The 109891-nt window shown below is 55.6% G+C and overlaps 3 protein-coding genes across 5 annotated transcripts; 2 read left to right on the top strand and 1 right to left on the bottom strand.

Moving 5' to 3' along the window:
* The first annotated feature begins 12534 nt into the window (after positions 1-12534).
* On the top strand, positions 12535-82538 carry TRIM9 (tripartite motif containing 9). Its single transcript, XM_074148722.1, has 13 exons — positions 12535-13350; positions 52209-52304; positions 52742-52864; positions 62386-62496; positions 63272-63425; positions 66700-66857; positions 68848-68986; positions 74613-74801; positions 77078-77119; positions 77764-77787; positions 79190-79493; positions 80211-80373; positions 82476-82538. Exons 1-13 carry the CDS (start codon positions 12535-12537, stop codon positions 82536-82538), a joined length of 2382 nt encoding a protein of 793 aa, XP_074004823.1.
* Positions 82539-87153: 4615 nt separating this feature from the next.
* PYGL (glycogen phosphorylase L) lies at positions 87154-100852 on the top strand. 3 transcript variants are annotated; one of them, XM_074148386.1, is made up of 21 exons: positions 87154-87208; positions 88225-88477; positions 90015-90116; positions 91831-91909; positions 92174-92277; positions 93406-93537; positions 94289-94400; positions 94484-94566; positions 95545-95688; positions 95866-95958; positions 96203-96349; positions 96926-97089; positions 97192-97306; positions 97389-97490; positions 97576-97723; positions 97837-97895; positions 98376-98517; positions 98693-98900; positions 98980-99114; positions 99655-99721; positions 99914-100852. In XM_074148386.1, exons 2-21 carry the CDS (start codon positions 88235-88237, stop codon positions 100100-100102), a joined length of 2568 nt encoding a protein of 855 aa, XP_074004487.1. In that variant the 5' UTR covers positions 87154-87208; positions 88225-88234; the 3' UTR covers positions 100103-100852. The 3 variants fall into 3 exon arrangements, with proteins under 3 accessions (XP_074004487.1, XP_074004488.1, XP_074004489.1); XM_074148387.1 differs by lacking the exons at positions 87154-87208; positions 90015-90116 and having other exon boundaries at positions 88235-88477; XM_074148388.1 differs by lacking the exons at positions 87154-87208; positions 90015-90116; positions 91831-91909 and having other exon boundaries at positions 88235-88477; positions 92257-92277.
* On the bottom strand, positions 100794-106684 carry ABHD12B (abhydrolase domain containing 12B). The gene is made up of 13 exons (XM_074148389.1): positions 106596-106684; positions 104582-104709; positions 103996-104098; positions 103787-103906; positions 103428-103458; positions 103213-103258; positions 102987-103116; positions 102697-102737; positions 102320-102399; positions 102107-102189; positions 101431-101509; positions 101157-101281; positions 100794-100815 (listed from the first exon to the last, which is right to left on the bottom strand). Exons 1-13 carry the CDS (start codon positions 106682-106684, stop codon positions 100794-100796), a joined length of 1077 nt encoding a protein of 358 aa, XP_074004490.1.
* Positions 106685-109891: the final 3207 nt, after the last annotated feature.

A 109891-nucleotide genomic window follows, 5' to 3' on the forward strand; every position in this document is an offset into this window, starting at 1 on the left:
TGACATCCTCTGGCCAGCTCTTGGCTACCATCACAAGTCCCTGAGGTATGTCTGCCCAGGGCAATGTCCCAACAAGGTGTTTACGCATCTCTTCTTTTGTAAGATCCTGCTGCATTGCCAAGACAGCAAGGACCTTCCAGAACAGAAGTGTCAGCCCATCACAGAGAAGGTGCAGTGAGGACAATTCAGCTTCCAGTGAGATGTTCCATGAGATATTTTCTTTCCACATCCTCTCCTGTACAGGTCCACTCTTCACCTACTCCAGCACCGTGTCTGAACCAGATGCAATTCACATCTCCTTCCAGCCATGAGGCTGGGACACTGGGCCCCCTAAATGCACAGGGAATGTACGGGCGATCGGAAAGTTTTTGGACTTTTTTGAAGTTAACCTTGGTAGCAGAAGAGCAGGAGGTAGCGATGGTGTGTAAGAGCAACAGCGCTGGACACCCCTGGTTTCCATTGGATGTTGCTCCAGGTGAGCGGCAGCCCAGCATCCTCTCTGAGCCTGGCTGCCACCTGGGAGGAGACACTGGTTTCTCTCTGTCCTTTCAACATGTTGCCCTTTAATTGAGATGAAAAACGTGATTTTGCCAGCCAGAGGTGAGTCTTGATGAGGAGTGGGCTGTCAGGGCTGGCAACATGCCTGGTTTGCTTCCCTCACATCTCCTCAGCGCTTCCACCGCCACCTCCTTGATTCATCTGAGTGTGTCACTGCATGGCAACAGGCTGGTGGGAACACCCACGCCGCGTTACCTGCAGCAGGAGGAGAAGGAGACTTGCCAAGGAGCTGGAAGCAGCGATTCCTCTGTGGAGGGTAAGCGTGGGATCAACACCACTGATCCCACCCAGGGATGGAGGTCAACCACCATCAGAGCCATCATCCCAGCCCAAAGGGGCAGCCATGGGAGGACTGAAGGGTCTACCTGTTGTTGTCTTTCTCACAGCCTTCAGAACCTGTTGGCTCAGTGAGCAAGCCCATATGGCTGCTGAAAAGGCAGCAGCTATGAGACACCCTGCCTCTTCGCCCTTGTCTTCCTTCTGGTGAGAATCCACCTCCTGTGTCAGTTGTCCTGGAAGGGAAAATGCATGGTGGCATGAACATCAGCAAATTCCCATGGTGAGGCATGGTGGCACCTTCTGCTGACCTCGGCAGAGACAACCCCAGCCTCTTGTGCAGTCTCTGAAGCAGAGTGAGCGTCCTGGAGTCATGGACTTCATCTGAAGGCCACTTAGAGCAACAGAAAAACTCAGCACGTGAGTATCAGCCCATCTATCTCATCCCACCTAACATTAGATGTCCGCCATGAAGACGTCTACACCTGAGCAAGTCTCCCCAGGCTCCCTTTCCAAGCCCGTGCCATATTTCAGATGTCTGATTTCAGAAGAGATAGATCAAGTCCTTGGAGAGAGCCACCGGACAGGGGTGCCTCTTCCTGTGGGCTACATGCTGCTGAGATATCTTCACATCTGGGAGCAAGCAGCTAAAACACACCTTGCACATCCATGGGGTCTTCCTCTCAGGCTGGTTGTCCAAGTCCATGCCGTGTTGCCACCTGCACAGGCAGGTTTTCCAAAAGTCTGGATTTTGCCAAGCCCCAGATAGTGGTTTATTTAGCAGTTACAGAATCACAGAATCACAGAATAATATGGGGTTGGAAGGGACCTCTGGAGATCATCTAGTCCAACCCCCCTGCCAAAGCAGGTCCACGCAGAGCAGGTTGCACAGGAACGTGTCCAGGTGGGTTTGAATGTCTCCAGAGAAGGAGACTCCACCACCTCTCTGGGCAGCCTGTTCCAGGGCTCTGCCATCCCCACAGGAAAGAAGTTCCTCCTCATGTTCAGATGGAACTTCCTGTATTCAAGTTTGTGCCCGTTACCTCTTGTCCTGTCCCTGGGCACCACTGAAAAAAGACTGGCCCCATCCTCCTGACACCCACCCTTTAAGTATTTATAGGTGTTGATCAGATCCCCCCTCAGCCTTCTCTTCTCCAGACTAAAAAGACCCGAGTCCCTCAGCCTTTCCTCAAAAGAGAGATGCTCCAGGCCCCTCATCATCTTTGTAGCCCTTTGGGAACTGCTGGAGAGGGTACAGCAGATGTCTACAGAGATGATGAGGGGCCTGGAGCATCTCTCTCATGAGGAAAGGCTGAGGGACTTGGGTCTTTTTAGTCTGGAGAAGGTTGTTTAGAGAAGTTGGACAACGGCACCGACTTCCTGAGTGCCACGTCTCCCTTCGCACGGAACACGCCGCAGCAGATGTTAAACAGCCACGCTAAGCATCTAATTATCACATTAACCACATAAATATGAAAGAATGCAGGGAGGCAGATTGACTACCAAAGTTATGCAAAACGTCTAACCCGCAGACGACTTTCCCGTGTAATTACTGCAAAGTTAAACGCCGTTACATAACGATCACAGATTTCAGGTCAGATACGCCGTACGTCACGGCAGCGTGGTGTGTTTTGACATTTATGGGAATACTTTTTTATTTTTAGGGAGTTTGGTTACCATGGCAGTGAGGAGAAATCCGCACTAGACGCAGCTATACATTAGACTTTGGCCTCCCACTTGATACATCCAAAAAAACTTCGCCACTGCTTTCCCCAAAATTGTCAGCCCTGAGCCGCGATGGGTGGAAGGAGGCTCGAAAATAGCCCTCACGCTGGTCTGGAATGGGGAAGCTGTTCCTGAAGCCCCTCTCTAACGCCTGGGTGAAGGCAGGTGCTCATTAGCATATCAAGATTTACTTAATTAGATGCCTCGAGGAAGCAGACTGTGCTGCAGAGGTTAGTAGAGGTTGAACAGGTTCAGATCATGGGGAAGGAGCCGCCTTCTGCTCAAAGGAAGCAGGAATTGGCTGAAAAGGAGAATTATCTTGCCAATAGAATCCTAGAATCATGGAATGGTCTGGGTTGGAAGGGACCTTAAAGATCATCCAGTTCCAACCCCCTGCCCTGGGCAGGGACACCTCCCACCAGACCAGGTTGCTCAAAGCCCCCTCCAACCTGGCCTTGAACCCCTCCAGGGATGGGGCAGCCACAGCTTCTCTGGGCAACCTGGGCCAGGGTCTCACCACCCTCACAGCAAAGAATTTCTTCCTGAATACCTCCGGTCCCGTTCCTGATCCACACCCTGGGCGCCGTGGGAGCCTTGGCCAGAGCTGCTGGAGTTCACCAGCGGGGAGGTGACCCTGATGCACCACGAAAGGGTGGCTTTTACAGCTCTCCTAATTGGCGAGCAAGAAACAAAATGCCTCCGCTGCCCTCCTGAGCCTCTCAGCCATTAGCGCAGGGAGAGCTGATGGAGGGAGGGGGGGCTGTGATAAATAACTGCCCGTCCTCGGCACCGCATGGCTCCCACGCTCCGTTTGATGAAACACCTCCGGGCGCTGCACGCTGGCCACGCTGCAGCACCCGCCGAGCCGCGGCTGGGCTTGGCTTCCAGCGACAGAGATTTAACTCCTGGAAAACCTCTGGAGCGGGAGCACTGCAGAGGAAAAGGAAGGAACAGATCCCTTCACCCCTTCCTCTGGAAGAGAAGAGCCCGCTCTATGGCGGGGAGAGGCAAAGGAGAAAGAAGAGGGTGTAAAGCATCCGATCGGCCACTGCAGAGGGATGGTGCTGGGACAGACCTGGCCCTGCCACTGGTGGGGTTTTTGGGTTGGGTTGTTGCTAAAGACAACCTCCCCAGTGAGAAGCCAGGATGGAACATAATGGGAAGCCGGTCCAGATTGTGTGTGCGCTGAATCTCTACTGGGGGAGAAAACAATCCCATCAGCCTTTCCGTTATTTTCCAAGGAAATGTGGGAATTCATTGCAGACATCCCAGAATCTATCGCCGCCTGACAGCTTGGGGAATTCAGGATTTCCCTGAGCCTCCTCTGCCTTGGCCAGCGCAGACCGATGCACCCTGGGTTTGGTTCACACATGGCAGGGACCCAAGAGATCCCCCCAGGACACCCAGGGAAGCGACCAGGAAACAAGCAATCGCCAGCAGGACCTCAGGGATAAAAGAGAAAGGCTTTTGACGCTGACTGACCTCAGCTGATGATCTGGAGGCACAGAAACCTCCCCAGCGCCCAGCCAGGACCCGGGTTATAGAAGCTCTTACGGTTTGAGAAAATCCGTAACAATTTATTGTCGTTTAGATAATCATTCTACCACCCAGTGACCCCTCCCCACCCAGGAAGGTGAATCGGGAAAAACAGGGAAACCCGAGGGTTGAAATATAAATAGATTTACTAGAATAAGACTAAATAATTAACATTAATAACACTGAAGAACCAGTATTGATCCCGATACCAATATAAAATACCCCAGGACTATCCCCATCCCATCCCATCCCAGGAAGCCGTGCACTCCCCGCAGGGACAGCCAATGTGGGACCCTGCGAGCGCTGCGGCTTCGGGAGGAAGGGAAGGGCTCAGGGATCCAGCACCAGGGCAAGGAGTTCTCAGGGTGGCAGCCATCGAGGGAGAGGGAGAGAGAGAGAGAACTCCTCAGCAAACTTTGTCATTTCCATGGAATGTGCCGTTCATGGTATGAAATAACCCTGTTGGCAGCTTGGGTCAAGTGCCCGGGTCTCGCTCCTCCTCATCCCCACACCTGGGGAGCTGGAAACACTGAGACCTTGAAACCTGCACCCCAGAGCTGGGGATAAAGTAAATAATTTCACCAACCCAGCCACTAGAGTCTTCTAAAAGTGCAGGTTTCCCAAGCATTAGAAGAGAAATTAGTCCTGTGTTGCCCAAAGCAGGACAGAAGCCTTGGATTGTTTGTGAAGCCAATGAATTTCGGTGGGGGAGAGTTTCCTTTTCAACACCGAAGACACAGGGAATATCCCACCTTCAGCACATCTTCTGCACCACTGCACGTTCCCCAGCTGAGCCTTTGGGCTGTAGAGAAAGGAGGAAGACGACAAACCCAGCCTGTGGGAGGAAGGACAGATTTCTCTGGTGGGATGAGTTTAATATCGCTGAGATGAGTCACAGGTCGGAGAAGTGGGGCATTAATCTCGGGGGAGATGAGTAAGTGGGCAGCACGCGAAGGCAGCGGTCAAAAGGAGCATCACAATTTATATTTGCAGCTCAGCTCTTCCCATGTATCAGCAACCACTTCTGTCGGCTCTTGATTAAAAGATTCTGGTTAAAATCAGAAATTTTCCACCAGCTGCCCGGAGTAAAAAAAAAAAAAAAAAAAAAAAAAAAAAAAATTAAAAATTAAAAATAAATGATGTCACCTTTGAAAGTAATCGGCAAATTTAGATTTTGCAGATTCCGCAATACGTCTCACTCTGAGGCATCGTTTAAGCATTTAGCTTCTCGGTCGCAGTCCTCCCACAGCAGTCAGATGTCCCCAGGTCCTGGCGCGTCGCCCGGCTGGGAGTCACTCGCTGGAGCAATTTTGCCATCCTATTTTCAGAAGGGGTTCTCAGAAGATGTTTTCAGGAGGTGACAGAGAGGCACGTGCCACCCCGGGGCTCAGCCACTCGCCGGTGACCGTGGCCACTGATGAAAAGTCCTCGGAGAGGAGCAGCGGTTCTTCAACATCTGGGTTTTTACCCTTAGTCTGTGCTACCACTTCAGCGCTGGTTTTAATAAGGAAAGTGTGCACTCAGCGATTGCAATTAAAGTCTGTTAAAGGAAAAGATCGTTAAATATTTAAAACGGTTACATTGTTAATGTTCTTATTAGTGTTTCTCGGGACCTGGCCTCCCCAACCAAGAGACTCAGCTGCTGAGAGCAAGTCACCGTCATGGAGCAGCTCCGGCCACCTCCACGGGTCCTTCGGAGGGGCTGAAGAAGTTACGAAGCAGGGGTTTATTTAACACCCACGCTGTGCGGGTGGTAATTAATAACTTTCTCAGTGGATTGAGTACAAAAGTCTAGAGCGGTTGCTCACCAGTCAAAGAAGCCCTGAGCATCATCGTTTGGGGAGCAAGGGTGAGAGGGATGCAGTGAGATGCTGACTTGGGACTGTGACTCAAGTAGCTCCTGACTCAGAGCCCGCTGAGGTTGGTGGAAAGTCTCCTCCTGGCTCAGGCTCAAAAATGGGTGAATCTCCTGTGATTTGATGAGCGCTGCTTGTCTGAAATAGGTGTTACAGCTCTGCGATTCGATGGCGCTCATGCCATCACCTAGGTATGGAGGACTTCCTGGTTGCTCCTTCCCATCACCTAGGTATGGAGGACTTCCTGGTTGCCCCTTCCCAGCAGCTTTGCCTGTCTCGTATATTATACAACACAAAAAATTCTGACTTCTGGTGTTTTACCATTGGGAAGGTCTCCTCTGGCTTCCAAAATCCATCTAGCCCCAGGAAACTCCATCACTACCCCGGGAAGCTGCTGTTCGCTGCCAGAAGTGAGGCAACAGAGCTGGCAACAGCCTTCAGACCGTGGCAGACTCCGAGCGATGGAAAGCAACCTGTCCCGGGCAGGAGGGGATTGGTTCTGAGAACTAGGCATCGAAACATTCCAAAACTTGGAGATTTGGCTACAGGCACAAAGTATTTCTTGGATCCCTCATGTTCAGGCAAGTTGGAGACAATGAGATAAGAATGGGGAAAGATGCCACCTGAGTTCAACGAAGGTCGATCATCCGCAATAATTTTGCGCTTTTCCTTGAAGAGAACTTGGACACAGATGGGAGGTGGTTTCAACTTTCTGAGCTGCTTCAGTCGACCTGAAATGGTGCTTGGAGCAAACGATAGTAAGAAGCTCTGAGAACTGTGCTGGGAGCCAGTTACTGGTGGAGTTTCAGAGCTGGGGTGCTGTTAGACATCTCACCCAGCATTTCTGCTGAGGATCTTTGCACCAAAGAGGAGAGCGAGCTCAGCCAACGTGCTAATGACACGAAGCCAGGAGGTGTCATCAGTAGAGAGGAGAAGGAGGATATATTGGAAACTCTGAATGACCCGGGGGAGTGGGAATGACAGCAGGGACGTGGATGGCAAGGTCATGCAGGCAGGGACTAATAAACAAGGATATCTGCTGTCAGCCAAGAGCTCATCTGTTCAAAATGACTGAGGAGAAGGAGGATCAGGGTGAATTGGCTGATCACGGGATAAATTACGAGCTGCCAACGTCTTTAAGTCACAAAAAGGCGACTCTAATCCTAGGCTGCATCAGCTGGGATGTTTCCAGTTAGGCAGAGGAGAACACGAGTGTTTCAGCACAAAGGTGTTATGGTTTGAGGAACCCACAACAACTTGTTGTCATTTAGAGAATTATTCTCTCACCTGATGACCCCTCCCGTCCTGGGAAGGGAACTTGGAAAAAAACAAGGAAACCAAAGGGTTGAAATATAAATAGATTTAATAGGATAAGACTAAATAATTAACATTAATAATGCTAAAGAACCACTATTGATCCCGATACCAATATAAAATACCCCAGGACTATTCCCACCCCAGGAAGCCGTGCACTCCCCGCAGGGACAGCCAATGTGGGACCCCGTGAGCGCTGCGGCTTTGGGAGGAAGGGAAGGGCTCAGGGCTCCGGCACCGGGACAAGGAGATCTCAGGGTGGCAGCCATGGAGGGAGAGAGAGAGAGAGAGAGAGAGAACTCCTCAGCAAACTTTGTAATTTTCATGGAATGTGCCATTCATGGTATGAAATAACCCTGTTGGCAGCTTGGGTCAAGTGCCCGGGTCTCGCTCCTCCTCATCCTCGCACCTGGGGAGCTGGAAACACTGAGACCTTGAATCCCGCATCCCAGAGCTGGCGATAAAGTCAATATTTTCACTAATTATAGTCACTAGAGCTTTCTAAAAGTGTATTTTCCCAAGCATTAGAAGATAAATTAGTGCTGTGTTGCTCAAACCAGCACAAAAGGGCTGGAAGGGCCCCATGTAGCTGATGAGGTCCCACACGTGGTACCTCCAGGCACGAGAGGAGACCACATTTCCAAAGCTTGAAGCAGATTTCCCATGGGGTAAAGACCATCAGCTTGTATCAGACACCCAAGGTGTCACCAGAAGCATGGGGGCACCTCTGGGAAGTCCCTGGGGCACTTCCCAGCCCCCTCCTCTTCAGAGAGGAGCCCTGAGCCCCCGTCTGCTCTCTTATTTATCCCTTCAAGATGTTACGGGAGTGCGATGAGTAAAGGAGACTGTGGAGCTCTTTGTCTCGCCTCATTCCTCTCTCTTATCTATTATCTCTAGCCCAGTTGAGGGCCTCATAAATCAACCCAAACTCACCCTCCCGGCTACCCATTACCTGCACCCTCATGCCTGTGGGCTGGCACGGCGTCATCTGCCCAGTCCACCTCTCCCCTTGAAATCCCACCCCGGATCCGAGGATCCTGTGCGGAACCGGGGAGCGAAGGTGGGAGCCAGACAATCGATCACCTTCCCGAGACCCTGCCGGAACCCACCCACGGGGAGAGATCCAGGCGGGCTCCTCCTCTGCCCCGCGGGATGGAGATCGATCGGCATCGCAGGGATGATGCCGGCAGACTAATTAGCGACCGACAGCCTTCAGCTTTGCGTCCCACTGCTCCTCGCTCCAGTCTGAGACGTGAATCCTATTGATTTCCCCGAGTCCCGCCTTCCATCCGTTCTGTAATCCTTTCGTTGGGGGGGTCTCAGCAGAAAATTTTGTAGCAGACTCGCATTTGCACGTACACATCCATAAATATAAAGCAGTGGAGCTTTAAAAAAGCCACTGTTGCCCAAAACAAGTGACATTTCGGTTATTTGTCATCAAGATTATATTAACAAGAAAAAATTTAGTTGTTTAAATGGAAGAAACAGGCCCCGCTTCCCAAGCAGGATTCCCAGCCCTCCGTGCCTGCAGTCACGGAGCACTCCCCCTGCTCAGGAGCCCGGCATCCCCCCGCAGGTTCCCCTGGGGTGGGCCTTGGACCTGCTCCCAACTGCTCCACCTTTGCGTCACCATCACCAACAGCTTCCTCCCACGGGGATTTCACAGAACAAAATATCGCAGGATTTCCGTGGAGAAATGCCGAGGTTCAGCTCTTTTGCCCCAGTTTGTGATGAAGAGTTTCTCTTCCCCAAGATAACTCCAGAACATCACACTTGTCCTGGTCACTGGGGAAGTCCTGGTCGTTGCCCCAACCCTTACCTCCATCCCACCAGGGAACTGGAGGGACTAGGGGCTCTCGTACTCTCCATCTCCTTCTCCTGTCTTGATTCATGGTCCCCTGTGGCATCTGCCCATCTTCTCTTTCCCCATAGCCTTATTTCTCAAGGAACAACTCAGCAACACAACGCAGCCGATGACCCAAAGGAGATGGCTGGGACGGAGCTTGGAGGGGGACGTGGGAGCAGGTCCTGACACCGTGGGCCACCTCTGCCCCTCGTGTCACAAACCAACTACTGTGGTTTTCCAACGGCTTTAACGGAACCGCGGTGGTGGTGTGATCTTTTCAGGGGGGGTAACACACCACGTGTGATTCAAACAGCATCGCCCACCGCCCCATCTTGTTCCTGTCGGTATCTCTAGGCTTGATCCTGATTTCTATTCCCTATTTCCAGCAGAGAAAGCAAACACATCTGTGGGCTGGGGGGGGGCGCACAGGGGGGAACGCAGGCAATTGATGTTCATGATAACAGCCCTTCTCCTTATTACCAATCACCGAGGGGATGCAACAGCCCTTACACGGAGTCCCAACGACTTTAATTTATCTCAGCCCAGCGGTGTCTCCTGCATCCCCCGGAGCAGAGCCTGGTTGAAACAGAAAGGGAGATGCACCATTCCCACGGTGGGAGCCGGGGACACTTCTAAGGCCGATGCATCCTGGCAAAGAGGCACGTGAGGAAAGCAAGAGCCGGCTCAGAACAAGATGACTCCTTGATCCTTTAACTCGTCATCGCTGATCACAGCGACATTCGACAAATGAATGGTGAAGCTGGGTCAAGCAATTATCGCAGGTCGGTAGCCACACGCCGCACAGTTCTCGGGGCAGTAACGAGTGTGACAATTGTAAATAACACGACGCCGGAGCACGGGGATGCTTCCCTCTTGCTGAGATGAAAGCGAAGGCGCAAGCTGCCGGGCCAAGAAGAAAACAGCTAAATGTTGATGACCAAATCCACTGGCTCCACTCCTCTTCTTAGGGCTTTCTCCTCTTTCTGCCTGTTTACATGATGAGCGTATCGCTACAGCAGGAACGGCATCATCTACCTGCCAGAATGAAAAACGGCCACGGGAAACAAGAGGCAGAGCAAACAAGGAATGATGGTTTTACTCCGGCAAAAGGGCAGCCAGAGGAACCAGAGCAGGGAAAAAAAAAAAAAAAAAAAAAAAAAAAAAAAAAAAAAAGACCAATTCTGAGCAGAAGACACCAAAAGGGAGCAAATGAGGAAAATGAGGAGAGGTCAGCAGAGCCCAGGGGGTCGATACGGAGCCAGCAGGAGCCTAGAGAAGCAGAAAGGAAAGTACAAAGCACCCTCTCTCCCCCCCTGCAGGGAGCAGGAGGGAGACACGCTCAGAAAGGCCTTTTTCTCCTTATCGCTTGTCCCTCCTTAATCAGGCTGAGGAGCTGTGGTGCCTTTCTTGTGCATCTCAGCTCCAGGGCTTCTCCCCCTTCTCAATACCAGTGCGGGAGCTGGGAATCGTGCCGTGCCCGCTCACTGGATCCTGGGCAAACCCACTGGGGATGGAAAGAGCCCCTCAGTGCCCCTGCGCCCTTGAGGGGTTTGGCCTTTCAAGGCTCAACCTGATAAATCCCACTGGAATCTCCTCAATGCCCACCCCAGCCGCAGGGTGTGACAATATTTACTTTATCTCCAGCTCTGGGTGTGGGTTTCAAGGTCTCAGTGTTTCCAGCTCCCCAGGTGCGAGGATGAGGAGGAGCGAGACCCGGGCACTTGACCCAAGCTGCCAACAGGGTTATTTCATACCATGAACGGCACATTCCATGGAAATGACAAAGTTCCCAGCACTGGGGCACATACAAGCAGCCAGAGGAGACTGCTGTGACTGTCCCATTTTGTCTCCTGGATGCTCTCAGATCATCCCCACCAGTGGGGACTGTCACATGCTGTGTCAAGGCTTTGAGGGCACTTAATTGTCCAGAGGGGCCTCACCGCTATGCCCAGAGTCCCGCAGCTCCAGCTGAGCTCAGGTCTTGGCCCTCAGCCCCCAACTGGCCAAATCCCCAGTCACGGGGGCCAGTCAGCTCCCAGCCCTCACCCCCTACAGTTACTGGGGAACTGCTGGGAACCTGCCTCAGTTTCCCTACCTTTGCCACCTGTACCCCTGTGTCACCCCAGGGCTTAGCTGTCAAGCGTGAGGGTGCCCAAGCCGGTGTCCCCACACCCGTAGTAACTGTCTGTGAATGGTGGCAAGGGCTCATCCTTCCCTGTGGTCCACCTTTGGGATCAGAAGCCACCTTCTTCAGCCCCCCAGTGACCCCCCCCCCAGGGACTCCGCAGCCCCTCTGAGCTCCGATTCCAAGCCCCAGGCTGGACCCTCTGTCCCCAGGCTCCCACGCAGTGTTTCTCATGTCACAGCTCCCCTCCTCAGAGGTCCCAAGATGCCGTCACAGGAGGAACGGAGCACCCGCGCTAACGGGCAGCCCCCAACGGCTGCTCAGAGAGAGAGAATAGAGACATTCCGAGTAATCTTATTTTTCCATTGGCTGAAAAGCAACCGCTCTGCCGCACGGCACGTTGCCAGGGTATTTTAAAAGACCTTAGACGACCTTCAGAGTAGGCACTGTTGACAAGCCAGCCGCGGGGGACCCACCAGTCCCCCTCCCCGTGGGGACATCCCAGGCTTGGGGACAGCAGCGGAGCCTCACCCGCCGGGTCCCCTTAAAAACCAGAGAGGGGAGAGGCTGCAAACCATCCTGCGGCCATCAAACTGGAGGGGCTCTTCTGCAAGGGGCCCAGGTCACCTTCCCTCCAGCAGCCCCCCCTCAGGGCCGGGACCCGGCTCTCGCTGCGGGGACCCGACACAGGGTCGTGCCACACCAGTTGGGGGACACTGCTGGCCCTTCTCCTACCGGCAACGAAGCCCCCCCGGAGCCCCTCGCCGGCCAGGGGACACCGCGGTGAAGGGGCCCGAGGGAGGCCGCCATCTTAGGGGGCACCTTTAGGGCTGGGGGCAGGCTGCTGCGGGCACGGCGGGCTGCCCGCGGGGAAGGCGACAAGCCGGTGGCTGTAGGGATGCTCCCCTCCGGCTCGGGGGAGTGCCGGGACGCGGGGAGCCGAGGCGGGGAGGGCCCAGGGCGACCCCGGGGGACAGACCCCGGCCCCCGGTTACGGACCCCGCAGCTCCGCACCGCAGCCCCGAGGGGAGAGATTCCCCCCCCCCCCCCCTCCGCAACACGCTCCCCGCAGCGCCGCCGGGGGGCGGGCGGACGGGCAGGCGGCGGAGCCAATCGCAGCGCGCAGCCCGCCTCCCCGCCGGCGGGAGGGCCAATGGGGAGGCGCGGGGCGGGGCGGGGCGGGGCGCGCGGCGGGCGGGCGGGCGGCGGGCGGCAGTCGGCGCTGAGGCGCGGCGCGGTGCGGGTCGCTCCTCACGCTCGGCCGCGGCCGTCGCGCCGCCGCCCTCCCTTCCCTCCCTATGGAAGAGATGGAAGAGGAGCTGAAATGCCCGGTGTGCGGCTCCTTTTACCGGGAGCCCATCATCCTGCCGTGCTCCCACAACCTCTGCCAGGCGTGCGCCCGCAACATCCTGGTGCAGACGCCGGAGTCGGAGTCGCCGCAGAGCCGCCGGGCTTCGGGCTCGGCCGTCTCCGACTATGACTACCTGGACCTGGATAAGATGAGCCTGTACAGCGAGGCGGACAGCGGCTACGGCTCCTACGGCGGCTTCGCCAGCGCCCCCACCACCCCTTGTCAGAAATCCCCCAACGGCGTCCGCGTCTTCCCGCCGGCCGCCCCGCCGCCCCCCGCCGCCCTGGCCCCGCCGCCGCCGCCGCGCAACGCCTGCCTCACCTGCCCGCAGTGCCACCGCAGCCTGGTGCTGGACGAGCGCGGGCTGCGGGGTTTCCCCCGCAACCGCCTGCTGGAAGGCGTCATCGACCGCTACCAGCAGGGCCGGGCGGCGGCCCTGCGCTGCCAGCTCTGCGAGAAGGCGCCCAAGGAGGCGGCCGTCATGTGCGAGCAGTGCGACGTCTTCTACTGCGATCCCTGCCGCCTGCGGTGCCACCCGCCCCGGGGACCCCTGGCCAAGCATCGCCTGGTGCCGCCGGCCCAGGGCCGCGTCAGCCGCCGCCTCAGCCCCCGTAAGATCTCCACCTGCACCGACCACGAGCTGGAGAACCACAGCATGTACTGCGTGCAGTGCAAGAGCCCCGTCTGCTACCAGTGCCTGGAGGAGGGCAAGCACTCCAGCCACGAAGTCAAGGCCCTGGGCGCCATGTGGAAGCTCCACAAGGTGAGCCCCGGCTCCGCGGTGGCCTCCTCCAGCAGCCCCGGCCGAGCCCTGCGGTCGGGAGATGGCCACAGAGGGCCACTTGTCCAGCACACCTTGTCCTGCATGGTCCACCTTCCATTGGGAGCATCACTGCCCGCCCCAGGGCTGGGTTTTGCACCCTTACTTGGGAAGAAAGTTGCCCCCCTGGGCACAGGGAGGCTGACGTTGGGCAGACGATGCTCCCCATGGGTCCCCAAATCGTGATGGCTGGTCCCCATGAGCCGAGGCTCTGCTGAAGGAGCTGGCAGGGTCTGCGGGTGATGGCCTGGGGGTGGATTGGGGACACCTGCGCTGCGGAGCTGGAAAAAAAGCAACAGGGAGCAATGCTTTCGCAAGGAGGGAGGCGTGAAATCTGCCACAGGGGAGGACGGGGACATGGCAGTGGGGTGCCTTGGGGTGCTGCTGAGGGAGGGCTGCTTCCTCCTCCTCCTCCTCCTCCTCCTCCTCCTCCTCCTCCTGCACACCGAGTCACTGGGAGGAGGAGGGATGGCAGCGCGGTAGCGGAGCCTTTTGCTGAATACTGATCAGCTCCTCTGGAGCGTACTCACTCCCACACGCGCCCTCGCCAGAGGAGAGGGTCCCCGCACTTGAGGCAGGGACACAGCTGTCATCGGCTTCAGCTCAGCTCCATCCACCCCCTTCCTCCCTCCCTCCCTCCCTCCTTGCGCCAGTGACCCCCTCGCTGAGGGAACTGGGGCAGAAGTGACTGGGACACGGACAGACAGGGCACAAGGGGATGGGCATCACTTCTTGGATGAACATTGAAATAATCGTTCCTCCGCTCCAGCAAATCGGTGCTGGCAGGAGAAGGTGGGGGGGACCTGTGATGAGGAGATGGGGAGGTGCGTGACCCCCTTGCCAAAAGGGACTTGGCCAGATCGCTTTCCAGGAAGGTCCCTGTCATGCTTTGGCAGCTCCGTGGTGGCACGTGGAGGATGCAGATTGCTGGGCTGCGGCTCTGTGCCCTGTGTTGGGTCGGTGGGTGCATGCAGGGACACACCATCGCTTGTCATGACGCTCCTCGAGGGGACTGGGAGAAGAGGGTAACCCATTTACGTTGTGGCGTGGGAGGAAAGGGTATGGCAGTGCCCGTTGCTGCTGGAAAGGGCTTGTCCTGACCTTCTTTTACTGGGAGCAGGAACACCTCCTCCATGAATTTCCTGTGCTTTTACAAAGATGAAGCCCAGTTTTGGTGCCCCATGGCCTTGTCCTTACACATGGGGTGCAGCCACTGCTCCCAACTGGTGTGGGGCTGCCGGGGTGCACCATGGCACCAGGTAACTGCTGACCTGCTCACAGTGGAATCCGAGGGCTCTTCTTCACTGGTGTGTTGGCGCTGCGGAGCTGGAAAAGTGATGGGATGAGCCATCAGATGCTCCCGGCATCTCGTTCTTCTTGCCTCCTATGAAATGCAGTAAGTGACTGGTCTTCAGAGTCTGGTCCACCTGGACCAACTCTTGGTGGAGGATGAACCCATTCGATCTGTGCTGCCGCAGAAAAGCAGGAGCGGAGTTGGGTGTTCTTGGTGGTGTTCTTGGGTTCTCTTGGTGGTGTTCTCCAAAACAAGAGAAATCTAATGGTGCTAGGCTTTTTTGTACGGTTTTCACTTTTGGACGATGTCGTATGGAAGAACTCGGATACTTCAGGTTCAGTCCTTGTGTTCTTGATTAGAAGGGTTTATTCCTCCTTGAATGCTTAATGTTTCTTTCAAAATACCTTTCCACGGGGTAGAACTTTAGCAATGCAGCATTTCGCTGATGTAACTAACAGACATAGAGCTCTAGCGTTATTTGAAATGATGATTTTCATGCAATTTCTGTCTGATTTGAGGAAACCAGAACATGAAGTCACCCCTGCCTTGAGTGAGCAGGGATTTACTGCTATTTCCTGATGTTTGCTTGTTAGGGGAGGGAGAGGAGTCTGTTGAGTCAAACGTGGCCGTACGGTATAATTGAAGGAATGATTCAGAATCGCTCCCCGAGATGCCACGTAATGAAATCAAGGGGAGAGGCTATTGACATTCCGAGCTTTATCCTGGCTGGGACTGGGCATTAGGAACCAAACCACCTGCGGATCTGAGCGGTGAACCTCCTGCAAAAGTGCCTGCGTGTCATTATTATTTGATTATTTGAAGGGACAGGCCTCTGGCAGCAAGAAGAACTCGCCAAAAGGGTGACTGTCCCTTTTTGCTTCATCTTTTGGCCACCGTGAGTGGTGGTAACGAGTTCCTACAGCTTGTAGAAAAGGACAGGAGTCGTCAGCTCTTGACTTCTCTTCTGTGATTACAACACTGCGAAATATTCTTTGGGATGCATCTGTGCTCTTAATTTCTGAGCGGAGGAGGCTGTGATTCTCGCCACGGTCTGCGGTGACCCCCAGAGCGCCTGGATGAGCTGTCCTTCTGGAAAGCGGCGTTCACGCCTCAGTAGGTGATTGCCGGGCCCCGGGCAATCGCTGTTAAGTGCATCATGTTTGGCTTCAGAAAGGAGACCGAAAGGTTTTTTACTTTTTTACTCTTCGGAAGCTGTGTCCCCCCTCGCCCCCACCCCGTTTTTCCTTTCCTCCCACAGAATCCTGATTGTGTGGTTCTCACAGATGATGGTTTCAAAATAATCTGTGCTGAGGCACAATCAAACATCATTCAGGGAGCCAGGATTTTCTAAGCCGGACACAGATCATGGGAAATCCTCTCTTTTCCTATTTCCCAGCTGTTGGGAGAGGGGGTAAATATTCAGAGAAACGTAGAGGGAAATGGGTTTTTAATCTAAATTGTCCCAGTTTTGCACGTATATTGCAGCTGTCTGGATTTTATCCTGACAAGCCGGAGCGCTGCTTGGCATGGCAAAAGCAGAAACACAAGATGGAGCTGAATCATTTATTCTTTGCGCATTCAAGTCCTTCTCGCTTTTGCTGGGAAGTGTGTGGTGAGTGCAGGCTCAGCAGCTTGCTAATGGCTTTTTATATACAGATAGATAGATATATACATATATTGTTATACATACAGACCAGAAGGGACCTCCAGGGTCACGCAGTCCAGTCCCCAGCCCTGAAATCCCATCCATCAGGTGACCAAGCTCAGCCTTAAAAACATTTCACCTTTGCCAGTGCATGTTGGAAAGGTCTCCCAGAAGCTGATGGTTTCTGGTAGGAGCTTTTAAGCAGGTTTGAAAGCTTTCTGGGTCAGGCGATGGAGAGATATTGATGTAGAGTAGTTATTCCTGCCCGTCTCTCGTGGGATGCCAGGTTCTTGCCCAGTGCTGTTATGTCAGGATGTCCTCTGCGGAGTTCCTGGTACTTCTCACCCCGTGGCTGGACACTCTCCCTGGGGTGGGTTGTCCCTGCCAGAGGATGCTTTTGTCCTCGAGATCGGTATCGCCACTGCAGCAAACATGAACCTGGATTTCCCATGCACAGAAATAAGCTGAAGAGCTCATCATGGTGAACGGTGATGCAAGGTTCTGCTCTCTTTTTTTTTTTTTTTGGCAGTCAAGTAAGAAGTTTCCCTCTTGCTTTGGGTTGGGATCATGGGTTTCCTTTACAAGGGGCTCATGGGGCTCTTTTCTCCGGTGGCATCTCTTTCATGTTCCTTTTGCCTTAAACCAAGACTCTGGGGTGGGACCACTGTCTGCCTCAATGCTGAAAGGGGAGCAGGTTAGGCAGCCTCTGCGGTTCCTGGGCTGCATCAGAAGAAGTGTGGCCAGCAGGTCGAGGGAGGTGATTGTCCCCCTCTGCTCTGAGGAGACCCCACCTGGAGTACTGGGTCCAGCTCTGGAGTCCTCAGCACAGGAAGGACATGGACCTGTTGGAGCAGGGCCAGAGGAGGCCATGGAGATGCTGGGAGGGCTGGAGCCCCTCTGCTGTGAGGACAGGCTGAGAGAGTTGGGGGGGTTCAGCCTGGAGAAGAGAAGGCTCCGGGGAGACCTTAGAGCCCCTTCCAGTCCCTCAAGGGGGCCTACAGGAGAGATGAGGAGGAGGGACTCTTGATGAGGGAGGGGAGCCATAGGAGGAGGGGGAAGAGTTTTAAACTGAAAGAGGGGAGATTGAGATGAGATTTCAGGAAGAAATTCTTTGCTGTGAGGGTGGTGAGACACTGGCCCAGGTTGCCCAGAGAAGCTGTGGCTGCCCCATCCCTGGAGGGGTTCACGGCCAGGCTGGATGGGGCTTTGAGCAACCTGGTCTGGTGGGAGGTGTCCCTGCCCAGGGCAGGGGGGGTGGAATGAGATGATTTTTAAGGTCCCTTCCAACCCAAACCATTCCATGATTCTATTCTGTGATTCCTCCTGTGGTGAGGCAGAAACAGGTCTTGACTTTGGTGGAAGGTAAATAGTGCTTTGGGTTATACTTTTACATGGGATTTCTCTGCCCGGGATGGGATTGCCCAGGCTGAAGACACAAACTGTCCTCGCATTGCAAACCCCTGCAGACTGCAGCAAAGACCGACCCCGTGAACTGATGCTACGCGCTCTGTTGAATCAGCTGTAAAGATTGTTAGCAGTCACAGGCTAATTAGCGGAGGTACTCTCTAAACCTCAGCTCATCGAGGCTGTCACCAGCACAGATGGGATGAAGGGTGCAGGGGGGAGCTTTTCTTTTAAGAATCACAAATCCTATGTACGCTAGGCATGACTTTTATTGCGGTTGGTTTGCACATCTGGGGTGAAGTAGGGGATGGAAAACACCACCAGCGCCTCTTGGTTTCTCCTGGGGGGACAGTGGCATCAGAGCCAAGAAAGGGACAAACCAACAGCATTATTATTAGCTTCCTTGGCTGGGCCTCTCCGTTAACTGCCAGAGAATCTTTTGTGGGGAGTCTCTTTCTCGAGGGACGGTGAACATAATGCTCTTGGCTCCCTGGGAATTCCTGTAGCCCACAGCGCTGGCGGGACGTATCCCAGGAGCTGCTGTAGGACAAAGATCTGTTTGCCTTTGCAAAGTAAAATATTTGCTGCTAAAACAGCAGCAGTGAGACTCCTTAATCTTTTCCTGTTGCACTTTCCCAAGCCTTGGTTTGATGGCCTTCCCGAATCCCACCGCGCTGGCTCCATCTCCTGCCATCTGCAGGGTCCCTCCTGGCCTTCTCTGGCAAAGCCAAACAGCCTTCCCAACTGCTCCATTTTTCCATGGCCAAATCCCGAGAGCGGCAAACGGGACGAGATGCTTTGAAATTGGAAAAAAAAAAAAAAAAGCCAAAAAAAAGTCAAAAATGCTTTGAAGTTGGAAAAAATGCAAAAAAATGTCACTGCGGGCAGTGGATTTACACCGTGGCTGCCCAGGATGCGGAGGTGACGCTGGTTTCTTCTATTAATTTATTTAGGAAACAGCTTTCTGTCAGGTGGCTCTTTCCTCTGCAGTTAATGCCACGAGGAGCAACCATGAACGTCATGTAAATCAAAGGCAATGAGGTACGGCAAGTTCTACGAGGCGTTCTTGGAGCCCGCAGGGCGCTTGATGCCAGGGGATGTTCCCATAGTTATTTACAGATGGAAACGGGCCCAGGGCCATCTCGGAGCGGGTGTAAATCACTGCAGCTTCCTCGGTTCCAGTGGGAATTCCAAAAATACACCGACCTGCCAGAGCGATGCTGCATTGCACCGTCAGGGTTCAGGCTCTCCAAGGGCTTTTAAGCATCTCAACGTGCAGATGAGTATCTGGTGGGATCTGTCTTCATCCAGAAGGTTCCTCTGTAAATATCAGGCCTTTCCCATTCTCCTCACACGGTTGTATCTGATTTTTCTCTTCTCTTGGCTGCTTTATGAATGAAGGATCCCACTGGCTTGATATTTCTTGCTGCGTTTACTGTGGTCAGGAGCAAGTCAGGAGCACCTTAGCTGAGATGGGTGAAAAATCAGCCCATGGACTAATTCTTGTCTCTCTTTCGTGGAAATTTCAGCAGCTCTCAGTGTGTCACCCAGAGATTCTTCTGTCACCGCACCCCCAGCCTGAAAAAAAAACCCAGGAGAATTAACAAGCAGAGCAAACACTGCACCTGGTGTTAAGTAAATGATCTGAAGGTGAGAAAAAGGCATTATTGTTTATTTACCAGGTTTCACAAGATGCTCTTGGAGAGCTGGCAGCAGGGCAGGGTGCATCTCGGTCAGGAACACGTTCTCAGGAGGCTTATGGGGCTGCTCTGCGTTGCTTATTCCCACTATTCAAAATAAAGCAGCACCCAGAAGTTCAGCTTTTTAGAGGGAAAACTGTACTTGGTGTCGCTTGGTAGAACCTGTTCACGTATGACCATAAAATCCTATGAAGGGCTCTTGCAGTGAACTTTCTAGAGATTTAATATGTAACATTTGAAGGTATTTTCATTCCCTTTCCTGAAGTTTGAAGGAATTTTCTGCATCCTTTGATGAACTTGATTGATTCATGTACATATTCATTTCAATCACAGTGCTTTCGAATTGCATGTGCTCTTCCCAACTCTATGAAAGAATAATTAAAACAAACGCAATTGAAACATTACAGCTCCCCAGCTCACAAACCTGCTCTTCTGACACCTTTGTTCCCTGCTTTGTTTGTTCCGTGTGGCCGCGGTATGCGTTTTACCTCTTCAATTGGCTTATAAATAAGCCAGCTCCATTCCCTGTTGGTTCAGATAGTCCTACCGGGATGAATTGGATAAATACCTATTTTGAGCAAGCGCATAAGCCAAAGGGAGCTCACGGTATAAATCTCTGGTGACCCCGGCTCAGGTGGTGTCCTAGAAGGACCAACAAAGGCTGGTGTGGCAGAAGCCCGGTTGCCGTGAGGAATAAAGCGATGGTACCAAGGGGCTGTGGATGAAAAGTTTCTCAAATTCTCATGGACCGTTTAAAAAGCTAGTGCAAGTGGGATGGATGCTTTGGCAAACTGATGCTCCAGGACCACCATTGAGGGGTGACTTACTGCACGAGGGTCCTACCAGGCAGTCATAAAAAGGAAAAATATTAAACTTTCAATACAAGGAGACAGAAATAGATAGATAGATAGATAGATAGATATAGATAGATAAACCCTGCCCAGCTCTCCCCCGTCGTGGGGGCCCTTTGCTGATAAATGCAGAAAGGAGATGTGTCACTTCGGAACGCAAAACAGAGCAGAGCTGAGCACACCGCGTCAAAGGAGTCAATTTTCCTCTTCAAAAGAAAATTTTGTTGGCGGCCTGAACTAACTCGCATTTTACCTTCAGAACGGGACGCGGCTTTTGGGGACGGCCTGACCTGGAGCTGGCTGGAAAAGCTCAGCGTTCCGCTGAGAGCGGAATTTCTAGCTGGAAAGAATAAGACCAAGTTCGTTTGGAAATTTTCCTGAGCCAGCAAGGGGTGAGAGCAGAGAGGTCCTGGGCTGTGAGGGGTGATACCAAACTACAAGGCAGGAGACTAGAGCACGGACTAGGTTTTGGGTTATGTTTTTTGCATTTGATTAGCCATTAAATTCCCCACGTTACAGAAATCCAGGGGTTTCCGTAACACTCAGTTCCGTAACGCAATCAGGAGAAATCGCTCTGGAAGGGATCAGACAGTTGAGGGATTTCCCATCAGCATTAATTACCCCTTCCCCTTTACTAACCTGATATTAATTGATGAATTTAAGAAAAGGATGGGAACTGGATGGCAATAAGGCCGTGCTTGTTGCCGGTGCCCATCAGTGGGAGATCAGACCCACGGCTGGTGCGGATGAGCCCGGCCCCACGGAGGTGGCAGCACCCAGCCATTTGAGTGGAAAATCCTGTTGGCCCCTTGGAACGCCTTGTGCCGAGATCCCGGCCCGGGTGCCCACGCTGGGGCTGCTTCTTCCAGCTTGGAGAGGAGCTGTGATGCCTCATCTCCTGGGCAAACATCAATTAAATTATTTGCATGAGCCCTGGTGGCACCTCTTTCAACGAGTGATCCTTTTATTTTCTTTTTTGGGGTCAGACCCTTGCATTTAATTTGATTATTTTATATTTCTTTTTTCCCCTTTTCACCGGCTGGTCCTTCTGGATCTGGGCTGTCAGTTCCCTTTTCTTGTCGCGGTGCCCTGCGGCAGGATTATTTAGTGTGTGTGAATTAATGATTGTGCTTCCAGCTCGGGGGTACATAATGCATCCGTAGCATCAGTTGTTCAAGCCTTCGCTGTGGAACTGCAGCTGCCTTCCACCTGCAGCTCCTGGGGGCTTCTCTTACAAAATCCCTCTGTCCTCCCAGATAAACGATGCCCCTTGATTCCAGAGGTATTCATTCACTGATTCTTTTAATTTCACCGGTTTTTCTCATGCCTTTTCTTTACCTCTTGACCTTTGCAGGCATCAGCTGGAAGCAGTGGAGGGAACTGCTGGGTGCAGGCTGCCCAGGGTCTCTGTCCCTTTGCTAAACGGGGACTTGGCCGTGTCGGTGGGGCTTTCACCTTGGGAAGGACCTTTCTGTCTCTAGAGGCATCCTCAGAGGTTTGGGTTTGTTTCCAGGGAGTTGTTAGGAAAGCATCCCTTTCCAAACAAGTTTTCTCTTCATTTTATGCCATGGTCTCTCCATTGGAGTATGTGAAGCTGGGAGAAGACGCGGGGGGGGGGTTGTGCCAAGCTTTGAAATGGATCATTTCTTACAAGGCATATTTATTGATTTAAAGACACAGACGTACCTTATGGAGTCAGAGCTGCCATTCCCTTGCTCCCCTTCTTGGCAGGGCTGGGCTGTGTTACCCAAAGCACCCGGTGATTCAGCCCGGAGCCGGGGAGGAGTGGGAAGATGCTGGCAAGCACGGCTCCGGCTGTTTATAGTGCAGGGAGGAAGGGAACTGTGGCAGCAATTCTCTGAAAATGCTGGAAAAAGAAGGGGTGGGCTCGTGGCTGTGACTGGAGGTTGATTTTTCCTGCCAAGGATTTGCCTTGCACTCCTGGGCAAATGATTGCTTGGCCCCGCTGTCTGCCCTCTCCCCTGCCTCGGGCTGTCCCAGCTTGTCCAAAGCTACGTCTTAGAAATGGAATCAGCACAGGAAGGACATGGACCTGTTGGAGTGGGTCCAGAGGAGGCCACGGAGATGCTGGGAGGGCTGGAGCCCCTCTGCTGTGAGGACAGGCTGAGAGAGTTGGGGGGGTTCAGCCTGGAGAAGAGAAGGCTCCGGGGAGACCTTAGAGCCCCTTCCAGTCCCTAAAGGGGCTCCAGGAAAGCTGGGGAGGGACTCTTGATCAGGGAGGGGAGCCATAGGACAAGGGGGAAGGGTTTGACACTGAAAGAGGGGAGAATTAAATGAGATCTGGGGAAGAAATTCTTTGCTGTGAGGGTGGTGAGACCCTGGCCCAGGTTGCCCAGAGAAGCTGTGGCTGCCCCATCCCTGGAGGGGTTCACGGCCAGGTTGGATGGGGCTTTGAGCAACCTGGTCTGGTGGGAGGTGTCCCTGCCCAGGGCAGGGGAGTTGGAACTCGACGATCTTTAAGGTCCCTTCCAACCCAAACCATTCCATGATTCTACAATTTTTAGCACAGCTCCCTTCAGCCCAGCAACCCTATCGGGGTGTAATGCAAATTCACAACCAAGCACCTTCTGCTACACGTGGAGATGTACCCAGAACTTCCAACAACGCAGAGGGCACCGTCACTGTTGGAGCTGGGTGAAATCCTGTCACGGACATAATGAGAGCATCAGCCTCCCTCCCTGGGAAAACACTTCCATACATGTTCAGTCTTCAATTGAAGTCACAGAGATTTAAGGGCATGACTTAAATGGTTGCTTGAGTTGGGGCGTCTGAAATGTTAAACTGGGGAGAGCCCTTGATGTGCAAACGGTGTCGGATTAACTGCATGCTGGCTGAGAGCTGGCATTGTCCCTTGGCTCAGTGACAGATGCCACCGTTTCCTGGGAACACGGCGCTCTTTCTTTGGCAGGGTACAAGACAGAAGTGTAAAACAAGCCTTGACTTTCATTGCGAAGCCAGGGAAGTCTTAGTCCTGCTGTCTGAGGAAGCAGCAAAATGCCTCTCTGACTGTCCTGACGTATATTTTATTGGTGTTCCTTTGTAGTTCAGAGAATCATGGAATGGCTTGGGTTGGAAGGGACCTTAAAAATCATCTCATTCCACCCCCCCTGCCCTGGGCAGGGACACCTCCCACCAGACCAGGTTGCTCCAAGCCCTGTCCAACCTGGCCTTGAACCCCTCCAGGGATGGGGCAGCCACAGCTTCTCTGGGCAACCTGGGCCAGGGTCTCACCACCCTCACACCAAAGAATCTCTTCCCCAGATCTCATCTCAATCTCCCCTCTTTCAGTTTAAAACCCTTCCCCCTTGTCCCATGGCTCCCCTCCCTGATCAAGAGTCCCTCCCCATCTCTCCTGTAGGCCCCCTTCAGGTACTGGAAGGCCATTATAAGGTCTCCCCGGAGCCTTCTCTTCTCCAGGCTGAACCCCCCCAACTCTCTCAGCCTGTCCTCACAGCAGAGGGGCTCCAGCCCTCCCAGCATCTCCGTGGCCTCCTCTGGCCCCACTCCAACAGGTCCATGTGCTTCTGATGTTGGGGACTCCAGAGCTGGACACAGTACTCCTAGTGGGGTCCCACCAGAGTGGAGCAGAGGGGTAGTTCAGCCGACTGCCTCTTTTTTGTGACATTTTTTATCTACACCCAGCTCTTGGTGAGGGGTCCTTTCTAGGAGGAGCAGTAGTGGTTCAAGTCATGCTGTTGCATAAAACCAGCTCAGCTCTGCAGCTCAGACGTGGCTGAGTTTATCCTGTATCCATCCCCCAAGCAACGCTTCTTCCACGTTGACGTCGAATTCCCTGGAAATGAGGACCTGAAGGGGCGTTTGCTTCGGTCTGTGCTGCCATCAGCCCACAGCTCGGTGAATCAGAGCAAGTGCGTAGACACAGTTTCTCTCCTATGAGATTATTTCTCACCTCCCCCAGAGCACAGCAGTTAAAATCTGTTATTGGCTAAAAAAAAAAAAAAAAAAGGAAAAAAAAATCCTATACCCACATAAAGTTGAGGTTTTGTGTCATTTTTAATCTTGCTGCCTGGCTGCTCGGCAGAACGGAGAAGAACCGAGCACTGCTCCTTCTCCTCTGCTCTGCTGATGGCAGATGACAGCCCAGATCAGGGGGCGAGAAGGTTATTTGATCGTATCGACTGTGTGTATCGTGCTGTGCTTCTGGAGCTACGAAGCAGATGATCCATCTGTGACTTGGGCAATGGTTAGGCTCTCTATTGATTTCCTACCGTGGCGTTGGGTTGTCAGATGGTGAAGGATCATCTCCGAGGAGGGTCCTTCCTCCCCTTCTGGCTGGCCCGTCTTCGCTGGGCAGACCCTGCCAAGCTGCCTGTTGCAGCAGGTTTCTGGCTTGTGTTGCCCTACCCCAGGTGTTTGCTTTTGCCAGATGTGCCAGATGTGACTGATGGCCTGATGTGCAATCCCCTGATGAGCTGTGAGCGGGAGGTAGGTGCCAGATGAAGGCCACCATGCTGCTCTGCTGCCAGGGTGTCTCATCCTTGCGTGAAGCCTGGAGGAATGCATCTGTTGCAGGGAAGGAAGGTGAGAGGAGGGAAGGGAAAGGAGGTAGAATTCCACCCTCTGGTCTTGGCTGCTTTCTCTTTCCCTGCCTTGCAGAGGGAGCATAAGGAGCTCTACCTGATGGGACTGAAACCTCATTTGAACCTTCTGTGTGGTTCAACTGGAACCATTTTATGATTCGAGCGAGTCGGCTCGCTCCAGGATGCTTTGAGCACCGATGCAGGTGGATTTTGTTTTGAAACAACCCCGTTTCTGCTCAGGCAAAAGATATTTTGTTCAATTACAGTGCAGTTCTCAGTGCATAGAAACAGTGCAGCAGGAACAAGCAAGCCGTGTCTTCTCGGTGGTATCCCGAGACTTGCCTGAGTAGGTTATCACGGGGAAAAATGCCAAAGCTCATGGAGTTCTAACCTTTAGCTGGCTTTTAGCTCATGCCTCGCAGGTTTGAGTTCCAGGGGTTTGTAGCTGGTAGCTGCACGGTCAGTCTTCATCTGAGAGCGGGAAACATTGGGAAGCGAAGTCTGGCTGCGCTCAGGATCTCAAAAGCACTGGAAGCGGTGAGACCAGATTTGTAAGATGGTGCTCTTCATCCCAGGCTCCTGCCCTATGTCTCAGCTGGAGCAAATCGACATCGATTCATCAACCAAAGTGTCTCCCTCTCTGAGCATCATCCCTGTGACTCCTCCAGGGACAAAGGGAATACACAGCCCACTTCAAACACGAGCATGACCTGGGGGAATACCTCCTGCCATTATGTGATGTTTCTTCTAAGTGGGAGGCTTTTATGGGGCTGTTTCATTTCCTGGGATGATTTGCGGCTCGGCAGAGGCAATGATGGGAGGATGACACTGTGCAAGGTCATTTGTGGCAATTAGCACAGATTGTCTTTCTGCGGGAGCGCACGCACTCAGCATTCGGCATCTCGTCTCGTCTCGTGATGCATCAAAGGGAAAGTTGGGGGAATAATTTATGTCACAACTGCAGCAGGCAGCGTGTGGTAGGGTAAAAGCCCTTCCTGCCATATGCCACCGATCTGGCTTCAAGAAAGCTGTAAATTATTACACTTGTCATGAGTCACGTCGGGTCCAAGAGCCTTGGGTTTTACAAACCCGACAGTGGCCCCAGAGAGATCTGGGAAGGAGGGACAGACCTTTTAGTAGGGCCCGTTGTGATAGAACAAGGGTTGTTTTAAATTAAAAGAGGGAAGATTTAGACTAGATATAAGGAAGAAATTCTTGACTGTGAGGGTGGTGAGACCCTGGCCCAGGTTGCCCAGAGAAGCTGTGGCTGCCCCATCCCTGGAGGGGTTCAAGGCCAGGCTGGATGTGGCTTTGAGCAACCTGGTCTGGTGGGAGGTGTCCCTGCCCAGGGCAGGGGGTTGGAACTGGATGATCGTTAAGGTCCCTTCCAACCTGAACTGTTCTATGACATTTGAGCAGTTTGATGCCAGATGGGTCTGGAAAAGCAAATTGTGCAGAACTTGATAGTCTAAAAGATCCTGCCATCGATTGCCGTTGACCACAGTGATTTGTCCCATCTCCATTCTGTGCGTGTGATAAGAGTTGACAGAAACCCAACGATTGACCTATGTTGTTAGATCTTGCAAAACTGGAGGTTTCCCTTGGTTGCCCAGCCCCAGTTAAGGCACCTGGCTGGCACTTGGTGTGTGATCTGCATCCTCCTCAGCACCCCATAAAGGCTGGGTGTCAGCAGAACACATCTGAGAACTTCAGCATCCCCCAGAGCTGTGAGGACAGCTTGAGGGTTTATCATGAATTGGGCGAGTTGAGCTCATATTTAACCAGGGGGCTGGGATTGGAAGGGTGAGATACTGGAGTTGTTCCTCACCCAGCATGGGGACTGGTGGTGTCCAGCAGAGATCAGCAAGGCTGTCTGAAGGACACCAGGCAGTGTGATTTATTCAGAGTTGTCTTCATGGAACGGTTCCATTCTAATGAATGTGTGTTTCATCGCCTTGTATGTTATAAACAGGAAAATGAGTGTCATTTAAAACAAAAACATACAAGTAGAGTTTGTATTTATGCAGTCGCCAGGTGTTAAGTCATTCCAGAAGAGTTTACATCACGGCAGGGTTCCCGAACCTGAGAAAACATCCACTTTACTTATACCTGCCCCAAAATACACTTGATTTAAATTAAATGTAATGAAGCTTTTACAGGACCAACGTCATCGCCTGGTGAGAGCGTGTGCCGCAGCATCAAGTCCAGGGATGCTGATTTAGGCTGCCTGAGACTCCGCTGTAATATATGACTATTAATAAATGTGCTTACCAGGGGCCTGGAGCAGAGTTATGTGCCTAATGACCCTCCCTGTGAAAAGCTTTTAACCCCGGCAAAATGTTTACAAAATCAATATTTATTATATTGCAGTCATTTTGCTTAAATAGACAGTTTACTTGGTTTGAGGTCTCCGAGTTGATTTGCAGTTAGAGTTGGAAGGAGCCAGGCGATCTCTGAATACAAGTAATATCACAAATACGTGACGAGGGTGTAATTTAAGGGCCAGATTCTGCCTCCTTCATTAGGGCAGAGTGGTCCCCGCCGTCAGGAAGAACCGTGGTAACTCAGAAGTGATTTACTCCTTCGGCACGAGGTTGGGGGAATTTGACTCTGAAAATGTATATGCAATTGGTAGGTAATTTATGTAAGAGTTTATGCGACAACTTACTGCATGTTCACAATTTTGCACGTGCATAAATACGTCAGTCTACGTTACAGAGAATATTTTAGAAGCAGGTAGCCTCAGCTGCTGCACAGCATCAGTATTTATTCTGAGACAGAGTTGATACGTAGATGATTATTTTTAATGTTTGCGTTCAGAGTGGCAGATAATATAGTCTATAATTAAATAGCAGTAACATCCCTGGCCCCGGACAAGGGACATGGAGGTGGTGGGATGGGAATGTGGCTGGCAGAGGAGGATGGATGGGGGACGAGGGGCTCTTGTTCCTCTGAGAAGTGGTTTGTCCCCAGCTTGGCACAGCCCACCATGGGTGGCTAGTTCCCAGTGGCTTTGGTCAGCCAGTGGGGACCTCCTGTGTCCTCAGAAACGGGGTCTGTGTGGGGAACGCCATGGCCAAGCTGATGTCCCCAAAGCAGGGATGTAGGAGGACCCACTCGTGCCCCTCAGCAGGGCTTTGCCTGTACAGGCTTCAGCGAGCTGCACTGATTTATTTGCCTTGCAAAACTGAGATTTTATTTCAGGGCAGTTACACCCGGCAGCATGAAATACAGTCCCCCTCTTAAGGGCTTGTCACACGGGTGCCTCCCCGGTGGCTTTCCGCGGTGGCCCTGCCTGCGATGCTGGGAGCCCACGGTGTTTTGGTGCTGCTTCGCCGGGAGCCTTGGGAGCCCCCTCCCTGGTCTTGAGAGAGGGAGGGGAAGGACAGGCCTGGGCAAGCTTTGCTGAACGAGCTGGTTTTGTCTTCTGTATTCAAAACTGGTTGGAAGTTTAAATAGAAACGGATTTAAATAAGGCAAAATCTTCAAAGATCAAAGCTGCAACCCAGAGGAACAGGCGCTTCTGTAGCTTACCCCCCTGCCTTGCGATGCGCCGCTGAAAAAAAGCCCAAACTTCACATTTTAGAGTTCTATTAGAAACCCTGGTGTTCAGAGTTGTTATGTTTATTTATTTATTGTCATTCAGACAATTATTCTCTCACCCCATGACCCCTCCCCACCCGGGAAGGGGAATTGGAAAAAGCAAGGAAACCTGAGGGTTGAAATGTAAACAGATTTAATGGGATAAGACTAGATAGTTAACATTAATAACACTGAAGAACCAGTATTGATCCTGATACCAATATAAAATAGCCCAGGACTATCCCCACCCCATCCCACCCCATCCCATCCCAGGAAGCCGTGCACTCCCCGCAGGGACAGCCAAGGTGGGACCCCGCGAGCGCTGCGGCTTCAGGAGGAGGGGAAGGGCTCAGGGCTCCGGCACCGGGACAAGGAGATCTCAGGGTGGCAGCCATCGAGGGAGAGGGAGAGAGAGAGAGAGAGAGAACTCCTCAGCAAACTTTGTCATTTCCATGGAATGTGCCGTTCATGGTATGAAATAACCCTGTTGGCAGCTTGGGTCAAGTGCCCGGGTCTCGCTCCTCCTCATCCCCACACCTGGGGAGCTGGAAACACTGAGACCTTGAATCCCGCATCCCAGAGCTGGTTATAAAGTAAATATTTTCATCAGTTCAGACACTAAAGTCTTCTAAAAGTGTGTTTTCCCAAGCGTTAGGAGAAAAATTAGTCCTATGTCGCTCAAACCAGGACAGGAGCCTTTATTCCTTCCAAGCTGTTGTTAGAAGCTGCCAGATCCTCGTCACAGCCCGCAGCTCTGAAGCTGGTGGTGCTGGAGGGGACGAGGAGCTCAGGTCCTGCCCCAACAGCTTCTGCCCCAACCTGGGTGGCACAGACAGTCCGAAGAGCTCAGGGCGGCCAGGGGACAAACGCAGGCTCATCCTGTGCATATGGGTTGTGAAACCAAGGGGTCATGGCAGGGACACCCAAGCAGACCGTATGGGAGCTAATTAAGAGTCAGGGCTAATGAGCTTAGGTGGAGCACCGGGCTGATCCCGCTAGAGTAGGTCTGTTGTTCATCCAGCTCCGTGGAGTGGACACCCCAGCTCAGGCACCCATGGGAGTCCCTGCACCCTTCTCTTCTGCACCATATTAACATTCCTAATTAAACCAATACCCGTCAGAGCGTCTTTGAACGCTGTCAGGCTACGTGTACGGGCTGCTGCTGGGATGCTCCTTCTCCTGAGCAGGTTCTCTTTGCTCTCCGATGAGGTCCTTGCTGCACCAGACCGGAATTAAGTAGCGGGAGGATTGAAACTCATCTGAGATTCGCTTCTGCTGCTGCTCATCCACGTAGCCCAGCAGCGGGGAGAACAAAGAGCATTTTAACAAGCTGCTTTCCAGCCCCTGCCGGCACATGGTGGTGCGTTTGCCTTCCGCACCCGGGAGATCTTCTCCCATTCTCTTTAATGTTTGCTGGTGTCGCTGGCGGAGCTGGAGACTGGAATAGCAGAGCTCCTGAGATGCTGTGGACCACTGCTGCGAGCTGGCCGGCTTGGGGCTGGGTTTGAAGCCGAGCTTTATTATAAATATTTCTAAAGTACCTGTCTCCCCAAGAGTTTCAAACCCCCAACGAGCGCGTTGCGAGAGGCTTCTTTTCCCCCCCGAGTTAAAGCAGCGACTTAAAACAAACCCTTTACCCAAGTGGGAAGAGCAGGGCTTTTGCTGACTTTGCAAAATGAGAGGGGTCTCCGACTGCCTCTCGAATACAGATTGCGTAAGGTCTCCGGAGACTATTTTAAAAAAGGGGGGGAAAAAGGGGTTTTTCTGTAGAAGAGATCAAATTTATCGCTTCCAGCCGTGCTTGTACTTCGGTGGTATAAAAGGGCTTTTGTGTGTAAAGATAAATACTTGTCTGAGATTTGAGATACCGCCTGCTAATCCCGTACGCAGCTCTTCACACGGCCGCTTACGACTTAAGGCGACCGTTTGACGTGCCTTCTGTCAACTAAACCTCCCATCTCCCCCCCCTTCCCTGCTCACATATTTAAATTAAGAGAGTTTCGCCGGTATTTTCCTTCTTCTTGATAGCTCTCGAGTTAAAAATCACACGTTCCCATTGGATCGTCCCGTTCCCGTAGGTAGCAACAGCAGCAAGTCAGAGACCACGGTGATGGGCTTCTTGTGTTACAATGGTTGTTAATTAGGAGGAGCACTTTTTTAATTAGGAGGAGCACATTAGGTGCATGTGCATTAGGACATGCACATCCCATGTCTTCTCTGCTGATTCGCCTTGGGGTTCACAGAGGTGGAGCTCAGCTCTCAACTGGCAGATGTAGCCTCCTGCCCAGTGACCCCAAGGGGCTCAGTTTGGAGATCTCACAATATCTTCCACACTGCATCCCCCCTGACTGAGATGCCAGCTTGGAATTGGCCCTTCCCCTTGGATCTCATGGCCTCCTTTGGCTGTCACATCCCAAGGAGAGGTCACCGTTGCTTCTGTGCCACCCCCAACTGTCCTTTCACTGTCACAAGCTGCTTGATCTTCTCAGGTCCTTCTGCATCTCCCATATTACTTCCATGGCCTCCTGGAAGCTCCTCTCCCACACAGTAGGGATTTTTCCACTATCAGCTGGAGGAAACTGCCCATGGTGAGCACATCACCATGGGCTTGTGCAGGACTTTGGACTGAGATGGAGGATGTTTGCTAGTCCTCCCCGAGACTTGGCTCCCTCTCTTGCTCTCATCTTGTATTTCCTGCCCTCCCCAGCTTCCCCTGCTCCTGTCTTCTGCCGGGCTCCATCTCTCCCAGTTTCTCTGGTGGTCATTGCCCCTTCTCAGCCCAGTTGAGAGGTCCCTGTCCTTGCACAGGGGAGCTGGATCCATGCTGCCAAGGCACAGACATCTCTTGCACACCTCAGGTTTTTGGGGCTTTTTTCCATTTTGCTGTTTCCCAAGCATCCTTTTTCATTTCAAACTGGTTGGAGGTGATTGCTATGCGGATCTTCTGATGTTCTTCCTGGCTGGAGCTCACATCTATTTCTTGTGCATGTTTATGGCCAGGAAGGTATCTTAGATACTCTAGTGGTGCTGGCAAAGCCTCATTTGCTGGTCCAGGGTTATTCCTCCTTCACATGATGTGATTTTGTTGCTTGTGACTGGTGTGGCCCGTGGTGGCCCAGCTTGGCTTTCCATCCACCTGGCTGCGCTCAGATTCCAACCACGCATCTGAAGTCCTTGCAGAAACCAAGGTTCTCGACGACCCCCAAGGCCAGGTTGGTGAGGTTTGGGCTCCCCGTGGAGTGAGCCCTGACCTTGCTGGTGATGCCTTTGCTACAAGGGATGTGAGAGTCCAACATCCAGGTGTATCCTCCCCGCGCTGAGACAGGACATTATTCTCTACAGGCTTCTAGAGGTATTTGTGGCTCCTTTTCTCCTTAGGCTGGTTTTTCTTTAAGGTCTTGAGAGCGCTTCTTTCTTTCCTCTAAAAAAAAAAATACTATTACTGAAGTAAATCTGAATTATTCCCCCCTCCCATCCCTTGGTACTTCCTGGATTCTTCAGTTCTTCATAAATAATCATGAATGATTCAGTGAGTCCATTAACTGCCTTCCTCGTGCCACTAAGATGTATTGCTCAGCCCCAGTGATTCCGATATCCATCGGATCTGGGTACGGAGCACCCTCGCCTCCTCGCTCTCTGTAGATACACTGACAACTTCTTCATTACTTCCTAATTAGCCATACGTCCTTTCTTATTAAAGAATAATTTTTTTAAAGGCAGTCATTATCTCGGCTCTTCCAGAATTATTGATTTATTCTTCCTCCTTTTTTATTAATGGGTCTACAATCTTCTCAGAATCCATCCCGTTCCTTTGATTAGCGTTCCCCATAACGACTCTCATCCTCCCCTGCCTACACCCTTCCTGGCTTCCTGCTGCCTTCAAGTGCTTTTGTCACTCTGGGGTTTATTTTCCTTGAAAAATCTTAGTGTGGGCTCTCAAGAGGCCACTTCAAACACGTCTTCTGAGCTGGAAGGAGTGGGGTTTCCAAAGAGCTTGTTCCTGGATTGCGTTAGGAGAGCTGGAAGTTGAAATCCTCGGAGGTTTTAAATCTCTGCGCTTGCTGAATTTACACCTTCCCATCCTGCGCCTTCGCTCTGGGCACCTTGCTGGCTTTGGTAGGCTCCTTCCTGGAGGACCTGGTCTTAAACCACTTCCACCAGCTGCTACTTCTGTCCAGAGAAGTTGTAGATGCTCTTGTAGTGTTCAAGGCCAAGCTGGATGGGGCTTTGAGCAACCTGGTCTAGTGGGAGGTGTCCCTGCCCAGGGCAGGGGGTTGGCACTAGATGATCTTTAAGGTCCCTTCCAACCCAAACCATTCTATGGTTCTACGATTCTTCCTTCCCCTTGAGCTGTGCCACGTTGCCCTGCTTCCAAAAGGGATTATTGCCCAGCAAGCAAGGAGACCAGAGGTCGGAGTCTTCTGCCTCTCGGTCCCCTTTTGGTGCTCCTGAGCACACGGGACACCCACAGAGCTGCTCCACTGGTGTCACCGTGGTGCCCTCTGAGTGTCCCCTCTACCGGGGAGGCCTGGGTACCTCAGAGTGATGATCATGCCTGGGTAAAAAAAGCATCGTGTGTCCCAAGGGATCGATTTAATGGATTCTGGAGCAAAGTGCTGCAGCCACTGGAGCATGTCCTGAGCTTACTGGAGAAATGCCACCATCTGCTCCCTGTCTGAAGTAGGACTTTTGGGTTTTCTTAGTCTGGGAATGAGGTGCTTTCCCATCTCTGTCCTTCCCTGAAAGTCCTGTTCCCTCCATGTTTTGAAGCCTCTGGAATCCAGACTGGCTCTTTGGGTGTCTGCAGCAGCAAATGCAGTCTGGTTCCTATCCCATTTTGGGAGTAATCCCAAATCCAACCCTTTCCAACTTGGGAAGCTTGGATCCAGATGTGGGGGCTCAAACTCCAGTGCTTGGAGGAAGGAGTTAACAGAGGAGAAAAGCTGGATTTACTGTGTTTTTCCTGCACTTGAGGTGAGATCTGAGCTTTCTCGCTCTGCTCTAAGTGCTTTCCTGGCAGCAGCCACCCGAGCATCTCTGCCGCTGCTGTGATGAGCGTTCCCTTCCCAGTGCTCCAGTATCCATGGTGATGGGAAGTATTTCTAAAGTGGTGCTTCAAAGGAGATATGAAATCCTGTTCCTTGGACCTGCCCTTTGATCTCTCTTGCACCTGCCCTTGGTTTTCTCCTTGGAGAGCAGAAGGAGCCCTCCCCTGTGCACAGCAGCGGCAACAGGCTTTGGTTTAAATGAGCAGGAGCGCAGTGAATGCCTGCAGAGCTTTCCTCCTGCCCAGAGGGGAAGGAGGAATGGCTTTTGGAGAAATCCCATATGTAGAGGTAGGACTACATGAAGCCCAAGTGGCCTTGCTCTGCTGAAGAGCCTGGAGCTGCTTTGCCCCCACACTGAAACCCCAGTAGGCAACTAGGTGGGAACGTCTCTGCTCAGACAGGGGTGTTCATGGCAGGCAAAAGCTCTTTTTTTAGTAATAAAGCTTTGATCATAGAAAACTTGAGATGAGAAGGGACCTCAGAGAGCACAAGTCCAGCCTTCTGCCCAGAAGCAGCAGCAATAACTGGAGGAGATAGATTCTCTCGTAGAGTTCAACCTGGGGCAAGTCCCTCTGGCCTCTGCTTCTTTAAAGACACACGAGAAGATGCCAAACCTACAATCCCTGCAGCTTCCCAGGCACGAGAAACATTCCAGTGCTGCCCAGAGCTCCTTGTCTCTCACCTGGGCTGGTTGGAGAGTGCGAGGGGCTCATGGCTGAAAGCAAACATCCAAAGAGATGTCTCCAGAGAGCATTTTCCCATCCTGTTGGAGAGAGAAGGGATGAAGCAGAAAAGCCAGTTGATCCATACACATCTTGATTTCATAGAATCATAGAATGGTTTGCGTTGGAAGGGACCTTAAAGATCACCCAGTTCCAACCCCCTGCCATGAGCAAGGACACCTCCCACCAGACCAGGCTGCTCAAAGCCCCGTCCAACCTGGCCTTGAACCTCTCCAGGGATGGGGCAGCCACAGCTTCTCTGGGCAACCTGGGCCAGGGTCTCACCACCCTCACAGCAAAGAATTTCTTCCTGAGATCTCATCTCAATCTCCCCTCTTTCAGTTTAAAACCATTATCCCCCTTGCCCTATGGCTCCCCTCCCTGATCCAGAGTCCCTCCCCAGCTTTCCTGGAGCCCCTTTAGGGACTGGAAGGGGCTCTAAGGTCTCCCCGGAGCCTTCTCTTCTCCAGGCTGAACCCCCCCAACTCTCTCAGCCTGTCCTCACAGCAGAGGGGCTCCAGCCCTCCCAGCATCTCCGTGGCTTCCTCTGCACCCGCTCCAGCAGGTCCATGTCCTTCAATTTAATTTCTCCCCACCTCCTCCTGTGGTACCAGCGATCTTATTAAAAACAGAAAGCATAAAATTAGTAATAATTTGCTGATGTTCTGTTGCTAGTGAAGCCGTGTCTGCCAGCGACTGCCAGCAAAGCAGAGATCTCCCAGCATTGCTTCTGCCCCAGCTGAGCCGACAGGCTGGGTAGGTCAGATGTTTGGCTGTCCCCGCTTCGTGTCCCCAGGAGAGGTGTCCTGCTGCACAGGGGCTCAGCTGAGACGGCGAAGCGGCTCCTGAGCAGTGGCACCTTGTGTGTTAAGGAATGGAAAAGCTCAGGTCCCCGACGTGTGTTTCAGTGATGGCTCTGGGCATCCTCGATACACGGAGCATCTCGGGAGATGTAATTTTTCGCTTTTATGCTCATCGGGCGCTCACCGTTAAACACAAGCTTTAAAGCGCTAGCCAAGAGCAACGTTTAGAAAAAAATCAGGAACAAAAACCCCATGTTCTCTTAAAAATATGTCACAGAAGCAGAGATAGAGGGGTTTGCTGTGTATTCCGAGGTTAGGTAGGTAGAGGTGTGTTTCCCGGCAGCGATGGTAACGCCCACCGATTTATTAGGTCAAGTCCCGTACACAGCACGGTCAATCGAAGACCTCGGCAGGGAGCATAAAAAACACTCCAAAAGGGTGCTGTGAGCCATCCTGCGTGCAGGGGACAGTCACACCGGCATGGTCTCAGCTGGAGGACGTTGATGGTGTGGGTCACTCAGGCATCGAGGCAGTTGGGAGCCGTGGGGAGAGCAGCTGGGATGACCTCGGGGGAAAGAACGGATGAGCTGGGCATGAAGAGGAGGTTGGAGAAGGGGGATTGTGATGGTCTTCAAGCCTAGAGCGGGCTGTTGCAGGCTCTATATTTCCATGAACGCAGCAAGAAGTTTGCTGATTAAATTGTAGCAGTGAAAATGTGGTTAAATTTACCCTTTTCCCAGAGCAGGCTTCGTGAGTGGGAGTTATGGCATATGGGTGATGGCCAGAATAAGTGCTAATGACCCCAGATATCACCTCCTTCAACAGGTATTAGCCAGTATCCCATCAGGGAGTATCAGATCGGGAAAGATGTCCTGAAGCTGAGAGCATTTAGGTTGGAGACGATGATGGAAAAGACCAACTGTGGGCTGTAGTTGTAGAACCATGGAATGGTTTGGGTTGGAAGGGACCTTTAAAAGTCTTCTAGTCCGGTCCCTTCAGTGCTGATGCTTTTTCCACTTCAGCACATGCCAGGCTGCTTTCCGCAGGGGCAGGGGGTTAAGAACAAATAGCCAGAAGAAACACACACAGAAAAGGAACAATCTGTAGTTATGTAGGACTTTGGATGTGCCCAAAGGAAGATTTGAGTGGGAGAGGAGATAGCTTATGTTACGCTAATTCAGTCGGGAAAGGCAGACAAGCTTTTGGGTACGTCAGGCCGTGTTCAGAGGCTGCAGCGTGACGGATCGGTTAGGAAGTGCCAGCAGATGGATTATCTACAAGGCCATGATGCAGCCCCGCTTTGTGGAGATGCTGGGGGGATGTACGTGCTTCCTCCTGTTGAAGGGAAAGCCTGTGTGTTGATGGCCAAAAGGAAGGAGATGCCATCTCCCATCTGTGTCTTTGAAAACCTCCCTTCAGCTAAGTCCATGAGTGCTTGCTGATGTTCTGTAAAACCCCAGTTTTGGTCGGGAGCCAAAAAGGCAAAGGGCTGTGAAATGAGAAGCTGCTGATAAGGCGCCGGGCTGGGATCTCTGCGAGCCACGGTGGGTTGCCAGCTCGGTTCAGATGGCCGGTGAGATACTGCTCAGGACCGACAACACGCAGAGCTGCAGGGATGCTGAGGCTGTGGGACCTGTTTGGTGTCAGCCTGCATGCTGGTGTTGTTTGAAAGTTGTTCTTTCACCTTTGTATGATGCACGTGAGGCCTCCTTAGACCAAGTGCCCACCCACTCAACTGCCCCAGAGCTTTCTGGTCTACACTGGGCAGGAGATGGAGAAGTGGGCTTGCCCAGCATCACACTGACCACCTATAGTGGAGCAGGGCTTGGACTCCAGGCCTCCTGGATGCCATACCAGGACCACGTTCAGTAGGAAGGCGGTTTGTGGTGGGACTTCGTGATCATCAGTGGTGGTGCTGATGAGTTGCTGTTCTCCTTCCACCCCAGTGAGTGCACTGAACTCCGGTCGATGGCGGCGGTGGGGTGTAGTCCTTTACCTTAGTGCCTCAGTGGGGACGGCTCAGAGCTGAAGAGCGCAGTACAATTTGCGTTTCTGGGCAATTAAATGTCATAGCAAAGTCAAGATGTTGGCTGGATGTCAATCCTGTTTACGACCGGGCCAGGCTACAGCACACAGATGGTTATTAAAGGCTATAGGACAAGACAAAAGGATGGTCAATACACTCTCTGCAGAAGGAGGAGCTGCCCCATGGGGCTTTCAGCCTGTTTTCTCCTGCGTTTGGGCTAAGACTGGTAAAAAGCATTGTTTATGCAGTTAATCGGGTTTAAATTTAACTCCAAACAAAGTAATCAGATTTAAAGACTTAATGCAATAATGGGATGGAAGAGCTAAAGTGTGAGTAACGGCGGAGGCAAGCAGAGTGGGAAGGCAGTAATTGGACTGAAAGCAGACGGAGCATAATTTTAAGGCAGAAAGCGTTAATATCCGCAGTGTGCACCTTCCTGGATACCGGGCAATGCCAGGACCACGTGCGCTGCCTGGATGACTGCAGGGGAAGATGCTCGAAGATGCTGTGTGCTCTTGTGCTAACTGTGCCCAAAAAGTAGGGGATCCCCTGGCTTTGCCTGCGGGCTGAGGGTCTGTTTTGTTTGCACGCTTGTGCATCCATAGTATCTTTGTTCTGTACAGGACACAGATTTTGGTTCATGAGGTCATAGCTTGAGTCTTTGCTTATGTGTTTTTCCATGCAGCACGGAGAAAAATGGGGTCTTAGGAGACAGGATTTGCCTGGTGGGACTTTTGGGAGTACTGTCTCCATCTCTGGAGTCCTCAGCACAGGAAGGGCATGGACCTGTTGGAGCGGGGCCAGAGGAGGCCACGGAGATGGTGGGAGGGCTGGAGCCCCTCAGCCCCTGCTGTGAGGACAGGCTGAGAGAGTTGGGGGGGTTCAGCCTGGAGAAGAGAAAGCTCCAGGGAGACCTTAGAGCCCCTTCCAGTCCCTAAAGGGGCTCCACGAAAGTTGGGAGGGACTCTTGATCAGGAAGGGGAGCTATAGGATGAGGGGGAAAGGTTTTAAACTGAAAGAAGGTGGATTCAGACTGTATATAAGGAAGTGATTTTTTTATGCTGAGGGTGGTGAGACCCTGGCCCAGGTTGCCCAGAGAAGTGGGAGATGCCCCATCCCTGGAAACATTCCAGGTCAGGTTGGACGGGGCTCTGAGTAACCTGATCTAGTTGAAGATGTCCCTGTCCATGGCAAAGGGGTTGGACTAGGTGGCCTTTAAAGATCCCTTCCCACCCAAACTGTTCTATCATTCTGTGATTCTTCACCATTTACAGGAATGTCCCACAGATGTTTTGAATAAAAAGGTGCAGCAGTAGTTTGTGCCATTCCAACCTTGCCAGACCTAAAATCTTTCCCTATTACTGACCTGATTGGAAGTGGTTTCAAGCTCCTTGACCTTTTCTGGCAGTCCTTCCCCTACTACTCATTTGTTCTGCGTAAGTGAGAGCGTTTCGTAGCAATCCCTGGGGAGCTCATTTTCTTCTGGATGGACTCAAGCCCTCTGGCAGCCCTTGAGCCTTGAAGGAGAAGGGAGGTAAAGTGGAGCATTGGCCTGGGGGGGTAGATGGCAGCAGGTTGCTGCTGCGTTGCTTTTCCTTCGTTGTGAGAGATACCAAACCTTTATCCTGATGGTTTTACCAATGAACCTGAGTCCATCCTGTGGGAGATGGGCTGTTCGCTGGGTATGTTCACAACGCACATTCTGCAAGAAAAATAATGAGAGGAGCTTTCCAGGGAAGTGTAGACCAAACTTGAGAGGTTTGTCTCAGTAGGGATGGGTATTTTTTCCTGGTGGTCCATCTGCAGTGTGGCCTGCCCTTTGTCATCCCTAGGGGAGGGACGTCTGTTGATGTGCCTGATTTCAGCAGACAGCCCCAACGACATCAGGAGGTCAACAGCTATTCTTTTGTACACTTCCCTGACTGATTCCTGTCCAAGGAAGACCTTTGCCAACCCAGGAGGAGCAGGGCATGGCCCAGGGGACAGCCCAGGTGGCTGCAGTGACAGTCCCTGCAAGGCTGCCCTTCACCACACAGGGCTTTGCTCCAGCACTCAGCCCTCTGAGGGCTGGGGAACACCAAAGGGTGCTTTAACCTCCTTTTTCCACAAAAAATAGGAAGAGTGTGGGCAAGATGGTGTGTTCCCAGCTTCTCCAGGGAGAAGTGTAGGTGTAGTTGTGAGCTTATTCTGCCTGGAAATTGCACCTCCAGCAAAGAACCAGCCCATCTGCTCAGGGATGTGGCTGTAAGGGCTGGTCCAGGAGACCCAGGAGCATTTCCACCCGCTCAGGACACTGTAGCGGGAGGGGAGGAAGCCTGGAGAAGTCATTGCTCAGCTGCGAGCTGTCCTCTGCCTCCGCCAGCCTCATTCATCTCTCAAAACATAACAACGCTGACACACAGCAAATGAGCCCTGGGCTTCCAGGGTGGTTTGGAAATGCCAGCGGCTGCTCGGCAGCGACTATAGATCAGTGTGCTCCCAGCTGGGTCACAAGTGACCGTAATCAGCCGTCATTATGATTGTACTCTTCAAGACAGGGCTCAGTACAGTTGTTAAAGGGAGCTACGTGCTGCCGTTGCTCTGGATGGATTGGCTTCCACCAGGATCTTCACGTTGCCTTTTCCGGCCAAAGCATCTCTTTGCTTCCTCCTGTCAGCTTCGTTACAACCCATACGGAGCTGCCCGGGATTTTGTTGCTGGAACTTGTCACAGAATCATGGAATGGTTTGGGTTGGAAGGGACCTTAAAGATTATCCAGTTCCAACCCCCTGCCCTGGGCAGGGACACCTCCCACCAGACCAGGTTGCTCAAAGCCCCCTCCAACCTGGCCTTGAACCCCTCCAGGGATGGGGCAGCCACAGCTTCTCTGGGCAACCTGGGCCAGGGTCTCACCACCCTCACACCAAAGAATTTCTTCCCCAGATCTCATCTCCATCTCCCCTCTTTCAGTTTAAAACCCTTCCCCGTCGTCCTGTGGCTCCCCTCCCTGATCAAGAGTCCCTCCCCATCTCTCCTGGAGCCCCTTTAGGGACTGGAAGGGGCTCTAAGGTCTCCCCGGAGCCTTCTCTTCCCCAGGCTGAACCCCCCAACTCTCTCAGCCTGTCCTCACAGCAGAGGGGCTCTAGCCCTCAGATCATCTTTGTGGCCTCCTCTGGTGCTGTTTGTCACTTTGGTGTCTGTATCCGTCACACCTGCATGGCTCTTCAGCCCAAAGAGTGCTCCTTGAGCATAAGCTTATGGGGCTGGAAACCAGTCCAGCGATCTTGGTCACGTCCCTCACAGAGGTCTCGCTGCTGTGGCTGTGCAGGTTAGCCTGTGCTAATTTCCACCCCCCCACCAGTCTACAAGGTTGGCCTGTGAGCTCTCCAGAGGGGAAGAGATGTCTCCTGAGGGTCCTGTTTGGATCCCAGCTGGCTACAGGCTCAGAGCAGGCTGAGGTTCTTGCTGCCTCCCGTGCCCCGAGCTGCCCCACGAGGGACAACGGGGAGGAATTTATTCTCGTCTTGCTTGTGTCAACCAGCCACCGAGAAAGTCTGTGGGCTTCTTGCCAGGGTTCATATCCCAGAAGAAGCCAAACTCAAATCAGTATCATATTGGTAACAAGACTCCAAGGGAGATTGCCACCCAGGCCAGGAAAAAAAAAAGCACAAAAGGAAAAAAGAGGAAAGAAAAAGCTCAGAAGAGCAGCCTGCAAGGTGTTATTTGCAGTGCTCTGGACCTGAGTTTCCACCCCGATGTCTGTGCAGAGCTGCAGCAGGACCTGGCCTCCTCTGGAGGACACTACCTGGAAGATGTTCTCCAGGAGCACACCTAATGCAGTGCTGCTGGAGCAGGACCGAGCGAGGGCAAGTCCGAAGTGTCTCTGCTCCTGAAATATGCAGAGCATGGACCTCAGCATCAACTTACCCTGCAGGCCTGTGCTGATTTGACCTTTTTAAAATAGCTTTTCACCCTTACCTTGTCTGCCCCTCTGTGTCCCCACAGGCAGGCAGCAGACCTGTAGCTTGTGTTTTTCTCAGCATCCCTGTCATAGAGCTGGTATTTATCTGTGTGATTTCAAAGAGATGTGCCTTAGGTTTTGCCAATAAAAAGCTAAGATGATTTGTTGTTGAGTCTTAATGAAGGAAAACAGGAATTAATTGGATGATATCAAAGGGGCTCTTACTCTAATCTTGCTGCTCCCATTTCTTCTCCCTAAAAATCAAAGCAAGGACTATATTCTATATCAAAGCAAGGACAGAGTGTCTTCAATACATCCTCACAGCAAGGAGCTGCCAGCGAGGAGCAGCCCAGGACGCTACATAGCTCTTGTATTTGTTTAGTCCAAGGACTAGGGACAGCCAAACAAGTTGCCACATGGGAACTGATCCACTCCGAGTGTCCCTGTGGGCAAAGGTGGCCCTTGTCAGGCTGCCAGGAATCGTCCCAGGTCTACGCTCTTCTGGGGACTGAGGTAAACCAAGGCTGATCCCACAGCAGTGCTTGAGACATAGAAGGTCGCTGTGGCTCTGGTAGTATCTAACGGCTTCATCTGGTGTCCCAACGTTTTGGAAGCAAGTTTTTGGATACCCCACGTATCTTCTGTTGGAGAGTTTTGCATGCCTCATTTCTTGCCCCTTGCAGAATTTGGGGTTAAAGTGCAAGGATGCTGGAAATTGGGGGTTCAGGTCCTTCTCCTCGTACAGACTTCTGCCAAAGCCTGCTGAGAAGCCACTGCAGGCTGCCAAACGCCAGCTGTCCTGGCCACAGAAGGTCTGCGAAGCGGGAAGCGGCAGGTTCAAGTGAGCACACGGATTCACAGCAGGAGCAAAACGCTCTGCTGCTTCAAGAGTGGAAGAAGCAGAGTGTGACCTCTCCCCTCAGGCACCCACAGCCTGGGTGTCCCAGCCAGGCTGTCACACGCGCTGGTCCCAGCAGGATGTCTGGAGGCCGGAATTATTCTTCAGCAATTTTGGTGTAGCAATTGCATGCACTAAAATCCACGCAACGAGAATAATTGATGTTTTTACCCTGAGGTCTCTTGCTTCCAGCGGTGTCCCCCAGCGCGGTTCCAGGCCTTGGAGACCAAGTCGCAGCAGGTTGTTTTTAAAACAGAATTCTCTAATAAAATTAGAATTCCCCTTTCGGAGAGAATCCCCGAAGCCTGGGGCTGGTCAGGGCATAGACCCCTGTCCATTTCTGCCATGTGTGCAGGGTGAGGGATGACATTTCCAGGTTATAACTGGGACCAGGATAAATAAAACGTGCAAGAAACTCAACAGGAATTCAGCGTTGCCCACAGCAAGGCTGGGAGGAGGCAGAGCAACGTTCCTGCTCAGGGCCAGGGAATCCCGGAGCCACACGGGAGGCAATGAAAGGGTTTTAGCAAGGTCATGCTTGAAAAGAATATATCCTTGTTTTATTTCCAGGCTGGAGCCTTTGAATCAGTTCTGCCCGCTGAGGAAATACACTGCCCCAGTGTCTGCCGGAACAAAGCCAGCGGCCGGGGCCATCTGTGCGCCCAAGTGACAGCACATCGGTGCTGGGGGCTTCGGCTCACAGCTGGTTATTGCAGTCATCATCTCATGGGGGAGATGATGTGGTAGGATGGGGTTCCTGAGAAAGCAAGCAATTCCCTAACCCCAGGGTTTGGGCCCAGAAACGGCACAGACACAGGCTTAGCCGCAGCAGGCAGGCATCCTGGTGACATAGCATCATAGATGGTCTGGGTTGGAAGGGACCTTAAAGATCACCCAGTTCCAACCCCCTGCCCTGGGCAGGGACACCTCCCACCAGACCAGGTTGCTCCAAGCCCTGTCCAACCTGGCCTTGAACCTCTCCAGGGATGGGGCAGCCACAGCTTCTCTGGGCAGCCTGGGCCAAGGTCTCACCAGCAAAGAATTTCTTCCTGAGATCTCATCTCAATCTCCCCTCTTTCAGTTTAAAACCCTTCCCCCTCATCCTATGGCTCCCCTCCCTGATCAAGAGTCCCTCCCCAGCTTTCCTGGAGCCCCTTTAGGGACTGGAAGGGGCTCTAAGGTCTCCCCGGAGCCTTCTCTTCTCCAGGCTGAACCCCCCAACTCTCTCAGCCTGTCCTCACAGCAGAGGGGCTCCAGCCCTCCCAGCATCTCCGTGGCCTCCTCTGGCCCCGCTCCAACAGGTCCATGTCCTTCCTGTGCTGAGGACTCGCAGGGGTGCCCATCTGTCCACAGGGTCCGACCTGAGCTCTCAGGGCTTGCCCTTCACGAGGACATCCCAGGTGCTGTTCCTGGGGACCCTGCCGTGGCCAGCCCTCCCTGAACCCAGCGAACACCCACAGCCCTTGTTGCAGGGGAGGAAGGATGGACATCCATGTGCAAGATTTCACCTCGATACGCGGTGACTCAGGGAGAGCGGCAGTAAATAAAACCAGCCTGGGCTGAGCTGATAAGGCCTCCAGCTCTGAGAATGCCAGGGTTGGCAGTGATTTCTGCTCTGTGCCGCAGCACCCAGAACAGCTTTGCTTGTCTGTTATCAACCCTATCGAAAAAAATAAGTGGCTGTAACAAAATCCTACCAGCTGGCTGGCAGCAGCCCGCCTTTGGGTCTTGGGACGGGGCAAAAGCCACTGCATCGCCACCCCCAGCTTGTGGGAGGGTGACAGACAACCTGTCTGCCTGGCAGAGGGGACATAAGAGGGTTTTCCTGGCTGATTTCTCCACTGCCTCCATCCTGGGCTGGTCCACAGTCCCTTCTGGAGTGGGGCACACATGGGTCTGCTGTGTTGCTGTGTGGGGACAGGGGAAAATGGTAGAAAATGAGAGAAAGGAGAAGGCTTTCAGGAGGAAAACACTGTGTCCCCGGGGATGCTGGGCATCCTCAGCACCTACTGGTGTCCGTGGGCGCTGGGTGCCCTGCACACTGTGGAGGGATCAAGGGCTGGGTGCTCAGTGGCTCCACGCAGCTTGATACAGCCCTGCTGCGTTGGATCCATCCCAAATCCACCGCATCCCTCCCAGTTTGCACTGAAAAGGTGGTAACTCACCCCTGCTCTGGCCAGGCCTGGGGAATCCTCGTGGAGCTGCATATGGGTGCCACCGCCGTGGAGGCAAGACATTCCAAAGTGTCTCCATCCCAGGTGTCCTCCCTCCTCAGGTTCTGCCTGGACTTTTCCCAGAGTTGCAGTGGCGAAGGGCCGCATTCTTCCCCCAGGAGGACCCACCAGCATCTTGGATTAATAGTAGTGGGTGTAATGGCATTTCTGCCTCTTCCAGAGATGCAGGGCCCCCTCCGCAGGCCCTGGAATTAACTCTGATGTCAATACAAATTGCCCCAGAGATAATCTGCTCTGCGGATGCCTCTCCTCCCCCTTGCACATGTGGGGGATCATCAGCTTTGCAGACCCCAGCTGCCCTCCGGGCTGCTGCAGGGGCAGCAGGAGCAGCTCAGCCCCAAGACATGCTCCCTGCATGGAATTCCTCTCCCAAGGGGCTGCTGTGTCTTAATAGTTTAGTTTATAATAAGACCATGAAGATGCTGTAAGGGCTGGAGCCCCCCTGCTGTGAGGACAGGCTGAGAGAGTTGGGGGGGTTCAGCCTGGAGAAGAGAAGGCTCCGGGGAGACCTTAGAGCCCCTTCCAGTCCCTAAAGGGGCTCCAGCAGAGATGGGGAGGGACTCTGGATCAGGGAGGGGAGCCATAGGAGGAGGGGGAAGGGTTTCAAACTGAAAGAGGGGAGATTGAGATGAGATCTCAGGAAGAAATTCTTTGCTGTGAGGGTGGTGAGACCCTGGCCCAGGTTGCCCAGAGAAGCTGTGGCTGCCCCATCCCTGGAGGGGTTCAAGGCCAGGTTGGAGGGGGCTTTGAGCAACCTGGTCTGGTGGGAGGTGTCCCTGCCCAGGGCAGGGGGGGTGGAATGAAATGGTCTTTAAGGTCCCTTCCAACCCAAACCATTCTATGATTCTATGATTTCATCTCCCTCCTGGGTACCCCAGTTTCCCCAGCATAACTGCAATGAAGGAGGAGAACCAAGGCCCCCGATAGGCAGCAGGAGCAATGGTTGGCTTCCCATCCTTTGCTGCCCCATTGTCTCCAGTGGGGGGAGCCATTCCTAGGGTTCGTTTCCAGCCTTCCGTTTGCACCCGGGAGCTTTGCTCACAAACCTGGCTCTGTGTGTGCTGCTGGCAAGCGCAGGCTCTTCCGTCCGTTACTTTATTTGCAGCTTTATGCCTGACATAAGCCTGACATAAAGCACATCCTTCCCATGGGAAGCCAGCAAAACCTGAGCTGGAGCCGCATCAGACGCGCAGCAGCAGAACGGTGCTGTGTTTGGAGAGGGGCAATTCAGACCCACGCTCTGTTCCTGCCTCCTGCCTTGGCTCAAATTGAGTTATTCGTGACTAAGATGGTCTGGTTTTGCTCACCCTGGAAATACAGAGCATCAGTCACTGGTATCTACTCTCCAGCCTGGCCAGAGACGTGCCAGGGTGGGCCTGAGTCTCCAGATTTCAGGGCTGCTCGCTGCCTGATTGCTCCCTGAAGATGCTGAGGAGCTCAGCAGGCAGAGACCAAGTGGGCTGCAGTGAAATCACTGCTCTCCGCTGACCTTTTGGACCCACAGGCTCAGGATGAGGATGCGTGGGCATGAGGATGCGTTGGCATGAGGTTGTGTTGGGATGTAACACACTGCCTGCTCCACATCTGCGTTTCCAGTGCCATTTCAGGGGACCGGGCTTAGCAGAGCAGAAGGGAGAGGGAGAGAAGAGGACCTTTGAGGAGGTTCAGGTTTGTGGAGTTCAGCTGTAGCTGCAGAAGCATAAGGCATTTTTGGTAAGAGGTCTCCTCCAGGTAGGACGTGCCTGGTGGTGTGGTCTCACATCACATCGTGGCTATCAGGAGCTGGTGGAGCTCTGAAGGCTGCTGGTGGTGAGTCGTGATCAAATAGAGCTGGTTCCGACCCCAGGACGTGGTGCTGCCCCATCTGGTGTCTCCTCGCCCCATGGTGTCTCAAGGGGCAGGTTCATCCCAAGCCGCAGCTCCAGGCAGAGCTCCTGGTTTCTCAGCGTTGAAGCCAAAAGTCAGGCTCTCATGACTGGAGCCGAAAGCCAATTAGCAGCAGTTTAGCTTTGTCAACTTCCTGACTGACTGCACATTTTAATTAAACATCCCGTTTTAATTAGTCAGGCATCACATGCAGTAAGCTTGCCTCGAGATTCAAAGGCTGCAGGTCCTGTCCTTTAATTAAAAGAAAGCAGCGCATGATTTCCACTCCAGCGTCTGTGACAGCTCCTCATCCTTTCGAGGGTACAAGCAGAAGAGTTGGGAACAGCATCTTTTCTTGCCGTGGCTTATTCCTCTTCTCTTTTACCTCCGTACGGATGCTCTGGTGTAAGAGCTGGCTGCGAGATGACAGAGTTGGAAGGAGAGAAGAAACAGGAGCTGGTTGCAACCCTTGGGATGTCAGAGCAGGTACTGGGCTCTCAGTGTAACCAGGAGAGCTCTTTTGGGGTGCGTTTTCTGTCCTGGGGCGACAGGGAGCACGTAGCCCATGTGTGACTGGAAGGAGGTCATCTGAAGTCTCAGGTGCAAATGGCCTTTGATTCAGACATAGTCTGCAGCAGCCTGGAGGAGGTGGCTTTCACAAGATAGAAAAGACCTTTAAGATCATTGAGTCCAACCGTAAACCTAACCTTAAGCTGTGAGCTCCTTACTGCAGGACCTTGTGGGTGATAAAATTGGTCCACAAGGAGACAGGACAGTTCTGTGGAAGAGAAATCCAAGGGGGGTTACTACGTGAAAGTCATGCCCACCTCGAGGTTCCTGAGCTGGGAACTGTTGGAGGCTGGAAGAGCAGAAGATGCTTCATTGGGGTGTACATTTGGCCTAACCGTGAACAGAAATGGCTTTTCTTGATGTCCTGTTTGAATTTGTGACCTTTCACCGTCACTTTCCTGCATGTGGGTCCAGCCCTGGTGGGCTGGGGGCGGGCAGCACAGAGCTGCACATCTCCTGGGTGGCCAGGGATGTGGGGAGGGGGCTTCCAGCTGGCCAGGGGACCTGGGCTAGCAACTGGGTTTTGACTTGCCCTCCTCTCCATGGAGCAGAGAAGGAGACTGGTGTCTCTTCTGAGTGCTCCAGGCGCTCTCTGTGGTTGAGCCTGCAAGTGAATTGGGGTTTGAAACAATAGCAACTGTTCTTGCCCTTGTTGGTGGCCAACACTGGCCAACATCAGGCTTTTCCCAGTGTGCCAGATGGAGCTGTCACCCAGAGGTCCGTGAATCCAGCATCCAACACCGAGCGGGACCCAACACCTCCTAAAATAACAGTCCCAGCTCCCTCCTCTCCTCAAGGTAAACCAGGAGGAGCTCCATCCCTGGCAGCTGGGTTACACGGGAGGAGAACCAGACCGGTTCCATCTGGGAGACGATGGGGAGCTTAAAATGGTGCTTTTCTCCGTTTCCTGGAGTTTTTTTCACCCACTGCGCTCACCCCTGCTCTGGGACAAGGGAGAATCAGTGTGACAGAAATCCCTTTGTCAGCCCTGCCTGGGAAGGAGGGTCACGGAGCTATTAGCGAGCACAAAGAGGGGACGGATTCTCTCCTAAGTGCTCCGGGGACAGAGATTTAAATGCTGAGCTCCCGGTTAATGCTGATGTGAATTACAGAGCTCTCTTCTTAACTGCCTTGAAACAAGAGCATTGAAAAAGAAGCCAGCTTTCTGCAAAGAACAAATTCGCTTGGTTTTAAGACGGCCCTAAATGGGATTTTTTTTTCTTCATTTCACACTCATTAATTCCCCTGCCTGTGCTAGCTCCGGGTTGGACCAGCGTGGGAGCTGGCTGGCCCACTCCATCCACCATCCCCTGCCCTGCAGGGGGACAGTGGTGCCCAGAGCGGGGGTCCCATCCCCGAGGAGCCCCAAAGGTTTTGTTTCCACATGGAAGTGCAATGTTCCAGCTTTTCTCAGGGAGGGGAAATCCCTCCAGCGTGTGTCAGAAATATGAGCGGCACCTTGTTTCCTGCAATCTGGTACGAGACCTGCAGGAGAACAAGGCTTGAGGTCCTCCTGACCTTCTGCTCCCATACAGAGGACTCCTCCTGAGTCTCCATCTCCTGCTCCCTCCATGTAGATCCTGGACTGGTGGAAAACCTGTGCCTCTGCCTTCCTTATGTTGGAGCAGGTTGCCCAGGGAAGTTGTGGATGCCCCATCCCTGGAAGTGTTTAAGGCCAGGCTGGATGGGGCTTTGAGCAACCTGGTCTGGTGGAGGTGTCCCTGCCCAGGGCAGGGGGGTTGGAACTCAATGATCTTTAAGGTCCCTTCCAACCCAAACCATTCTATGATTCTGCGTCCGGTGATTAAATCCTTCTCCGAAGCGACAGACTGCATTAAAGCTTGGGTTTCCTCCAAGGGTCATGGAAGGTACCTGTAGAATTTACAGACCCAATCAGTCATTTTATTTCTCTCCGCAGCCTCTGACTTATTAACATAATAACAGAAACCAGAAGGACTCTGTTTTCTGTGGCGGATGGTTATGAATCACATTGTCACTGCCCTTAATGAATACACTCAGGGATGCCCGCGAGTCCCTGCATGCATTCCCATCAGCGCTCCCTTGTCGTATAGCATTAATTAACCTCGTTTAATGGGCTAACGGTGATGGCTTGCAGTTCCGAGTCCCCCAGCAGGGGTGACTCTTGCCATAAGCAGCAGGGATGCAGCAGGAGAGGGGGGCAAATGTTTGTCTCAAAGGGCACATGTCCAGGAATGTGTCTCCACTCCGGGAGAGGGTCGGCATGATGGGGAGCCTTCCTGGAGATCGGCATGAAGCTCATGCCGATGGAAAACCAAACCTCAGAGCTCCCGTGTCCAGTGAGGAGCCTGTGGCATCACATCAGTAGGAACTGGCATCACCAGTGAGCTGGGCGTGCTGGTGTTGACACCCCATTCTCCATGCGGGGGATGAGGGACAGGGCAGGGTGTCCACTGTGAACCTCAAAATGATGGAAAAACCTTCACAGTTATGGAAAAAATACTGGGTTTTGACTAGTTCTTGCCCCCAGCCTGCAGGCACTGGTGGCATCTGAGCCAAGAAGGGGGATGCAGCCTAAGACCACGGGGAGGGATGCTCTGACACCAAGCTGTGTGGTGTTGTCGATACACCAGAGGGACGGGATGTCATTCAGAGGGACCTGGACAGGCTGGAGAGGTGGGCCCAGATGAACCTCATGAGGTTCAACAAAAGCAAGTGCAGGGTCCTGCACCTGGGCCGAAACAATCCTCAGTATAAATACAGCCTGGGGGATGAGGTATTAGAAAGCAGCCCTGAGGAAAGGGACTTGGGGGTGCTGATGGACGAGAAGCTTGACATGAGCAGGCAACGTGCACTTGCAGCCCAGAAGGCCAATCCCATCCTGGGCTGCATCAAAAGAAGTGTTGCCAGCAGATCCAGAGAGGGGATTCTGCCACTTTACTCTGCTCTGGTGAGACCTCCCCTGGAGTACTGTGTGCAGGTCTGGAGCCCTCAATATAGAAAGGACATGGACCTGATGGAGCGGGTCCAGAGGAGGGCCACCAAAATGATCAGGGGGCTGGAGCACCTCTGCTACGAGGACAGGCTGAGGGAGCTGGGGTTGTTCAGCCTGGAGAAGAGGAGGCTCCGGGGAGACCTCATAGCGGCCTTCCAGTACCTGAGGGGGGCCCACAGGAAGGCTGGGGAGGGTCTGTTTACAAAGGCCTGCAGTGACAGGACGAGGGGCAATGGCTTTAAGTTGGAGAAGGGGAGATTTAGATTGGATATTAGGAAAAAGTTCTTTACTCTGAGGTTGGTGGAACACTGGAACAGGTTGCCCAGGGAGGTGGTTGAGGCCCCTTCCCTTGAGATATTCAAGGTGAAGCTCGACGAGGCCCTGGGCAACCTGGTCTAGTTGGGGGTGTCCCTGCTGACTGCGGGGAGGTGGGACTAGATGACCTTTGGAGGTCCCTTCCGGCCTGGACCAATCTATGAATCTATGAATCTATGAAGGCAATGGACCAGCTTTTTGTGGACAGGCTCAAAGCTCTCTGCGCCGTGGAAGCCCTTGTGCTGCGAGACTGGGGGTGGCCGGGGTGAAGGAGCTGCACATGGACACTGCACATCGGCCTCGCAGGGCTCTTATTAAATTTTAAGAGCCCATTTAAAATGATTTAAAATGCTTTCCCGTGAGGAAAGCCTCAGAGAGTTATGTTGATACAAAGATCCCATTCCTGAAATGTACGTTGATAGAAAAAAAAAAAAAAAAAAAAAGCTTTCCAAAAAAGGAAAAAACCCACCATGCTGCAATTTTAATGAGGAGCTTGTAAACATAACAAACTCCTGCTGATTTTCTCTATTAATTGCCTGCGTTATGGAAGACCAGGGTCCCTGCAGCGCTCGGTTCTCACCAAACCCCCTTTGCTGGGCTTAAGACGTCTCCCCTAAATCTGGGGGGGCTGGAGCCATGTGTGGGCTGTGGGAGGGTGATGGAGGCTTTTGCAGGGGCACAGCGGGGAGGATGAGGCAGGGATGAGTTGTCCCTGCGGTGCCTGGGGACAGCTCGGGCTCCGACCTCGGATCTCCTCCAGCCTTTGCTCAGGAGAATCGGGGCGGGGGGAGAAGAGAGGGGGAGCCCTGCTGAGCTGACTTAGCAATCCCATTTTTAGTAGAGATGCATTCGCTGATTAGCTCCACATCCTAATGACTCGGGCACGATAAATTACAAAGGAAATGCAGAAATGGCTGGGGTTAGATTAACATCTCCAGGGGAAGCAGCAGTAAGGTCATTTTATGGGCCATTAAATGGTGGCCATTCGTTTGCTGCCCTGTCCCTTCAATAGCAATTCTTTTTTTTTTTTTTCTCTATTTCAGCCCAGCGCCATTCTCAGCAGGGCTGCACTCCGGTGACCTCGCATCCCCCTTGTGCCATCACTCCCCCTCTCCCGTCTCACCTCCTCCCAACTCCCATTCTCCTCCTCCCTCTCCCATCTCACCTCCTTCCTCTCCCATCTCACCTCCTTCCTCTCCCATCTCCATCTCATCTCCTCTCTCTCCCTTCTCACCTCCTCCCTCCCCCCTCTCCCGTCTCACCTCCTCCTTCTCCCATCTCACCTCCTCCCTCTCCCATCTCCATCTCACCTCCTCCTTCTCCCATCTCCATCTCACCTCCTCCCTCTCCCACCTCCATCTCACCTCCTCCCTCTCCCTTCTCACCTCCTCCCTCTCCCATCTCCATCTCACCTCCTCCCTCTCCCATCTCACCTTCTCCCTCCCATCTCACCTCCTCCTTCTCCCATCTCCATCTCACCTCCTTCCTCTCCCATCTCACCTTCTCCCTTCCGTCTCACCTCCTCCCTCTCCCCAGCATCAGCGTCCAGGGGGGAACAAGGCAGGACAGGGCCAGTGCCAGCCCAGGGCCAGTGTCCTGGTCACAGTAGGGACAGTCACAGTATGTTTTTGGAGATTTGGGAACATCAGCCGTCTTCTGGGCCCCCTTTCTGTGTCTGCCACAAAGAAAGATCGCACCTCAAACCTTGCATGGTGTTTGCAGGCATTTTACAGCCCACAAAAATCTCTCTCAGAGGTAAATTGTCACGGGTGATTTTCCCAGCTCTTGAGATAATAACTCCTGCTGAAATCCCAGCAAAAGGGGAAGATTCCGGAGTTAATGTTTGGAAAGTGCCATGAAAATGAAAAAGCACAAGGCACGATCATTATAATTACCCTGTTACGCAGCTCAGCACGGGCCGGAGCAGGCTCTGGGTGTGCGCTCCCACAAAGTTGGGGAATTTTCAGCCTGATTTGAGTTGCCTAACCCGTGCCCTTTTGCTGATCATCCTCAGCAGACATGGGGCAGATCCTACAGGGGTTTTGGTGTTTGGCTCCCTGGAGAGCACAGAGCCAGGGGAGGTCACTTCGAGACCCAGGATGGATGTGGCTTGTCCCTGATCATTCAGGGAAGCCTGCGGAGGAGGTGGACCCTCAATATCTGCGTCCCAAACCCAGAGCATCCGTGATGATGGCTCACCCTCCTTTTCCTCTCTATTTTCCTCTCCTTTTCCTCTACACTCAGGGCAGCAGGGGCAGAAGCACACCTTGGTGGGTTGCTGAAGGCAGTGCTGGGATGCAGTCCATCCTCCAGCACAAGGATGAGTCCAGGATGTGGAAATGACCTTGTTCTTTCTTCCTCCTGCAGAGCCAGCTTTCCCAGGCCCTCAACGGGTTGTCAGACAGAGCCAAGGAAGCAAAAGAGTTCCTGGTCCAACTCCGCAACATGGTGCAGCAAATCCAGGTACTGTGTCTCCTGGCTGAGGAACAGCCCCCTTCCCACCAGGATGAGCTGTTCTGCCCCATCCTCTGTCCCATCTCCCCAGCTTGGTTTGGTGGCTGCTCTCCCAAAGGGGTCCACACACCCCTGCAGCTCACCAAAAAACTGCTCCTCCCAAAGCTGCCCGTGCCATGGAGCGAGCAGCAGAGAACCCAGGCCTTGCCCTCTCTGCCATAGGCAGGTCTAAGGATGTGGCAGGAGGGACCAAACCTGTTCCTCACCTGCCACCACCATGTTTGCCGTGAGCCAAAGGTGTAAGAACCCCACGTGCTCATGGTGTGGATTTGCGTGGTGCAGCGGTGCAGCTGCAGATAGAAAAATGGCCCATGTGGTGTCATAAAAAAAATATATCAGGTTTCCCAAGTGAAACGGAAGCTGTGATGCTCTGCTCTGACCCGCAGGAGAACAGCGTGGAGTTCGAGGCCTGCCTGGTGGCCCAGTGTGACGCCCTCATCGATGCCCTCAACAGAAGGAAAGCCCAGCTGCTGGCCCGGGTCAACAAGGAGCACGAGCACAAGCTGAAGGTGAGCCCCTACACACCGGCTGGGGTGGTCAGAGAGCTTTCTGCAGGGTTGGCACCAGTTGGGGACGAGGACAGTGGTGCTGTTTGTTGGGGTGAAGCTCTGTGGGAAGAACGGGGAGGTCACTGGGAAGCTGCTTTTCTTGCTTTTCACATTAGCTGAGTTCCGTTTTGCTGCAGATTCCCAGCTCGCTCCCAGCATGACGGGCCCTGGGCAAAGTGCTACTCTCTCCAGGTGGTGGTTCCCACCAAATTACTCCATCACTGGGCCGATTACTAGTCATTAGGTCAGCAGAGCTGAGCATCCACAGGCTGGAAAAGGACCTTGTTCATGCCCCGTGTTGCTTCCGAGCTCCTGGCGTGATCCTGCAGGATGCTGAGTGCCTGTAATTTCTACTGGCTTCAGCTGAAGCTGTGGGGCACTTGGTGTCATGAGATGCCACTTTTGTCATCAGGCCAGAGCAGGAATCGCTCCGTTTTCTGTTCTGTGCTTGTTGAGCACCTCATGGCTTCAGCTTTCACTGGGAGGTGAATTGTTGACATTGAGGGAACCGAGGTGCAGGTCTTGACGTGAGCATTGAGAGCTGTGAAAACGGGCTCCTGGTGTCTCTCCTACAGTCACCATGCTGTGCCTTTTCAGCTAGTTTGGGGCTGAGAAGGGAAGCAAAGGGCCAAATCTCACCTGGAGCGGTGGAGCGGGTGGAGCAGTGCCCGGTATCTGCTGGACAAGGTAGTTGCACCCTGGCCATCACTGATTCAGGGCAACATTTCACACCAACATCAGTTTATGCTTCCCTCTTTCAAGGGAATTTCAGTGTTTGGGCTAAAAACATCTCTATCTCTTCCCTGGCTCTACTTCCATCCCCCCGGTCTTGCTTTGGGCCACCCAGGAGGCTCCCAAAGGGATTCCTGGACCTTCTTAAAATGAGGGAGGAGGCCACCAGTCTCCAATCTGCCTGCAGACGATGGGTACGCGAGGGCTTGTCAGTGTTTCCATGGGGAGATGGACAATAGCAGCTTTGTGGGACCGAGCCCAGCATCCACGCTCGGTGTAAAGCACGTCCCCAAACAGGGATGTCAGGCCGCCAGCTTGTCTTCTGGGTGCAGAGAGGACCCCCGCTGCCTGGTGGGCTCTCTTTCCCTCTTCCCCTTCAGAGCATGGCTGATTAAACCCTCACAAAGCCGGGCAGCATAAAGCAATTTCCCTGCTCAGCACAACCCACGGAGGCCTTTCACTTTATGGCCGGAGGAAGGGAACTGCATCCCCCATCTCGCCTGTCCCCCCAGCCTTGTTATCAGCCGGGCTTTGTCCTTAGGCTGGCCTGGCTCTCAAAAGAAGAGCGAGCCCATCACTAACCCATGTCCCTCAGCACCACGTCTGCCCGGCTTTTAAATACCTCCAGGGATGGTGACTCCACCACTTCCCTGGGCAGCCTCTTCCAAGGCTTGACAACCCTTTCAGTGAAGAAATTTTTTCTAATATCCATCCTAAACCTCCCCTGGCACAACTTGAGGCCGTTTCCTCTTGTCCCATCACCTGTTCCTTGGGAGAAGAGACCGACCTCCCCTGGCTACACCCTCCTTTCAGGGAGTTGTAGAGAGCGAGAAGGTCTCCCCTCAGCCTCCTTTTCTCCAGACTGAACACCCCCAGCTCCCTCAGCTGATCCTCACGAGACTTGTGCTCCAGACCCCTCACCAGCTCCGTTGCCCTTCTCTGGACACGCTCCAGCCCCTCAATGTCTGTCTTGTCATGAGGGGCCCAAAAAGTCCCAAGTATGGGGAGAGTCATGAAGCCCTGACCCATCTGGATGCCAGCAAAAGTCCTGCACGCTGAGATTTCCTTCCCAAGGCTTCAGCATCATCAGATGGGGACACACAGCCTTGGCATGCAGCCCGGGTGATCACACGTCCTTCCCCTCTGGCTTGGGGACGGGACAGAGAAGGAAGGTCTTGCCTGCTTTTCACAGGCTGCAGACGGGACAGGGGAGGCAGGAGAGTCTCAGCCCTGTTGGGTACCTCCCTGCTGTCCTCATTCTGCACACACAGGGTACCCCAGCCTCACCAAGCCATCGAGGCGAGCATTCGCCACCAGCCCTGCAGCCTGTCTCCCTGCACCCCCTTCCCCAGCGCTGCCACTGTCCCCACGTGCTCTGTCACCCAGGGGAAAGGGCTGCTCAGTTCATCGTCCTCCAAGGAACCTCCTGGACAAAGGCAGCACCTGCAGCTCCAGCTGGGCACGGGCTGGGCTGGCCTCTCTCAGAGGGTCAGGGGAACACTATCACACATGAAAGCAGCATTGTCCCTGGAGCAGCTGCCTCCCCACGGGATGTCCCCCCCCCCCCCCACTGCCCGAGGCCTAGGCTGGCTTGGGGGGGATAACAAAGCCTCCAGCTCTTGCTCCGAGGCTCTGGAGCACTTCCAGGGTGTCAAGAAGGACAGGATCGAGGATGAAAGACTGTCCCCATCCACAGCATCATTCTGTGTGCTCAGCACTGTCCTACACATGCCCTGGCATACGCTTTGTGCTGAATTTGGACCCATGGTAGGTCCTCCTGCAGGACCACGGGGCTTGCTCCTGGTTGATGTTCACATTAGGACAGTTGGCTGCTGACTTGGCGGTGACAGCTTCACCCCTTCCCCTAGGAGACCAGTCCAGAGCATCCTGGCCTGGCCTGAGTCTCCACTTGGCCACTGCCCTGTCCCCACAGCATCTCAGCCGAGGAGGAGATGAGCAGATTGATTGACCAGTGGGACTTCAGTGTGCCACCCGGGAGCCCTTTGAGATCCAAACCAGTTGCTCCAGCAGCAGTGTGGAGCCTCAGCACCCTGGGCTGCAGCCCATCTCTCTGTGGGCTGCCCCTCCTGCCTGCTGGAACATTGGCCACCATGGCACGACGTGTGAGTGAGGAGGAGGAGCAGGGAGGGACAGAGCCTGCTGGCTGGCAGGGTACCACAGGACCCTTTCACCGGAGAGCCCAAGTTCCCATTCGAGGTTAGCTCGGCTTCAGGACTGACCTACTTTGGCTTGACACATATTTCATGGAAGCAGGCACAAATCCAAGTTTGCCACTGGGCCAACACTAATTACTCCAGAGCAGGGAGAGGTCTGAGAGGAAATGAACTTGGAAGAGACATATCCCTGCCTTTCCCCAACCTCCCCTACATTTGGATTCAGATTAAGAACCCGGGCTTTAAAATATAACATCTAGAGGAGCAATGGGGCCAGGTGTCTGCTCCACCCCCTGGATAGACCTCCTTGTCTGTCGTGCTCCTTGTTGCTGGCCCTGGTTTTCTAAGGACCAGTATGGTCTTCCCCAAGGGAAGATGACCTACAGCATGGGCTGGTTTGTGCTGGGGATATAGAGGATTCCCTGCCGTGTTGTCCCAGGAGGAAATATCTCAGTCCACAGTACACAAAGACTGAGCTCAGCCTGCACCTCCTTCAAACTCTCGGCAGTATGGTGGACCATTCTGGCCTTCTTCTGGCCTTCAGTTCATAGGATGTCTTCACAACAGCTGTTGTCACATTTCTCAAGGAGCTAATTATGTAGGAAAAGCTCACCAAGGGCACCTGTCCATAGCACTGGATCTCCAGAGGTGAAATGCTGGTCCATGACCCTTCTTCAGGGGTTACAGTGAGGATTTTCCAGGAAGCCCAAGGGAACTTGGTGTCCCCTGTTGGATTAGGTCACTGTGAAAGGATGAGAAACAGGACAGAAGCACAGGTTTAGCTTCCTGTACCTTACCATTTCTATATGGAAACACCAGACTGGACACACGGGTCAGATAAGCTCATCACGAGGTGCATTTCCCAAAGATGCCAATACCAGAGTGCTGATTTCTCTTACAAATCCCTCCACACTCTGCACTCTCCCCCCACGGCAGGGGGAAAATAGTCTCACAGCCTTGGGAAGGGCATCAGCACCGGGAGCTGGGCACTGAGGACAAGGAGCTCTGCAGAGGTGTGATCAGGCTACAGGGATGCCTCTGGTTTTCTGATGTCCCTCAAGCTTTCTGCTTGTTCTGTTGAAGAGCTGGATCAAGTCTGTTCTCCATAGCACCCATCCATGTTTAGACTGAATATTTACATGAGATATTAGGAAGAACTTCTTTGCTGTGAGGGTGGTGAGAGCCTGGCCCAGGTTGCCCAGAGAAGCTGTGGCTGCCCCATCCCTGGAGGGGTTCAAGGCCAGGCTGGACGGGGCTTTGAGCAACCTGGTTTGGTGGGAGGCGGGATGAGATGATCTTTAAGGTTCCTTCCAACCCAAACCATTCTATGATTCTCTGTGCCGTGTTCTTCAGTGGCTCTGCACTGGAGACCAGGTCTCCGTATCGCACCTTCCCACACTTGTTGGTGCCAAGCAGAAGCCTTTGATCAGAACAGGCTGTACGAGGACGTGCCACCACCGGCATCACGCAGGGTTGTTAACACAGCAGCTCAGCTTTTCCCAGCTCCAGCCTGAGCCTCCTCTCCCAATAGCAAAGAGGCAAGTCACCATGGAAACATCCACCTGGAGATGCTCTGCTCGGAGGACGCGTGGTTGTGGGATTCAGCCCAATCAGACCGTCGGGATCTGTCCTGATGATTTTTCCATCTGGGATTTTTCCATCTAGGTTTGCTCCCTGTAACGCTGTCCCCATGGCCATGCAGGTGACCGTACCCCAGCCACGGTGTGACTGGGGTGAGGAGGCTCCTCACGTGACATCCACGGCAGGACTTGTCCCGGGCGTGAGGAGCCAAGGTTCAAGTGAGGTTGAGTGCCTTGAAAACCGATTATCTAGCCCAGTACTAAAAAGAGGAGGAAGGTGAGGAAGACATTTAAGTAGAGATGAGTGCAGATGTTACTGCCTTCTAGGAGCTATATTAAAATGTAAATTATAGCGAATGTCATCTTACAGGGAAGTAAAGCTCTTGAAATAAATTTGCTATTTTAAGGTAGTAGTGAACTGCTGTGAGTGCACAGCAAAAGTCTTTTTTATAGGCTGTAATTAGCAGCCAGGTTCTGGCTGTTGCCTCCGCTGGCACCTAAAAGGAAAAAAAAAGGCATTTGATAAAAACGACCACAAACAAAATGTTTGGAGCTTCCCAGATCCCTTCCCCGGCTGAGCCATTAGCACTTTCCCAGAAGATGCCGCCGCTGTGGTTTCAGGAAAGGTTTGTAAACTGGCTATCTCCATGCAGAATTCCCAGCAGCCTGGTTTTCCTGGTGGTCTGGTGAATCCTACAGGCCCTTTGAGGCCTCCTGAGGTTGCCCCTCAGCCCAACACTTGATTACATGAGTCAAAGGATTGAGGAACTTCCAGATTTCACTTTCATCTCTCCTCATCGAAATACTCTTAATTACTGGGGTAACAGGGAGCTGAGGAACCCCAGGGAGTGGAAAGCCCTGGTGCACGAGGAGAACCACGGGATGCTTGAGGCCATATGGAAAACTTTTTGGCTTCAGTGGCCCCACCGAGTTTAGACCGTGCCTTCAAAGGTGGGGGGGATGCTTATGTCTTTTTTTTTTTAAAACCCTTCATTTCTCTAATCAAGGCAATTCTTGGGGTCGCACTGTTCCTGTCTGAGTCCCATCTCCCTTGTGTGGAGTGCAGAAGCTGTAAAGGCACGAAGCCCCACTAGGTCCCAACCAAAGATCCCTCTTCTTGCCTCAAAAATGGTTTGGTGGTGGTAAAGGGAACATGGATTTCCGCTGTCGACTTGCCTGCTGTGTAGATGCTGCAATTAAACTGCTGTTTCATGCTCTAGTTCTCCAGATGAATAGATGCCGGGTCCCCGAAGGGCATCGCAGAGTTCCAGAAGGACAGGGACAGAGGCACGACCGCTGCTTTGGGTCCAGCTTCTGAGCACCCTGAGCCAGCTGCGCTGGGCTGCCTCCGGTTGGGATTTGAACATCTCCAAGGCTGGAGGCTCCACAGCCTCTCTATTTTCGTCTTTGACCACCTTTATGAAAAAAAGAAACCCTTTTACTACGTTTAAATGGTATTTTTTGTATCTCAGTTGGCACCCACGTGGGTAAAGATTTCCGTAGCCTCGGTGGCAGCCTGCAGCAAGCACTTCCACTCCCAGCCAGACCTTTATTAGCAGGGATAATCTGCCAGGAAGCTCGATAATTAATCAGCCTGGAGTTGCCTGGCGCTGGCCTCACCTCACCCTGCCACCGGGGAGGGGGCAGAATAGAGGGGCAAAACGGGGACTGGCATCTCCATGTCCCATCTCCCTCCTCCCAGACAGTGCCAAGAAGCCCTGCCGGTCTCACGCTGCCACCGGAGCAGTGGTGGCACGTCCCCTCACCTCACCGGTAGCCCCATCTCTTGGCCAAGCAGGTGTCGGGGGAGCCAGCAGCGTGTCCAGGGCTGTCCAGGGACACCCTGCCTGTCCCCACGGAGCAAATGCTGTTTCTTGGAGGCTCGTGTCTGGCTTGGCAGTAGCAGATGGCAATTCTGCTGGTAATACTTCGAAAGCATCTACTCAGGCAGGGAGAGGCTCACAAATTCATTATCCTGGGCAAACCAGACAGAGATTTAAGCTGCAAAGAAGATAAGAAGATTGTTTTTGCCAATCCCATCTTTGCTGTCTTCCTGATGGCATGTGCATTTCCCCGCGGAGGGGTCTCGCAGGAAAGGAGGAGGCTGCTTTTCTGGGCCATCAGGGTGGGATTCCCCACTTGCCCATCTGCAGCCCAGCAGGCAGGGAATGTAAAACCTTGCTCTGGCTCAGTCGGGATACACTCTAACAGCAAGGTTGGAGCCTCCAGGCTGGGCTCATCTCACACTCAGTGGTAACACCGTGATCCTCAGCTAAGAAAGCCAACATCCACATGGCCAACAACCCCTTGCAAGAGCAGAACAACCCCTCAGCACCCACCCTTTGGGCAGAAGAGAATGAATTAATGCCAGGGGCTGCTTTCTGTTGCATGGCAGGGGCAAGGCTTTGCACCCCTTCTGCACCTTCTGGATCCCACCCCGAAGGACTGACCATCCCCCAGGAGAAAAGAAGTCCAGGGGCTTGTCCAGAAAAGGTCAGTGTAGGAGTCCAGATCTCCAGGACTAGCTCTTGCCTCCGCTCCATCCCAGCAGAGCCATTCCCGTGCACTCAAGTGTTAGAAACTGGCCCTGAGTGAAGTCTTCCCTCTAATGACAGGGTTTGAGGCCAAAACCGGTGCGTGCCCATCATTCTGCTCACTAGCCCCGGCTCAGAGCCATCCAGCATCTCCACAAGCCTCCGCACACACCTCTTGGACCGGAGGAGCAATAGGGAGAGCTCCATCTACTGCCTTGTCTGCCCTACACAGGGTGTGCACTGGATGCAGCCCCCTCTCCAGCGCCCAGGCTTGATCCCACCTCCCTTCGCCGTGGGTGGGCTGGAAACATGGGCTGGGATTGCAAAATCCCAGGAGCAGCCGCTCCCAAAAAATCAGGAGCCGGCTTCAATAGCATTTCATAGAAAAAAATGTATTATCCCAAGTTGGAGGACTGGTAATTCTTTTCTTCCTGTTAGGTGATTAAGTAGAGGTGATTAAATTATAATTAAGCAAGGCATGATGTGATTGATTGCCCTGCAGGAGTCATCGCCCCCCCTGGAAAGCCAGGTTCATTCTCCGCAGGGGTCTGACATGTGCTTCGTTTCTCCTCCCCATCCCTCGGACCATTGAGGTGCTCACAGGAGGAGGTGCTCCTCAGCCCAGGGTGGTCACACAGGCGCTGGGCTCCACCGACTGCGGTGCTGAGGACACGACCATGCCTTCAGAAATGTTAATCGCCACTTATTGCAGTTTTTTTCCATCGCACTGCAGCTGCAGATGCTGATGGGAAGCTCGTCTTTACTCTCTGTAACATCCTGAATAGCTGCAGTCTCTAGAGCTGCGTAGCTTTGTTTGGCCTTAGTGGAGAACTTTACACATCTTTAAAGCTCTTCCAGAAAAAAAAAGAAAAAAATAAAATTATCTGCCGTAGGCACGTTCCTCTAAAGCATAAATCTCTCTTTCTGAGCTGCTCTGCCAATCTCCCGTGACAGAAATCTCCCTGATACCGGGCTCAGACCTGCGATGTCTCCTTCTGCAGGGATTCAGCGCGAGGGACCAGCCAGCTCTCAAATACACCTTCACGATATTGGAGCCTGAATCCCATCCTCTCCACTGGGTTTTAGGGAAGGTCAGCAGGCACTGGCCAAACCACAAGACTTGGTGGTACTCCACTGCTGGGATGCTGAAACACATTCCCCAGGGGAACCATAGAATCATAGAATGGTTTGGGTCGGAAAGGACCTTAAAGATCACCCAGTTCCAACCCCCTGCCCTGGGCAGGGACACCTCCCACCAGACCAGGTTGCTCAAAGCCCCATCCAACCTGGCCTTGAACCCCTCCAGGGATGGGGCAGCCACAGCTTCTCTGGGCAACCTGGGCCAGGGTCTCACCACCCTCACAGCAAAGAATTCCTTCCTGAGATCTCATCTCATTCTCCCCTCTTTCAGTGTCAAAGCCTTCCTCCTCATCCTATGGCTCCCCTCCCTGATCAAGAGTCCCTCCCCATCTCTCCTGGAGCCCCTTTAGGGACTGGAAGGGGCTCTAAGGTCTCCCCGGAGCCTTCTCTTCTCCAGGCTGAACCCCCCCAACTCTCTCAGCCTGTCCTCACAGCAGAGGGGCTCCAGCCCTCCCAGCATCTCCGTGGCTTCCTCTGGCCCCGCTCCAACAGATCCAAGGCCTTCTGCTGTTGGTGATCCCAGAGCTGGAGGCAGCACTGGGTGGGGGTCTCCCCAGAGCGGAGCAGAGGGGCAGAATCTGCCCCCCCTCTCCCATGCTGGCCACACTGCTGGGGTGTAGCCCAGGGTGCGGGGGGCTTTCTGGGCTGCAAGCACACATTGGTGTAAGAAGCACCATCCCTGGGTGGAAGAAGCCGTGCTTTAGCGTGCAGCCTGGTCAGCCCCTGGCAGAGCTGGGCGATGCTGCCGGGAGCCTTGCCACAAGGTCTGCAGGATTTATCCCCTCTCACCTCTCCCTCTGAGCTCATCCCCAGCCTCCCACTGCAGCCGATGCGAGGCAATTCTGCAGCGTGGTCCATCTCAGCTGATGGGCAGATGAGCATCTCAAAGGGATCGTGAAGCTGGAGAAGGTGGTGCATTCATTCCTCTTGGATGCAGCTGCCCCAGAGCCTGCCCCACAGCCTGGCTCCGCACCGAGGATGGATCGAGCAGCCCCACGGAGGCTGGGGCAGAAGCTCTGTATCTATGGAGTTCATAAGCTTGTCATTTGGAAGCTGTCTTAATTAAAGACAGGGCAAGGAACTGCCCTCCTGCTTTGAATAATTGCGTGGGTTAATAATTTTGAGCTAAGCAAGGCTTCTTGTTGTTCGCCAGGTTCCCAAGGATCTGAAATTCGGTGTATGAATCTTGGCCAGTTCTGCCTTTTTCTCCTCCTTTGAGTCTGTCACCTTCCATGTCCCCATGCAGCACCAAAGCCCGTTTGCTCCCCGTCTCCCAGAACGCCCCAGCTCCAAGCAAAGCTCTTCTCCTTGTCTTGTTGCAGGTGGTGCGAGACCAGATTTCTCACTGCACGGTCAAGCTACGCCAGACCACGGGCCTGATGGAGTACTGCCTGGAGGTCATCAAGGAGAACGACCCCAGCGGCTTCCTCCAGGTTGGTGGGGAGCTGCTCATGTCGGGGCTGCCAGGGGAGCGGGAGAGGCATCACATAGCTGAGGGCCCTGGGGTAACGCCATAGAGCTGAGGGAGGATGATGTCCCCAGCTTTTCCAGCCATAAAATCCAAGGGCCAACCTCCCATCACCTCCACGTTCACAGAATCACAGGCTGGTAAGGGTTGGAAGGGGCCTCTGGAGATCGTCTAGTACAACCCCTTGCCAAAGGAGGGTCACCCAGAGCAGGTTGCACAGGAACACGTCCAAGTGGGTTTGGAATATCTCCAGAGGAGGAGACTCCACCACCTCTCTGAGCAGCCTCTTCCAGGGCTCTGCCACCCTCACAGGAAAGAAGTTTTTCATTGTGTTCAAATGGAATTTCCCATGTTCCAGTTTGTGCCCGTTGCCCCTTGTCCTGTCATCGGGCACCACTGAGAAGAGTCTGGCCCCATCCTCTTGCCACCCACCCTTTAGGTATTGCTTAGCATTGATGAGGTCCCCTCTCAGTCTGCTCTTCTCCAGGCTGAACAGCCCCTTTGGTACTAGACCCTGCTTTTAAAATAGTCCCCAGAGCTCCTGGGCTCCATCTGCCAATCTGAGCCTGCAGCAAAAGGTGATGCTAGAAGCCATGTGTCATGTCCCAACCATTGGCAGACAGGGACAGAAGTGGGACAGAAGCCTGGGAGGCACAGGGAAGGAGGAGAGCAGGGTAGGGACAAGGTACAGCATGCAGCCCTGGTGGCCCCCAATAGCTGAGGCTGCTCTTTGCCACCAGATCTCCGATGCTCTCATCAGGAGAGTGCACTTAACTGAGGACCAGTGGGGAAAGGGGACGCTCACACCCCGGATGACCACGGACTTCGACCTGAACCTTGACAACGCCCCTCTGCTACAGTCCATCCATCAGCTCGACTTTGTGCAGATGAAAGGTAGGAATATTTCCAGTGCCTTTCCTAAACCCGTCTCTGCTCATGCTGAGTCCTTCCATGCAACTCATCACAGGGAAGGGGCAGCAGAGGAGAGTTTCTCATCGTCTCCCAGCAAAACTGAGCACTCCAGACCCAGAGTTATGCCCGTTCCTGCGTATTTTCCACCCCTGGGCCAGCCGTCTGCCTCCCTGTCCTGCATCCCTGGGCAGATGTGTGCCAGATGGTAGAATCACAGAATGGTTGGAGTTGGAAGGGACCTTAAAGATCATCCAGTTCCAACCCCCTGTCCTGGGCAGGGACACCTCCCACCAGACCAGGTTGCTCAAAGCCCTCTCCAACCTGACCTTGAACCCCTCCAGGGATGGGGCAGCCACAGTCAAGGTGCCAGGAGCTCGCTTTTCCCTGGCAGTGCGTTAGAAGGTGCTCTGCAGGTTGGGACCAGGGTCTCAGGAGCAGCACAAGGCACTTCCCAAACCTCTGCTCACACACGCTCAGCGCTGAGCAGCGTCTGGCAGGGGCCAGCGAGCGACCTGCCTGCTGCAGGCAGCCACAATGTCCCTCCAAACACAAAGCCACAAAGAGCCACGCCAGCTCGGGGTCTTCCCTCCCTCCCTTCTCTTCTCTCCCTTCAATTTTAATTTCCTCCTCGTTCTCCATTCCCTCTGTGCTCGCTCTCCCGTCCCACGGAGACCATTTGCATCGCTTTGTGGGAAGCAGGGAGCCGCCGCAACCGGTGACCAATTTGCCACTTGGCAAGCCCCGGGAAGCTGACAGGAGATGGGCTGTGACACAGGGAAGAACATTAAACAGAGGTCCGTTACCTTCAGCTGGTGCAAATGAGCTGCCTGGAGGGAAGGCCACCAGCTGCGGGTCTGGCAGGGCTCTTCGTTGCCGTCAGGGCTGGGTGTCCTGACTCGGGGAGCCATTTGCCCACCCCAGAATTTCTCAGCGGCTCTTGACCCACGTCCTCGGTAACGATAACGAGCATCTTCAAATAACCGCCCCACTGGTGTTCACTGCGGTGAGAAGGGGGCCTTGGGCAGGGCTGCTGGGAGCGCTCCCAGATGCTCATCGTTAGCCAGGCAGTTAATTTGAAGTGTGAATAACGAGTTTTGATCGCAAGAGGAGCTAAACGCAGGGAGGGCTGGGATACTCTTTTGCTTACACACCAGTCGTGGAGACGTTAGCGTGTTCCTGCCCTCCCTTCTCTCAATTTAGCCCAGAGGGTTATTTTTAATTAATAAGAGCAAATCTGCTGCGGGTTTAGCCGCCCGCCCTCCTCTGTGGAAGCAGGGCAGAGCTGATGGAGGCTCTCCTCTCCTCTCCCCTCGCCCTCCCTGTGGAAATAAATCGTTGCCTTCTGTAGACTTTGCAGAAGGTTGGGTTTGGATCCCTACCATGTCACAGCACCAGGAGAAACGGGTCAACCCCAGGGGTCTCAATAAAGAGCAGAGGTGACTAATAGGGACAGGGCATCCCGCATCCATCACAGCATCCCTTCTGCTTTATTAGCTGTAACACAAGGCCTTTCTCCGCTCGGTTTCTCCAGGCCTTCAGCCTGGTGATTCCTGAGGATCCAACCCAGGAGGTGGAGGAATCGCAGAGGGAGGTGGTGAACAGTGAACCTTTGCCAGCGAGTCCATCTTTTCTCTCCCAGGCATCCGTGGCTCCTCCACATCTTGTCTTTATTCTCCATGTCTTTTTTTCACTGGCTCTTGTTGGACTTTGGGCAGTGAGGATGAGGATGGAGGATGAGCAGCTCTGCTGAGAGGAGGTTTGGGAGAGCTGTCCCTGTGTCCTGGTTTGAGCCACACAGGATTAATTTCACTTTCAGTAATTTTACTTTTCAGTGAGGTCTCTTCTAATGCTTGGGAAAACTGCACTTTTAGAAGACTCTAGTGGATGAATTTGTGAAAATACTTATTTTAGACCCCATTATGGGATGCAGAATTCAAGGTCTCAGTGTTTCCAGCTCCCCAGGTGTGGGGATGAGGAGGAGCGAGACCCGGGCACTTGACCCAAGCTGCCAACAGGGTTATTTCATACCATGAACGGCACATTCCATGGAAATGACAAAGTTTGCTGAGGAGTTCTCTCTCTCTCTCTCTCTCTCTCTCCCTCGATGGCTGCCACCCTGAGATCTCCTTGTCCCGGTGCCGGAGCCCTGAGCCCTTCCCTTCCTCCCGAAGCCGCAGCGCTCGCAGGGTCCCACATTGGCTGTCCCTGCGGGGAGTGCACAGCTTCCTGGGATGGGATGGGGTGGGATGGGATGGGGATAGTCCTGGGGTATTTTATATTGGTATCGGGATCAATACTGGTTCTTTAGTGTTATTAATATTAATTTTCTAGTCTTATTCTTACTCTTACTCATCAGTCTGAGCAGAAAAAGCCCTGACAGTCCTTGATGTCCCCTCTGTAGCTGGCAGGAGGCTGCAGGGTGCACAGCCTCCCAGCTGTGGTTCCAGCGGCGTGCGGAGGCCGAGGACAGGGACAGTCTGGTGCCTGTTTGGAGACCTCCCTGAACTGTGCTCACGCCTCTTGTCCCTCCCCGGGAGGTGCTCAGCAGCAAGAGCTGGCGGAGGGGACAACCCTGGGGTCCCACAGGAACCCCCAGAGTGGCTGCTCTGCTTGGGACGGCGTGGAAGGACCCTGAGCGTTTTTTGGCAGGTCAAGGGCTGTCACTCCCCGGCACTAAAACAGCACCGTTGAGGGACACGTTCAGCTCTTCACCAAGTCTCGCGGTTCCTGCGATCGCCTCCCCTTTTTAGAATAAACTCTACCGTGGCAAAAAGATCAGGTAGTCCCTGTTCTGCAGGTCCCGAGGCTCGTCTCTGCTGCTGCGGCATCGCTTGTTTTGTGGCGGTGAGTTTGGTGGCAAAGCAGAGTTGTAGAGAAAAGCAGCTCTGCAGAGTGTGTCCCAGGTTTGGGACCGGCTGCTGCGAAGACTCCAGGCAGTTCTACACCAGGTATATTGTCGCGCTGCCGTATTTCACCAAAATGCATTAAAAATCCAGGAAGGAAGCAGAGAAGCTCTGGGGAAATCAGCTTCACCCCACTGTGGGGTGGAGGAATTTGGTGGAGCTCGGTTGGAGAACGGTCCTTTCTGCTTCCCCACCACCACCACCACCCATGAGGTCGCAGTTACATCCCTTGTGCTGCCTTCCAAGGCCATAAATGCATCCTCCATGCTCCAGCTGAATCGTGCCTGCTGCCGCTCTCCCCCTGCTCCTCCTCTGTGGTGCTAGCAGCCAGGCTTACACTAATTTGTGTTTAGTTTCCTCCCCAGTGCCGGCCCCCCCCATCCTGCAGCTGGAGGAGTGTTGCACCCATAACAACAGTGCCACCTTGTCCTGGAAGCAGCCCCCCTTGTCCACGGTGCAGGTGGAAGGCTACATCCTGGAGCTTGACGACGGCAACGGTGGCCAGTTCAGGGTAAGTTCTCGGAGCACGAAGCCGGTCCCGGCGGCGAGGTGTCGCTCCTGGCTCCAGAGAGTTCCCTGGGCTTTTTTGCAAGTCCTCTCCTTCCCTGGAAACACGAGACTCGCTGCTGAGATACCCAGGGAAGCTTGAGGGTGCAGACAAGCTGCGGGCTCTTTTGGGGGGCAAGGTTATTTGAGGGGGTGGAAATACCTTTCCAGGTACCAATACGACTTGCAAATGGAAAGAACATATTTGAAGCTCCTTCTTTTTAGGTTGCTGAATATTTCATGCAAGGTATGCTAATTGCCATGAAAGGCTCATGGTTTGCCAGCTGCCAGCAAGCAGAGGTGTTTAAGGCCTGAGGGCTCTTAAATTGCTGTAATTACACAATTAAAATATTATTTTTCCCTGATCCGACACGCTGATAATTACCCTGGTGTGTTCGCATCCACCGAGAGCGGGTACAGGGACCAGCCCATCGCATTTTCTGAATTCATCCACGAGAAACTCAGGTGGGCAGGAGCCAGAGCAGAATCGAGGCAGAGAAGAGGTGAAATGGGTGGCATCTGGAGAGAGAAGGGAGCAGGAGGCTGGGTTTGGGAAGCCCAAGGCTCAGCACAGGCAATTCCCCAGCGCACCAGTCTTCTCTCGTCCCACCAGCAGTGGGAAAGAGGTTGGATGTGCGTGGTACTCCTGCTGCTGGGGTTAGAGAGGGTTGCTCCAGCCGATGGGACATGGCTGGTGTCACGAAGGGAGGTGTCTCTGGCTTCTCAAATCACTGAGCCACTCTCCTCCCTGAAAGCAGTGACCTGACCATGTCAGGCAGCGATTTGCCTGTTGTACAGGTGACAGTCCCTGCCGAGAACAGGTCAGTGTGTAGCCCAGCGTGTTAGTTACCTCCCACACAAACAGGCAGGAGAGACTGGGACGTTGTCCTGAGGCAAGAGAACCCTGCTTTTGGGCATCAAGCCACAAAGGGGCTCCTTGCACCACAAAGGGGTGGTGAAGTGGGAGCCGTACCAGCTACAGGAGAGCTCTGGGGGTGACCAAGGCCACCTTAGCATCCTGTCACCAATCTCTCTCAGTCCGTTAGGACACCTACATTGTGCTCCTTGACCCTGATCACTGACCATCACCGTTCCCAGGTCCGCTGTGGCTTGGGCTGCTCCCAGCCCCCCTCAACAGGGATGGAAGCCATCACCTCTACTCTGCAGCGCAGGGGGGCTGCAGGCACCCCTATACGCTCTGGGGATGTAGAATTGTAGAATCTGATGGGTGCAAGAGACCTTTTAAGATCATCACCCACCTGCAAGGAAAGGGGCCCCATTCCAGAGCCTTGGCTCTGGAAGCAGCAGCCCCGCGTCGCCCAGCGTCTCCCAACATCTCGGGCAGCGAAGCAGAGCGGGCTCTGGAAGTGGGAGCCTCCATCTGCCCTGCAAAGGGCAGCAAACAGGGTTATGTCGTGGGATCTGCTGATTGCAGGTCAAGGTTTTGTGAGCTGTGTGTTTGGGTAGCCCTGTAGGACTGTTCACTGCTGTCCCCCCTCGCCCAGCTCCGTTCCTTTGAGCGGGGTTACAGCAGCAGAAGGGTGAGATGCCGGTGAGTCAGCGCCCATTCAGTGTCATCACCTTGTTCTCTTTCAAGGAACACTTTGATCCTGACACCCAAGAGCCTGGAAAATTGTTTTCTGCAAGGTTTTTTTCCCTGTCCTGGGCTCAGTCTGTATAAATTCCTCTCTCTGGCAGAGATTCTCCGGGATCCAGTGGGAGCTTGGCTGGGATTGATGCCTCATGACTTGGTCGCGTAGGAGCTGCATCTCCTTCCCCTACAGAAACTGGTTTTATGGCCCGGTATTGTCAAGGAACAAATCATAGGGCCCCTTCGCTCTGCTTTGGCCGTATCCAGTGCTCCTAAGTCTGGCCCAGGTGGCAAAGCGTGGCTGAACCCTGTGTGTCACCCCCGGGACTCCGTGCTCTGGGCATTAATTGTGCTTGTTTTGCAGGAGGTGTACGTGGGCAAGGAGACCATGTGCACGGTGGACGGGCTTCACTTCAACAGCACCTACAGCGCGCGCGTCAAAGCCTTCAACAAAACAGGCGTCAGCCCCTACAGCAAGACCCTGGTCCTCCAGACATCCGAGGGTAAGGCGTTGCCCCAGCTCCAGCCCCACACGCTTGGACACAGCTCCCACGCAGCCGTGGGGCCCATCCAGCACCCCCGAGCTTAGCATCGCCACGGAGGGAACCGCTCGGCTGGTCCCCCAGTTCCTCAGCCATCGTTGCAGGAAATCCCAGCGCTGATGGGAAGAGGAAAAGTTGTGTCAGGAACCTTGAGCAGTACCAGGATTTCTCTCTTCCCCTTTCCCCGGCCCCTTTCCTTTGTAGACGATGTTCTTTGGGGAGGAGCAGTGTGGGTACAGCGAGAGGCATCCCGCAGAGAGGTATTTAAAATTTGCTTGCAGCAGGGTTTGTGTGACACGAAGGGAAGCTCAGATGTTTTCATTAATTCCACTTAAAACAAAACAACGCTGTCAACATCGCCCCTGAGACACGGAGGGCTGTGCGTGGCTGCACAATGCCGGCACCGCACGATGTCCCCTTCACCCCCTGGCAGTGCAGGGCAGAGGGACCGTGGGGCCACACGGATGTCCTTGCCGACCCACAGGGCCACCCCGGCATCGTCTGCATCGCCCCCACCCCAGCAGGCGCTGGGTTGGAATATTAAACAACCCCTTGCAGGTTGCGGAGGAGTCTCCCCGCCTGACTTTAAGTACATTTGTCACACCAGGCACTTAATCCGTCATGGAAAATTGGCTTGTTTCTGCCACGCAGGTGGGAGAGACGTAAGGCTGGCTCCGAGAAACAAGGTGGGAGTCGGAACCAGCGGGCGATGCGGCCCGGGAAAGGAAGGAATCAGCCCCCGCCAGCACGTCTGCCTCCCTGTAGCCTTGCTGCCAGGAAAGAAACCCCTCCGTGGGAGTTTTCCACGCTTGGTGGAATGCCTTTTCCTTACTCCCAAACTAAAAATCTCCATTTTCCAACCTGTGTGAAGCTTTTATTTACCAGAATTACCAGACCTGGCTGGCAGCTGGCTCGAGAGCAGCAGCGCGTCCCCGCAGCCCTGGCAGACGCAGGTTGGGGTCAGGAGGGGACACACACAGCTCCTGGGGCTGCTGGTGGGGGTGGAAGAAGGATGAGAGCCTTCTTGCCACGGAGCATCTCTGGTGGCTTTGAGCAAGGAGGAAAAAGGGATTTCTGCTGAAAGAATAGAAGAGAAAAGCAGAGAAAGGAGGTTATGCAGAGCATTTTCACTTGATTGCCTGCACTCATCTGCAGGAGAGAGTGGTTCCAGTTTGGAAAGGGCATGGATGCATGGGCAGGACAGGTCAGCAAGGAATGGGACTCGCACGTGACAGAGGTAGAGTGGAGAGCAAACCTTGGACAAATCCTTCCCACATGAGAGGCAGAAAACTCAAATCATGGGCCACAAAAGCCTCAGCATGTCCGTCTGAGAGCTGTGTGCAGGTTTGCAAAGCTGGGCACCAGCATCAAGGAAGCTGCAGGGTTCCTCTGGAGATGCAGGGATGGGACAACCAACTCCAACCCCGTGCTGGGCTGGCCAGGACTGCTTTCAAAGCCTGGAGGTCAACAGTTCTCACTCCCTTCACTACCCAACTTCACCAGCCTTTGCAGGAGACAGCAGAGCTTTGGCTTCTCATAGAATCACAGAATTGTCCAAGTTGGAAGGGACCTTTCAGATCATCGAGTCCAACCATCAACCCAACACTGACAAAACCATCATTAAACCATGTCCCTCAGCACCACGTCTGCCCAGCTTTTAAATACCTCCAGGGATGGTGACTCCACCACTTCCCTGGGCAGCCTCTTCCAAGGTTTGACAACCCTTTCAGTGAAGAAATTTTTCCTAATATCCATCCTAAACCTCCCCTGGATCAACTTGTGGCTGTTTCCTCTTGTCCCATCATCTGTTCCTTGGGAGAAGAGACTGACCCCCTCTGGCTACACCCTCCTTTCAGGGAGTTGTAGAGAGCGAGAAGGTCTCCCCTCAGCCTCCTTTTCTCCAGGCTGAACACCCCCAGCTCCCTCAGCTGCTCCTCACGAGACTTGTGCTCCAGACCCCTCACCAGCTCCGTTGCCCTTCTCTGGACTCATGCCAGCCCCTCAATGTCCTTCTGGTCATGAGGGGCCCAAAACTGGATGCAGCCCTCAAGGTGGGGCCTCACCAGTGCCCAGTACAGGGGGGACATCTCATCACATTTGTGTCTCATAAGACCCATTTGAGACACAGTTTCCTAACTAAAACCAGTTGGGCTTTAACTCATCCCAGCCAGGAGCTTGCAGCATCCTCGCTATGATCTTTCCAGCTCTGCTATCCTCTCTTAGGTGTTTTCACTGCTGAGCCGAGCTCGCCTGTTGTGCAGCTCCAAAATATGAAGGAACCTGGGCGAAAATAGCTGTTCCTGGTCCCAGCAGGGCGGGCTGTGCTCGGGGCTGGTGCCTTGCTCGGTGCCACCCAAACACATTTCACTCTTCTGAGCATCGCATGAAAGTTTGCCGCCTTCAGCCTTTTCACCGAACGGGCTTTTGCGGTTGTTATTCCGGCACGAAAGAAAGAAAGAAGGAGAAAAAGTCAAATGGGCCTGGAGCATTTTCTGCTTTTAGAGGCCGCCTGAGCTTTCTGGACTCAAAAGTGAATTAAATTATGTCTCTGAGCAGCTTCCGGATATCCGAGTAACTCGTTGAATAGAGCCGCCTCGCACATCACAGCTCCTGGTTAGGCTTTTATTTCTGGCCTTTACAGCAGCATTAGGCCTTTAAGTGCTATTTTGTCTGAAGGAGGCTTAGCTTTCCCCTTCAGCCACGCTCTGCAGCTCCCTGCAAAGTGCTCGTGCGGGAAGAGGGGACAAAAGAAGAGACGGGCTCCATAGGAAGAGAACATCTCTCCCAACACAGCTGCTGTAAGTGGTTAGGAGGAATTCCGTTTCAAGGATGTTATTTAAAAGCTGGCTTCTGGTCCTAGCACACAAGATCCTCATCCACAGCCCATGGAAGTTGAGTGGAGTCTTCGGTGAGCGGTGATATGGGCTGTAGAGGTTAGCAGGGAGTGAAACATCTCACAGGTTCTCAGCATCTGAAGAGAGCGAGGATGAGAAGTGGGTAAAATTGTGTCTGGGCCTCTGCAGGTATGCCTTTCTGGTCCTTCCCAGCCAAGACGAGGCAGCCAGCACTGAGGAGAACGTGCCAGGGGAAGTCAGCACACCACAAACCTACAGCAAGCTGCAGAGCACCTTCCCAGCCCATGGCATGGCACGTCTTCTCCTGCTCATCCCAAAGGAAACCACGTTTTCCAGCTGAGGAAATTGCCATTGACTCTTTCAAGCTGGTGCTTGGTGCCACCAGCAGGGTAAGGTGGCTCCTGGCTGGGAGAAGGTCTGTGTCCCAGAGCCCTTCCCACCTGCTGGGCCCTTTGGGGCTTCCCAGGGATGAAGATCCTCATCATCAGCACAGCCAAATGGCAGCAAGGGCTGAAGGCAGTGGTTCTTACCTTGAACTGTGTCCTCTCCCTAGCTGGTGTCAGGCTGTTTCACCTGGGAGGACCTCTTGCCCTGTCACATCTTAGCCAGTGCCTCCCAGGACAACCACTGCAGGCTTGATCATAGAATCACAGAACGGTTTGGGTTGGAAGGGACCTTAAAGATCATCCAGTTCCAACCCCCTGCCCTGGGCAGGGACACCTCCCACTAGACCAGGTTGCTCAAAGCCCCGTCCAATCTGGCTTTGAGTTCAACCAACCAACGGTTCCTTGGTGCATTCATGGCTGCAGCAAGAGCAGCCTCTGAGGGGCTTTTCAGAAACCCCTGGCTCTGGTCTGCTGGTCATGGTGGGATGCAAATGGCCACCCCCAGGAACAGGGAGTTAATGCACTGTGACAAGGAACAGAGGAGACTTTCCAGTTGTGGTGGGATTGGAGTCTGCAGGTGAGCTGGCTGTTGGGCTGCTTTTCTCTACAAGGATTTCTGAGATGGCTTCCAAGTCCCTCCAGTGTTGTTTCTTTCCACGGACTGTCCAGCAAGGTGGGTGGTGAGATGAAGGACCAATTCAAGCCAGGTGGAGATGGAGAAGAGGAGCTGGGCAGTGCTGAAGGGGCCCATATCTGCACTCCTGGCTTGGGCAGAGCTTCTCCCTCCCTCCTGCCAAAACCTGCTGCTCCCTTCTTACCCTTCCCCAGCTCCTTTTGACTGCCCACACCTTGGCCCTTCCATTGGGCTCCTTCATGCCTTCAGCCACGCTCTCCTGGGCACGTGCTGCCCATGCTGCCTGCAGCCATGCACAAGAGGAAGAGCCGTGTCTCCTCTCTCCCTTGGCTTCTTGTTTCTTTGGTGAGACACAAGCCTAGGAGCAGAAGATCAGGGAGGGAAGCCTGGCTTGTCACACTCTGTGCCCTGCTGTCCCCTCTCCCGGGTTCCCAAACTTGGCCGGTTCTGCCAACACCACAAGCAGCTTCTGCTGGCCACCTCTACCCCCCTGGAGATGTGGCAAAGGGGCTGGGCCACCACAGCCAGAGAGCCCTTCCCCAGCCTGGTTGAGCACCAGAAGCTTTTCTCCTCTTTCAAGCCCAGTTCCTCAGCTGAGACACAACTTCAAGTTCCTCACCAGCCACGGAGTGACCCTCAGCAGCAACCAGGGCTTTTTAACCAGAGGTTTTTGGAAAGGGGTGACCAAGGGGAGATGGGCTACAAGGAGCTGTAGGAACCTGAGATGCTGGTTAGGGCGAGCCATGAGCCCGGCTACTCTTGGTAGTCGTTCTTCTCTTGGTAGATGTTGGAGGACATGTCCTTCCCTAACCTTCAGCTCCATTTATTGACCTGTTGTGCAAGAATTTCTCTAACCCCTGTGTGAACCCACTGACACTCTTTGCTTCCACAGCCTCACACAGCAGCAGGTTGCAGAAGTTACAATCCACTGTGTAAAGAAATGCTTCCTTTTATCTGTTTTAACGTGATTTCCAGCTCAGTCTGTGTTCCCAGCTGAGATGGGAAGGCTGGGAATACAGCGTTTGGGTGTTCAACTGATCTGAGTGTGTGGAGGATGGTGGATTCCACATTTTCATGTTAACACACCCTTTGACAAGGCTAGGGAAGAAATTGCAGGAGGTGACCGTTTGTGGTAGCGGGGAACGGAAACCCACGACCCCGAGAGGTTCTTTCTACTCTGACATTTTGCTGTGAATCCCATGAGTTAAATTCTTACTGTAAGGCTCAGATGTGTTTTGACAGGTACACAGGGATACCAAGAACACAACATCCCGAACAACCTTTGAGTAAGGTGGGTGCTTGGTGGTACTTAGGGCAATACAGCTTAGTACAGCCCTGCCAAATGCCTTTCAGCATTACCAGCCGCTAATTATTGTGCACAAAAAGGTATGAGTTTTACTAAAGAGCGATGGGAAGAGTGCGTGGTAACTTGTGAATTTTTTTAGGTGCGTTACCGTGAAGAGGTGCAGGACTCTCCCCCTTTTAAAGAAAAGCGTATTGCATTTGTCACGGTGACGTGGAAACGTGTTGGAAGATGGAAAAATACGGTTTTATTGCCGATACTGTCAGAGGCAAAGCTTTCCTGGAGGGTCTCGCTGGGTTGCAGAGCACCAGACGTTTCTCCTCCGAGGTCCGGTCTCGGGGGGCGATGGAGCGACACCCTCCAGCAGACCCCATTTCTGATCTCTAGTTTGCATTGATCTTACGTTTAGACACGCAGTCAGAAGAACAGACCCTCCCTTTTCCAGTGCCTTTGGAAAGATCGCAGCTTCGTAGAATGAGTCCTTTCTCCTCCACCCTTAATCTACAACCCAGCTTTCCGGGGAGATCCTACTTTGAGCTAAGATCTTCGGCCCACCAGCTGAGCTTGCATTCTTCTTTACAGTCCCTGAATTCAGCTGGTGAGCCGAGCGCCTCTGGCATTTCCTCTTCGTCTGTGCTTCTGGGCATCTTCAAAGTATTTGTTTGTTTTGTTCCGTTGTTTTTGTTTTGCCCATAACATGCGGATGGCAGGGGCGGGGGGCAGCTCCTTCTGTTTGTCTCGGTGGCCGCGGAGGGACTTTCGGTGGCCCGGTTCTCCTGGTGTGTTCATCTCTACCTCCCAGCATAGTTTCAGGCGTGGGGTGAGGGAGCAGCACAGTAACTCCTTAACGTGGGTGCTGTTCTCCCCAGGGCTGAACCATTTTGCCCAGCCAGCCAGCAGAGCAGGTCCCTCCTCTCCAGTTTGCGTAGATCTTGTGTCTGGGGACAGTCAGAAGAACAGGGCCTCCCTGGGAGAAACCTGTGGGGACATCTCGATGGTTCCCTTTCCCTGTACAGCCAGAAAACGCAGCCTCTGCCGTGAGATTTGTTCGGTGAAATGAGTTTGCTCGATTAAATCTAGACCCCTCTTAAAAAGGAAGCGAGTCTAGATGCGAGCAAGGTCTGTTAAGGCCAGGTCACCAACCCCTTGCAGTCTGGCTTCCCGAGACCCCGAGGATGTGGGCTCTCGGCCGCTCAGCTTTTGAGCACCGGGCTCGGCTTTTGCAAAACCAGACCTGATCCTATCAAAGTCCTGTTTTCTGCAGAGCAGAGGAAACCGCTCCCGTGACACCTCTCTCCTCTGGCAGCTTTGACGAGCGCTTTGAGCCCATCCTGGGGGGCTGTGGTGGGACGTAGGCAGTAGAGGCAGAACGAGTGATGGTCTCGGGTGGCCAGCGAAGGAGCCGCGGGCACAGTGCGATCTCTCCGAGCTGTTTTCTAACCAGTCTTTGCACATCCTTCCGTTGCTAAAGATCCTGGGCCCTGATTCTTCCACCCGCTCTGGATTTACACCACTCCACGGGCTCCAGTGGAGTAATTCACAGCTTCCTCTGGTGTAAGCCCAGGAAGAATGGGGGCCCCCGATTGTTTGGTTTCCATCCCATCACCCGGAATGAGGAATGCTGCAGCATGACCCTTGCCAAAATAACTGGGGGGGGGGGGAGGACACGACTGCAAATTTCTTTTCTTTGTGCTTTTTTGTGTTTGGTTTTTGTTTTTCTCATCGTACTGCTGTGCGCTAATGGCTTGAACTCTGTTCTGTTACGGACGTTTCTTACTTTGTGTCCGAGATCCGCTGCGATGGCCGAGAACGATACTTGTTGGGGGGCGGGGGGGGGGGGTTATGGACCTCTGCAGCCACAGTCTGGGGTGGTGGGGCAAGGCGAAACAGGGTCCGGAGTGTGCCCGGGTGTCGCTCAGGTGAACTTGTATCATAGCGATGCGCGGAGACCTCGAAAACCACTTTTTGAGCCCAGGCACACGGGGCACGATTCATTAAAACAGCCTCAGGAGCTGCTGCTTGGCCCTCACCATGGACCACAACCGCGGCCAGATGCTTTCCCACCAACACCCCATGTCAGCAGGGTGAAAAACCGGCTTCTTTGCCTGAGGAGAGGTGAAAAAACCAGTCATAGAGCTAGACAGGGGTATCCTTAAAATCCAGCACCCTTCCTGCATGCCCCTCCCCTGCAGTGCCCATGTGGGACTTCATGTTGCCCTCTCCTCCTGGTGGGGACAAGCTCCAGGATCGGTCCCCGACAGCAGTTCGGCTCCCAGGAGGTGTTTGTGGCCAGTGGCCAGGCACAGCCCAGTGGCAGGAGGATGAAGGGCACCCAGACTCATCCCGTCTGTACCACCACCCCCAAAGCTACAGCCCGCTGCCCTCTGGGTGCTCGGTGGTCCCTATTCCCCAGACACACCAGCGGCTGCTCTTCTTCCATCAGTCCCTGTCCTCCAAGGGGTGGGGGTGGGGTTTTTTTAAGTTATTTAACTGATGGTCGATCTAGAGGATACTCACCAAGCGGCCAAGATACTCTGCCAAGGCTAAAATTCCCTGCCTAAGGCTAAAATTCCAACAATTTGGCATCCCAAACAGGTAGTGATCAGCCTTGATGCTCTTGAAGGCCGTGATGGGATCTGGCCGTGAAAGAGCAGAACATCCCCCCAAGTCCCAGAGGGTGAGCCTCACCAAAACGGCCAACAGCCAAACTCACGGGTCAGATTTGCAACCCCTCTCCGTGCTCTCTGGCTTTTAATGAATCAGGCCTCCCGTGGCCGGCTGGATGCTTAATTAAAGGTTAAATGCTCAGGAGCGTTTTTCAGGCGGTCGTTGTTTCTTTAGCTGTGATGTGTGAAATGTAGTATCTCTTTATAGGATGCAATTTTGAGACCCAAGGAACGCCTTACTCTCAATTAGGCAAGTATATTTATTACCGTTCACCGGCACCTACTCCCTGTTGCTCATCTCTTTGGGTTTTTTTTCTCTTTTTAAATCTTGTAACTTTTCTCCGGGGAGCGAGGAGCATTTCTTGCGCGTGCCCTGCTTGCAGGGTGCTCTCGGATGTCCTGGCAGTAGGCAAATTCGGAGGAGGAACAGTTTATTATTCCATTGCCAGATGATCTAAAGGCATTTTTAAGTTTTCCCCCGTATGGTTTTAAAGAGAAGCTTGAAATCAGTGCTCTGGAAACGGCCCTTTAATTAAGAACTGATCCTCCCGCTCAAAGCAATACGTGTCCCAGTTGATTAACGTGGGCCGAATGCCGAGGAGGTGATTAGCCCCTCTGCAGTTAATTGGAGCGAGGGGTTGGTGGTACCTGCTTGCAGGGCCAGGCCCGTTCATCCCCCGGGAGATGGGAATCCCCCATCCATCGGGATTCCCTCCTCGGGCATCCCGAGCCCGTCCTCCCTCCGTCTCTCCCCACCTTGACGCAAAACGCTGAGAGGTCCCTGCGCTCGCTGGAGAAGCAGGCAAGCAGAAATGGTTTTTCTCCTTCCTTTCTTTGACCCAACCTGACGTGCTGTTTTCTCTCCCGCATGCCTTTCCTTGGGAATGACCACAGTTGACATTAAAAAAATGGTGGCAGGTACGGAATCGCCCCCGCCAAGTGGCGAAAGCGGGGGGGCCGCGTGCATGTGAGCTGTCTTGTCGAACGATCCAATAAACCGATGAACCAATCTCACCCGAGTGTTTTATTTTTCAAGCCGTGTTGACTCCTGCAGGCGTTGAGAGTGTTTTGTGGATGTGTCAGTTCCCGTTTTCAGTGACCGCTGGAGAAAACCACCTGGGGAACCGGGCTGGTGGCTTGTGAAACCCCCGTTGCCTCTGTCTTGTCCAGGACGTGACACTGTATCTGTCAGATTTGCAGTGACCGATGTCCCGTGCATTTAAACCAGCATCCGTACAGAGTCGTGGAGGTTTTGGGGCATTTTTCCAGCCTTTCCATGAGCATAGCTCTTGTCTTACGTGTGGCCGGTTGCTCCGCAGGGAGATTTCTCGGTGTGACGTAGCGTCTGTGTCGATGTAGACCTTTGTATGTGCTTTTGGTCCCCAGGACTGCCAGCCCTCAAATACACATGGTTCATAGAATCACAGAATGGTTCGGGTTGGAAGGGACCTTAAAGATCATCCAGTTCCAACCCCCTGCCCTGGGCAGGGACACCTCCCACCAGACCAGGTTGCTCAAAGCCCCGTCCAACCTGGCCTTGAACCCCTCCAGGGATGGGGCAGCCACAGCTTCTCTGGGCAACCTGGGCCAGGCTCTCACCACCCTCACAGCAAAGAAGTTCTTCCCCAGATCTCATCTCAATCTCCCCTCTTTCAGTCTAAAACTCTTCCCCTTGTCCTATGGCTCCCCTCCCTGATCAACAGTCCCTCCCCGTCTCTCCTGGAGCCCCTTTAGGGACTAGAAGATTCTCTAAGTTCTCCCCGGAGCTTTCTCTTCTCCAGGCTCCAGTTTATCTACTGACCCTCAGTCCCCGTCCCACGCTGGCCATGACCCTGCAAACCTTTGCTTGCACGAGTAACCCTTGGTTGTAGGAATAAGTTCTGTTAGCTGGAGCCTGGAGACCTGGTTGGGATCACACATCTCCTTCTGCTAGGGCCAAATTTTAGGAGGTGGCGAGGATCCTGCAGGCTCGGGAGGTGAGACAGACAGACGGCGGGAGGGGACAGAGACAGACAGGCCACCAGAGGAGCAGCCAGAGCAAAACTCAGTCCCTAAAGCCTCAGCCGTGCTGCCAGGCTGCAGCCGCACGAGCTCCAAGCATCCCTCCGTGATGGAAGGTGCCTTCCATCAGCTCCTGCTCCGCTCGGCAGCTCCCTGCCTGCTTCTCCCCGCCGCCTCGGGGGGCAGCAGCCCGAGCCCCCCCCGCCATGCCTGCCCCCTCCGTCTCGGCCCTGCATGAAGCATGTGCTGTTCCGTGTCCCCTCCCCGTGGCCACCACCGGGTCCCACCAGACTAACCTGATGTCCTTTGTGTGTTCCAGTTGCTTGGTTTTCTTTCGATCCTTCCTCCGCCCACGCCGACATCATCTTCTCTAATGACAACCTGACTGTCACCTGCAACAGCTACGATGACAGGGTTGTGCTGGGGAAAACGGGCTTTTCCAAAGGGCTCCATTACTGGGAGCTGTCAATCGATCGGTACGATAACCACCCTGACCCGGCCTTCGGCGTGGCACGCATCGATGTCCTGAAGGATGCCATGCTGGGCAAGGACGACAAGGCCTGGGCCATGTACGTGGACAATAACCGGAGCTGGTTCATGCACAACAATTCCCACACCAACAGGTAGGTGGTCTGCAACGGGGTCTTTCTCCCAGCGACCGCAGCCCAAGGAGGAGCCCGTGGCTTTTTTGGTGGCACCTACAGGCCGCTGGGAAGGGTGACGTCGCTCCTAATCGCCTCTGTTGGAGGTGAAGGGAAGGACAGTCCCTGCCTCCCTGGTTCTGCCTTGCTTCAGTCCTCCTTCCCTGCCTACTGCGACTCTTCCCATGGGCAACCAAAGCCTTGCAACTGGTCCAACGAGAAATTTTGTTTGCCTCTATCCCCTTGCCACAACTATCACTCACGTTCCCCCTGGGAACAGTGGGGCTGAGGACTTTGAAGCTTGCAGTAGCTTGGGGAGAGCCTGGTGTCACCTTCCTGCAGCCTCAAGGACCATTCCCTGAAGGGTCGGCAGGTTTTGAAGTGCTTTGCTCCCCAGGTCAACTTGCTTTCCCCCATGGTTGTGTAGCTGGGGTGCTCTGGTAGCCTCAGGGTGCTTTGGTAGCCTCTGGTGTCCTCAGGGACATCATGGCAAGTGAAGAGCACTTCTATAGGAGGCTTGAGGAGGTGCCCAGGGACTTGCAAGCGTGGCTGGGATGGGCGCAGGTCATGGCCTGGCTCGTGGGTGAGCTGTGAAGTTCAGCAGCAGCATCCTTTGAGGTCTATGGCCTTAACCATGAGCCAGGAGCACAAGGGACATTGAGTCATGGAGATGTTCTGATCTTCTCCTCATCCCCGCAGAACCGAGGGTGGGATAACGAAAGGCGCCACGGTGGGAGTGCTGCTGGATTTGACCAGGAGAACCTTGACATTCTCCATCAACGAGGACCAGCAAGGGCCTGTCGCCTTTGAGAACCTGGAAGGCCTCTTCTTCCCCGCAGTCAGCCTCAACAGGAACGTGCAGGTATGGGCTTTGACCGTGCACTGGAGCACCACAGGCTCTCTAATGCTGCTGTCACCACAGTGGGTGTTGGTGCTGGGCAGCATGGGGACTTTGTGGAGCGGGGAGGACTCCTCTGCAGCAGGGATGGCTTGGAAAGAGCTAAACTTACACCCTAAACCACCTGTGAGTCCCTAAAACCAGGGTGGGCCTTTCTGCAGCCGCAGCTGCAGCCTCCAGCTCCCCACTCCACGTTTCTCCATCAGGGTTGATGAAGCACCAAGGTTCTCCAGCCCTTCCTTGTTGATGGGGTTTGACAACTCCGCCTCATGATAATACCCCACAAGAGCCTCACCAGCTCTCCCAGGACCCAGATAAGAGTGTTACCAAGGAGAAGGACACCTTTTAAAGCCTGTTTTCCTCTGGGGAATTTCAAACCCCCTTTTCTCTCCCTCTCTCCCAAGCTCTCAGCTCTCCTGAACATCATCAAGTGGTGGCTCCCTGGGCCTAGCCGGTATTTCCATCTTTCATTTTTCTTCTCACTAACTTCATCCCTGCTGTCCTCTCCCCCCAAGGAGTCCCCCCATGTTCACCCAACCTGGCTTTGGCACGTCCACCCTACCACCGCTTGCACCTCCAGCACCCCACAAGGCACATCCTGGGACACGTTGCACGTAACGGGTGACTTCAGGGTGTGGAGCACTTTGGCGTGGTCTTCTGCAGGGGGTGTCAAAGGCTGTGCAAGGGCAGAGGCACCAAGAGGCCTCTGTAAATTAGAAATCCATTAATTAGGATGCTGTCCATCGGGATACAGGGTGTGCTGGGCTCTGGTACCCAGGCAGTGCCAGTTTTCCAGCAGCACTGGGAGCGGAGGTTGGCGGGTACCATCCCAAACCCTGAGAGCATCCCTGCCGGAGTGTCCCGGTGTTTAATTAGGAAACATTAAAGAAGCACATCTTGGTTTTAGGGGCTGCTGTATTAACTTGGTGTGGTAAAACCACCCTGCTCTGTGATGGGTTTAATTCCTACCAGGATCCCTTAGGCAGCCCTAAAAGACGAGCGCGTTCCTAGAGCCCCTCCGCTTTCCTTCGCTTCCACTGGGCAAGGCAGGGCTTAAATCCCCTGGCAACAGAGGATTCTCATGGGACGCTGATAAAAGGCTGCTGAGAAACCCAAGCCCTTCATTATCCTTCTTCAAAGGTGTACGAGTAATTAAAAATGACTCCAATTAGGAGGGAAATAATGGTATTTTTAGACAAAGTTTTCTATAAATCTCTATCCGAAGGGGAAAACGCGGCTGTTCCGATAAAAAGGAATTTTGCTTTCCTCCCAAATTGAAGTATTTGTGGAAGGAACGGAATTACCCACGCGCGGCTCCTCGGTGTGTGTGGGAATTTGCAGAACCTGGCTCCTGCCAGTCAGTCAGTACCAGGGGAACCTGCCCGTGTCCCTTCCCAGCATCAGGTCTCTGGCGTTTCTCCGCTTTCCCTTTGTCCCTGTGTCAGAGTCTCTGTCCCCAGCCCCAGGTGATGCCAGGCCGACCCCTGGCTCCCGTTCTCATAGAACCACAGAACGGTTTGGGTTGAAAGGGAGCGTTAAAGGTTGCACTTGAGCATCTCCCCACGCTGTAGCATGGTCCTGCCCCACACCCTGCTGCTGCTCAGCTTTCCTGCTGCGAAGGTCCTTCCTCCCACCGGTGCTCAGCCACGTCCCCTCGGTCGTACGGCCCGGCCGTGGCTCAGGGGCTTCTTGGAGGTCTCCTTCTGAGCAGCTTCACTGTCCTTCAGCCCCCTTTTGACCATCTCACCTGCAGAAGGACCCCACTGCTGCCGTGTCCCACCTCTCTGCAGCCAGCTGGGAATACGTGGGGCTTGGTATTGCTGGTACCAGCCGTCCCACTTCACGCTGGAGTTGCACAGGGGCTCCTGCAGCACAAACAAGTCATGAAGCAGCGAGATGAAGCCACCACTGTGGTCCAGGGGACAGCCTTTCCCACCCCTCCCAGGCCTCACCGCAGCGGGGAGGACGTGTGGCAGGGCGGGAGGAGCAGCCATGCCTTGGGCTGTGTTCTCCCTCTTCCCAGCCACTTGGAGGGACGCCGCTGAGCCCTTTGTCTCTCGTTGCAGGTGACACTGCACACCGGCCTGCCCGTCCCCGAATTCTACACTTCGCGCTCGGCCATGCCATGAAGATGCTCCCGGAGCCGGCTGCCTCTTTTCAGGATGAGAGGAGCCAGCCCCCTTCCCTCCTGCGGGATGAGGACGGCCATCGAGCCACCAGGTCCCTGCTGGGCCACCGGCCGGAGACAGGGAGGCAAAACGGGAAGGAAGAACCCGGCTTTTGTCCCTCTCGGATCTCCGCCCTCCCGCGCTGTCCTGTGTGTGTGCGCTTCGCTCTTTAGCTCTTTTTGGCTGATGAAGTACTTAAGTAGCCCGAGATGTTCCTCTGTGTCCGCTTTTAGGTTTGGTTTTACTGATTTTGAGTTAGGGGTTGGAGTTGGGGGGGGGGGGGCAATTTTGTCTCCTTTCGGCAGAGCGCTTTCCTCCTCCCGTGGGGCTGGACCGAGGAGGGACCCCCCCCCGCCACGGGAAAGCTTTCGCCCACCCCAGCCCCGTTACTTTGCAGGATATTTCTTTTCCCCCGTGGCCTTTCTTTGCAGAGCGCCCTCGGTCACGTGTAGAGGTGGGTCCTGGATTACCAGTCAGTCTCCATGTCCTTACCAAAACGCCCGGCCCTGTCCCTTGTCCCCCCCAAAGCATTTCTGTGGAGCAGGCTGGGGGGGGGACCACCCTGTCCCCGGGTGCTCTGGGTGCCGGTGGGACCTCAGTCCGGCACCGAGTGCTCCCCGCAGCCCGGCGCCGGCACGCAGGTCACAGCCATATGCCGGAGAGCCCTCGCCCGGCTCTTCGGAGATTAGCATTTATTTTTTTATAGTCGCCGCCGTATAAAACTTAGCCTTAAATACTACCTGATAGTGTCCTTCCGTTCACAGGAGAATTCATTCCGCAGCGAGGGTCTGACGGGGAGCCCGGGGTTGGGGATGGGGATGGGGATGGGGATGGAGATGGAGATGGAGATGGAGATGGAGATGGAGATGGAGATGGAGATAGGGATGAGGATGCGGATGGGGATGGGGATGGGGAGGAAGAAGAGCTGGCCACAGCTTTGCCACGCACTCAGGAATCCGTGCCCACTGCCCTGCTGCCGGCAGCAGTTGTCGTCCCCCCCCCAGCCTCCGCTCTCTACCCCGACTTTCTGGTAATTCAGAGGCAGGAGAGGAGCGGGAGGTGGTGGCCCCTGTTCCCCGTGCCGAGGGCGCCTGCATGCGCATGTCCCCAACGCTTGGCTTTTCGGTCCCTGGTGGTCCCCTGGGCGCGGGGAGACGGGGGTGTCGCTGCCGGCTGGGTGCCAGCCCGGACGGGGAGCTGTGGCTCATGGCAGCGGGGTTGGGGGGGGGGAGCGAGGGGAAGCGCCGGTCCAGCAGAAAGACAGCCTGTAAATAGACCATTCCCTTTCCAGCGTGCCCTCCTCTAGGACGGTCCCTGCCTTCCCTCGTTGCTCTAGTATTAATTTTACCTAATTTATTGGATGGGTGCTATCTCGTTGACTCACACCAAGGAGTTTCTCTCAGCTGCAGGAGAGCCGTGTTGCGGGACAACGCCGAGCAGCTCTTCGGTGAATTCCTGAGGAGCCCCCCCGTGGCCGGCTCACCCGGGGCTCCTCTCTCAGCCGTTAACCCCCCCCCCCCACCGCCCCGGCCCCCAGTTCTTTAGGATGTTCATGGTGCTTATTAGACACCCCCCCTCCCCAGTGATTGTAAGATGTCGTCCCCCCCTGTACCGCGATGATAGCTGCATACAGCCACTGTACCGAAGAGAAGTGTCATGTCTGCTGTTCTAATAAAGGACTTTTATGAGAGAAGGGCAGAGGTTCCCGGAGCGTCTCTGCCCCGCCGCAGCCCCCAGATTTGGTTCCCGTCTTGTCCCTGCACCACACTGCACGTCCTTCACTGTCCCCATCGGGAGACGGCAGCAGAGAACGGACAGAACTCGGTTCATGGGAGGGAGCGGGGCACGGGAGCCAGCTGAAACCCAGCACCATGAGGTGACCGAGGGGTTGGGGGGAGCTTGTGCCACCATGTCCCCTTCCCCAGCAAGGCAGCACCCCCACATCCCACCCAGCCTTTTCCCAACCCTTTCCCTTCCCAGGCAAATCCCACCGCCCGTCTTCGGGTGCACAAGGAGCAGTGATGATTCCCGGCTCCCAGAGTGGGTGCTGAGCTGGGACAGCAGGAAAGAGGGGGAGCAGCTCCCAGCTTGGGTGCCCCCCAGGGACACGGGGGTCCCCTCTCCACCTGCAGCCATCAGCGTGGGATTTTGAGGGGGGGCAAGGGACGGTCTTGGGTGCCGAGGAGCTGGGATTTAAGGAAGGAAGGAGGAATTAGGCTGGATACAGAGCAGCATCTCCCCGGGGGGAAAAGCATCCAGTCCAGTGCAGCCGCCCCAATGCCACCCCCTGCCCGGGGACCCGTCCAGGGTGAGAGATGGTGGCAAGAACCAGGTGTAGAAGAGAGAAAATGATAAAAATCAGGAGATATCAAAATCCCTCCGGCGGGGGATGTCTTTCTTCCAGAAATAGGGGCAGATGTTAAGGGATGAGCAGCATCGGGACCATTTCCAAAGGAAAGGCGGGGATGGTTCTCCCAGGGGCCCGGGAAGGGCTCACTGTTGGGGTGTTAGTGCCCGCTCCACGTTTTCTGGGGGTGCCTCGGGAGAGGTTTTCAATGCGAGGCCCTTGAGCTCATCACGGGCTCCAGTCCAGGGCTAAAGAAAAGCCACTAATGCATTGCATTGAGCGCCTTTATGTCCCAGAACGATGCTCGTCCCTTCCAGGGACAGGGATATGGGAAATCGCATCCTCCCTGCAGCATGTAAACCCCGGGGGGGGGAGCAACCCAGGGCCAGAGGACACCCGTCACCCGGGGACAGGCCCCGGAGGTGAGGGCAGAATCACTCACCAGCTCCATCCCAGCCTCAACCACCAAGAGATGGGGCACCGGAGGTCTCTCCAGGCTGCCCAAACAGCCCCCCCCCACCCCCCCCAGAGCCCTGCCCCACACTTGGCAGCTCTGGGGGCGCTTTGCACGGCACCATTTGCACGGCTGCCATTTCTGCCTGCGGTGGAGGGCAGGTCCTGGGCACGAAATACCTGCTCTCGGCACCGAGCCCGCTCTCTCTGGCATCGACTGGCACAAAGCCATGCCCAGGTTGCCACCCGGACGATAATCCTTCAATTTGCCCTGGGAAAAATCAGCAAGACGGGTCACATTCCTTATTTTTCCCGTTTCCCGTGTGCAGTTTGGGTTGGTTCCTCGACTTTCAGCGAACCCCTGTAGCCCTTTGCCGGGACCCGGCTCAGCGTGGAGCCTCGAGCCACCGGGTCCCAGTTGGGGTGGCCGGGTTAACCCGGTGGCCCGGTGGCCAGCAAGGCCGGCGGTTGGGTTGGGTTGGGTTTCTCTTGGGCTGCGCGTGGTTTAGCTTTGCAGAAGGGGGCAGGAAAAAGGCACAAGGCTGGATAAGCCTGCGCCGGCATGGCCGGAGGAGGAGGAAGAGGAAGAGGTGTTGCGTTGTGTGCTCGGCTATTCTTGCCCTCCGGAGGAACCCGAGGGTGGGAAGGACTCCGCAGGCAGGGCAGGCAGGGCAGGCAGGGCAGGCAGCCACCCAGCCCCACCGGCCGTGAGCGGAAGGGATCCCACGCCGTTTCCAAGAGGGACTGCAGAGCGGGCAGAGAAAAAGTGAGGAGGGGAAGGGGAGAGGGGAAGGGGGACAGGGGAAAGGGGGGGGGGGGGGAAGAGAAAGAGTGCAAGGGAAAAGTGGGGTGCAGAAGGGGTGCAAGAGAAGGGGGTAGAAGGGACAGAGGGGTGCAGGAGGAGTGGGGTGCAGGGGAGGGTTGCAAGGGAAGGGGGTGCAGGAGAAGGGGTGCAGGAGACGGTGCATGGGAGGGGGTGCACAGGAAAGGGGTGCAGGAGAAGGGGGTGCAACGGAAAGAGGGTTGCAGAAGGGGTGCAAGAGAATGGGGTGCAAGGGAAAGGGTGCAAGAGAAAGGGGGGGTGCAAGGGAAAAAGGGGTGCAGGAGTAGTGGGGTGCAGGGAAGGGGGTGTAAGGGGAAGGAGGGGTGCAGGGGAGGGTTGCAAGGGAAAGGGGTGCAAGGGAAGGGGGTGCAGGAGACTAGGTGCATGGGAGGGGGTGCAAGGGAAAGGGGTGCAGGAGAAGGGGGTGCAAGGGAAAGGGGGTGCAACGGAAAGAGGGCTGCAGAAGGAGTGCAAGAGAACGGGGTGCAAGGGAAAGGGTGCAAGAGAAAGGGAGGGTGCAGGAGAAGGGGGTGCAAGGGAAAGGGGGGTGCAAGAGGAGGGGGGTACAGGGGAGGGCATACAAGGGAAGGGGTGTGAGGGAAAGGAGGGGTGTAGGAGAAGGGGTACATGGCAGGGGGTGCAAGGGAAAGGGGTGCAGGGGGAAGGGGTGCAAGGGAAAGGAGTTGCAGAGGAAGGGGTGCAGCAGAGGGGGTGCAAGGGAATGGGGGTGCAAGGGAAAGGGGTGGAGGAGAAGGGGGTGCAAGGGAAAGGGGGGGTGCAGGGCAGCAGTCGGGCAGGGCTGGGACGGTGACACTTTCCGTCTCGGCCATGACAGCGGCATTTCCCTCCGTGCCCGGCGGGGGGGGACCTTGTGCTGTCCCCGGGACCCCCCGGGGCGGGGCCCTGCGTGGGGGCGGCCCCGCGCACCCGCCGCCGCCCGGATAAACGCGGCGGGGGGGGGGAGGCGGCCGCGTCCGGTACAGCTCCGCTCCGCTCCGCCCGGTGCAGGTGCGGCCCCGGGGGGGGGGGGGGGGACACCCGTGCTCGCCCCCCCCCCTTGTCCTCTCCTCCCTGCCCCCTTTGCACCTTCCCGGGGTCTCCCTCCCTCCCTCCCTCCCTCCCCCCCCCCCCCCCCCCCAGATTGCACGCCCCTCTGTGCACCCTCGGGGTGGGGGTCCCCAGAGTACTCCCCCCCCTTCTTACCCCTCTCTGTGCACCTCCGGGGTGCCCCCCCTTCCTACCCCTCTCTGTGCGGTCCCCGGGGTACCCCCCCCCTTTGCGCACCCTCGGGTGGCCGTCCCCGGGGAACCCCCCCTTTCTACCCCCATCTGTGCACCCCCGCGGGGGGTAGGTCCCCAGGGTACCCCCTTTGCACCTTCCTGGGGTCTCCCCGCTTTGTACCCCCCCCCCCCCGTGCATCCCCAGGGCGGTTGTCCCTCTTGTTCCAGAGGGTAACCCCCCCCCGCTTTGCGCACCCCGAGGTGGCGGTTCCCGGGGGAACCCCCCCTTTCTGCCCCCATCTGTGCACCCCCGGGTGGCGGTCCCCGGCGTACCCCCCCCCCCCCCCCCCTTTGCACGCCCTTTTGCGCACCCCGGGGTGGCGGTCCCCGGGGTAACCCCCACTTTCTACTCCCCTCTGTGCACCCCCGGGGGGCGGTCCCCGGGGTACCCCCCCCACCCCCCCTTTTTGCGCCCCCCCGGGTGGCGGGTCCCCGGGGTAACACACACACACACACACCGCGCCCCCGGGTGGCGGGTCCCCGGGCCACCCCCTTGTCGCACCCCCGGGTGACGGGGCTCCGCTCCCGCCCCACGCGTGGGCGGCCCCTCCCCGTCCCCTCCCCGGGCCACCGGTAGCTCGGCCCCGGGGCGGCGCCAGCCCGGGGCGGAGGCGGAACCCGTTGCCGGTGCCCATCCCCGCCGCGGCGGTGTGTGTGGGGGTGTGTGTGTGTGTGTGTGTGTGTGTTTGTCCCCGTGTGTCCCCCACACACCCCCCCCCCCCCGCCACTTCCCTGTCCCCGCAGCCCCGCCGGGATGTCGCGGCCGCTGTCGGACCAGGAGCGGCGGAAGCAAATCAGCATCCGCGGGATCGTGGGAGCCGAGAGCGTGGCCGAGCTCAAGAGGGGCTTCAACCGCCACCTCCACTTCACCCTGGTCAAGGACCGCAATGTGGCCACCCCCCGCGACTACTACTTCGCCCTGGCCCACACCGTGCGGGACCACCTGGTGGGACGCTGGATCCGCACCCAGCAGTACTACTACGAGAAGGACCCCAAGGTGGGAGCCAGGGGATGCTTGTTGGGGGGGGGACCCCCTCCTTGCAGGGCAAAGGGGTGGAGGGTGGTGGGAACACACACACACACACACCCCCCAAGCGGCTCCCACAAAGTGGGTCCTGCGTTATAGCCGGGGTGGGAATTCACCCAACCATCCTAACCCCCCTGGGGCAAACCCTTCCCTTTTGTGAACGCACAGAAAATAGAGGATGGGGGGGGGTGGGCTCGGTTTTTCTTGGGATTTGGGATATTCCCCCCCCCCCCTTTCCCACCCCTCCCAACTTTGCCAAGAGGGACTGGACTTTACCAAGCCTGGCCACCGTCCTTTGCTTTGCAAAACAAACAGATCCCGGCAGGGCCGGGGGCAGGCCATGGGAACAGCGTGTGTTGTCCTGGCGTGGGGCGCCTTCTGCCAAAAGCAGCCGCAAAGCCTTCTAGGGTCAATTAGTCGCAGGGCTTAAACGAACCCGAAGGCAGCGGGGAGCGGGTCTTGGTGAAAACGGCCATCCCGAGCTTGGGGTGGGGGGGGAAGCTCTGGTTTTTGCAGGAGTTTGTCCTGCTCCGAGGCTCTGGCTGCCGGAGGATTAAGGAATAATCCCCTCCTGACACCTGGATGGCCCTGTCACCTCCAATTTTCTCCCTGCGAGGGTGGCCCTGCCAACACCTTGCTGGGACCGTGCCAGCCGCTGGTGTCTCAACCCTCCCTCTGTCGTAGCCGGGGGGAGGGAAGGAGGAAAGAAGCTGAGCCTCTCCCAGGGGTGGAATTTGGGGGCTCTCTGGTATAGCCGAGCCGTGCTGGGTCCCATCTGCCCGGCATCGCTGCCTCCAGCTCTGCTGGAACCAAACCAGTAAGCCCAACCGACCCTGCCCAGTATATCCCATCGCCCTCCCCCTGACCCGGCACAGGTCCTGGGGTGGGGGGGGGAAACCTGTCAAGTCAGCGACTTCCTCCAGCCTAAATCCTTCCTTAAAACCCACCGGTGCTGACACCGGGGAATGGCTTACACAAGCCTTACCGGCCGCATCCTGCACCCCCCGTGTGGGCTACGTGCTCCCGAGCCCGACACCCCCCCCGCCCCGGGGACAGCAGAGGAAGCCCGTGTCCCCAAGGCTGCCTCCCGCACCCGGCCTTGGTGGCTCGCTCGGTTTTCCGGTTGCTTTTGCAGCTCGGGGTGACATGAGGAAACGTCCCCTCTTTAAAGTTTAACTTTGTACCGCCGCCGGCGTGCTCGGGGTGACCGTCCCGGGGTTGTCCCTGCTCTCGGACAGGGCTTGTCCAAACAAAACCACCTCGGTGCTACCCTCTTCCCGGCTTGGGAAATAGCAGGGATGGGAGAGCAGGGTGGGGGCTGCAGGGCACGGCCACCTCTAAGGACCCCCAGCCCTCAAATTCCCGGTGCAAACCACCCTGCTCTGTTCAGAATCATTTTTTTTTTCCCCCTCTTGCTTGGAGATAACGCCCGATGGCGGGTTCTGGGGTCCAGGGGAGCCTCCTCTGGCCCTGGGGAAGGTGACCAGGGGGTGGTTTTCTCTTTCAGAGGATTTACTACCTCTCCCTGGAGTTTTACATGGGGCGGACGCTGCAGAACACCATGATTAACCTGGGGCTGCAGAACGCCTGCGATGAAGCCGTCTACCAGGTGAGCATCCCAGGGCTCGGTGTGGACCCGGAGGTCTCCGTACACTCCAGCTCCTGGAGCCAGCCGTTCATGTTTCACCACAATGGCTGCAAACCGCTCCCTGAGCCGCAGGCGATGCCTGAGCAGAAAAATGCTGCTCCAGAACCAGCTCTCAAAAGGCCTGAGGCCACAGCTTGGTGGCTCTGTGCCGAGGGATGTGGCACGACACTGCCAAGCACCGCTGACATGGAAGGTCATAGAATGGTTTGGGTTGGAAGGGACCTTAAAGATCATCTCATTCCACCCCCTTGCCCTGGGCAGGGACACCTCCCACCAGACCAGGTTGCTCAAAGCCCCCTCCAACCTGGCCTTGAACCCCTCCAGGGATGGGGCAGCCACAGCTTCTCTGGGCAACCTGGGCCAGGCTCTCACCACCCTCACAGCAAAGAATTTCTTCCCCAGATCTCATCTCAATCTCCCCTCTTTCAGTGTCAAACCCTTCCCCCTCGTCCTGTGGCTCCACTCCTCATTTTCCTTTCTTTGAATAATATGTTTGCTCGAAAGCTGCTCTGGTTGTTGTGCAACCACCCCAGCCACACACATCAGCGCTGGTCACAAGGGAGGAAGGAACCACCCAAAAACCTTTGATAACCGGGGTGCCACACGGTGCCAGCGCCAGGCTGGGCTTGAGTTAGGCCAAGGTTTTAATTCCTTGTGCCATTTATGATAGCGACTGATGGCCTCATATATACAGCCAGGAGCTTCCTCGCAGTTTATGGGCTTGACCTTGGTTGATGAGAAGGTCAGCATGAGTCATCAATGTGTGCTGGCAGCCCAGAAAGCCACCTGCACCCTGGGCTGCATCCCCAGCAGTGTGGCCAGCAGGGCGGCGGGGGGGGTGGGATTCTGCCCCTCTGCTCTGGGGAGACCCCCCTGCAGTGCTGCCTCCAGCTCTGGGGCCACCAACAGCAGAAGGACATGGACCTGTTGGAGCGGGGCCAGAGGAGACCACAGAGATGGTGGGAGGGCTGGAGCCCCTCTGCTGTGAGGACAGGCTGAGAGAGTTGGGGGGTTCAGCCTGGAGAAGAGAAGGCTCCGGGGAGACCTTAGAGCCCCTTCCAGTCCCTAAAGGGGCTCCAGGAGAGATGGGGAGGGACTCTGGATCAGGGAGGGGAGCCATAGGACGAGGGGGAAGGGTTTGACACTGACAGAGGGGAGATTGAGATGAGATGTGTGGAAGAACTTCTTTGCTGTGAGGGTGGTGAGAGCCTGGCCCAGGTTGCCCAGAGAAGCTGTGGCTGCCCCATCCCTGGAGGGGTTCAAGGCCAGGCTGGAGGGGGCTTGGAGCAACCTGGTGTGGTGGGAGGTGTCCCTGCCCAGGGCAGGGGGGTGGGACTGGATGGTCTTTAAGGTCCCTTCCAACCCAAACCAATCTGTGATTCTGAGGTCACCTGTGTCCCTTGTAAAGGCTGGTAGAATGCCTTTAACACCAGAGCTGGTCCCTGCCGTACTGTGGAGGGGGAGAGAGGGGCTGCTTTGTGTGCACATGGCAGTGTCCCATCCGCAGGGATGGGTCTTGCAGGCTTGGATGACTTTCCACCCCTCCTGGAGCTCACCTGCATGGGGGGACAGCAGCAGTGGGCGCTGGGCATCACCCAGGGGTGTGTGCCAGCAGCGCCTGCCCTCTGTGGGGCTGAGACCCTCCAGCCCATCGCCTTCTCCTTCTCATCTGCAGCTCGGGCTGGACATGGAGGAGCTGGAGGAAATCGAGGAGGATGCTGGTCTGGGCAACGGTGGTCTCGGCAGGCTTGCTGGTGAGTGAGCTCCCCCAAAATAGTCTCAATGCCTGGGTGGTGGGGCACAGCCCCGGAGCCTTTACTTCCACTGCAGGGGGTACCTAACCCCGGGGGGGGCGGTTATTGCTCCAGCCTTTATTGCGGGAGAGGCGCTGGGTGGCCGGCAAGCAAGTAGCGGTGGCTGGTGGCCCTGACTCTCCATCGGGGAGGAGGACTTGGGGTCTCCTGGGGTTCCTGGCTCCCCAGGGAAGTTCAGCTCCCTGCTCTCCTCTCTCCCCACAGCCTGCTTCCTCGACTCGATGGCGACGCTGGGGCTGGCAGCCTACGGCTACGGCATCCGCTACGAGTACGGCATCTTCAACCAGAAGATCCGGGACGGGTGGCAGGTACGGACGGAGGCCTGTGGCCCTTTTCTTCCCCCGGCACAGCCCAAGCTCCGAGTCTGGCCGTCCCCTTAGATCCGGGCAAGATTAGGGTGTCTGGATGTGCTCCCTTGGCTTGGAGACTGCTGGAGGCAGAGTTGGTGCCGTGGTATTTAAAACCTGTCAGGTGTTTTTCTCAAACGAGTTTAACTTCTTAAACCGGTGCGAGCACAAAGCATCCCTCCCCACGGTGGGGAAGCTCGTCCTGCATCCCGGCCGGCTCCGGCGTCTGGGGCTGGGGATCAGTCACCGTTCCCGTTAGCGGCTCGGTGCGTGGCATGGAGGGGAGCGGATCCTTCCCGCTAATTAGCAACAAAGCCGCGAGTCATCAGCGTGACAACCTCTCCTCCCGAGCTGGGTTTGTGCGGATGCCTGCCCACATCACATCCCTGCTCCTGGTCGGGTGGGGATGGTGGGGAGGAAGGTCCAAGGGAGGCCAGATCCAGCCCCCCCAGCCCTGACTTCTGCTGCTGGACACCGGGGTTGGAGGGTGGAAGGGGCCATTTTGGAAATGGAACGGAAAACGTGGTGTGTGTCGGCAAAACCCCTGGTGGGAGACTACCCCGAACACCCAGAGGGACCCTGCGAGCATCTCCCAAAAGCTGTACCTACAGCCGGCGCTGTGAAATAGCAATCCCTGGCTGCTGTGTCCTAATGGAGCTTATCTCCCCTGGCCCTCGTGCAGTGTCCCTGTCACCCAGAGCTCTGACCTGGCCGTGCCAAAGGTGACATCAAACCCCAGCTGTCCCCTGTAACAGCCCTGCTGGGGTAGGGAAGGAGCCCACTTCGTTAGCCAGCCTGCAGGATGAGGTCAAAACTCTGATTTAGGGGGCATCCCCACCTCCTCATCCCCATCCATTGGCGCCCCCCAAAAGGGACACCCTGGGATTCAGGGTGGTTGGGACAGAGCCCTGCCTCCAGGCTCACCCGGTGGTGCCAAAATCCAGGTTTAGGGCGGATGGACTCTGAAGCATCATCCCCTTTCCCATGAGCAGCCGGAGCCTTTCCCATCCATCCTCCACGTGGCACAACCTGGTGAGGTCCCCAGGGTTGGGTGGCCCTGTCACTGCTCTCCATCCCTCCCTCCTGCAGGTGGAAGAAGCCGATGACTGGCTCCGGCACGGCAACCCCTGGGAGAAAGCCCGTCCCGAGTACATGCTGCCCGTCCACTTCTACGGCCGGGTGGAACACACTGCCGCCGGCGCCAAGTGGGTTGACACCCAGGTACGGACCAGCATGCAGGGAAACCCCCCTCCTTGTGTGGCTTGTCCCATCACCTGGGGGGGCTCTCAGTGGGGCAGAGACCCAGGCATGGGTCCTGCCAGCATCCCTGCTGGGGAGGGTTACACTGGTGAGGCTGCTTTGCTGGAGCGGAAGAGGCAGCGATGGAGCAAACTGGGGAGGAGATGGACATAGGGATGGGGGATTGGGTGGACACGGGGGTTCAGCCAACCTCTGAAATTCTTGGTTGTGAGGGTGGTGAGACCCTGGCCCAGGTTGCCCAGAGAAGCTGTGGCTGCCCCATCCCTGGAGGGGTTCAAGGCCAGGTTGGAGGGGGCTTTGAGCAACCTGGTCTGGTGGGAGGTGTCCCTGCCCAGGGCAGGGGGTTGGAATGAGGTGATCTTTAAGGTCCCTTCCAACCCAAACCATTCTATGATTCTATACCATAAAGCACCCCCAGCAGGTCTGTGTTCAATGCACAGCTTGGCACAACAGCTTAAATTAAGCTTCTCCTGACCCTCAGAAGCTTCTCTCCATCCCTTGAGAGCTCCTGGCAAACGCCAGCCATTGGGCAGACCTGGAGGAGCTGGGGTGTCCCTGGGGCAGGGGCTGGGAGGTGCCAAGCGTGTCACCCTGTGAAGGTGGATGCGACCCTGAGCTCGCTCACGTGGGAGGGTCTGTGGGATGGCAGGGGCAATATGGGGGGACACCAGCTGGAGGCATCCCAGCTCCAGCTGCCCTGCCCATGTCCTAGGTGGTGCTGGCGTTGCCCTACGACACCCCCGTGCCCGGGTACATGAACAACACCGTCAACACCATGCGCCTGTGGTCGGCCCGGGCACCCAACGACTTCAACCTGCGGGACTGTAAGTGGGTGCTGGTGGGGTGTCGCATGGAATGGGGCAGGGGGGGGTTCCCATACCCGCCTTATCCCTCTTCTCCTCCCCAGTCAACGTCGGAGACTACATCCAGGCCGTACTGGACAGAAACCTGGCGGAGAACATATCCCGCGTCCTCTACCCCAACGACAACGTAAGTCACGATCAAAGGGGGGTGTCCCCATTCTAGGAATGGCTAAAGACTGAGCAGGTGGGGTGCAACGGGGGGAAGCCTCTTGCACCAGGACGTTGTAGAGATGCTTTTAGTTGTGTTTCAAGCCACCCGTGGTGCTTGGATGGGGGTTGCTGCCTCTCGCCGGCGCTGCAGCAGAGATGAGTCCATTCCCGGGCAAATCTGTGCTTGGCGCGGTACGGGGGAGGAGTGGGGCTGAGCACGTCCTGCTGCAGAAGTGTTCCTTGAGTCTCAAAACAGAACATGAAGGCAAATTGATGAATGCTGCTGGCACTTCCCTGCTGGTCCCTTGCAGCCCCGGGCCCGGAGTTTGTGCCTCAAGTTGCCCTTTTCACCCCGAACCTCTTGCTGCAGGTGTCCTTGCCGTGCCACACGGAGGTGCCATGGGACGTATGGCCCTTCCCTGGCACAAAACAAGCTGTGGAGCAGGGGAGGAAGGTGAAGGGCAGCTCTCCTCGCTCTGGAACCTGTTTTGGGGTTGTTTTTCCTGTCTAATCCTACCGCAGCTGCCGAGGAGAGCTGGGGGCATCACAGCTCTGCTGGTTGAGGTTGCCTCCTGCAGATCGTCCTGGCAGATCAGTGGGTTGATGTTTTGTGTTGCGTTAATAGGGGTTTAATTCTTGTCTTAGAAATAGCTCCGAAGCGTTACAGTCCCTTCCCATTGCCCCCGCACCTTTCCTTGCGGCTGAAATGTTCAAACCAGGGAGAACAGGTTTCCACAATGCTGGGGGGGGAGGAGAAATTAAACCTCTCTTTGTACCAGCACATCTCAAACGCTGGTACTGGAATCTGGAAAGGGAGAAGATGTTGGAGTCGGAGCTGCTGCCAGCCCCGGGGCTGGGGGAAGCACTGGGGGCTCACACCGTGCCGTGCGGTGGATGGGTCCCCAGCCTGGGAAGCGTGGTGTGACCCTGCGGTGTCCCGCTCCTCTGCTCACAGTTCTTCGAGGGGAAGGAGCTGCGGTTGAAGCAGGAGTACTTTGTCGTGGCTGCCACCCTCCAGGACATCATACGCCGCTTCAAAGCGTCCAAATTCGGGAGCACAGACAGCGTCCGAACCGTGTTTGATTCCTTCCCCGACCAGGTACGAGCCGGGGTTGCTCTGACTGTGCCTTGGAGCTCGTTTTGATGCCTCGCAGGTGCACTCTCAGGGCTGGAGGGGTTACGTGGACCCTCCATGGGTGCCTGTGCCCGGCTGGCTTGGGCAGTGAGGTGCCCACATGTCCCCCACGTGTCCCCATGTTGCCATATCTTCCCACAGGTTGCCATCCAGCTGAATGACACACACCCTGCCATGGCCATCCCTGAGCTGATGAGGATTTTTGTGGACATCGAGAAGCTGCCGTGGAACAAGGTAGGGAGACCCGACCTGGCCCCTGGGTCCTTTTTGCCTGCACCCACAGTGGAGGAGCTGGGGAACTGTTTTTGTAGCTGCTGGTGGCCTTGGGGAGTGATGTGGAGCAGTCGGGTTGGGTTTAACCAGTATGGACTTGGAGGAGCCAGCTGCTGGCCATGGTGGGAGGACCATGCCTGGGTGCGGGCACCCACCCGGGGCTGCCTCCACCCTTGCCACTTAGCGTCGGCTCTCCTACCAACAGGCTTGGGACATCACCAAGCGGACCTTTGCCTACACCAACCACACGGTGCTCCCCGAAGCCCTGGAGCGCTGGCCAGTGGACCTGGTGGAGAAGCTGCTCCCCAGACATCTGCAGATCATCTACGAGATCAACCAGAGACACCTGGATGTAAGTGCCTTGGGGTGGCTCCGGAGAGGGGGACGGGGATGACACACATTGTGCTGTCGGGGTTAAAGGGATGCACAAACCGATGATGTTTGGGGTGTGACCGGGTGGTTCTGGCTGCTATTTTGGGAGGTTGGTGTGTAGGAAAGCCCTTCCCACCAGTGTATCGCCATCCCGCAGCTAGTGGTTGTTCTAAAGGCATCACTCATTGCTCCAGGGACATTTCTTTGCTCTCCAAGGGCCGAGTTCATCCTGGAGAAGGGATGAGGTTGGGGGTACAAAGGAGGTGGTGGCTTGGCCTCCTGGTCTGGCAGCACAAGGGTTTTGCCAAAATGGCCCCACTGACCAAGGATGTGGCCACAAGTCCCTTTCCATGGGAACCCGGGGGGTCCTGTCCAGAGACATCCATGCTGGGGAAGGGCACCATTTGGAGGGGGCTTGCACCCTCACTCTGAAGTAAAAGCCACCGCTCTGACCAGTGTTGAATGCACTGGGGACATCGCTGTGGCCCCCTCTTTGGGAGCCATGGTGTGGGACATCCCTAAACGCCACCACTGCTCACCCCCTTTCCACCGGCAGCACATCGCATCCCTCTTCCCTAACGACGTGGACCGGCTGCGGAGGATGTCCCTGATAGAGGAGGGTGGCACCAAGAGGATCAACATGGCCCACCTCTGCATCGTCGGCTCCCACGCCGTCAACGGCGTGGCGAAGATCCACTCCGAAATAGTCAAGACCCAAGTGTAAGCCTGGGGAGGGAGGCGGTGGTGAATCACCCTTGGCTTGGAAATGGTGGTGGTGCCGGGGTGGGTGAACTTGAAGCTGTCCCCTCCTCGTCCTGGCAGCTTCGAGGACTTTGCAGCGCTGGAGCCGGAGAAGTTTCAGAACAAGACCAACGGCATCACCCCGCGGCGCTGGCTCCTGCTCTGCAACCCGGGGCTGGCGGAGCTCATTGCAGAGGTAATGCTGGCCCCCGACCTTTCCCCGAGGTAGGTGGCCATCCCCATCCTGTGGTCAAAACGTGCCTCTGCTCCCGTTGCAGAAAATAGGGGAGGACTACGTGCGGGACCTGAGCCAGCTGACAAAGCTGCACGAGTTTGTGGACGATGATCTCTTCATCCGGGAGGTTGCCAAAGTGAAGCAGGTGAGGGGTGTGGGCGGGGGGGGGGACACAGGTATGGAGGGGGGGAAAGGCCCAGGGGGTGACACGCTCCCTGCCCCTTGCCCAGGAGAACAAGGTGAAGTTCGCGCTGTACCTGGAGAAGGAGTACAAGGTGAAGATCAACCCTTCCTCCATGTTCGACGTGCACGTGAAGAGGATCCACGAGTACAAGCGGCAGCTGATGAACTGCCTGCACATCATCACCATGTACAACCGTAAGCCACTGTGCCCCCCAAGGGGACAGGCTGTCCTGGGGATGCACGAGTGTCCCTTTCCCCTGGGGCTGCAGCTAAAACCAAGGGTGACACCATGCTGCTGTCTTCTCCAGGCATCAGGATGGATCCTGCGAAGGTGTTTGTGCCGAGGACAGTGATCATCGGGGGCAAGGTAAGTTCATAGAATGGTTTGGGTTGGAAGGGACTTTAAGATCATCCAGTTCCAACCCCCTGCCCTGGGCAGGGACATCTCCCACCAGACCAGGTTGCTCAAAGCCCCATCCAGCCTGGCCTTGAACCCCTCCAGGGATGGAGCAGCCACAGCTTCTCTGGGCAGGATCAGCTGGGTCAGGAGTGATCTCCACCATTTTCTTGAAAATGGCCTAGGGGATTTGGGTGCAGATGTTCTCATGGGGTTGTGTCCCCAAAGCTCTCTAGGAAGCCCTGAGGCAGCCCTTGTTGGCTTCAACCCAAGCGAGGTTCTGCTGCCTATGGGCATGCAAGCCCTCAAAAACTTGGTGGCATAACGTATGAGTTGGATGAGATATGGAATCAGGGCTGAGCAGGTGCTTCCCTGGGCAAGTGGGAGCTGAGTCCTTCTTGCCTGCCCCTGGCATCAGTCCCCCGGGCTCACCTGTGGCTTTTCTTCTAGGCTGCCCCAGGATACCACATGGCTAAAATGATCATCAAGCTCATTAATGCTGTGGCTCATGTGGTGAACAACGACCCTGTTGTGGGGAGCAAGCTGAAGGTCATCTTCCTGGAGAACTACAGGGTGTCACTGGCAGAGAAAGGTAGCCCACGTGGGGCAAGCTGGGGGGGGAGGGGGGAAAACACACATCTGCCCTGTGGCTGTCCACCAGCCCATGGCTCCGTCACTGCAAGGCAGCAGATCTAATGTCCTTTGGCACGATACAAGCCCAAATCTGGTCACCGTGAGACCCTTGTGTCCGTGTGTTTTGTTGGCAGTGATCCCTGCTACTGACCTGTCGGAGCAGATCTCCACAGCGGGCACCGAGGCATCAGGCACGGGCAACATGAAGTTCATGCTGAACGGGGCTCTGACCATCGGCACCATGGATGGAGCCAATGTGGAAATGGCTGAGGAGGCTGGAGAGGAAAACCTGTTCATCTTTGGCATGAGGGTGGAGGACGTCACGGAGCTGGACAGGGAAGGGTGAGGGCTGGGTATGCCATGGGGGTGCTACCATGGGCAGGTGGAGCAGGACCATCTCATATCAACCCTTCCCCACCAGGTACAATGCCCAGAAGTACTACGACCAGCTCCCCGAGTTGAAGAAAGCCGTTGACCAGATTAAGAGTGGCTTCTTCTCCCCAAAGGAGCCTGACCTCTTCAAAGACGTGGTCAACATGCTCTTCCACCATGACCGGTGAGGCCTGGGATACCATCTATCCCCTGGGTTGGGTCTCTCCACCAAACTCCTGGGGCCCATGCACCAACCATCCACCCATTGGCTGATAAGGTCCCATTTTTCTGGCCCTGATGTGCATGTGGAAGAGCAACTGAAGCTCCATGGGTACAAAAGGCTCTCCACATACGGGACTTCACACTTGCCACATTAAGGCCAAGACACATTTGAGTGCAGAGTCCTTGCCAGGTGATAGCTGCTTTTAGGTATCTCAAGGGCTTTCTTGGCTGGAGCACTAAGCAGCCAAGGGCTAGGGAGATGTTTTCCCGGGGAGCTGATGCAGGGTGTGCCCTCCTGGGGTGCCCATCCAGCCCGTGCCACAGCTCCCGTGGGCTCCGTATGAACAGGGCTTGGGGAGGATGAATTTCTCTGAAGCATTTGTCTTGGAGGAAGCCCCAGATCTGGCAGCTGGAGCCCTGTGCACTGCAGCCACTGGTCACTACCGTGCTCCCACCTACACATTTCTGTTGTTGCTGACTCCCCCTTTTTTTGCTGCCACAGGTTTAAAGTCTTTGCAGACTACGAGTCTTATGTGAAATGCCAGGAGAAGGTCAGCGAGCTGTACCTGGTGAGTACCAGCCTGGGGATGAGGCCGGGGAGCTGTGATGGGGCCACAACAGCCCATCCCAGAGAAGGGGTCTGGTGGGGAGGCTCCTGGCTGTCCTGCTGCAGGAGGTCCCTGGTTGAAAACTCGTCTCGTGGCCAACGTGGCACCCATGGGTGCAAGTCCAGCCACAGCACCCCATCACTCTCCTTGCAGAACTCTAAGGCGTGGACCAAGATGGTCATCAGGAACATCGCGGCGGCCGGCAAGTTCTCCAGCGACCGCACCATCAAGGAGTACGCCCGGGACATCTGGCACGTGGAACCCTCCGACCTAAAGATCCCACCACCCAACGAGCCCCGGGATGTGGTGGAGGACAAGACCCCCAACGGCACGGCGGCGTAAGGGGGATGACGCTGTCACCGGCCGGAGCTGGGGGACACCAGCACATGTGCTGTAAAATTGTCTCTGCTGTCTATAGTCTCTGTGTTGCTGCTGCTGGTTTTCCTACAGGTGGGGAAGCTGGGGGGGGGGGATTTTTATAACATAAGTGTCATGTGGAAAGCGAAACCACCTCGTCCCGTTGCTTGCGTAGGTGCTAAAAATAAAAAGTGCCATTGGGAGTCCTCCAAAGGGCTTTTTGCTGAAGCCTAACATTAGGGTCTAATGCAGAAGGAGGGTGCAGGGATGAGGTGCTGGGGCTCGGTGGAGGACAGGGCAGGAAGCACAGCTGGCCACAGCTGTCTGAGCCCTTGCAGGCAATGCTGAAGCAGGACTCGGGGGTGCAGCTCTCGCCAGCCCCAAGGCATCAAGGCTTGGGGGGGGGGGGGGGTGTGTCTGTGTGTGTGGAGTTAAGGGGTGTTTGCAATCAGGCCCATGTACCCCCATCGCTGCCCCATATGACGCTCCTGGCATCAGTATCTCCCTCCCCCGAGGAACCCCCAGCATCCTCAGGCCGGGGGGGGGCCAATTAGAAAGTTTCTCAGTAGTTTTTATTACGTACAGCAGTAAATTCAGTGCAAGGAGGGGTTCCTTGCCGGGGGGGGGGGGGCGGTTTGGAGGGAGTGCTTGTGGTCGCCGCACACGGCAGCGGGCATCACTTCATCTTCAAGAAGTCTCTGCAACGAGATGCAATAAATCTTACGCTGCATCGCTGACCACCCTGTGCTGCTTGAGAGCCTTGATTTCTGGTCCCTGGGTGCGGGTCGGAGCTGGACACGGAGCAAAGCTGCCTCTCTGCACCCAGGGCACAGAGGAGCTGGGGCTGTCCCCAGGGCCACCTCCTCCCCATGGCTCAGGGCAGCGAGGAGCGGGTGGAGCTCAAAAATTGATGCCAATGAGTACTTTACGGAGGGGAAGGGACCTGTGTGGTTACAGCAGGGGAGGATGAACCCATGGAAGAAGAGGCCAAGGCTCATTCTGTGCCCCCCGCCCCGGCTTTCTGCAGAGCAGCGCTTACTTGACCAGCGTGGGCAGCTCCGGGTTGAATGAGATGTAGTCGTGGCCCAGACCCAGCTTTTCGGGAAAGGTAATGAACTTCACCTTGGTTTTGTCCTTGTAGGCATCGCGTGCGGTTTCGAAGAGCTACCGGGGGGGTGGGAATGTGGTTAGTGGTGTGCGCAGGGGACCCCAAAACCTCTCCCGGCCACCCCCTCTCTGTCAGCCCCCTGAAAACAGGCTAACCCAGTGCCCGCCCCCATTAAAGCCCGTGTGGAGGCGATGGTGGTCCCTACCTTGCGACCCAGGTGCGGAGGCAGCACAGCATCATCTTCTGCATGCAGGATGAGGAGGGGGCAGGCCAGCACCTTCACGCTGCGGGCAGCAAGCACAGCACCAAGGAGTCACCCCAGATCCCACAGACCCACCGGGAGCTGCTAAACACCCCCCCCCCTGCAGCCAGCAACTCCCACCCCCTCTAAGATGCTGCCTTTCAGAGCCATCCCAGGGTGATGCCCACCAAGCACCCTCATAAACTCAACACACGACCCCCCTACTCCCTCCCCCCCCAAACAAAAGGTGCTTTGGCTTTAAAAACCACCCATGAACTTGGTGGCTTTTACCAAAGGCACCCACAGCCGTGGAGGAGGAAGGACCCTGGCCACGACAGCGTGTCTATGCCACAAGTGGGGGGGGGTGGGGGTGGGACTCGAGCACGTAGTCCTCAAAAAATACAAAAAAAGGATGTTGGCATGTGGACTTTGCTCAATAGTAATGTTGATACGCGAAGTTAGGCAAATAAAAAGGCACTCAAAGCATGAGTAAGCTGGGCAAACACAAATAGGAGTGCAGGGATTGTGTGGTGTGATGTGTCCAACACCCTCCCCCAGCCTTTTCCTCAGCTGGGTGGTCCCAACATCATCCCCCCCAGCCCCATGGGGATGGCTGTGCCCCTTCCCTCCGGCCACTCACTTCTCGTCGCTGGGGAAGAACATGTCGCCCAGGGCCAGCGAGTCCAAGATGAAGTACCCGAAACCCGGGAACTGGCGGTAGATCTGCCAGGGAGAGAGTTTGGGGGTGGGGGGGATTGGGAAGTGCTAAGCTATGGCTTTGATTGATGCACCCTTTCCCTGCTGGGGGGAGCCCTGGGGAGACCCTATAGGCAGAGCCCCCCCCCGGCCTCACCGTGGTGATGGGGATGTGGGCGGCCGCCTCGCGGATGTTGGTGTAGGGCGACTCCAGGACCACAGCATCAACCTGGACCCCTGAGGGCAGAGCGGGGTAAGAGAAGGCTGTGGGGGGAGGCTGTCGTGTCCCCCCCCCCCAGCTGCTGCCATGCTTCTGTTCCAGGCAGCAGCCATGAGGCCATCCCTGTCCCAGTAAGGAGGATGGGGCTGGCCATTTGTCCCTGTTGTGGGGGCCAAGCCCGACTCTCAAGCAGAGAGTGTCAGGGCTCCCCAGCTCCTCTGTGGCCCCCAAAATCTGTCCCAAGGTGTGCGGGGGTGGGCAGGACACCCTTGGGGGGCACCACACAGGGCCAACCCAGCCATGCTGGCCCTTACCTCGCTCCTCCTGCAGTTTCCTTGCTGTGTTTGTGGCAATCCTGTGACAAGAGAGGTGACAGTGGAGGGGAACAGCCACGGTGCCCCCATGGGGTGCACAGCACACTCAGACCCACACCCCACTCTTCCCTGATGGGTTTTGCTTTGCAGGAGCCTCCACCAAGGAGCTACTCCAACGCCTTGGTCCATCCCTGGGTGGTACTAGTCTGGCAGCAGTGTCACAGCCCAGGGACCGGCTATGGGCTTCAGTGTCAGCGTCACCCACCCTTGTCACCCATCCCCGCACCTACCCGGTCCCCAAGGAGTGTCCCCAGAAGAGGATGCTGCTGTTCCCACTCCGTGCTTTGGCCCAGTCGTAGAGTGCCAGGACATCTGTGGTGAAGCCACTCTCCGTGGGGTGCCCGCTGGAGTCCCCATAGCCTGCAGGGGACACGGTTTGGTGTCATGACCCAGAAGAGGGGGGGATGGCCCCGGGGGGGGGGGGGTCACTCAGCGAGAGGCAGGAGGTGACGTTACCTCTGTAGTCGAGAGCCAGGATGTGGAAGTCAGCAGCCCCCATCGTCTGTCAGAGGAGCACCACCGCGTTATGGCCAGAGATTGGGGGGGGGGGGGGGGGGAGCATCCCCAGGACCCCCCAGAATAACCGGGTTCACTCTGCCCGGGGTCCCTCTTGGGTCCCCAGAGCCAGCATGAGCCTTACCCCTGGCAGGTCACCGCAGGGGACCACTTACCTTCAAGAACTGGACGCGGTGGCTCGCAGCCCTGATGGGGAAAATGAGGTTAGAGCTTGGGGAGGGACCCTCAAGGAACCCTCCCCTCCAGGTGAGGGACAGGGTGACTTTTTCCCAGGAGGGGAGAGCTGGATGCTCTGGGGTGGGTGGGTTTTGATGTTTTCCTTTAACTTAAAAGATTTTTATTTTTTTTTCCACCCATGGGGTCGGAAACCGCCACAGCAGCCCTGGCCCCACCAGCACCGCTGGCTGCTGCACTGAGTTTGCTAGTTCTCAGCCCACGCAGAGCTGCTGTGCCTGAGCAGCAGCCGCACTGGCCTCCCAGGGCAGAGGGCACACGTGTTCTCACGGGTACTCGCCTGGTCCCCCCATTGCCGTGCAGGTAGATGATCACGGGGTGAGCATCACCAAGCGCCTCCTCGTACCAGCGCTGGTCCTTGCCCTGCGCCTCGGCCCCTCTGCTGCCCGGCACCGTATGCCTGCCGGGGGGAGGGACACAGATCAGGGTTATCAAGGGGGACTTTACCCTCTTTAGCCAGGCTGTGCCCACCCGGGATGCCCCGCTCACCAGATGCCGACTGTGACGCCGGGCTCGGTGGGGAGGTACAGGCTGATGGTGTTGTTCAGCAGCAGCTCCGGCCGCCGAAGGTCCACGAAGAAGGGGAAAGACACTGATGGAGAAACGGCAGCCGTCACACGGGCAACCCAGGAACCCTCATACCCAGCTCCTTTTTCCAAAGCAACGTGTTATTATTTTTTTGGGAAATAATTTGTCCGGAGGCCAGGGGCCATGCTAGGGCCGGTCCGGGGAGCGGGTAGGCGAGCAGAGCCCTCTGCCACCTCCTCCCACCCGGATTTCCAGCCCCGTCGATGCTGTGCGTGCCCAGATGTGTTGCAATTTCAGCAAAGCAGTAAACAGGGTCGGCGGCACTGCGTTATTACAGCTTGCAAAACACGAGGCGCCAACGGGAAAGGTCCCTCCGAGCCTCCTCTGCCAGCCCACAGCCAAGGGGGAGGTGGGATGGGTGCTGTCCCGGTGCCACCCAGGTGCTGGGTGCGGCCCCACTCCCATTTTGGGGACACCCCCCCTCCCCCCCCATCCCTCTGCCTGCTGAATCCCTGTGGGGGTGCTCTGACAGCCCCGAGGCACTCACGGAAGTTCAGGAAGACGAATTTGGTGAGGACGACGGGGAAGAGGCGGATGAGGAAGGGCACGGAGATGTAGATGAGGAGCAGGTCCAGGAGGAGGGTGCGCAGCCGGGGGCACCAGGCCAGCCGGCCCCTGCAAGACAGACACCCCCTTAGCACATCCCCTCCCACCCCAAGGGTTCTGAGGCACAGGGGAGAGGGGTCCCCATTCCCAACCCCAGCCGTGATGGTTGGATACAGCAGCTTTTCCCCAGCAAGGGCCTGGGGCTGACGTGTGTGTGTCCCTGGGACCAGGAACTGGTTCCCCGCGTTGTGTTTGGCTTTTGGGGATGGAGCCGAGGTGTCGGAGCAGCCCCACCGTGACACAGCGTCATGAGAGGCCACGATCCGGTCCCCTGCAGCCTCCCACGGGACACAGGTAGGCAGGAAGGGCAGGGCACGTGCCAGAGCCAGGAGCTGCAAGCCAAACCGGCAACAAGGAGCAACCGATACTCTGCAGCAACACCCCAAGCTGTGGCTGGTGTGACACGGTCACAGCAGTGTCCCCAAGCCTGGCACCGAGAGGCTCTGCAATTCCCCAGGGACAAGAAGGAAAGCTGGGAAAGGAGCTCGGGGAGACCACAGCGCCGCAGGAAAACTCAGTCCCCAGAGCAATGTGCCCCAGTGCCACCAGCCCAGGGTCACAGAGCGTGACCACCCCTGACAGCATCCTGCCCCGAAGGGCTGGGGGACGCATCCGGCCATCGCAGTCCATGCCCTCTGCAGCGAGCCCCAGCCTCCGAGAGGGAAAGGGGATGCCAAGAGCTGCAGACTGCCCGGCATCGACGTCTCTTGTGGGCTGACGGTGCTGGGTGATGGGGAAACCAGTCCTGGCGGCGAGGGATTGAGGGCAGAGGTTTCTGACAGGCATCCAAGCACGGCTCGCTCCCGGCCAGCGCGTGCCCGGGGTCACCGTCACTAATGCAGAAGCGGATTAAGTCCATTGCCTGACCTGGGGAGTGCCGCATGACGCTGAGAAAGGGTCGCAAAGAGGGTGTCGGGGCCATGGTGGCACGGTCCCCCGGGGAGAGGCACCTTTCCCAGGAGGCGTAAGCCATACTGGAGCCACGGGGAGCTCCTCCAGCCCCCGTCGCCCCCCCCTCCCCAAAGACTTTGGGCTGCGCAGTCCCGCTGTACGTGGCAGCAACGGGCCAGCAATGCCCTCGCAGGCGCTGCAGTTAATTAGTGGGTGCTGCTCTTGGTCTACACCTAATACTCAAGTGCAGGGGCGAGCATTCACACCCACTCTTGCACAATACCTGCTGCAGGTGAGAACTGATGGGTCCAGACCGGGGTGGGGGAGATGTGCCCACCAAGGGGCACCTCTGACAGCTGGCACGGCAACAGGCCACCGCATGGCACCAAGGTGACATGGGGACACAGCCACAGCATGGGAACCATGATGGGAGGCGGGGGGGAGAGGGATGGCCATCATTTGGAATCACGGCCGTGGCAGAGCGACACGGGGACATAGCCACGGTACAGGATGATGGTCATGGCAGGGTGACATGGGGACATGGCCGTGGTACAGGATGATGGTCATGGCAGGGTGACATGGGGACATGGCCGTGGTACAGGATCACAGCTGCGGCAGGGTGGCACTGCCATGGCCGAAGGGACACACATGGGGTCATGCCCCCAGCAAGGTGACAAGGCCACGGCGTGGGGACACAGGAGCACAGCCACGGCAAGGGATGACGGCCTCGGCAGAGCAGCACGGCCACGGCACGGGGACAGACCTACGGCACGGGGGACACAGCGGTGGCACGTGGTCGCAGGAGACGCGGCAGGGGACACAGCCGAGGGGCAGAGCGTGGCCAGGGTAAGGACCAGGCGGAGAAACACCGCACGGGGATGGAGGACACGATCCCGAGGAGCGCGGCGCGGCGCTACCCAGCCCCGAGTGACAGCCGGGCGCCCGGCAGCGCCACCAGGCCGGCCCGGCAGCCCGGGTTGCCCTCCCCCGCGGCGGCTACTCACCTCTCCCGCCGGGCCTCGCCGGCCTTGCCCTCCGCTGGGCCGCCGTCGCCGTCGCCGTGGCCGCCGCTCCGCTCGCCGCGACGCCGCATCGCCCCCGCCGACTGCCCGCGCCGCCGCCGCCGCCGCCGCGCCCGCAGGCCACGCCCCCTCCCCGCCAGGACACGCCCACTCCAAACCACCGTCCTCCTGGCGGCAGGCCACGCCCGTTGTGCTAAACCACGCCCCCGTCCCGCCCCTTTGAGCCTCGGGGGCGGGGCCGGCGCGCCCTCCCCGGGGTCTCAGGGGACTCCCGGGGTTTCAGGGGACTCCCGGGTCCCCCGGATTCTCGGGGCACCCCCCAGGGCTGCGGGCTCGTGTCCCCCCATGGCTGGGCCAAGGCGACCATGGGGCCCACAGCAGGGTGAGACGGTGGGAAAATCAGCCAGGAGGGCACAGGGGAAGCTTCCAGGTTAAAAAAACCCACCCGAATTAGTAAAAAAACCAGTTTTAACATCAAATCTGGCATCTGTTGGCTTCACCTGGAAGGGTGGAAACTGCTGCCGGTTCCCTTCTCAGCTGCAGCTCTTGCCTGCGGCTCTGCCAGGCTGAGTCAGCCAGAACTTCACAGGCTGAAACTTCCCAGCAGGAAAGGAATATCCCCGTTTCACCGGCATTCCCCACGGATCTGGGAGGATGCGCTGCCCAGACGTGGGCACAAGCGGCTGGGCCATCGCCTGTGTCACCGTGACTGCCCACAGGGCCTGCAAGCCAGCCATCTTCGTTCAAAACCGCAAGGGGAGAGGCGGGAGCGAACCCTTTCTGCAGAGGATCACCCAGCCCACGCTGGCGCGCGTTCCGAGCTGCTCCCGTGTCACCTCCCCACTCCGAGGTGGGACGTGATGGTGGGACAAGCTGCTGAGATCGGGACAGGAGCTGGGCAGGTGGCCCTGTGCCCCTCCAGCACCCACGGTGGGCGTCTGGCCACCCAACCCTGGGGCTCGGCCAGGTGCTCATGCGCGGCTACCTGGGGTGGTGTGGTTTGTGTGGACTCACTCTGCTCCGAGCCCCAGATGCAAATCCAAAGACAAACAGATCCGGTCAAACCGGGGCCACCGGGGCCGTGGGCAGGTGGGTGCGCGTTCCTTGTCAGCAGATGATGCGATAAGGTGGCACAAGCCACCCCCAAGCTGCTTTTCCCGTGCCACAGGGGCAAGAGGGCAGCGGAAGCGACTGGCAGGTCCGGCTGGTTTTACACACAAGAGCTTTTTCCTTCCACCCCCAATTTTTCCCCGTTCCCAGTGGGGTGCTGGGGCCCACAGCAGTGCCTTGCTGTGAAGATGATGGGAGAGATCACATCCAAGGCTTCCCTGCTGGCAGGGATGGGCAGGATGAGGCCAGCGCTGCCTGCGGGGACTTCCTTCGGCAGCGAGAGCCAGAGGGGATCGTCACGGAGTGACGGCCGACATTTTGGCAACGAGGAGCCGAAGCTGCCGGAGGAGCCGTGCAAGTGCTTCTTGCAATAAGGACCTGGCCCAGCAAACCCGAGGTTCTCCTGGGCTGGGGGGAAGGTCCTAGAGGGGATGGGGAGAGGCACAGCCACCCCATGTGGCCGGAGGGATGTGCAGGATCGGGCCCACGCAGCGGTGGCGGAAACGGGACTTGTGCAGCGGGGGCTGGACGTGCGATGGCAGCAACGAGCCGCCGCCGAGGAGGCACGACACACACACACACCCCCCCCGGCTCAGCACAGCTCGCCATTGTTTTATGCAAAATAAAAATTAAAAAAAAAAAGAAAAATCAAACTTTGGGCTTATTTCCTTCCAAACTTCTCCCTGCACCGGCTGGGAGGCGGGGAGGTTTCCAGCTGCTTTTTCCTACGGCGTCTTTTCCTAAATTCCCCCTTTGTTTGTTTTTTCCTGATGGTTTCGTGGCTTTTTTTGCTAATTATTTTGCTGGTTTATGGCCCTGCTTTCCCCTTGCCCGGTGGGAGGCCGGGGCGAAGGGTGTCTCACCCAGCAGCGGGAAGGGACCCCCGGGAGGCAGGAGAGGATCTCGGCTTCCCCCCCCCCCTACCTCCCAGCTCCCCCGGCCCACGGCTGGACCTCTCCTCGCCACCCAGCAGAACAAAGCACCCCATTGTGCAGGGGAAATGGGAAGGAAAGCGTGACGGGGCAGCGAGAGCCGTGCCGGGAGGGTGTTTCTGCAGGGACAGGGTGCCCACGACCTCGCAGAGGGGTCACCCACCTCCTGCGCAGGCGCCCACGGCCGCTGACCCCCTTTTCGGGTGGCTCCGTGCCACCCCACACACACACACACACACCCCCCCATGGGGCCGGGTCCGTCCCGGCCGTGGGAGGCAGCTCCCGTCCAGAAGTGGTGGATTTTGCCACATTGCCCCTTTTTTTTTTTTTTTTTCCTTTCCGTGGCGTGTGTCACACGTGACGGCGTGGGTGAGCAAAGGTTTCCTTCCGCCGAGCTCCCTCGCAAGGCGCTCGTCGCAAACGCCATCCTTAAAATGCAGCTGCTTGTGGAAGTGGGGAGGGGGGGGGGGTCCAAAAATAGGCTGGTGGGCTCCGTGTCTGGCAGGCTCCGTGGCTCCTAGAAACATGTTTTGCTCCTGGTGGGAAAAAAAAAGGGGGGGGGTGTGGGGTGTGGGGGTGGAAATCAGGATGCCTTTGCTAACAGCCGGTCCTAAAAATGAGTCAGGAATTTGCACGGCGCTGATACAGCCTGGCACTGCCCAGGGTCTGTGCACCCCCGTGGCTGGGGACACGGGGACCCCCAGCCTGTCCCCGCCGCCCACCCCAGCTGCACGCCTGCGAACACGTGCCGAGTGGCTTTGTTGGGCGACGGCGGGGGTTTTTTGGGGGGCTGTGGCTTGGATTAGCGAGGCCCCGGCGGTGTCGCGGCGAGGAGGAGGGTGAGGGGGGATAAAGGTCCTGGCACTCGCCGGGCTCGCAACAAAACAAAGCACCAGATGGTTTCCACTTCGGCATAATGCGCGGTGAAAAAGTGTTTGAACCGGGGCTGAAAAAGCCCATGCGGAAAGAGGGAGAGAGAGAGAAAGAAAAGAAAAGAAAGAAAAAAAAAAACTCTCAGCAAGTGTCAGAGCAGAAGAAAGCGGCGGAGAAAAATGGCAAATGTTAAAAACCCAAAACAAAAAGCCCTCCCCGGCACAAAGCCGTGGCTGCAACATCTGGCCAGCAAAGCCTCTCGCCAAGGCCCCCTTCCCTTTAAAGTCACTTTTTCTCTCCTCTGTCATTGCGAGGACACGGCCCTGTCCCCGGAGAAGGCTTTGCTCGATGCTGAGGGACCAA

This window comes from Numenius arquata, chromosome 6, assembly GCF_964106895.1.
Source record: "Numenius arquata chromosome 6, bNumArq3.hap1.1, whole genome shotgun sequence".
In the NCBI taxonomy this organism is placed as follows: Eukaryota; Metazoa; Chordata; class Aves; order Charadriiformes; family Scolopacidae; genus Numenius; species Numenius arquata.

Bases quoted from the DNA above. Each gene is read 5' to 3' on its own strand.
- TRIM9 (XM_074148722.1), top strand. From the start codon at position 12,535: ATGGAAGAGATGGAAGAGGAGCTGAAATGCCCGGTGTGCGGCTCCTTT. The intron at 77,788-79,189 runs GTACGGAATCGC...TGTGTGTTCCAG, and splicing joins CATTAAAAAAATGGTGGCAG to TTGCTTGGTTTTCTTTCGAT. The intron at 80,374-82,475 runs GTATGGGCTTTG...CTCTCGTTGCAG, and splicing joins GCCTCAACAGGAACGTGCAG to GTGACACTGCACACCGGCCT.
- PYGL (XM_074148386.1), top strand. From the start codon at position 88,235: ATGTCGCGGCCGCTGTCGGACCAGGAGCGGCGGAAGCAAATCAGCATC. The intron at 97,090-97,191 runs GTAAGCCTGGGG...TCGTCCTGGCAG, and splicing joins GAAATAGTCAAGACCCAAGT to CTTCGAGGACTTTGCAGCGC. The intron at 98,518-98,692 runs GTAGCCCACGTG...TTTTGTTGGCAG, and splicing joins GGTGTCACTGGCAGAGAAAG to TGATCCCTGCTACTGACCTG.
- ABHD12B (XM_074148389.1), bottom strand. From the start codon at position 106,684: ATGCGGCGTCGCGGCGAGCGGAGCGGCGGCCACGGCGACGGCGACGGC. The intron at 104,710-106,595 runs GTGAGTAGCCGC...TCTGTCTTGCAG, and splicing joins GGCGAGGCCCGGCGGGAGAG to GGGCCGGCTGGCCTGGTGCC. The intron at 104,099-104,581 runs GTGAGTGCCTCG...TTTCTCCATCAG, and splicing joins ATTCGTCTTCCTGAACTTCC to TGTCTTTCCCCTTCTTCGTG.